The sequence below is a fragment of the Motacilla alba genome, chromosome 28 (genome assembly GCF_015832195.1).
Source record: "Motacilla alba alba isolate MOTALB_02 chromosome 28, Motacilla_alba_V1.0_pri, whole genome shotgun sequence".
Taxonomy (NCBI): Eukaryota; Metazoa; Chordata; class Aves; order Passeriformes; family Motacillidae; genus Motacilla; species Motacilla alba.
The window spans coordinates 1,533,766-1,671,949 of record NC_052043.1 but is presented as its reverse complement, the minus strand read 5'-3'; the positions used below and the strand labels follow the sequence as shown (position 1 = coordinate 1,671,949).

Genomic DNA, 138,184 nt, shown 5'->3' with positions numbered 1-138,184 from the left:
CCTTGGGGACATCCCAGTGCGGCAAGCATGGCCTGGGACGTGTCACCTGCTGGGGGCGGGGCGGGAATGTCACAGCGTTCCCACGGGAAGGGTTGGGACAGCAGCTTTGGGGACATTCCTGTCCCTGTCCCCTGTCCCTGTCCCCTGACCCCTGTCCCTGTCCCCTGTCCCCTGTGCCTGTCTCTGTCCTCTGTCCCCATACCCTGATCACCTGTCTCCGTCCTTATCCCCATCCCTGTCCCCTGTACCTTGTCCCTGTCCCCATTCCTCTCCCTGTCCCCATACCATGTCTCTGTCCCTATCCCCTGTGTCCCTGTCCCTTGTGTCCCCATTCCTGTCCCCTGTCCCTGTCCCCATCCATGTTCTCTGTCTCTGTCCCCTGTCCCCATCCCTGTCCCCTGTCCCTTGTCCCTGTCCCCGTTCCTCTCCCTGTCCCCATCCCGTGTCTCTGTCCCTATCCCCTGTGTCCCTGTCCCTTGTGTCCCTGTTCCTGTCCCCCTCCCTGTCCCCCATCCCTGTCCCCTGTCCCCATCCGTGTTCCCTGTCTCTGTCCCCTGTCCCCATCCCTGTCCCCTGTCCCCATCCCTGTCCCTGTCCCGTGTCCCCATCCCTGTCCCCTGTCCCTGTCCCCATCCATGTTCCCTGTGTCTGTCCCCTGTCCCCATCCCTGTCCCTGTCCCCAGTGTCCCCATCCCTGTCCCCATGCCACCACTCCCGTGTCCCCGGGCCGCGCTCCCTGGCTCTGGTTTTTATTTCATTCAATTTATTTTTATTTCATTTTATTTATTTTCGTTTCTTTTGATCCCTTTATTCGCTCAAAGCCCCTCCCTGGCCGAGCATTTCCTGTCCCTTTGGGGACACGGTGCCACCCCAGGTGCCACCCCAGGTGCCACCCCCCCCTCTCCCCGTGCCACCTCCCCCGCTTTCGGGGTGTCACCCCCTTTGGGGACATCACTGTCCCCAGATGTCGCCACAGCTTGGGGACACACCTGGTGGCCCCCGGGAGGGGACAGCGGCGGAAGTGGCGTGTCCGGCCGGATGTCCCCAAGGCCACCAAGGCGGCGGGGACCGGCGTCCGGCACAAACAAGCCACAAAGGGCCGGAAGGAAGGGGACAGGGGACAGCCGGATGTCCCTTGTCCCTCAGTGGGGCCACCCCAAACCCTTGGGGGCGTCACCCTGAGGGTGGCACCAACCCCGAGCTCTGTCCCTTTGTCGCTTTGTCACCGTCTCTCCACGGGCATTTGGGGGGTTTGGGGTTTTTTGGGGGGTTTGGGGGTTTTTTGGGGGGTTTTGGGGTTTTTGGGGGTTTGGGGGTTTTGGCTTTTTGGGGTTTCTGGGTTTGGGATTTTTGGGTTTGGGGTTTTTGGGATTTGGAGGTTTTGGGGGGTTTGGGTTTTTTTTGGGTTTTTTGGGGGTTTTGGTGGGGTTTTTTGGGGTTTCTGGGTTGGGATTTTTGGGTTTGGGGTTTTTGGGATTTGGAGTTTTTTTGAGGTTTTTTGGGGTTTCTGGGTTTGGGTGTTTTGGGGTTTTTTTGTTTGTTTTGTGGCTTTTTGGTTTTGAAGTTTTTGGGGTTTCTGGGTTTTGGGGATGTCCCTGGAGGATTTGGGGGATTCCAGGTGGGACAACAACCCCTGGTTTCCGTGGACTTTCTGCGGGATTCTCAGGAATTCTTGGGGATTTCTTGGTGAATCTTCCGGGAATTTTTAGGGATTTCTTGGTGGATCTTCAAGGAATTTTCTGGGATTTCTTGGACAATTTTCAGGGGTTTCTCGGTGAATTTTCAGGGAATTTTTGGGGATTTCTCAGTGAATTTTCAGGGAATTTTTAGGGATTTCTTAGTGAATTTTCAGGGAATTTTCAGGGGTTTTCTCAGCGATTTTTCAGGGATTTCTCCGGGAATTCCGCGGGCATTTTCCACGCAATTTTCTCGGGGCATTTCTCGCCGATTTCTCCTTTATCCCAGCTGAATTTTCCCCCCAAATCCCCTTTTTTTTCCCCAGGTGAAGAACGTGTCGGGCGGGACGAGCGTCCCGGACGAGGCCGCCACCGTCGCGTACTCGGAGAAGGGGGGGACCCCCGGGCCGGCGCCCCCCTACAGCCCCCCCTCGTACAGCGACCCCCCCCAGAAGGGCTGGAAAAGGTGGGGAGGGGGCGGCAGAGCCAGGGGGAGCGGTGGGGAATGGGGGGGATATGGGGAGGGGTCGGGAAAGGGGTGGGGAATATGGGGAAGGGGCGGAAGAGGGAGGGAAAGGTGAGGAGGGGTCGGGAAATGTGGGGAGAGGTCGGGAAAGGGGTGGGAAATATGGGGAGGCGTGGGAAATGTGGGGAGGGGTCGGGAAAGGGGTGGGAAAAATGGGGAAGGGGTGGAAGAGGGAGGGAACGGTGAGGAGGGGTCGGGAAATTTGGGGAGGGGTCGGGAAAGGGGTGGAGAATATGGGGAGGGGTGGGAAATGTGGGGAGGGGTGGGAAATGTGGGGAGGGGTCGGGGAAGGGGAGGGAAAAATGGGGAAGGGGCGGAAGAGGGAGGGAAAAGTGAGGAGGGGTCGGGAAATGTGGGGAGGGGTCGGGAGAGGGGTGGGAAAAATGGGGAAGGGGTGGAAGGGGGGGGAAATGTGGGGAGGGGTGGGAAATGTGGGGAGGGGTCGGGAAAGGGGTGGGAAAAATGGGGAAGGGGTGGAAGAGGGAGGGAAAGGTGAGGAGGGGTCGGGAAATGTGGGGAGGGGTCGGGAGAGGGGTGGGAAAAGTGGGAAGGGGAGGGAGAGGGGGCGGGGAATACGGGGAGGGGTCGGAAAAGGGCGGGAAAGTTTGGGAAATGTGGGATCGGGAAAGGATGGGAGGGGTCGGGAAATTTGGGGAGGGGTCGGGAGAGGGTGGGGAAGGGTTTGAGGAGTCGGGGAAGGATGGGGGAGTCCCCCTTTGCACCCCCAGGGCCGTGTGCCCGTGTCCCCGTGTCCCATGTCCCCGTGTCCCCCCAGTGACCCCCCCTCGGACCCCCCCTCGCCCTCGGAGGAGCCGGACGCCGCCCACCCCCCCCCGAAGCTCCCCGCCCGCCGCGGCCGCCGGGGCCGGCGCCAGCCCGAGCGGGGCTCGCAGGGCTCCCTGTGCGACACCGACCCCGCCACCGCCCCCGAGTCCGGCGAGGACAGCGACCGCGAGCACTGGCACAGGTGACACTGGGGACAGCGCGCCTCACGGGGCCCCTCTGGCCCCGTGTCTCATGTCCCCATGTCCCCATGTCCAGTGTCCCAATATCCCAGTGTTCCCAGTGTCCTTAGTGTCCCTGTATCCCAAATCCAAGGTCCCCAATGTTCCTGATGTCCCCAATGTCCCCATATCCCAAATCCAATGTCCCCAATGTCCCTGATGTCCCCAATGTTCCCTATATCCCATATCCAATGTCCCTAATGTCCCCAATGTCCCCATATCCCCAATATCTCCAATGTCCCCAATGTCCCCAATACCCGTAATGTCCCAATATCCCAAATGTCCCAATGTTCCAATATCCTAAATCCAATGTCCCAATGTCCCAGATGTCCCAGATGTCCCCGATGTCCCCATATCCCATTTCCCAATGTCCCCAGTGTCCCCATATCCCATTTCCCAATGTCCCCAGTGCCCCATGTCCCTGTGTCCCCAGTGTCCCCATATCCCATATCCAATGTCCACAGCATCCCCAATACCCCCAATGTCCCTGATGTCCCCAGTGTCCCCAATACCCCTGATATCCCTGACATCCCGATGTCCCCAGTTACGTCCCCAGTGTCCCCAATACCCCCAATATCCCAAATGTCCCCAATACCCCCGACATCCCGATGTCCCCAGTGACGTCCCCAGTGTCCCCAATACCCCCGATATCCCCATGTCCCCAGTGATGTCCCCAATGCCCCCAATACCCCCAACATCCAAATGTCCCCAGTGATGTCCCCACTGTCCCAAATACCCCTGACATCCCGATGTCCCCAGTGACGTCCCCAGTGTCCCCAATACCCCCGACATCCCGATGTCCCCAGTGACGTCCCCGCTGTCCCCGCTGTCCCCGGCAGGCTGTACCCCCCGATCAGCTCTCCGGGCACGCGCCAGCGCTACAAGGCGGATTTCGGGGCGGAGCTGCGGCGCTACAAGGAGCTCTGTGCCCACATGGACGGGCTCAACGAGCGCCTGGCACAGCTGGCAGCACAGCTGGACCAGGTGCCCGAGGACAGCGCCCAGTACCAGGTGTGCCCCCCTGCCCCCCGACTGCCCTCGGTGCCCCCTTCCACCCCTTTGTGCCCCTTCCACCCCTTTCCACCCCTTTGTGCCCCTTTGTCCCCTCTTTTCACCCCTTTGTGCCTGTTTTCCACCCCTTTCCACTCCTTTGTGCCCCTTTTTCACCCCTTTGTGCCCCTTTTCACTCCTTTGTGCCCCTTTGTGCCCCTTTTCCACCCCTTTTCACCCCTTTCCACCCCTTTGTGCCCCTTTGTCCCCTCTTTTCCACCCCTTTGTGCCCCTTTGTGCCCCATTTTCATCCCTTTTCACCCTTTTTTCACCCTGTTGTTGCCCCTTTATCACCCCCTTTTTCACCGCTTCCCCCCATTTCTCCCTTATTTCTCGCCCCATTCCCCCCCCCCCGTTTTCTCTCCCTGTCCCCTCCCTGTTCCTCCTGTCCCCTTCCTCTCCCCCCCATTTTCCCCCCATTGTCCCCTCCCTGTCCTCACCCTGTCCCCTTCCTCTCCCCCCACATTTTCCCCCATTCCCCCCCATTGTCCCCTCTCTGTCCCCCTGTCCCTTCCATGTCCCTGTCCCCCCATCCCATTCCTCTGTCCCCTCCTGTCCCCTGTCCCCTCTGTCCTTGACCCCACTGTCCCCTCTGTCCCTGACCCCTCTCTCCCCTCTGTCCCTGACCCCGCTGTCCCCTCTGTCCCCTCTGTCCCTGTCCCCTCTCTCCCCTCTGTCCCTGACCCCGCTGTCCCCTCTGTCCCCTCTGTCCCTGTCCCCTCTGTCCCCTCTGTCCCTGACCCCGCTGTCCCCTCTGTCCCTGTCCCCTCTGTCCCCTCTGTCCCTGACCCCGCTGTCCCCGCAGGCGCTGGCCGAGGAGTACAACCACCTCAAGGACGTGAAGCGGGTGAGTCCTCGGGGCTGATTTTTTGGGGTCTCCCCCTTCTTTGAGGACACCCCCAATGTCCCCAAAACGTCCCCGAACATCCCCTAAAGTCCCCAAATGCCTTCCCAGAGCCCGGAGTACCAGGACAAAAAGCGGGAATCCAAAACCCTCCGGAACAAGCTCTTCCACATCAAAAGGATGGTCAGCGACTACGACAAACTCCGGGGCTGACCCCAAAGCCACCACCCCGAAAAAAAAGGGACATTTTTGGGGGGGACACCCCAAAAAACCCCCCCCGACCCCCTCCAAAGACTTTTGTGCCTTTTTTTGCGTTAAAAAACCCCAAAATTCCTCAATTTGAGCCCTCCCCGGTGCCAAGGGTGCGGGGGGGGGATGGTGGCAGCTGTTGGTGTGACCCCCCCCCCACCCCAAAATGTCCCCAAATGTCCCCCACACCCTTTGGGACCCCCCCAGTGCCTTCCCCTGGTTGTAAATAGGGTTTTTTATGGGGTTTGCACTCCCCTGGTTGCCTTAAAGGGGTTTTGGGGGTCCCAAATTGGGGTTTGGGGGATAAAAAAAAACCCATTTTGGGGTTTTTTTTTCGGGGGGGACGACCCAAATCCCAAAATATTTCGTAGGGAATTGGTGGGAACTGTGGGAATCGCGTAATATTTTAATTGTTTTGTAATAAATGAAGTGTAATTGTTGATTTTCATTTGGGGTTGGGGTGAAATGAGAAGGCTGAAATTCCCCTAAATTTGGGAGGGGACCCCAAAAACCCTCCCAGTTTTGGAGGGGAAATCCCAAATCCCTTCGCTGTGGGAAGGAAATCCCAAATCTCTCTGTTTAGGAAGAGAAATCCCAAATCCCCCCCAAACCTTGGGAAGAGGAACCCAAACCCCCAAATCCCAAATCCCCCCATCCCCAAAAAAACCCCAAACTGAAGAAGAACCCCTGGAAACCCCAATTTCCCCCCAAAAAAAATCCCAATTTTAGGATTTTTATGGAATGTTCCCTATTTTTGGGATGGGTTTGATCTCCCCAGTTCCAATTTTTCTGCAGATCCCAAATCCAGACCCCGGGATTGTAGGAAATGTCTTTAATTGGCATTAATTAACGGGTTTATATGGCAGAGCGAAGATTCCGTCAGCAGGGAATGGTGCTGGAATCCCAAAATCCTGGAATCCCAAAATCCTGAAATCCCAAATCCTGAAATCCCAAAATCCTGAAATCCCAAATCCCGAAATCCTGAAATCCCAAATCCCAAAATCCTGAAATCCCAAAATCCTGAAATCCCAAATCCGGAATCCTGAAATCCCAAAAGCTTAAATCCCAAATCCTGAAATCCCAAATCTTGGCTCATTCCAGACCACTGGGGTTGTAGGAAACGTCTTTAATTGGCGTTAATTAATGAGTTTATATGGCGGAGCGAGGATTCCATCGGCCGGGAATGTTCCTGGAATCCCAAAATCCCAAATCCTGAAGTCCCAAATCCTGGCTCATCCTGGTGCCAGCCGGGGGGGACAGTCCCGGGGGGGGGTCTGTGTCCCTTGTGTGTCCCCTCCAACTCTGGGGATACCCTGGGGACAACGCCAGGACCCCAAAACCTTTGGGAACAACATTGGGAGCTCTTCTGGGGACAACACCGGGACCCCAAAACTTATGGGGACAACCTCAGGACCCCAAAACCTTTGGTGACAATGCCAGGACCCCAAAACTTTCGGGGACAATGCCGGGACCCCAAAACTTTTGGGGACAATTTGAGGAGAACATTGGGACCTCTTTTGGGGGACAACACCAGGACCCCAAAACTTCTGGGACAACGTCAGGACCCAAAATTTTTGGGGACAACATTGGGACCTCTTCTGGGGACAGCACAAGGACCCAAAACCTTTGGTGACAATGCCAGGACCCCAAAACTTTTTGGGACAACACTGGGACCTCTTCTGGGGACAATCTCAAGACCCCAAAACTTTTGGGGACAATGCCGGGACTCCACAAATTCCTGTGACAATGCCAGGACCCCAAAACATTTTGGGACAACACCAGGACTCTGAAACCTCTGGTGCCAACCCCGCAACTCTCCAGGCACAACCCGCGAGGGCGCGCCCCCATTCCGGTGGGACCGGGAGCCGCCGGCGTTGCGGAGAATCCCAATCCCCTTCCTGGGGAGCGTCTGTCCCGCTGTCCGGCCCATCCTGCTGTCCGTCCATCTCATTGTCCAGCCCATCCCACTGTCTGTCCATCCTGCTGTCCGGCTCATCCCACTGTCTGTCCGTCCCGCTGTCCGGCCTGTCCCATTGTCTGGCCCGTCCCATTTTCTGGCCCGTCCCGCTGTCCGTCCATCCTGCTGTCTGGCTCATGCCGCTGTCTGTCTGTCCCACTGTCCAGCCCATCCCATTGTCTGGCCTGTCCCATTGTCCGGCCTGTCCCATTGTCTGGCCCATCCTGCTGTCTGGCTCATCCCGCTGTCTGTCCGTCCCGCTGTCTGTCCGTCCCGCTGTCCAGCCCATCCCATTGTCCGGCCTGTCCCATTGTCCGTCCCGTCCCGTTCTCTGGCCCATTCCATTTTCGGGCCCATCCCACTGTCCGGCCCGGCTCGTTCTCTGGCCCATCCCACTGTCCATCTGTCCCGCCGTCCATCCGTCCCGCTGTTCGGCCCGTCCCGTTCTCCGGCCCATCCCGCTGTCCATCCATCCGTCCCGCTGCCCATCCATCCATCCGTCCATCCATCCCGCCGTCCGTCCGGCCGTCCGTCCGCGCGCCCGTCCCTACTGCCCGGCGCCGTAGGGCCAGTTGAAGGTGCTGCCGGACAGCAGCATGTCGCGGATCAGGGTCTCGATGGGCGTCTTGCCCACCAGGCGCATGAAGAAGAGCTGCGAGATGAGGGCGGCGGGCACGGCGCGCAGCGCGGGCAGCCGCAGCAGGAGCCGCCCGAAGCGCTGCGGCTGCGACGGGAACTGCGAGCGCTCGTACTCGGTCAGCGCCACCTGCGCCTTCTCCTGCAGCGTCTCCACGTGCGCCGGGTCCGACAGCCCGCAGGCGTCTGCAAGGCAACGGCGGCGTTTGGCACGCGGTCCCTTGGGAATGTCCCCAGGGGGATAGCCCCAATGTCCAGTATCCCAAAATCCACTGGGAACGTCCCCAGGGGAATCCCGAAGTGCAGTATCCCCAAATCCACTGGGAATGTCACCAAGGAGATATCCCCAAAATCCAGTATCCCCAAATCCATTGGGAATGTCCCCAGGGGAATATCCCAAAGTGCAGTATCCCCAAATCCACTGGGAATGTCCCCAGGGGAATATCCCGAAGTGCAGTATCCCCAAATCCACTAGGAATGTCCCCAGAGGAATATCCCGAAGTGCAGTATCCCCAAATCCACTGGGAATGTCCCCAGGGGGATATCCCCAATGTCCAGTATCCCCAAATCCACTGGGAATGTCCCCAGGGGAATATCCCGAAGTGCAGTATCCCCAAATCCACTGGGAACGTCCCCAGGGGAATATCCCAAAGTGTAGTATCCCCAAATCCACTGGGAACGTCCCCAGGGGAATATCCCGATGTGTAGTATCCCCGAATCCATTGGGAATGTCCCCAGGGGGATATCCCCTATGTCCAGTATCCCCAAATCCACTGGGAACGTCCCCAGGGGAATATCCCCAAAATCCAGTATCCTCAAATCCACTGGGAATGTCACCAAGGAGATATCCCCAAAATCCAGTATCCCCAAATCCATTGGGAATGTCCCCAGGGGAATATCCCAAAGTGCAGTATCCCCAAATCCACTGGGAATGTCCCCAGGGGAATATCCCAAAGTGCAGTATCCCCAAATCCACTGGGAATGTCCCCAGGGGGATATCCCCAAAGTCCAGTATCCCAAAATCCACTGGGAATGTCCCCAGAGGAATATCCCGAAGTGCAGTATCCCCAAATCCACTGGGGATATCCCCAAATCCATTGGGAACATCCCCAACCCCAAAAGCCCTCGGAATAACCTCTCCCTGCCCATCCCCAACCCTCCAAACCCTTAGAAAAACCCCAGAGAAACCTCTCCCTGCCCATCCCCAACCCCAAAACCCTCAAAAAACCCCATAAAAACCTCTCCCTGCTCATCCCCAACCCCAAAAAACCTCAAAAAACCCCATAAAAACCTCTCCCTGCCCATCCCCAACCCCAAAAAAACCTCAAAAAACCCCATAAAAACCTCTCCCTGCCCATCCCCAACCCCAAAACCCTCAGAAAAAAAACATAAAAACCTCTCCCTACCCATCCCCAACCCCAAAACCCTCAAACAACCCCATAAAAACCTCTCCCTGCCCATCCCCAACCCCAAAACCCTCAAAAAACCCCATAGAAACCTCTCCCTACCCATTTCCAACCCCAAAAAACCTCAAAAAAAACCCATAAAAACCTCTCCCTACCCATTTCCAACCCCAAAACTCTCAGAAAAAAAACATAAAAACCTCTCCCTACCCATCCCCAACCCCAAAACCCTCAGAAAAACCTCTCCCTGCCCATCCCCAACCCCAAAAAACCTCAAAAAACCCCATAAAAACCTCTCCCTGCCCATCCCCAACCCCAAAAAACCTCAAAAAACCCCATAGAAACCTCTCCCTGCCCCTCCCGCCCGCCCCCAGCCCCTCACCGGGCGTGAAGAGCGCGATGGCCTTGAGGCAGCTGTACTCGGCCGAGTCCACCTGCAGCCGGTTGAGCTTCTCCACCTGCTCCTGGAAGACTCGGATCTGATCCATGAAGGCCACCACCCTCTCGGCCGACATGGGCGAGGCGTGGAAGCCGGCGGCCGCCAGCAGCGGCGCCATGTGCAGCGGCAGCGCCGACTGCGCCGCGTTCAGCACGAAGAGCTCGCTCCAGCTGAGCCGCAGCAGGGCCACCTGGTCGGAGACGGGCAGCTCGGGGAAGAAGGGGATGTTGCGCGCCCACTCCACCGTGCTGAAGAGCAGGCGGGCGGCCAGCTCGCAGATGTTGTCGATGCCCATGACGCTGCCCGGCGGCTGCTGCTGCTGCGCGTACTGCGAGCCGTAGCGCGCCGCCGGGTAGGGCTCGGCGCGCAGCAGCTGCGAGATCAGCTCCGACACCGGCTGCCCGTTGAAGAAGTCGCCGGCCGGGAGGGGGTTGGGGCTGCTGCCGGAGTGGCTCGGGGGGATTCGGCCCCGCTGGACGGCTGGAAGAGGGGGAGGAGGGTCGGGGTTTTCATGGCGAGCACAAAAGAATCCCATCGGATTTGCGTGCCGATCCAAAAATATCCCACCGCATTTTTAGCCCAACCCCATATGGATCCTACTGGGTCTTCATCCTGGTTCTGCATGGATCCTACTGGGTTTGCATCCCGATCCCAAAAAATCCCACTGCATCTTCATCCTGGTCCTGCATGGATCCCACTGGATGTTCATCCCAATCCCAAAAAATCCCACTGGATCTTCATCCCAATCCCAAAAAATCCCACTGGATTGTCACCCTGGGTCTGCATGGATCCTATTGGGTTTTCATCCCGATCCCAAAAAATCCCACTGGGTCTTCATCCTGGTCCTGCATGGATCCTATTGGGTTTTCATCCCAATCCCAAAAATTCCCACTGGGTTTTCAGCCTGATCCCAAAAATTCCCACTGGATCTTCATCCCGATCCCAAAAAATCCCACTGGATGTTCATCCCAATCCCAAAAAATCCCACTGGATCGTCACCCTGGGTCTGCATGGATCCTATTGGGTTTTCATCCCGATCCCAAAAAATCCCACTGGATCTTCATCCTGGTCCTGTATGGATCCTACTGGGTTTTCATCCTGATCCCAAAAATTCCCACTGGATCATCATCCTGGGTCTGCATGGATCCTATTGGGTTTGCATCCCAATCCCAAAAAATCCCACCACATTTTTATCCCAACCCCATATGGATCCTACTGGGTCTTCATCCTGGTTCCGCATGGATACTACTGGGTTTTCATCCCAATCCCAAAAAATCCCACTGCATCTTCATCCCGATCCCAAAAAATCCCACTGGATCTTCATCCCCATCCCAAAAAATCCCACTGGATCTTCATCCCGATCCCAAAAAATCCCACTGGATCGTCACCCTGGGTCTGCATGGATCCTATTGGGTTTTCATCCCGATCCCAAAAAATCCCACTGGGTCTTCATCCTGGTTCTGCATGGATCCTATTGGGTTTTCATCCCGATCCCAAAAATTCCCACTGCATTTTAATCCTGATCCCACAGAATCCCACTGGATCTTCATCCTGATACCAAAGAATCCCCAAAAGTTCCATCCTGATCCCCAAAAGTTCCACTGGATTTTCATCCTGATCCCCAAAAGTTCCACTGGATTTTCATCCTGATCCCAAAAAATCCCAATGGATTTTCATCCTGGTCCCAAAAAATCCCAGTGGATTTTCATCCCGATCCCAAAAAATCCCAACAGATTTTCATCCTGATCCTACATGGATCCTACTGGATTTTCATCCTGATCCCAAAGAAGCCTTTTGGATTTTAGTCCTGATCCCAAAGAATCCCACTGGATCTTCACTCTGATCCTACACGGATCCTACTGGATTTTCATCCCCATCCCAAAAAATCCCACCGGATCTTCATCCTGACCCCACACAGATCCCCAAAAAATCCCCAAAAAATGGGGAAAAAATTATTTTTTCCCCCCAAAACCTGGGATTCCCGGGATTCCTTGGGAATTCTTCCCTACCTTCCTTCCTCATGCCCACGCGGAAGCACTTCTTGAGGCGGCAGTACTGGCACTGGTTCCGGTGGTGTTGGTCGATCTGGCAGTCCCGGTTGGATCTGGGGGAATCATCGGGATCAGCCGCAATTCCCGGGAATTTCAGCGCCCCCCAAATCCACCCCGAGCCCATTCCCCAGATTTTTATGGGATTTGCTGGGAATGGTCTTTGCTGATGGGGTTTTTTTCATGGTGATCCCAAAAAGTCCCAGTGGATTTTCATCCCGATCCCACATGAATCCTACTGGATCATCCTGATCCTACACGGATCCTACTGGAAAGAAACCTTTTGGATCTTTATCCCGATCCCAAAAAATCCCACCAGATTTTCATACCAATCCCAAAAAATCCCAACCGATTTTCATCCCGATCCCAAAAAAACCCCACTGGATTTTTATACTGATCTCAAAAAATCCCATCGGATTTGCATCCCGATCCCAAAAAAGCCCCACTGGATTTTTATCCTGATCCCACATGGATCCTATTGGATCTTCATCCTGATCCTACATGGATACTGCTGGGTTTTCATCCTGATCCCAAAGAATCCCACTGGATTTTTATCCTGATCCCAAAAAATCCCACCAGATTTTCATCCTGATCCCAAAAAATCCCATTGGATTTTTATCCCAATCCCAAAAAATCCCACCAGATTTTCATCCTGATCCCAAAAAATCCCACCGGATTTCCAGCCCGATCCCTTTCGCCTCTGGAAAAGCTTTTGGGATTTAATCATTGGTGGTCCCATGGAAGCGGCTCCAGGAATTCCAAGGAATTCCAGGAATTTCCTGCGGGGCTGGGCCTGAAATCCCTCAGGCAGAGCTGACCCCAAATCCCACGGGATTCTGGGATAAAGGGAGAGAATTCCCAAAATTCCTCAGAGCCTGAAAAAGGGTGCTGGCCCACGGATTCATCCCAAAATTCCCCAAAGGGGTCCTGGCTCATGGATTCATCCCAAAATCCCTGCAAAAGGGGACATGGCCCATGGATTCATCCCAAAATTCCCAAAATTTCGAAAAAGGGGTCCAAAATCTCTGGAAAAGGGGTCCTGGCCCACAGGTTCATCCCAAAAATTCCCAAAATTCCCAAAATCTCTGGAAAAAGGGCTCCTGGCCCACAGATACATCCCAAAATTCCTAAAATCCTTGTAAAAGGGGGCGTGGCTCATGGACTCATCCAAAAATTTCCAAAAGCCCCGGAAAAGGGGTCCTGGCCCACGGATTCATCCCAAAATCCCTGGAAATGGATCCTGGCCCGTGGATTCATCCCCAAAATTCCCAAATTCCCTGGAAAGGGGCTCCTGCCTCCCCTTCCCACACGGATTCTCCCATCCCACCCCCCCAGATCCCATTCCCAGGCTGATCCCAGAGCGGGGAATCCCTTCCCAGCCGGAATCGGGGCGGGAAAAGGGAATTTGGGATGAATTCCCGGCCCGGAGCCGCGGCAGCCGTGGGAATCCCGGCACGGAACTTTCCGGAATCCCAACACGGAATTAATTCATCCCCAACATCCCCGGCGCGGCCGGGAACGTGATCCCGATGAAAAGCAGGATCAGGAGCGGCCCTGACGTCTTCATCCAGGCCTGAATTCCCGCAAAACGGCCGGGAAAGGCTGGGAAAACCGGGAAAAAAACGGGAATTATCCCGGAGTTTTTGTTTTTCCCAGTGATGAAAACACCCAGGGGAGCCCCCAAGGTCTGGGAGCAGCGGGAAAAGATCCCAAAATTATCCCGGATTTTTTTGTCTCCGGTGGGTAAAACCACCTGGGGGTAATTCCTAAAATTTTGGGGAAAGATCCCCAGAATTCTCCCGGATTTTTTTCCCAGGGTAATTCCTTGGAATTTTGGGGAAAGTTCCCCAGAAATGATCCTGGATTTTTCCCAGTGGATAATTCCCACAATGCCTGTGGAATTTTGGGAAAAGCTCCCAGAAATATCCCAGATAATCACCGGGGTCATCCCCACCACAGCCTTGGAAGTTTGGGAGAAGATCCCCAGAATTATCCCGGATTTTTTTGGGTTTTTTTCCCCAGTGGATAAAACCACGTGGGAAATTCCTTGGAATTTTAGGAAAAGCTCCTCAAAATCACCTGGATGTTTCCCCCAGGATAATTCCTTGGAATTCTGGGAAAAGCTCCCCAAAATGATCCCGGATTTTTCCCAGTGGAAAGGGACAGGGAAGGGCTGACAACACCGGGATTTGGGAGACTCCTGAAGTTTTTTTCCCTTTTTTTTTTTTTAATTTCCAAAGCCTGGAAGTGATTTGGGAATCGATGGAATTTTGGGATATTCCCGACGTTTTTCTCCCTTTTTTTCTTTTTAAATTTCAAAAGCCAGGAAGTGACTTGGGAATTTTTGGCTTTTTCCAGAGGAACAAAGCTCCAGGATCCCGCTTTTGTTCCGGGAATCCAAAGCGGCCCCGGGCTCATTTGCATATTCAAAGTGCCTTTAATTATCGCTCCCGCTAATTACCCGCCCTAATTAAGTCATTAGCACAGCTCGGGCCTTTCGGAGCTTCCCAAATTTCCCAGCTCGCTGCCGCCTTTCCCATTGGAAAACTCCGGAGGGGATTTTTGGGAATTTTTTTCCCGATGCTGGGGGAGGGTTCGGCCCTTGGGGAAAAATCCGGGAGGAATTTTGGGAGCTTTTCCCGAAATTCCAAGGAATTATCCAGGGAAAAAATCCGGGATAATTCTGGGGAGCTTTTCCCGAAATTCCAAGGAATTATCCTGGGAAAAAAAATCCGGGATAATTCTGGGGAGCTTTTCCCGAAATTCCAAGGAATTATCCTGGGAAAGAATCCGGGATAATTCTGGGGAGCTTTTCCCAAAATTCCAAGGAATTATCCTGGGAAAGAATCCGGGATAATTCTGGGGAGCTTTTCCCAAAATTCCAAGGAATTATCCTGGGAAAGAATCCGGGATAATTCTGGGGAGCTTTTCCCAAAATTCCAAGGAATTATCCTGGGAAAGAATCCGGGATAATTCTGGGGATCTTCTCCCAAAATTCCAAGGAATTTCCCACGTGGTTTTATCCACTGGAAACAATCCAGGATAATTTTGGGGAGCTTCTCCCAAAATTCCAAGGCTCTGGTGGGATCATCCCGGTGATTTTGCCCGTTGGGAAAAATCTGGGATAATTCTGGGAGCTTTTCCCAAAATTCCAAGGAATTATCCTGGTGGTTTTATTCACTGGAAAAAAAAAATTTCCAGGATCATTTCTGGGGAACTTTTCCCAAAATTTTAGGATCAGGAGGCGATTCCAGCCAGGATTGGATCCAACGGCTCCTGGATGATTCCCGATCCTTCTCCCTTCTCCCAAAAATTCCAGAGCCCTCCCTGAGCCAGGATGAGGGAATGGAGATGCTCGGAGATTTGGGAATTCCGCTCTCTGGGAACTCCCTGGGATTGGGAATTCCCTCATTCCAAACTCTGGGAATTCCCGAGGTTCCGGCAGCTCCGAACTTCCCGGGGATCCCATCCCGGATTCCTCAGGGATCCCAAACCCCGGAATTCCAGGGGCTCCCTGCTCCCATTATCCCGGAATTCAGGGAGATCCCCACTCCCATTATCCTGGAATTCCAGAGGATCCCCGTTCCCGGTATCCCGGACTTCCAGGGGCTCCCTGCTCCCGGTATCCCGGACTTCCAGGGGATCCCCGTTCCCATTATCTCAGATCCCGGTATCCCGGTATTCCAGAGGATCCTGCTCCAGCTGGATCCGGGTGTTCCCGGTCCATCCCGTTGTTCCCGGTCCATTCCCGTTGCTCCCGGTCCATCCCGGTCCATTCCCGTTGTTCCCGATCCATCCCCGTCCATTCCCGGTCCATCGCGGTCCATCCCGGTGTTCCCGGCGCTCCCGGCATTCCCGCGGCTCCCGCTGGATCCCGGCCGTGCCCGGGGTGAGTCACGGGCACCGCGGGAATGCCGGGAGCGCCGGGAACACCGGGATGGACCGCGATGGACCAGGAATGGACGGGAACGGACCGGGATGGACCGGGAACACCGAGAACACCGGGAATGGACCGGGATGGACCGGGAACACCGGGAATGGACCAGGATGGACTGGGAATGAGGCCGGGGGATGGATCTGGAATACCGGGAATGGGGGTGGCCGGGGATGGGGGATACTGGGATGGACTGGGGGAAACTGGGATGGACTGGGGGGAAAACCTCAGCTGAACTGGGAGCCACTGGGCGGAACTGGGAGCGCTGTACCGAGCTGCACTGGGGACCCCCAGTTGCACTGGGAGCCACTGGTTTATACTGGGAGAGCCCTAATTTGCACTGGGGGGGCCTCGTGCTGTACTGGGAGCGCACTGGTTTGTACTGGGAGCCACTGGTTTGTACTGGGAGAGCCTCACGCTGCACTGGGAGCCACTGGTTTGTACTGGGAGAGCCTCGTGCTGTACTGGGAGCCACTGGTTTGTACTGGGAGAGCCTCGTGCTGTACTGGGAGCCACTGGTTTGTACTGGGAGAGCCTCGTGCTGTACTGGGAGCCACTGGTTTGTACTGGGAGAGCCTCGTGCTGTACTGGGAGCCACTGGTTTGTACTGGGAGAGCCTCACGCTGCACTGGGAGCCACTGGTTTGTACTGGGAGAGCCTCGTGCTGTACTGGGAGCCACTGGTTTGTACTGGGAGAGCCTCGTGCTGTACTGGGAGCACACTGGTTTGTACTGGGAGAGCCTCGTGCTGTACTGGGAGCCACTGGTTTGTACTGGGAGAGCCTCGTGCTGTACTGGGAGCCACTGGTTTGTACTGGGACACCCCCAGCACCACCACACCGAGACCCCAACTCACCCACAGACGGGATCCCCCCGGCTGTTCCCCCGCTCCCCTCCGGGTGTCCCCCCGGTGTCCCCGGTGTCCCCGGTGTCCCCCTGCTCCTCTGGCGGTGTCCCCCCGCTGTCCCCCCGCTGTCACCTGCAGGTGTAGCTGAGGTTCCTGCGGATGCTGCGCTTGAAGAAGCTCTTGCAGCCCTCGCAGGTGAACACCCCGTAGTGCTTCCCGCTGGATTTGTCCCCGCACACCACGCAGTCCGCGCCGGCCCCGGGCCGCTCCTCCTCGCCGTGCTCCGCGTCGCTGCCGCCGCCGCCGGGGGACGCCGCCTCCTCCGCTCCGCCGCCGCCGCCGCCGCCTCCGGTGCCACCGGCTCCGCCACCGTTCGGTTCGCCCCAAGCGCCGGCCACCATGGCCATGGCTCCGCGGGGCCGCGGGGGCTCAGCGCCGCATCGAGCGGAGCCGGCCGGTGCTGCTGCTCCTCCCGGTGCTCCTCCCGGTGCTTCTCTCGGTGCTTCTCCTCCTCCCGGTTCTTCTCACCCGGTGCGGCTTCTGCTCCCGGTTCTTCTCCTCCCGGTGCTGGTTCTGTTCCCGGTTCTTCTCCTGATTCTTCTCCCGGTTTTCCTCCCGGTTCTTCTCCCGGTTCTTTTCCTCCTGGTTCTGCTCCCGGTTCTTCCCCTCCCGGTGCTGGTTCTGCTCCCGGTTCTTCTCCTCCTCGTTCTGCTGCCGGTTCTTCCCTTCCCGGTGCTGGTTCTGCTCCCGGTTCTTCCCTTCCCGGTTCTGCTGCCGGTTCTTCCCCTCCCGGTGCTTCCCCGCTCCGAGTTCGGTAAGTTTTACCGAGGAACCGCCTGCTGGGAAAAGCGCCGCTTTTTGGGGTAGTTTTTCTTTTTTAGGTTTTTTTTTGGGGTCGCCCCCTCAGGGATTTGCCGCTCTCCTCCTCCTCCTCCTCCTCCTGCCGGTTCACGGCCCCGCGGAAACTTTGCGGCGGCGGCGGCGGCGGGGCCGGGGCGCGGCGCATCCCCCCGCGGGCACCGGCCGCATGCGGGGCCGCTCCCGCCCCCGGTGGCTCCTGCGCTCCGCGGCACCGGCTGGAAGGAGGAGGAGGAGAAGAGGAGGAGGAGGAGGAGGAGGAGGAAGGAGGCGGCGCTGCCCCGGTTCGCCCTCGCCGCTCTCCGGGCCCCGCCGCCGCTCGCAGCCCGGTGCCGGTGCGGCTGCGGGTGCGGCGGGACCGGCTCCGCCGAGCCCCGGGGCTCTCCCCGCCTCCCGTGAAAGAGCAAAGTTCAGCCGCTGCCGCGGTGGCCGCCCTGGATGCTCCTCCCCGGCCTCCTCCCCTTCCGCTCCCGGGTCCTGCCCCGGTCCCGGCCCCGCCGCCGCCGCTGCACCGGGGCCGCTCCCCGCCCCCCGCGCCCCGCGGGTCGGGAACGGCCACCGGGACCAGCGGGGCCACCGGGACCAGCGGGGCCGGGGGGAGCGGGGATGGAGAGCGCGGTTCGGGCACCGGAGGCGGCGGCCGGGGCCCCTCCCGGGCCCCCGCGGCGGTTCGGGAACCCCCGGGGCTCGGCGGGCACCGGGAGCGCCGGGAAACCGGGATGGGGCCGGGAAACCGGGATGGGATCGGGAAACCGGGATGGGACCGGGAAACCGGGATGGGGCCGGGAAACCGGGATGGGATGAGGAAACCGGGATGGGGCCGGGAAACCGGGATGGGATCAGGAAACCGGGATGGGATCGGGAAACCGGGATGGGGCTGGGAAACCGGGATGGGGCTGGGAGCCTGGCACTGAGATCCCAATATCAAACTGGGATCCCAAGATCAAATTGGGATCCCGGGATCCAAGTGGGGGCCTGGCACGGCTCGGGGATCCCGGGATCAAACTGGGAGCCTGGCACTGGGACAGGAGCCCCACACGGCACCGGGATCCCAGCACGGAACCGGGAATCTGGGATCAAACTGCGATCACTTGGGATCAAACTTGGATCGCCCCAGGATCACTGGGATTCCGGGGTCAAACTGGGATCACTGAGAATCCGGGATCAAACCGGGATCATTGGGATTCCAGCATCAAACTGGGAGCCTGGCGTTGTACTGGGAACCCCACATTGCACCAGGAAAACTCCTGGGGCCCCATAACGTTCCCCATAACGTTCCACGACCCCAAAAAGTCCTGCCCCAAAAATCCACGGCCCCATAAAGTTCTGAAACCCCATAAAGTCCTGAGACCCCAGAAAGTGCCATGGCCTCATAAAGTCCTAAGACCTCAAAAAGGCCCCAAAAATTTCTGCAGCCCCATAAAGTCCTGAGACCCCAGAAAGTGCCATGGCCTCATAAAGTCCTAAGACCTCAAAAAGGCCCCAAAAATTTCTGCAGCCCCATAAAGTCCTGAGACCCCAAAAAGTCCCATGTCCCCATAAAGTCCCCACGGCCCCAAAAGGTCCCCATGGCCCCAAAAGTTCCCTGTGGCCCCATGAAGTCCTGAGACCCCAAAAAGTGCCATGGCCCCATAAAGTCCCCGTGGCCCCAAAAGATCCCACAGCCCCAAAAGGTCCCTGCGGCCCCATAAAATCTCATGGCCCCATAAAGTCCTGAGACCCCATAAAATCCCCACAGCCCCATAAAGTCCTGAGAGCCCAGAAAGTCCTGTGACCCCATAAAGTCCCCGCGGCCCCATAAAGGCCCTGCGGCCCCATGAAGCCCTGAAACCCTCAAAAGTCCCACGACCCCATAAATTCCTGAGACCCCAAAAAGTTCTGAGACCCCACAAAGTCTTGAGACCTCAAAAATTGCCATGGCCCCATGAAGTCCTGAGACCCCATTGATTCCCCGTGGCCCCAAAAGGTCCCCACAGCCCCAAAGGTCCCCGTGGCCCCATGAAGTCCCGAGACCCTAAAAGGCCCCATAAAGGCCCCGCGGCCCCATAAACGCGGCCGCAATGCGGTCGATCCAGTCGGACCCGTCGGGGCTCCCGGTGGGTGCTGGGATTCCTGGGAATCATTAACCCGGGATAATCGGGATAATCCCAGCGGGAAAAGGTGCCTGACCCCGACACCCCGCCCTGCCCCGGGCACTTTGGGGGCAAAGTCCCCAAAGTGACCCCAAAAACCTCGCGGTGTCCCCGAGGTGCCAGGCTGGGATCGGCCTTGGAGTTCCTGATCCGGGTTCGGGGTCGGGATTAGGGGAAAAGGGAATCTGAGCCTGGAATTGGGGTGAGGCAGAGATGGCCATAAATGGAATGAAACCCCAAATTCCCTGGATTTAGGGGTTTGATCCTAAAGCCCTGCAAATTATGGGGGAAAACCAAGCTGGGAACAGGGTTTTGGGGTCAAGAGTTCCCCCTGTCCCCACAATGTCCCCAAGAGCAGTGTGCCCCAATTCCCTGGATTTAGGGGTTTGATCCTAAAGCCCCACAAATCAGGGGATAACCCCTGGAAAATCCAGCTGGGAACGGGGCTGGCTTTTGGGGGATCCCGATCCCCTCTCCCCACAATGTCCCCAAGAGCGGGGTGCCCCAATTCCCTGGATTTAGGGTGCCCTGAAAAGATCCCAATTCCCGAAATCATGGGATAACCCTTGGAAAACCCAGCTGGGAACGGGGCCGGGTTTTGGGGGATCCCAATCCGGGCCCAGCGGGGTCACCCCCATCCTCCCCACGTGCCAGGCTGGGATTTATGGCCTCGGATTCCCTGGAGAAAAAAAACAACCCAAACCCCAAGAAAACCCCAAAAGAACAATCCGGGAACAGAGGCGGAAATCGGATCCGGGTTTGTTTTGATCTCCAGAGGAATTCCAGTTCCCAAATTCCCGAATAATTCCTGAATAATTCCCGTTCCCACCCCTCAGGATGAATTCCAGTTCCCAAATTCCTGAATAATTCCCAAATCATTCCTGTTCCCACCCCTCAGGACAAATTCCAGTTCCCAAATTCCTGAATAATTCCCGAATAATTCCTATTCCCACCCCTCAGGATGAATTCCAGTCCCCAAATTCCCGAATTCCTGAATAATTCCCATTCCCACCCCTCAGGATGAATTCCAGTTCCCAAATAATTCCCATTCCCACCCCTGTGGAGGAATTCCAGTTCCCAAATTCCCGAATAATTCCCACTCCTCCTCCTCCTCCTCCTCCTCCTCCTCCTCCTCCTCGCTCTGCTCCACTGCTCCCGCCCCACAAAAGGGCCCCGGGGAGGCTCCGAGGTTTTTCCGGGCTCCTTTTTGGGGTCGGCGGCGGCTCCGGGGGCTTCGGGGTGGTTTGGGGTTCTGGTGGGGTGTGGGGGATGGGGTTGGGGATGGTGGAAAAGCGGGAAAAGATGCCAAAAATCATCCCGGATCATTGCTGAAGGACAAACCTGGCCTTGGGGGGGGGGGGGGGGTCAGGGAAAGATCCTAAAAATTATCCGGGATTTTTTTTTAGTGGGTGAAACAACCGGGGGATCCGCAGTGTGGATTTGGGATCGGATCGGGATCGGATCAGGATTGGAACAGGATTGGACTGGGATTGGATCAGGATTGGATCAGGATGGGAACGGGATTGGACTGGGATTGGAATAGGATTGGAATGGGATTGGATCACAATTGGACTGGGATGGGATTGGGATTGGATCACAATTGGAACAGGATTGGACTGGGATTGGGACTGGATCAGGATCAGATCGGTTTTGAATGGGATTGGGTTGGGATTGGGTTGGGATTGGGCTGGGGTTGGACTGGGATTGGACTGGGATTGGGCTGGGATCGGGCTGGGATTGGGCTGGGATTGGATCGGAACCACCCCATCCCTCTGTCCGTCCATGCCCCCGATACCCCATGGGTGAAATTGAGGATTTTGGGCTCAAATCCCTGATTTTCGGCCAATCTGGGCATTCAAGCCTTGCTGTCCCCACATTGCCACCCCCCGTGTCCCCAGTGTCACCCCAAGGAGCGGTGACAGTGACACCTCCGGACAATCCCCGGCGCTGACGCCACCCCTCCGCCTTTCCAGCGGGGAAACTGAGGCACGAACCGGCGACTCGCGGTGGCCGTGGGCTCAGCGGGATGTGGTGGGGGGAGGCGCCAGCGCCAAGTGCCACCTGCCATGTCCCGGTGCCACCTGCCGTGTCCCCTGCTGTCCCCAGGCCGAGGTGGCCCCGGCCTTTCACGGGGGCCTGACCCCGCACAAAGAGAATTTGAATCTCAAAAGGGGCCGAGCCCCGACCCCCGACCCCGGGGTCAGCCGGGCCCCGGACACCGACACGGACACCGGACACCGGACAGACACCGGACATGGACACTGGATATGGACACTGGACAGACACCAGACATGGACACGGACACTGGGCACTGGACAGACACCGGACATGGACACTGGACATGGACACTGGACACGGACACTGGACATGGACAGACACCGGACACGGACGTGGGCACCGGACAGACACTGGACATGGACACTGGGCACCGGACAGACACTGGACACGGACACTGGACACTGGACACGGACACTGGACACGGACACTGGACACGGACACTGGACAGACACCGGACACGGACACTGGACACGGACACTGGACAGACACTGGACACGGACATGGGCACCGGACAGACACTGGACATGGGACAGACACCGGACACGGACACCGGACAGACACCGGACACGGACACCAGGCAGACACCAGACAGATTTTCGGATTTCCCCGTGGATTTCCGGGGCTCCCCACAGATTTTCAGATTTCCCCACAGCTTTTCGCCTTTCCCCATAGATTTTTGGGTTTCCCCATAAATTTTTTTATTTCCTCACAGATTTTCAGACTTCCCTATGGATTTTCAGATTTCCCCACAGATTTCCGAGTTTCCCCAGGGAATTCCGAGTTTCCCCAGGAATTTCCGGGGCTCCCTAGATGCAGGTCTCTCCGCCGCGCCGCAGCTCCCGCAGTGTCCGGGCCAGGGCTCGCTCCCTGCGGCCGTGCTGGCCCCGCAGCGCCGCCGCCCGCGCCCGCAGCCGCCGCAGCTGCTCCGCCTGCTTGCGCCGCGCCCCCCGGTACGCCAGCGCCAGCGAGCTGCGGGCACCGGGCACCGGCATCAGGGGGATGCGGGAGCGGGGGGTTCGGGGGTTTGGGGGTTTGGGGAGTCGGGGGATTCGGGGGAGATGGGGGTTTGGGGATTTAGGGATTTAAGGAGTCAGGGGAGCCAGGGATTTTTGGAATTTAGGGATTTAGGGAGTCGGGGGTTTTGGGATTTAGGGAGTCAAGGAGGTGGGGGAGCTGTGGTTCTTGGGGTTTAGGGAGTCGGGGGAGCTGTGGGTTTTGGGATTTTGGGATTTAAGGAGTCAGGGGAGCCAAGGGGAGCCAGGGATTTTTGGAATTTAGGGATTTAGGGAGTCGGGGGTTTTGGGATTTAGGGAGTCAAGGAGGTGGGGGAGCTGTGGTTCTTGGGGTTTAGGGAGTCAGGGAGTCGGGGGAGCTGTGGGTTTTGGGATTTTGGGATTTAAGGAGTCAGGGGAGCCAAGGGGAGCCAGGGATTTTTGGAATTTAGGGATTTAGGGAGTCGGGGATTTTGGGATTTAGGGAGTTGGGGGAGCTGTGGTTCTTGGGATTTAGGGAGTCAGGGAGTTGGGGGAAGCTGTGGTTCTTGGGGTTTAGGGAGTCAGGGAATCGGGGGAGCTGTGGGTTTTGGGATTTTGGGATTTAAGGAGTCAGGGGAGCCAAGGGGATCCAGGGGAGCCAGGGATTTTTGGAATTTAGGGATTTAGGGAGTCGGGGATTTGGGGATTTAGGGAGTTGGGGGAGCTGTGGTTCTTGGGATTTAGGGAGTCAGGGAGTTGGGGGAGATGTGGTTCTTGGGATTTAGGGAGTCAGGGAATTGGGGGAGATGTGGTTCTTGGGATTTAGGGAGTCAGGGAGTTGGGGGGATCCTGGGGATTCAGACAAGACGGGCGTTTTGGGATTTAGGGAGTCAGGGAATCGGGGGAGATGGGGATTTTGGAGTTTAGGGAGTTAGGGAGTTGGGGGAGCCGGGATTTAGGGATTTGGGGAGCCAGGGGAATGAGGGGAGTCAGGGATCCAGGGAACCAAGGCGAGTCAGGGGGACTGAGGGAACCGAGGGGACCCAGGACTCCCAGGGCACCCAGGGACATGCAGGGGCACCCAGGGGACTCAGGACACCGAGGGACACCCAGGTCACCCAGGACATCCAGGGCACCCAGGGGACCCCGGCGCCGATGCCCAGCCCCACCTGTGCGCCTGGAGGAGCTCCAGGGTGACGGTGGCACTCTGTGCCTGCTGGGCACGGCTGGCAGCGCTGCCCTGCTCCAGGGCCAGCGCCAGCTCCCGGGCACGGCCCCGCAGCTGCTCCGTCCTGGGGACACGGGGCACTGTCACCAGGGCCACCCCGAGCCCGCCCGGCAACATTCCCGACCCCACAGAACTCCCTGTCCCACAGAATTCCAGCCCCACAGAATTCCCTGTCCCACAGAATTCCCAATCCCACACCATTCCCAACCCCCGCACCATTCCCCGCCCCACAGAATTCCCTGTCCCACACCATTCCAGCCCCACACAATTCCCAATCCCCTACAATTACCAATCCCACACCATTCCCAACCCCACACCATTCCCACACAATTCCCAATCCCACAGAATTCCCAACCCCACACCATTTCCACACAATTCCCAACCCCATACTATTCCCAATCCCACAGAATTCCCAGCCCCGCACCATTCCCAGCCCCACACAATTCCCGATCCCACACCATCCCAGCCCCCAGCAGCTCCCACCCCTCACCTGGCCCGGATCCGGAGCAGCTCCTCCCTCGTTCTCTCGGGGTCCGGGCGGTTCCCCGGCGCCATCGCCGCCCCCCGGCCCCTCCGCGCCTCCTGCGGAGATTTCCCGGTGTCTCCCATCCCTCGGCATCCCCCAAATCCCGGGAACCGCCCCGTGGCATCCATCCCTACCTCCTCGGAGCTGCTGCCGGAGCTGCTGCCGGAGCTGCTGCTGGAACTGCTGCCGGAGGCTCCGTCCCGCCCGTCCCGCTGTTCTCGCTCCCGGTGCCGCTCCCGGTGCCGCTCCCGGTGCCGTTCCCGCTCCCGCTCCCGCAGCAGCAGGCGCAGCGCGGCCTCGCGGGGCCCGTGCGCGGCCAGCAGCAGCTCCAGGGCTCGCTTCTCCTTCTGCGCCAGCTGCAGCCGCGTCCGCAGCTCCGCCAGCGCCTCCTGGCACCGCGGGGGAAACTGAGGCACGGCCGGGGAGACAGGCAGGGACCGGGGAGGGAGCCGGGAGGGAGCCGGGGACGGATCCATGAAGGGATCCAGGGAGGGTCCCAGAGAAGGATTCGGGGAAGGATCCATGAAGGGATCCATGAAGGGATCCAGGGAGGGATCCATGGAAGGACCCAGGGAAGGATTCAGGGAGGGATCCATGGCGGGATCCATGGAGGGATCCAGGGAACGATTCAGGGAGAGATCCATGGAGAAATCCATGAAGAAACCACGGGAGGGATCCATGAAGGGATACATGGAAGGACCCAGGGAAGGATCCACGGAGGGATCCATGAAAGGATCCATGGAAGGGATCCATGGAAGGATCCCAACCCCACCTTGAGCACCGCCAGCTCCTGCAGCAGCTCCTCTTTCTCCGGCCGCCTCCAGCCGGGCAGCAGCGCCCGCGCCTCCCGCAGCGCCCGCTCCGCCCGGGCCCGGGGGTCGCGCTCCCGGGGGGGCTCCGCGGGCTCGGGGGCGTCCAGCAGAGACCCCTCCACCGCCGCCTGCTCGGCGCGGAGCCGCCGGATGAGGTCCCGCAGCGCTCCCTCCTCCATCCCGCGGGGGCTGCGGGGCGGGCACGGCGCCGGTGGGCACGGGGCACCCGGGGGGGACTCAGCGCCGGGACCCCCGCGCCCCCCGGTACCTGTGAGCCCCGGGGCTGTCCGCGGGGTCCTCACGGCTGTCCGGCTCCGCTGGCCCCGGGGGCTCCGATGTGGCGGGGCCGGGTCCCGGTGTGACGGGGCTGGGTCCCCGTTCACGGCCCGGGCTCGGTTCCGGTGCGGCGGGGCCGGGTCCCGATGTGGCAGGGCCGGGTCCCGGTTCACGGCCCGGGCTCGGTTCTGCCACGGTTCCTGGGCACGGTGCGGGCGGTGCCGCTGCCCAGGGGTGCCCGCAAAGGGGTGTGGGTGGCATTGGAAAGCCCCACAAGCTCCCTGCATCCCCCCAGTATTCTTCCCGGCAATCCCAGTGTTCCCCCATTATTCCCCCAATATTCCCAGTATCCCCCTGGTATCCTCCCCAAACCCCCAGTATCCCCCAGTATCCTCCCCAGTATTCCCAGTGTCCTCTCCAGCAGTCCCAGTATCTGCCCAGTATTCCCAGTATCCCCCCAGTATCCTCCCCAGCAGTCCCAGTATCCCCCCAGATCACTCCCCAGTATCCCCCCAGTATCCCCCTCATAACCCCCAGTTCCCCCCAGTCACCCCCAGTATCCCCCCGGTGTCCCCTCACTGTCACTCACCCCCACGGGTGCCACCCTCCGGTGCCACCTTTGCCCGCACCAGGTCCAGCAGGGCGGCGTAGGCCCCCCCGCAGCGCTCACTGGGGGACGAGGGGCTCAGGGGGACTGTCCCCAGCCCTGTCCCCTGTCCCCAGCCCTGTCTCTGTCCCCAGCCCTGTCACCTGCAGCGCAGCGCCAGCCGCAGCCCGCTGCTGTGGGACAAGAGGCTCAGGGGGGCTGTTCCCATCCCTGCCCCTGTCCCCATCCCCTGTCCCCATCCGTGTCCCCCTGTCACCTGCAGCCACGTCCTGCTTCAGCTCAGTGGGGCTGTCCCCATCCCTGTCCCCTGTCCCTGTCCCCATCCCGCGTCCCCATCCCTGTCCCCGTCCCTGTCCCCCTGTCACCTGCAGCGCAGAGCCAGCCGCAGCCGGCTGCAGCTCAGTGGGGCTGTCCCCATCCCTGTCCCCTGTCCCCATCCCGTGTCCCCTGTCCCCATCCGTGTCCCCGTGTCACCTGCAGCGCAGCGCCAGCCGCAGCCCGCTGCTGCGGGCCTCTCTCCGGCCCAGCTCCATGCTCAGCCGCTCCGCCTCGCCCTTGCACTCGCCCAGCGCCGCCAGCAGCTCCCGGTTCGCCTCCTGCAGCCGCGCCAGCAGCCTGCGGGCCCGCGGGCACCGGAGCCGTGCCTCAGTGTCCCCGGGGGGGTTCGGGGGACCCGGGGCCCGGGGGGCACTCGGGGCTTGGGGGGGAATCACCCCTGCAGCTCCCGGGGGAACCGGGACTGAATGGGAACCTGGGGGCACCTGAGCCGTGCCTCAGTGTCCCCAGGGCAGTTTGGGGCACTCGGGGCTCGGGGGGCACTCGGGGCTCGGGGGGACTCACCCCTGCAGCTGCTGCAGCCGCTCCTCCTGCTCCCGGCCGGGGCCCGCCGAGGGCTGTGGGGACAGCGGGGACAGCGGGGACAGCGGGGACAGCGGCGCGGGGGGCTGCAGGGGAGGGGGCGACATGGAGGGGAGCGGTCCGGGGGGGTCACCCCGGGGGGCTGCACCCCGTGGGACCGAGCGCCGTCACCAGCCCGGGTGACTTCGTGAGAAGGGGACCCTGGGACCCCACGGGGGACCCCAGGGCAGGACCCACCCGTGCCCCAGCCCCGCACTCACCCGGTGCCCCGGAGGGCTGCTGGGCCCGGGGGTGTCATCGGCCCCGGGGGTGTCACTGCCAGATCCCCCCGGCTCCTCCAGCCTGGCCAGAGCCTCCCGCAGGTCCCGCACCTGAACCGGACACGGGGCTCAGCACCGGCACCGCTCTGGTGCCACCCCGACGGTGGCACCGGTGACACCCTCGGGTGGCACCCGCCGTCCCGCCCCGCACTCACCTTGCCCTGCAGGCGCTCCCGCTCGCCCCGCAGCCCCCGCAGCGCGGCCGTGGCCTGGCGCAGCTCCTCGTCCCGCCGGGCCAGGCTCGCCCGCAGGCTCGCGTTCCTCGCCGCCGCCGCCGCCACCTCCGCCGGTGGCCCCGGTCCCGCCGCCACCTCCGGGCAGCGGCGGAGCGCCCAGCCCGGGGTCCGGCTCAGCTCCTGCAGGCTCTGCCCGTGCCAGGCCGGTTAGTCGGTGCCCGCCGTGCCGCCGTGGGCACCGCGGCCGTGCCGTGGCTCACCTGCAGCGCTCGGTGCCAGCCCGGGGCGGGCGGCGGCCGCGCCGGGGGCTGCCGGTGGCGGGAGAAGGCGGCGCGCTCCAGGGAGCTCACGGCGTGCTGCAGGCGCTCGAAGAGGTCCGGGCTACGCGCTGGGGACAGCGACGGCGACACGGCCGCCGTCAGGGCAGGGACGGCGCGGTGGTGGCACTTGTAGTGGCACGGGGGACGGAGCTCACCGGTCGGGCTGGCAGCGGGGACGGTGGCGGTGGCCTCCCAGCCGTCCTCATCCTCCCTGCGGGGCGGGGAAGGGCACGGTGAGGTCCCGATGTCCCCGCGCTCCCGGTGTCCCCACTGTCCCCTCAGTCCCGGTGTCCCCGCTGTCCCGGTGTCCCCGCGGGTGGCGCGGGGGCGGTGCCGGTACCTGGCGGGGCTCTGCTGTCGCGGGGCCGCCCCTGCCAGCAGCGGGATGTCCTCGGTGTCACCGGCCACGTCCTCGTCACCCTCCTCTTCCTCCTCCTCCTCCTCCTCCTGGCGCGGGGCCCGGGCCGGGGTGCCCATGGGGGTGCCCGGGGGGGTGCCAGTGCCCCGTTCAGCACCGGGGGCACAGCGGGTGGCACCTGCCGGGCTCTCCTGGCACAGGGATGAGCTTTGGTCACCAGCCCGGCCCGCTGGGCCACCAGCCCGGCCCGGGGTCCGCAGCGGGAGTTCCACCCCGGAGCGCGGCACCGGGAGCCCCGGGAGCGGCTGGGGCCAGTCCCGTGTGGGGTCAGTCCCGGGTGGGGCCAGTTCCGGGTGGGCTCAGCCCCGTTTGGGGTCAGTCCCGGGGTGTAACTCTCGTTTGGCGTCAGCCCCGTTTGGGGTCAGTCCTGGGCTGTTTGGGGTCAGCCCCGTTTGGGGTCAGCCCTACGCTGTGCCCGGCACGGGCGGTGCCCGCTCACCTCCTCCATGCCTGGATCGTTCTGCCCGTGGCTCCCGGGGCTCCCAGCACGTCCCGGTTCCACTCTGAGGGTCCCAACACGTCCCGGTTCCACTCGGGGGCTCCAGGATGGCCTGGTTCCACACCCAGGCTCCCAGCAGGTCCCAGTTCCACCCCCGGGGTCCCAGTCCCACACCGAGGGTCCCAGCAGGTCCCGGTCTCACCCTCGGTTCCTGTTCTGTCCCTGCTCCACCCTGAGGTCCTGTTCAATCCCAGTCTCACACCCAGGCTCCCAGTAGGTCCCAGTTCCATCCCGGGGTTCCTGTTCTCTCCCGGTTCCCCCCGTTCTGTCCCGGTTCCCCCACGTTCCCATTCTCTCCCAGACCCCGCCGGTTCCTGTTCTGTCCCGGTTCATGTTCTGTCCCAGTTCCCGTTCTCTCCTGGTTCCCCCCCAGTTCCCGTTCTCTCCCGGTTCCCCCCACATTCCCGTTCTGTCCCTGTCCCCCCGTTCTCTCCCGGTTCCCCCACATTCCCGTTCTGTCCCTGTCCCCCCGTTCTCTCCCGGTTCCCCCCACATTCCCGTTCTGTCCCGGTTTCCCCACATTCCCGTTCTGTCCCTGTCCCCCTATTCTCTCCCGGTTCCCCCACATTCCCGTTCTGTCCCGGTCCCCCCGTTCTCTCCCGGTTCCCCCACATTCCCGTTCTGTCCCGGTCCCCCCTCCCGTCCCGCAGCACCTCCGGTAGCTCGGGCAGCGCCTCCGGCCCCGGCTCTGTTCCTGCCGGGATTTCCTCTTCCTTTATCCGAGCAGCTGCCCCGCCTGGGGGGGGCCAGGGCCCCTTTGGGGGTGCTCAGCCCCCCCAAAAAACCCCAACCCCCCCAAATCCCCCACCCCCCATGTGCCCGTGCCCTCCCCGGTGCCAGGGCGGTGCCACCCCCACCCCCACAACGGGACGGGGACCCCAAAACGCTTTTGGGGTGTGAGAATTTGGGGGGGGGGCTGTGAGAAGTGGGGAGTGCAGGTTTTGGGGTGCTGAGGGGGTATTTGGGGTGCGGGGGGAGGAGAGGGAGGTGGGGCAGGGGGATTTGGGGTGCGGGAGGCGGTTCTGTGGGGGTACACGGGGGTTTGGGGTGCAGGTGGGTATTTTGGGGGTTCACATGGATATTTGGGGTGCAGGTGGATGTTTTGGGGGTGCACACCGATATTTGCGGTGCAGGTGAATGTTTGGGGGGCGCACATCGACATCTGGGGTGCAGGTGGAAGTTTGGGGGGCGCACATGGATATTTGGGGTGCAGGTGGATGTTTTTGGGGGTGCACACCGATATTTGGGGTGCAGGTGGATATTTGGGGGTGCACATCGGTACTTGAGGTGCAGGTGGATGTTTTGGGGTGCGGGAGGCGGTTCTGGGGGGGTATAGGGGGATTTGGGGTGCAGGTGGAAGTTTGGGGGCGCACATCAACATTTGGGGTGCAAGTGGATGTTTTGGGGGGCGCACATCGAAATTTGGGGTGCAAGTGGATGTTTTGGGGGCGTACATCAACATTTGGGGTGCAGGTGGATGTTTTTAGGGTGTGGGAATCCATAAAATCAGAGGTTTTTGGGAAAGCTGCAAAAGGCAGGCCTCGGAGGCAGCAGAGCTGCGATTGGAGCTGAGCAGGAGCCATGAGACTGGTCAGCAGAAAAATTATGTAAGAATAGAAAAGTAAGGACATGAGAACAACGGTCTGTGTACCAATGCTTCTCTAGAATAACCCCTTCTCTAGAATAACCCCTTCTCTAGAATAACCCCGTCAGCTGCAGGAAAGTCTATCCAGAGAGATATCAGGAAGTTCTAAGCTTAAAAATGGAGCTCTGTGCATTGCACTTAAGGCTGACAAGCAGGTGTTGTAGTGGAAATAAGCAAGCCCCCCAAGCCCCCCAGTGCCACTCAGGCTCCGTGTGTCACCCTCAAGCCCACCTTTGCCCTCCAAGCCCCTCTCAGCTCCTGTGTGTCACCCTCAAGCCCCCCTGTGCCCCTCAAGCCCCCCTGTGCCACTCAAACCCCCTCTCAGCTCCTGTGTGTCACCCTCAAGCCCCCCAAGCCCCCCAGTGCCACTCAGGCTCTGTGTGTTACCCTCAAGCCCTCCTGTGCCTCTCAAGCCCCACTTTGTCCCCCAAGCCCCCCCTCAGCTCTGGTGTGTCACCCTCAAGCCCCCCTGTGCCCCTCAAGCCCTCCTGTGCCCCCCACAGCCCCCCCCTCAGCTCCTGTGTGTCACCCTCAAGCTCCCCAAGCCCCCCAGTGCCACTCAGGCTCTGTGTGTCACCCTCAAGCCCACTTTTGCCCCCCCCAAGCCCCCCCTCAGCTCCTGTGTGTCAGCCTCAAGCCCCCCTTTGTCCCCCAAGCCCCCCCTCAGCTCCGGTGTGTCACCCTCAAGCCCCCCTGTGCCCCTCAAGCCCTCCTGTGCCCCCCACAGCCCCCCCCCTCAGCTCCTGTGTGTCACCCTCAAGGCCCCCTGTGCCCCCCAAGCCCCCCCTCAGCTCCTGTGTGTCACCCTCAAGCCCACTTTTGTCCCCCAAGCCCCCCCTCAGCCCCTGTGTGTCAATGCCTACCCCGACAGAATAAAGAAAGGGCCAGAAGCCAGCATGCAGCGGTTTTCCCCGTTATTTAATTGCCGCCGCTCCCTCCCCTCACGCCGCTCCGAGCGCGCCGTGCGACCGCGCGTCACCGGCCGCCGCGCGCCGTCTCCACGGCGACGGGGCCGTAAAGCGCGGCGGCGCGGGTGTCGCGGCGGTCCGGCGGGCAGCGCGGCGCGGCCCAGCGGGCCCGGGAGCCGCGGCCATGGAGATGCCGCTGCCGCCCGACGGTGAGGGGCCATCGGGGGCTTCGGGGCAACGGGGGGGCGACCGCGGCCGTGGGGGGAGAGCGGGGGATGACGGCGCTGCTTCCCCCACAGACCAGGAGCTGCGGAATGTCATCGACAAGCTGGCGCAGTTCGTGGCGCGGAACGGGCCCGAGTTCGAGAAGATGACGATGGAGAAGCAGAAGGAGAACCCCAAATTCTCCTTCCTCTTCGGGGGCGACTTCTACGGCTACTACAAGTACAAGCTGGCCCTGGAGCAGCAGCAGCGTGAGTGGGGCCTGCGGCTCGGGCAGGGCCGGCTCGGGGCTCCCTCCCTGGCCGGCCGCGGGGTCTCGGGCTCGGCCGGCGGAGACACTTTTGTCTCTTCTGGTCTCGTCCTGCTCCGCCGGGACCGGTTCGCAGCCTCTTCCTGCGCTCGGGGTTCCCGGTAGTTGGCCCAGCGCTGCCCACGGCTCCCCAGGGGCCCGGTTGTGGGTGTGGAGGCGGGCAGGGGGAGCCGCAGCGTGGTGAGACGGGGCTCGGCTCGTCCTGGAGTTGTCCCTCTGGAAGTGCACAGGGAGTTGCTGACTCTCCTCTTTGGCACCGTCCAGCCGTGATTTTGCGTTAACCGTAGAATCGCAGGACATGCTGAGTTGGAAGGGACCCACCAGGATCATCGAGTCCAGCTCCTGGCAGGACACCCCAAGAATCCCACCGAGCGCCAGAGCATGGTCCAAGCAGCTCTGGAGACCCCTCTCACCCCCTCAGAGTGAGGGTCTGTTTGGAAGCGGTGCCATTTTCACCCGTGGGCTGGTGGTAGCAGGTTTCTCTGGGAGGTTTACTTTCAAAGTTTACTCTGTCTGATAGTGTTGTGCAAGCAAAGCCAAGATATCGAGGCTTCCGCACAGATCCAGCCCCTGCCGCAGCCATCGCTCCCGCCAGCTGCGCCCATCCCAGCCCCTCAGGGCACCCCGTCCGTGGAGGAGCTCATCCAGCAGAGTCAGTGGAACCTGCAGCAGCAGGAGCAGCATCTCCTCGCCATGAGACAGGTTGGTTTGGGATGAGCTCTCCCCTGGTGTATCCTGGCCTGTCGGTGGCTGTAGGAATTAGGAGTGAAGGGGGAAGGGATGGTTCGCTGCTGAGCAGAGCTGGAGGTGAGGAGAAGGGATGTTGCTTTCCTTGTTTTTGTTGTGTGGCAAATGCCGTCGTTCCCCTAGAACGGATGGATCTGATGTGTAGGTTGGGTTATGATTGTGTATGGGTTATGTTATTATGGGATGAGTGATCTGTGATGAAAACCTTCTATTTGCTCTTCGAAAAATCTTGTTAGAGTGGAATAAATTGTGACTGCTTTAACCTTGGTTTGATGCTGCAGATTGCTGGGAACTGCAAGATGTTCCAGTTTGTAGTATTCTGGCTTAGATTGGAGGGGAACTGTGTGCTATCAACGAGCTGATTTTTGCAGGAGACGTTCAACTGTTAAAGCTGCTGAAAACCAAACTGAAGAGTTCCTTGTGCCTTGGTTACGTTCCTTACATTTAAGAGCTTCTTGCGATTATTTTTTATTACACGATAGATTTTAGAAGTTGAAGTAAACTGGACTTCTCCAGAAAAATACGAAGAGTCTTTTCTTTTCGGAACCAAAGAATTGAAACATTTTCATGAGGTTGCAGTGCTTGTAAAAGATTTTGGTCCTTGAGATTGCCACTTAGGTCCAAGAGGATAAGGATACAGCAGCTTCATTCTTTAAAAGAATTTTGGCTATAATGTAATTCTTTCTCTTTTTTTTTTTCCTTCTCTTTTTTTTTGTTTGTTTTTTTGTTTTTAAATCAGGAACAAGTCACATCAGCAGTAGCCCTCGCAATCGAGCAACAAATGCAAAAGGTTTTGGAGGAAACCCAGTTAGATATGAACGAATTTGACAACTTGTTGCAGCCAATAATTGATACTTGCACAAAAGATGCCATCTCAGTAAGTGCTCTGAATCTGCACAGGGATTTGGTGGCGCTGTGGGTTTGAATTTTGAGGTTCTCTGTACATTAACGACAGCTTTGAGTCTGTGTTGTGCGTCAGGTGAGGTGAAAGCTGTTACCTGAAAACTCCTCTCCCTGCAGTTAATTCAGAACTATAGGAAGCCTGCATCATGGGAACTCATTGTACTGACTTAAAATATTTTCACATTTGCTTTCCTAAGGCTGGCAAGAACTGGATGTTTAGCAATGCCAAGTCTCCTGCACACTGTGAGCTGATGGCCGGGCACCTGCGGAACCGGATAACGGCGGAAGGAGCTCACTTCGAGCTGCGCCTGCACCTCATCTACCTAATCAATGATGTTCTGCATCACTGGTAAGAACTCAGCTCTGAGTTTCAGTTTGCTGCTTGGATTAATTTGATGAAGTTTCTGTGCTAGATACAGTGTTGGTTTGACTAGCCACTTCATATTTTTAACGTGGTAATTGTTTTCAGCAGCTGCCCTCAGATATCCACAGATTTGATCTAGTGCTTTAGTAATCAAATTTAGGTAAAACCATTTTACCTACTTTGTGTATTTTTCCTCCAGGCAAGATTTTACAGGAAAGTCGTTAGAGAGAGAACTCTCTATTTCATGATTCCACTACTTTTAGTCTAGCAGCAGTTGAGATGAATTGAATATTCCAATGCTTTTAGTGTTACAGTGAAAAAGATAACTCTTCCCATTCCTTTCTTGAAGCCAGAGGAAGCAAGCACGAGATCTGCTGGCTGCTTTACAGAAGGTGGTTGTGCCTATTTATTGCACCAGTTTTCTAGCAGTGGAGGAGGATAAGCAGCAGAAGATTGCCAGAGTGAGTATCTGGTTTTGGTTCAACTGTGACTTTTGCTTTGTTAGGCTGGTGCCATGTAAATTCACAAATAGGCAGGTGCAAGAAGGTGACTGAGATTTTTCTAGTCTGATTGTCTTCATAAAGTCTATTCTAGGAGGTGCTCTAGTACACATTTAAAATAGAATTTTGAAGACCTTAGGCTTTATTTAAGAGTTATCACAATGAATGCAAAAGAATCTTTAGTCATCCAAAAAGAAATAGAGAAATCCTAGGTCTTATGAAAAGCTGAAGACACAAAAATGCTGGGGCTCAGTTTTTCTTTGATTGTTCATGATTTCTAAAATCATTTCACTCTTATTCATGCAGCTTCTTCAGCTATGGGAGAAAAATGGGTACTTTGATGAGTCCATTATTCAGCAGTTACAAAGCCCAGCTCTTGGACTTGGCCAGTACCAGGTTAGCCACAAAAATATCAGTTTTCTTATTTATGCAAATATTTTGGAAATTATTTTCCTTTTCAAAGGATAATGTTCATTTTTTTGTCTCCCCTCCCTTGAAGTTGCTTACAAGGGATTACAAAAAAGAATGTAAAATATAACCTTGTTATTTCAAACATTCAACAATCCAGCTGCTGATATGGCCCTGGAGACAGGATACAGACTGATACAGTCCTGTGCATATTTGACAGTGTCTTGCATAGCAGGGAGTGCTTGGTTAAAAGGAAACGAGCAAACATGGCTTTAAATTGGATGCACTGAGTATAAAAATGGTAGTGGCAGCAGCAACTTTTCCTTTTTATTATTAATAACGAGTGCTGCTGATTCGAGCTGTATTGGAAAGACAGTGCTAAAGATGGTGGGTTTCAGGCTGCAGAGAATACTTTGGAAATCTCCACAAAGCTCTGTAATGAGGCTGGATGGTTCTGCCACCATTATCCTGCATCCTCAGGTGTTTTTTGGGAGAGAGGTTGAAGGGCAAGACAGGGAATTCGGAACAAGTGGGTAAGGTAGGTATTATAGGTTCAGTGTTCACTTGTTCTTCTTCGTTTCTTTTATCAGGCAAATTTGATCACTGAATATGCAACGGTTGTCCAACCTGTGCAAGTGGCTTTCCAACAGCAAATTCAGAACCTGAAAACTCAACACGAGGAGTTTGTGAACAGTTTAACGCAGCAGCAGCAGCAGCAGATCCAAATACCCCCACTGGAGAATGAGGTGAAATCAACACCCCCACCTCAAGCCCCCACAGCAGCCCCAGCCTCAGCTCCACCGTCTGTTCCAGTCACACAAGCAGGTACTGAGCGACCTGGGACCTGTGCAGAAAATCACTGGGTGACAATGTTAGGGCTTCTTTCTTTTCCCCCTCCTTTTTTAATAATGAAGCACAATGCTGGTTTGGTTCAGGCAAAAGCTTGAATCTGTTCAGAGCCTTGCAGCAGGTGCAGGCTGATGTTTGAGTATAAAAAGAACCAGAGAGATGAGTGTTAAATGGATCAGAAATCCTCTCTCCTAGTAATTAGATTGCTGCAGAAGGAATTAATCTGGAGCCCGGTGTGCTGATGTTTTATTAACTGCAGGTGACTTTGATGCTGACAATAGTCTCTAAATTGTTCCAGATGATGGTAAATCTCAGCTGCCTCTGGCTGGTTCTACAGAGTATGACACAACCGGGTCTGGGGTGCAGGATCCTGCCTCAGGTGGACCCCGTGGGCCTGGATCTCATGATCAGATTCCCCCAAATAAACCACCCTGGTTTGACCAACCTCACCCTGTTGCGCCGTGGGGTCAACAACAGGTAAGAAACAGTTCTAAAAACCGATGTGGAGGTGTAGAATGGCTGTCTTGGCTGTGGAGGTTGGGAATGACCACCTTGGCTGTGGAGGTGTAGAATGGCTGTCTGGGCTGTGGAGGTGTAGAATGGCTGTCTGAGTTGTGGAGGTGTAGAATGACTGTCTGGGCTGTGGAGGTGTAGAATGGCTGTCTGAGTTGTGGAGGTGTAGAATGACTGTCTGGGCTGTGGTGGTGTAGAATGGCTGTCTGGGTTGTGGAGGTGTAGAATGACTGTCTTGGATGTGAAGGTTGGGAATGACCACCTTGGCTGTGGAGGTGTAGAATGACTGTCTGGGTTGTGGAGGTGTAGAATGACTGTCTTGGATGTGAAGGTGTAGAATGGCTGTCTGGGTTGTGGAGGTGTAGAATGACTGTCTTGGATGTGAAGGTTGGGAATGACCACCTTGGCTGTGGAGGTGTAGAATGGCTGTCTGGGCTGTGGAGGTGTAGAATGGCTGTCTTGGCTGTGGAGGTGTAGAATGACCACCTTGGTTGTGGGAGTGCAATGAAAAGCTAGGAAGTTAGAAATCCAGGTCTCAGTGCCAAGCTTTGTCATTGTGAGTGCAGTTTAAGGCAAAATGCTAATCTTGTTTCAGTTTGTGAACCATCACGCTATTCCTATGAGCAAGAGCTGTTTGGTTCAGTAACAGTTTGGTCTTTTCCCATCTTTTTTCTGAAGTTGCAGTCGTTCAGACTCGTCTTTGAAATGTTCTTTCACCTGTGCCTGGGCTGTATTTCCTTAAGAAGGGATATTATTGTGTTCCTCATCCTTGTCACCTAATGACCAGGCTTCTGTACTTCACCTCCAGGGACCACCTCATTGTCCTCCCTGGAATAACAACCATGAAGGAATGTGGAACGAGCAGAGAGATCAAGGCTGGAACAACCAGCGAGAGACACCTTGGAACAACCAGCCTGATCCTTCATGGAACAACCAGTTTGAAGCACCGTGGAACAACCAGCATGAACAGCCTCCATGGGGTGGGGGTCAGAGGGAACCTCCATTTCGAATGCAGCGGCCACCTCACTTCAGAGGCCCATTTCCTCCACATCAGCAACATCCCCAATTCAACCAGCCCCCGCATCCGCATAATTTCAACCGCTTTCCACCTCGCTTCATGCAGGATGATTTTCCACCTCGCCATCCCTTTGAAAGGCCTCCTTATCCTCATCGTTTTGATTACCCCCAGGGGGATTTTCCTCAAGGTAAAGTGTGTACCAGGCCAGGTTTTCTTAACCTTGTAATGCTGATTGCCATTACAAAATTATTTAGGGATTTGGGATGACGGTTTATTCTTGGTGGACTGTTGTGATTTTCCTAAGAAATGCTTAGTTTGGGAGTTTGGGAAGCTACTGCTAAGCAGTCAGTAGGAAACACGTGCAGAGTTGGATGAATCCTTGCTTTTTGAGTCTTCCCTAACAAATAAGAAATTGCAGTCCAAATTCAAGTCAGCATCTCTACAGGTACCTCTTTTGCCACTACTTGGCTTTGAAAGTAGTAAGTTCAAAGGTGAGAAGCAGCATTTTCTGGTAAATTGAATCACCTGCACATCAGCCTGGAGGTGAGGGCTGCTGAGCGCTGTGACCTGTGTAGATGGAGGAAGTTAAAAGGAAGGCTGAAAGGATTTGTTCCTGTGCATACACTCATTTGCTCTTTCTTTTTATTTTGACTGCCAGGCTCTCTAGTTTTCTGCATTTAATGTTGTGTGGCTTGGTAGTGTGTGGTGAAACGATCCTTACCTCCAGCTCTTCCTCCTCGTTGGGTTTGTTCTCTTGGGGCAGCGTGGGAATGCGTGGCAGTGTAACCTGGCGCAGCTTGCCTGGCCAGAGGTAGTTTCCATTCCAGCTGCAGGAGTTACTGTTACTCTGGAATGATCCTTGTCAGTGTGAAGGCCAAAGACCACCCTGGTTCTGTGTGAAGCCATTTAGAAAATAAATTATGTTTCTGTGTAGGAGTTGCTACGTTAATCCTAAAAAATTCTCAATTTTCCAAGTCCAAAAATGGTTGAAAACCAATGGATTTGAGTTTATATATTAAGAATTGAGTTTAACTTCTGTAGTAGAGATTGTCCATTTTTTTCCCCTTAGGCTTTATTGTTTGGGTGGTTTTTTTTTAAGAAATATGGTAATGAGTAGGGAGAAAGGGAGAATTCCCTCTTGTCCAAGGGAGTTTGGGTTTGTGCTCGAAATGAGATGCTTGGTTTTGGACTCTAATGGTGATTTAAAATATCTGTTGTTTCATGCAAAGTTGTTGGAGGAAGGGATCTGCTAAAGCAGATGGTTAAAATCAGGAAAGCAGTGAATCAATGACAACACAGACTCTGCTCGAGTTCTGATGACAATGAGTCAAACAGTGCCAGCTCAAGACTGGGAAGTGGCTATAGAGGCTTTTTCTGGAAAAACTGTTAATCCTCTTGCAAATTGTGTTGATTTTCAGTCCTGCATTTTTCTCTGTAGAGTGCAGTGAGTTCAGCAGGGTCTCCTGGCATTCATGCTGTTTGTCCATCAGTGGTTGGATGAGTGTCACTCACTTCCCTGTTTGAACAGAATTATTATCTTATTCTCTTCTCCAAATTAACTTTTCTCCAAAAGTAATTTCTTGTCACTCACTAATTGCTGTCATATATATTTCTTCATATATGTTGATTTAGCAGAGACAAAGCCAATTACAGGTCCAAGCTGAGCCATGACTGTGTACTTAGCTTCAGAAATAAATCCCACCAGTAGCTGCCCTGCTGCATCTGAAACATTTTGTTCTTGCACGTGTCTTTGCTGTGGTCCTTTTGACCACAGTATGTCCCAAAGGAAGCAGTGGCTTGGGGCTGAACTGTCCTGTTGCCTAGAGAGTGGATGGCCAGCGAGGTAAATGCCCTGCAGGGTGTTCTTGAGTGGGGACCTGTAGCCAGCCTCTGGTCCTTCAGTTCTGGTGCTTTGCTGGATCTGCTGAGGTTGGGTTTTGGGATAAATGCAGTAATTGAAGTACATCTCTGATTGCCTGCTTTCTTTGATAGCTCAATAAAACATTTTAACCCTCCCACTCTGCAGAAATTGGACCTCCTCATCATCATCCTGGTCACAGATTGCCTCATCCTGGTATCAGCGAGCATCCTCCCTGGGGAGGGCCACAGCACCCTGATTTTGGGCCTCCCCCACATGGATTTAACGGGCAGCCCCCTCACATGCGGCGCCAGGGGCCCCCCCACATGAACCACGACGATCCCAGCCTGGTGCCAAACGTTCCCTACTTCGATCTTCCTGCTGGCCTGATGGCTCCACTTGTCAAAGTAAGTGCTTGCTGTGGGACTGATTCAAACCAAGACACTGGCGGGATGAAAAGATCCAAAACCTGTTGTTGTTATTAGGGACAGTTCAATGTCGATGTGTATGATTTCAAATCCATCCCACAACAGTTGTGTAGGGTACAAGAGCTTTGTTATTGTTATTAGGGACAGTTGTTATTGTTGTTATTAGGGACAGTTCAATGTTGATGTGTATGATTTCTAATCCTTCCATCCCACAAATAGTTGTGTAGGGTACAAGAGCTTTGTTATTGTTATTAGGGACAGTTGTTATTGTTGTTATTAGGGACAGTTCAACGTCAATGCATATGATTTCAAATCCATCCCACAAACAGTTGTGTAGGGTACAAGAGCTTTGTTATTGTTATTAGGGACAGTTCAACATCGATGCGTGTGATTTCAAATCCTTCCATCCCACGAGCAGTTGTGTAGGGTACAAGAGCTTTGTTATTGTTATTAGGGACAGTTGTTATTGTTGTTATTAGGGACAGTTCAACATCCATGCAGATGATTTCTAATCCTTCCATCCCACAAATAGTTGTGTAGGGTACAAGAGCTTTGTTATTGTTATTAGGGACAGTTATTGTTGTTATTAGGGACAGTTCAACGTCAATGCATATGATTTCAAATCCATCCCACAAACAGTTGTGTAGGGTACAAGAGCTTTGTTATTGTTATTAGGGACAGTTGTTATTGTTGTTATTAGGGACAGTTAACATCGACGCGTATGATTTCAAATCCTTCCATCCCACAACAGTTGTGTAGGGTACAAGAGCAGGAGTAGTTTGGGGGACTAGGCAGTGAAAATGGTGAGAATTTTCATGTGCTAGAGGAAGCTGGTTGGACTCACAGTGTGAAAGAGTAATCTATACTTGAAAGTCTGACCCCTCTTTGTAGGAAATGGAAATCCCCAGTGATTTCCAGATGGCCAGAGAGACCTCACAGGTCTGATGGGGCCACTGTACTAGTTCTTCATAATCAGAATTCTCTTGAAGATGTTTCACAATATCCATGTTATAGATACGAAGAAGGATAGAGAACAGCAAACACACCTGTATCAGCATCTTCAGGGATATTTACATTTATGCATTCTGTATTGAGATGAACAAATAAGCCTCTTCCATCTTTGGAAGTTTGGAGAGTAACATCTTTGTGTTACTCTCCTACACCAGTTTGTGCCAGGCTTCCATCCAGGCATTAGCACAAAGGTGGATGAGATCTGCATGTCCTCTACCTGGTGACCACTTAATACTTCAACCTGTGCAGTGCAGGCTTTTCTCAGAGAGCTCCCAATAGTGACAGCACAAGGAAGCATTGGTTCGTCTGCAGAATCCTTATTTCCAGCTCATTTCCTATCCAGTATTGAAATTTGAGACCTCTGCACAGCTAAATTTGTATTTAACTCTTCAGGTCGCCGCCCCATGACACGTATGTAATTTGTTTTGTTTCTGGCAGCTTGAAGATCATGAGTATAAACCTTTAGATCCTAAAGATATACGTCTTCCACCTCCAATGCCCCCCAGTGAGAGACTTCTGGCTGCAGTTGAGGCGTTTTATAGTCCACCATCTCATGACAGGCCTAGAAACAGGTAAGAGTAGGTGTAGCCAATAAAATGGTAAGGAAAGTGCTCTAAGAAGGTGCCTCAAATCACAAAGTGCCTCCCTCCCTTTTGCCTGTGCCTTGGTTCTCCTGATACTCTTGTTGTATTGCAGCTGCGCTTGCTGTTTGATCTTACACTGAGATTTGTGAGACAGTTTTTCCCAGACCCTTTGTTCTGTACAAAACCCTGTGAAAATCCTCGAGGTCGTAGCTGAAGTGGAATTCACAGTGTGGGTGCTGTGTGGTTGATTTGTTGCAGTGAAGGATGGGAGCAGAACGGACTGTACGAATTCTTCAGAGCTAAAATGAGAGCGAGGCGGAGGAAAGGTCAAGAGAAGAGAAATAGGTGAGAGTTCCTGTGCCACCTCCTGCTCTGTGCTGTTCATCTGGAAGATGCTTGGGCTAAATGCAGAGGGAAAGTGTTCAGCAACATGCTGATGGAATAATGAGTTTCAGTGGGCTGGAATTTCTGTCGAATCTGCAGCAAATGGACAGGGCACAGGTTGTCCAGAGCAGCTGTGGGTGCCCCATCCCTGGAAGTGTCCAAGGCCAGGTTAAACAGGGCTTGGACAACCTGGTCTTGAGGAGGGTGTCCCTGCCCAATGGCAGGGGCTGGAACTGGATGAGCTTTAAGGTCTCTTCCAACCCAAACCACTCTGTGATTCTGTGAAACAGTTTTTCACACTCAAGCTTTAGCTTTCACTGCAGAAGCAATGCTTGTGTGTAATTTGCATTTGATCAGGAGTAGGTTTGTGTTTCTGGTGCTTCTCCGTGGAATCTCACTGGAGTTTCTCTGCTGATTTGTGCAGTGGGCCCTCTCGGTCTCGCAGTCGATCTAAAAGCCGAGGTCGTTCATCTTCTCGGTCTCACTCACGATCTTCAAAATCATCTGGCTCCTACTCGAGATCACGCTCTCGCTCCTGCTCTCGATCGCGCTCCTACTCTCGCTCACAGTCCAGGTAGGGTACAGGGGGCTGGACCTTGGGAACTGGGGGAGTGGGAAAACCCCGACCCTGGAGGCTGATCCACGGGTCCACGGGGGTTGCTCTGGTGACCTCGTGTGCTCTGGTGACTCGTGTGCTCTGGTGACTCGTGTGCTGTCCCTTTCAGAAGCCGCAGCAGGTCCCGCTCCTCTCACAGCCGGTCGCGGTCCCGGTCCCGGTCCCGGTCCAAGTCGTACTCCCCAGGAAGGCGGCGCCGGTCGCGCTCTCGCAGCCCCACTCCTCCGTAAGCTCTGCTTTGCTCCTGCCTCCTTTCACCTGGGCGGTTTGAACAGAGCATCCGTGGGGGCACTGCCTCCTTACCCGGGGATAATTAGCATTTCATCCAAGAGCAGAAAAGATGACAGAGAGCAGATAGAAACAATTGATCTGCTATATGGGCCTGTAGAGAGAATATTACTCTATTGTGGTGGCTTTTTATCTTAACAAAACTGCATGCAGAAGTGAAAGCTGCAAACCTGTGCAGTCTGTGTAAGCCTGCCTTGGGAGCAGGAGTAATTCTCCGTGTGCTCCATTGGGAAGGGCGCAGTGTTTGAGTTCCCTTGTGCTGAGAAGCAGGTGCTGTGTTTCTGGCACCTCAGGAACTGCATAATCTGATGGCTGTAGTAAAGAATAGCTTAGTAGAGTGGATAGGATCGTGTTGGATGTTAATGCTTAACAGAATAGAACTGTGTTTTGTGTCAGAATAGTATCACTGGTTCTAAATTTGTTGTTCTTATTTTCTTAGTTCTTCTGCTGGTTTGGGCTCCAGTTCTGGGCCTTCTATACCAGAATCGAGACTTGGAGAAGAAAACAAAGGCCATCAAATGCTAGTGAAAATGGGTAAGATGCTGTTCTGGAATCTTAGACAAGCCAGGAAACAAAATTAGACACCGAAGTCTTAGATGTAATTAATGAATGCATGTTCATAAGGAATTATTCCTTGGCATTCCAAGGGCAGCATAAGAATATTCAGAGATGTAAGCATATGGAGCAACGATGGTTGCCTTTCTGAGAAAGACACAGAAGACAGGGATGTGAGTTTGGCATCAGATAGAGCTGACCCTACCCGAAGTGTTTCATCTCCCTACAGTGCAGGTCAGCAGCGTTGACTGGATAGATTGGACTTGCACTGCCTTTCTTCTTATCCTCCTAACAGTTTTTAGGGATACTGCTGCTGTCAGCTCCTAGAACCTCTGCCTGTTAATGCTTGTGAAATAAATGGGACAGTTCAGGTGTTGTTTCAGGTTGTCATTCCCATCCTGCTTTATCAAACTCATGCTGTCTTTGGTTGTTTCCACAACGTCTGTGTTTGTCTTCACAATTGTAGTCATAAAAAAAAACCAGTGAAAGGATTGCAGTGTTGTGTCCTTGCTGCAGGATGGAGCGGATCCGGTGGATTGGGAGCCAAGGAGCAAGGAATTCAAGATCCAATTAAAGGAGGTGATATCCGAGACAAATGGGATCAGTACAAAGGAGTGGGAGTTGCATTGGACGACCCTTACGAAAACTACAGAAGAAATAAAAGTTACTCATTTATCGCACGCATGAAGGCCAGGGATGAATGTAAGTGAATGTTTCTCAGCAATTTAGAAACCTCTGTAGGCTTGAAAGTGATTTTTGTAAACCCAAATCAAAATAGCAGTACCTCTTAATTTTTGCTAATGTAACTGATGCAGTAAAACAACAGGTAAGTGGATGTGTACTCTGATTAACCCAGCAGGTTTGCCTTTTCTTTAGGCATTGTGTTGTGTTTTAATTTCTGAAATGTTAATTAATAAGCGTGTTCTGTGTAAGTCCCTTCCTGGCTGCAATACTGAGCACCTGCATCTTGGAACGTTGCCCCACAAAAACGTGGAGCAGTCAGGAAGTTAGTGGAGGGAGAGCTGTGCCACACATGGGACAGCTGCCACGGCAGCCAGGTCCTTGTAGCTGGAACCAAGTTAAGCCACGCTTAGTGTTTACCCCTGCCCTATTCAGAGTTTCCTACCATCAGTACCACGTTCTGCCAAGGCCAGGATTGGTAATGTATCTCTTTCTCTGGGCAACAACACACAGAACAAGAGGACGCAGTCTCAGGCTGCGCCAAGGGAGATCCAGGCTGGGATTAAGGAAGTTTTTCACAGAAAGAGTGGGCAAACACTGGAATCATCTGCCCAGGGAGGCGGTGGAGTCACCATCCCTGGATGTGTTTAAAAACAGCCTGGATGTGGCACTGGGTGCCATGATCTCGTTGAGGTGTTAGAACATGGGTTGGGCTCGATGATCTTAAAGGTCTCTTCCAACCTAGAAATGCTGTGATTCTGTGATATATTCCCTGTAGTGCCGGAAGGATTCAGAAAAAGACAATGACCCAAATGATGGATTTTTGCAGAGTCTGTGATGCATTGAACACTGGCACTTGCCAAGAGCTAAAAGGAAAAAGCTGGCACGCTCAGTGAAATGTCACTTCTGCCTCTAGATCGGTGCAATCAAACAGCTTCAAATAAAGCCCATAAGGAAAAGCTCCTTATTAACAGAAGCCTCATTCCACCAAGCACTTCAGACAGCTTAGGTAACTGCAGGATGTGTAAGAACTCTTCTCCCTGTTGTTTCAGCGAAGCGTGAAACACAAGACCCTTCACCACCTGAGTAACACTCTCTGAAGAAAGATGTCTTGCATCTTCTGCAAAACATTAAACTTTTAGAAATCCTGATTAAAGTCTGGATGAAGTGACAAATGAATTACTTTTAAAACTATGGTGAAAAATTGACAGCTATGACATGTACTTCAATACTTGTCAATTAGTGCTTAAAAAAGGCCAGTTGTTACTACAACATGCCTAGCAAGTTTAAAAATTCCCATTTATCTTGCAGAACTTTCTAATTAGTTCCCCATTTTGTAGTAGAATGAAATCCCACTCAAGCTGCTCCTAGTGCAGGACTGTGCCTCATTCATTCCTGTGGAATACAGATGTTATGTGATGTGGTTGTGTGTTCTCCAGTTCCATAATGTATGTCTATTTCTCTCAAAAGGTTAATTCTGTTTCAAGTGGAGGGGTGCTGCCTTGGGATCAAGTCAGACTGATGCTGAGCAGTGTATCCTAATGTCTAAAAGGGGAATGAAGCATCTAGTTCCAGTGCAGGTGACCTCTGAGCACTGTGCAAGCCTTTAGAACCTTCCAGTCTCCTCCAGGCCCCGCCGAGCAGCTGCTGCAGCCGCCTCTGGGGCAGGACACAAGGGTCAGTTCTCTGGTAGCTTTCCCAGCACTCCGAGGGATGGGTGATGCTTTGTAATGGAACACAGTCTTTGAGCTTTTTATATTTTTGTATATATCCTTTAATAAAAGCGGATTAGTTCGATAGAAGAGAATCCATTTTCTCTACTCTGCACATTTCTATCAGCGAGATGTTCTTGGGAAACTTGCTGTAATCGAAATGAAAAAAAGAAACAAACCTTTTGTAACTGTTTCCAGAGACCACCAGCTGGAGCTGTTAGGCCCTTACACTGCACTTCCACTCCCCAGGTCTGCGTGGCGGTTCCCTTTTCCAGTTGTTTGTAGAGCAAAAACCCTCTTAAAACCATTCAGTTAATGTGGTGGAATATCAGTTTGTTCTAGATCTACTGTAGTTGTGGAACTGTACCTGTCTGTGAATCAGCATACAACACCTGTATGTTACCAACTTGTGAATGTTGTTGTTTTGCCTTCCAATAAACGATTTTTTTAAAATAAAAACATGCAGCTGAGATTTCCTGTACCTTGACTATAAGCCTTCCTTGTTTTGAATTTCTCTTAATGAACACACCCGAGCGTGTGTTTGGGTTTGTTGTGATCTGACAAGGCTGATTATCCAGAAATGCTGTTTGGATGATGGCACTGAAGTCAGGCTATGGTAATTTTCTGCTGTGGTTGTATTTCTCAGGGGCTGTAGGACAGACTTTCACTGCTACCAGCATCACAGATGAGCTCCCAGGTCTCACAATTCACTGGATAAATGGATGCCCTGTGATGACTTACCACAGTCCCATTAGTGTTACCTTGATGTCTCTTTTGCTGCCATAGTCTGCCTGAAGGTTCCTGTGTATCCCTGTGTTGTGTACACAAGTGAAACATTCAGGTATAGAAAAATAAATTATATATAATAATTAGCAACTTGTACTAACTAATTTATACTAACATAGCAGTTTGTATGAACTCTTCCAATACACTTTATAACCTTTTATCTTGTTTCAGCCTTAGAGCTGTGAATATGAATGTCACTTAAAGTTCAATAACTGTCCAAGTTATTTCTCCTGGGCTCTCTCCGAATTTCTTCCAGTGCCTGCTCAATTGTTAGAGGTGGGGATTTGTGATTCTTGATGTACTACAAAAAAAAGAAAAAAAAAAAAGCTAATAAGCTAATGTCATCTGTAGGAATGTGCCCCCCATGGACAGAGTGACAGAACCTTCCTCTGTCCCCCAAAAAGGAAAGAGCCCAGAACTTTCTCCCAGTGATCAGGTAGAAAATCACTGATAGGACCTTGGGGGCTTCACCTCAAGTTTGGGGACAGCTCATTGGCCATGAGCCAAAAGGTCCCGCCTGGGCCATTGAGTAGAAAAGGACAGAACAAAGAAGCCAAATGGCTTTTGTGAGGTGTCTTTACAGGAGCACAAGCCTGTGGCACCTGGATCGGTTTGAGTTTGTTATTTTGCCTTTGTTAAACCTTTTTTGTTCCTGCCGCTGTCACATCAGCCTCCTGCTCCTTTTATGCCTTCCAAGGAATGCTGAGCTATTCTGGGGTGTAACGTTGGGGTGTTGAGAGCTCATCAGATCAGCTCAAAACCCCCGGGCGGAAACATTACAGTCATCATGATGTAGATTATTATTTATTAAATGCCAGAAAGCAGCTGATCTTCATGCCAAGGTACCCGCATGTTTCTGTACGAGCACCAGAAAGTGACCCTTCTGTTGCAGCATCTGAATGGTCCCTGCTCATCTGAGGGCAGCTAAAAGCTGCAGCAGAAACCTTAATCTTTAAAAACCACGTCCTCCAGCAGCAGTCTTTTTTTTTTTTTCCCTTTTAAGCTTATTAATTATTCGTAAGCAGAGAAACTAGGTTTGCTGTGAACACCGCGAGCGTCTGGAAAGGAATGCACGCTCAGCCTGTGGTTCGTCATAAATACCTCTTTAGCCTCTTCCAGGGTATGGTAGTGGAACTCCTCGTGCTCTAACGACTCCACGAGGGCTGTGTGAAGGTGCTGAACGTTCTCCACAAACTGCTGGGTCAGCATCAGGTGCTGCTTGCACATGGCGTGGAGGACGAGAAGCGAGGGGCTGTACGCGGTCAGGGCTGCGGGAAGGGGACAGAGGCACGGCTGGCAGCAAGGGCTGAGCAAACCGAGCTGGGCTCGGGTGCAGAAAAGAGAGTGAAAGAGAAGAAGAAATGTGGTTTTGGTACCTTCTACTGCATCCATGCTGATCACGTGTCTGGCAATCGGCACCGGATCGATGGAGCCGGCTCCAGGCGGGGCGAGCACCGCAGCGGGGTCTGCTGTGCACAGGGCAGCATCTCTTTAGTAACACTACCAACACCAGGGCCAACAATGCTGTTATTTAAACAGCAAAGATACCAGAATATTGAATTCCTTTGGAGAGTACTCCTTGTGCTACTGGGAGCTCTGTCGCTAACACTTGCTCATCCAGCCTCAGGTCCTGTGGGGAGTATTTTTAGGCAAAAACCATTCCTTATGAAACTCAATCCCAGACTTTTCTGTGGACAGCAGATTAAAGCGTTGGGCTTTAGAAAATTTTTTGTTTAGCACTAGTGAGGGGAAGCTGCCACTGAGGTGAAGAAGTGTTACTGTTCAATATAAAGTCATCAGAAGGGTCAGTGGTATATAATGCTCATTTATTTCAGACTGCTCCTTTTTAGTCACTGTTCAGGTGGACTTGATTGGCCAATTCAGAAGATGCCCTTTCATAATCAATCCTTGAGAATAACAAGAAAACAGCAGGAAAAACAACACCTGTAGGTTATTTTTAATAGCTGGTTATCATTCTTTACCTCCAGCTCCCTAAAGGCTCCCAGGCCGATTCTGGGAAAGCTGATCCAGCTTCCTGGCTCTGGCCAGGCTCTCACATCCATAAAGACTCTCAAGGCCGACTGGGCTGGCAGGTGTGAAAGTGTAAAAGCTGCCTGAGTAGGGCAGTAGGTGCTGAACTCACCCTTCGGCCAGCAGGAGGTGCAGGGGGGCTCTGCTGTCTGCACTGCGCTTTCTGTGACTGTCACTCGGTGTCCCCGCCTGTGCTGCTCCGGGGATGACCCCGAGGGTGGGCGTGCTCCACAACACCTGCAGCTCTCACCATGTCCCTCTGCAGATTCCCCCTCCGTCGCAGACAGAGACTTTTCAAAGTCTTCAGAATATTCTGAGTTAAGAGTACTCTCATTCTGATTAAGGGAATCCTGTTTGCGTGGAGGGAAATCTGAGGAAACTCCACTTAAATGTTCAGAGATTTCAGCTTCAGAGACAGATTTTTCAACTTCCTCTTCAGAAGAATCACTCATGTCACTTATTGCACTGGTCATTTTCAGAGCAGCCTGGTCCTCTTCCACCAGCAATGTATCTTTTTTCACGTATTTGTTTGATTCTTGAGTAAACTGAATGTCTTTTCCCTGTAAAAGTATTTATTTTAGAACCTCCACACTCCACCAAAGGCAGACTGGGAATACGTGCTAGTGGGGAATTTCTACTTACTTTCTGCTTTAATTCTGCTGCCTTACTGGTAGAATCTGGTGCCAAATCATCAAGGCTCATGATATTCAGTCCAAAGTCTGCAAACAAATGACACCCATGCATGAGAATTGGCATGAAAATTACAGCACACTTTCCTGTAAGTGAGAAAAAGAAAATCAGTACTACCTTCCTAGTTCAGTACTAAAAAGTAATTGCAATCAGTCACTGATTCTTTAACTTCATAGAAACTCCTCAAATTTCCTTCTCTGATCAGCTGGCATTCCCCAAGTTCAAGGGATTTCTGCTGCCCCTCATTTGCAGCTGCTCTCACTCTGAGCCGTTGGTACATGGTGCCACTGGTACAGGAAACCCCTTGAAATGTTGTAATTGTTTTGACATCACAGTGTCACCCAGGGCAGCAGCATTAATATGAACCCATTAAGTCAAAAGCTAAGAAAAATACAAACCCATTACACTAGAAAAAATAACCAGATCAGGATAACTATTTTGATCAGGCCTTGGTTTGTGTAAAATCTCACCAGTGAATCCTTTCAAAGTGACTATTTGCCCATGTTTATCAAGAGAATTTATCAGGAGATTATCAGTACAATCGATACTGAGTCCACTGAGAAAATATTTTAGAAAACTTACATTTCAAACTGCTGCTAGATGGATCTTCTGCACCAGCTCCTTCAGAGAATAGTTCATCTAATGACTTTATTTCACTTCTGTCACTTTCAAGGGAGTCTTGCATTTGCTTAGTGTGGCCTGCTTTAGGCAGAGCACTCTTTACAGTGTTGTCTTTCATGGAAGATGACAGCAGTCGAGATCTCCTGGTATGTCCCGACAGGTTTCTGCTGGTGGGTGAAGGTGCTGGTGAATTGACTCTACCAAACACGCTTTTCTCTGAGTCTTTGCTGTGAGAAGAAGATGCTTTAGATAACTCTGCTGATGAAACTTCCTTACGAGGAGGAGGAGCCTTTCCTGATGGAACTGGAGTCTTACTCTTTTTGAAGAACACGAAAAAGAGATTTATGAGTTACTTCATTGCCATGTGTGGATTGCTAAAGGGAGAACAAATCGTTGTGGGTAAAGTAGAGTAATTTTAAGATGTTAAAATGGGAACCTGAATCCTGTCATGAGCAAGACACAAATGCAAATTTAAAATTTAGTTGCTAGTGTAATCGAAATAAAAAGCAATCAACCAATTAAAACAATTATATGAAAGCATTAATAAAAATACATAATTCAGCCAAGTTTGTATTTATCTTTCTACCCTGCTGAGCATCACTTACCAGAACCTTCTGATTCTCACTTCCACTGGAAAACCCCAAAGAGCTCTCCATCAGTTCTCTCATTTCCTCTTCATCACTGTCCAGATCAAGGTGTTGTTTAACCACAACGCTCCTTTTAGGGCTTTGCATGCTTTCCTCTGCCCCAGAAGAGGCATTCCTGCGGGTACCATCATTCTTCCAGTACCTCCTCCCCCTGGCACTGCCTTCATGCCCAGAGGCAGACGAGGTGCACTCCTCAGCCGCAGGCTTCAGGCCCGGGTCAGTGTTCTGCAGTTCCAGGTGCTTTTTTTGACCCATGATTTTGCTCTCTAGCTGTGCCACTTTCTCCAGGACCGATCTCAGCCGCGTGTGGGCGGCGCTGCCCGGAGCTGCCCGGCTGCTCCCTGCCCGCACGGAGCCTCCCGGCCCCTGGCACCGCTGCATGCCAGCAGCGTTTCCATCGCACACCTTCAGGAACCTGCCGTGCTGGGACAGAGTTCTTCCAGCGTTCTCCAGCTCTGTGTCCACCACCGCTAGGTCACCACGGCTGCCGGTCCTGCGGGGTACGTGGCTGCGGCCCTGCCAAGAATCACAGAGTTACTGACCTTAGGAAAGACTGGACACCATCGAGTCCAACTTGCGACTGATCCCGATCCCCTCGTCGTGAACCAGAGCAAAGCACCGAGTGCCACATCCCGACTTTCCTTAAACATCTCCAGGGATGGGGACCCCACAGCGATGGTGACCCCACAGCGATGGTGACTCACGGGCAGCCCCTTCCAATGTCCGACCGCCCTTTCTGGGAAGAAATCCTTGCTGATGTCCAACCTAAATCACCCCTGCCACAGCTTAAGACTGTCCCCTCGTCCTGTCGCTGCTTCCCTGGAGCAGAGCTGGCTGCACCCTTCTGCAGGGAGCCGGGGCTGCTGCAGATCCCTCCCCACACAGGACGCGAGCACCGGCCCGCGCCGAGGCTGCCCGGCTACAACTGAGACAGGGCGCCGGTGCCTCACCTGCCCTCGGCCCACGGGTGCCCGAGAGATCGCGGCCATCCGGCACGGCACGGCACGGCACGGCACGGGACAGGGCTGAACGGAGCGGAACAGGGCGGGAGAGAACGCCGTCGGGAGCCGAGGCGGCGGAGGCTTCTCTGGGCCGGGCCAGGTCCTGGAGTCCGCTACTCCCAAAAATCCCGCCCGCTCATTGGCTCCGAGCAGCGATCCGGCGCCGCCAGCCAATCACAAGCAGGTTTACCGCGGCCGGCAGCCGGTGCCGGACTGCAAGCCCCAGCATGCCTCGGGGCAGTACATGGGATTTTTACAAACCCGCCAGTTGCTAATTGTTGGAGCGAGTTGGGAATTAATCCGGTTGTTCCGCAGGATGTGCTTTAAGACCCCTCACTGGAACAACGTATTGTAGGTTATTACCTGCCCTTTGTACTTGTGTGTCATTTCCAGGGACTTGGTGAAACTTGTGCTTCGTGTGTCACGGTGAAATTTGGCATAAGGGATCTAACATCGTTATAGAGTTGTAATAAAATTATACTGCTATTGAGCTTATGCCATGGATCGTTTTTATTTTGCCTAGTGTTTTGTTTTTCTGGGTTAGTTTTCTAGTACTTTCTAGTGATATCATTCTGCTGTAAGCCAGTTCCTGAAAAGGAAATGAATGTAAAGTAGGTTGAGGAATAGCAGGAGAGAGAAAGGACTACGGAGGAAAAATACTTTGAGCAATAACTTAAGAAAAAAAAAGTTAGACAGCAAAGATGACTCAGGAAGGGACAGAGCAATGGGGAATGATAGCTATAATATATATTATAGAGAGGAACCCTCTCTGTCAGTGTCCATAGGGAAGGGTCAGAGCGTGGACCAGGGGCCCAGCAATGGCACAAGAAGCAGCAGGCAGAAACTGATGACAAGAAATTCCACCTGAATATGAGAAAAACTTCTTTACTGTGCAGTGACCGAGCACTGGAACAGACTGCAGTCCCTCACCGGAGATATTCCAGAACTGTGTGGACACAATCCCGTGCCATGCGCTCTGGGATGGCCCTGCTGGAGCAGGGACTCGGCGGCGCACTGTGCTCCATTCAAACCTGGCTCCTTTGGGATTGTGTGACTGCCCAGGGAGGTGCTGGTGAAGTCCCCGTCCCTGGAGGTGTTTCAGGAGCGACAGGACGCGCTCCGCTCAGCGTGACAAGGCGGTGACCTGTCAAAGGTTGGACTCACTGACCTAAGGAAGCCTCTTCCGCTCTAAACGATCGGGTGACTCCGCGGAGCGCTGCGGGCAGCGGCAACTGCCGCCCAGGAGCGCCCGCCGGGCCCCGGTAGAGCCGCGGCCGCTCTCGAGCACCTCCTCAGCCGCCGCCGCCTCCTCGGGCCCGCCCGGCCCGGCCCGGCCGCCGCCTCCCGCCCCTCGCTCCGCCCCGGCCGCGGCCCGACCCAGCGGGAGGAAGATGGCGGCGCTCATCCCCCTCAGCCAGCAGGTACCGGCGCCGCCGGGGACGCGCGGCCCTCCGCAGCGGCGGCCGGCCGGGCGGGCGCGGGGAGCGGCGGCGGGGCCGCATCGCGGCCGGCTGCAGCCGGGCTGGAATTGGCGCTGGCTCCAGGCCCTGTGCCGGGAGGGGCTCTCGGCCCGCGGGGAATAAGGGTCGGGGCGCGGCGGGGAGCGGGACCCGGGCGGGGCGAGGGCGGCGGGCGGCCCCCGCCGTGCCCCGGGAGCGGGGCGGGCGCTGCTGGGGGGCCACGGGCAGCGCCGGCGCCTTCCCCTCACGGAGGCCGCGACCCTGGGGAGGGGCTGAGGGTCTCCCGGCGGGATTACCGTGGGCCGGGGCTCGGGAGGCTCCGCTCGCCGCCCCGTTTTCCTGTCGGTGCCGGGGGGTTGATGCCGCCTGGAAGTGCTGAGCTGTCGTGCCGGGGTGCCCGTGACCGTGTGGGGTGTCCGGGAGGTGCGTGGGGAGCGGGGACAGCGGGAAGGGGCTGAGGGAGGAGAGGGAGGCGCTCGCCTGTCAGGAGGAGGAGAAGCTTCTGCAGGGCAGGGGACGGGGCGCCCATCCCTGACCCCTGGGAGAGAGAGGCCTTTTCCAGCTCTGGTTGAATGTTTGGGATCCCTGGGTTGATTTCTGTTGTTACAAGTTTTTGTTTTTTTTTTAAATTTGATTTCTCACCCAAATAATTCAAGCCTCAGCAGTGTGATCGCTGTTTATTATTTTCCATAGCGGTGTGAAGAGAGTCAGTTTACTTATTTGCTTTAAAGCAAAAGAAAAGCAGCATCACCCCACTACCTTCAATGTCTTAAAACCAAAACTATTTTCTATTCTGTGCCTAGGCCAGTCAGGCATTCTGAATGACTCCTATTAGTAGTTCAGATTATTTGAATATATCTATTTCCTTTTAATAACGATCTTTGAGTTGTGATGCTCTACAAATCTATCTCTCAGTGGAGTTATGTGGTGCTTGGATGACATAACTTGCTGTGTGTCTTACTAAGAACACGTGCTGCTGTTTAGCTTCTGTTTAGCAAGAGTCCTGATTAACACTGGTTTGATTAAGTGAACATATTCAGAAGCATCTGAAAACATCCATGCGCACACATGTCAAGTGATCAATGTGGTGCAAAATATGTAAGTCAGATAAGCTCTGGATGTGAAAGGGTTTGTAGTTGTGAAACTTCTGTAATACATTGGTAAAAATAAAACAATTATCAAATACTTACTCCAGAAATCCAGTTTCTCCATTGTTTAAATTCTCTTTCATCTTTGAGTCTGCCATCAATGGTATTCCTTTTGATAGAAAATGTTACGTTTCTGGGGCCTAAGACCACATTCTATAAACACATCAGTTATTTTTATCTAGTATTTTCCAGCTAATTCGGTGGAAGCGTTGTAGTTCTAAAATTTGGTTTTGTATATTGAACTGTCAAAGAGTAATCTGGCTGTAAACAGAATTTCTTTTAAAGTAATAAACTTCCTCTTCTAATAGCCTCAGCTTTGTGATTACTAAGGAGATGTGTGTTAATTAGAGTTAATGCCAGAAATGGAATTAGACAGAATAGGAGAGGGTATGTATGTTGTAGCATTGAGGCGTGTCCACTCAGAAAGCTATGAAATAAGACTATTGATACTATTGACTATTAATATCAAATATTAGACAATATTAGATATTGATACTATTGACTATTAATATCAAATATTAGACAATATTAGATATTGATACTATTGACTATTAATATCAAATATTAGACAATATTAGATATTGTCTAATAATTGACATATTAAGAGCTGCAAAGAGTATGGGTAATTCAAGCAGCTTCAAATATTTTATCATCAATCATTTTGTCATAATAATTTATTTCAGATAATTAATGTGATCCAGCGATCTTTGTGACCCTGAGATGACTTCAGGAAAGAGAATTGATTGTTCTGGTGGCAGGTGCTTACTCGTGCCTTTTTGCCAGACCTGCCCTGAGGGGCTTGGAGCAGAATCCATGCGCGTGCACCGCGTGCCACGAACACGGTGTGCAGGCTCAGGACTTCAGCTTCTGGACAGAAAGTCAACTTGGAGGTTGAGCAACAAGGCAGCAGGGCTCTGAAGGGTCTGTTGGGGAGATGATTGGCCAGAGGTGATGTTTTGGGGAGTACAGAGCAGGCCCAGGAGCCACAGGGTGGACAGACTAACAGGTTATGCTGTGACGTTGTCAACAGTGCACTCTTCAAAGTCTTTGTCTCTGCCGGTGTTGACAGTCTTGGGTTGGTCCTTCATGAGAAGATGTCACCAAACGACAGAGTCCTCCTGAATGACGGTGGTGTCATCACGTGTGGTGACGGCTGGATAGGGAGCTGTGCTATTCTTGTCGCTTGAACCCATTTTGTCTGGTCTGCTTCATCACAGAGACGCAGTCATTTTAGGGAAATCGGTCAGAAAGACTGAACCTTTGTAGAATTCTGCAAGTCAAGAGTTGATCTTGAGGTGCTTTCCAGCAGTGCTTGGGTGAGTGATTTGCTGTAGGAGAAATTTCACAGCATTGAAGCTCATCACCCTGGCTTCCTGCCACCTCTGCCAGGTAAGTCAGCTCCATGTCGTGGCTGACAATACCAAATGGGGGTGACAGGGTGGCAGGAATGTCTGGTGATGGGATGACATCATTCAGTCCTGCTGCTGGAGCAGTTTGCTCTGTGTCTTGGTACAAATCCAGTCTCTGCATGCTCTGGGTCACTCCCTGCATCAGTTAGAGGAGCTTGTAGTGGTTGACTCTCTTGTCTGAGCTTTCTGATAAACAAGAGCTGCATCGTTTGGTGGTAGTTGGCTGAAAACACGGTTTTATTCAGAGTGGAACAGGCAATTTCCTACTTCCACCTTTTCTCTGAATGATGTGTTTCCTGCTTGCAAGCACAATGCTTCTGTGTGCTGATGGTTTACATGCCAGCACAAAGAATAGTCAGATTTATGAGTTATGCTTGCAGCATCCTTCTGAAATCCTGTCTGCCATCAGGGAGAGCTTCCAGAGGGTGCTGCCGTTGGAAAATGCAGCAGCTTATTTTGTTGATGGATATAAGTGGAGTACATTTAAGTTGCTTAGGAAGCTGCTCTGAAAATGCAGGGTTTTTCTATTCAAATAGAGCTGTAATCTTCAGAGAGTCAGTGTTTGCTTGTGCTCGGTTCAGAGAAATTAGTTATGATGGATAGCTCCTTAAATGTGGATTTAGTATGTTTGTTGTAAACTCACAAGAAGGTTCTCTTGGTGTAAAATAAAATCTTCATGTTCTTGATTGGTCTTTTCTTTTATCGTGTTGCTGCCTTCCTTCCTCTCAGAGTAAGCAGAACATATGGAAATCCGTGAGGATAACAAGGAAGAAGGTGACATTTGGGAGGGGACAGGGTAGGGATGGGACTTAGTGTGAAATGCTGATGTGGTGGTCTTCAGGGCAGTCAGGACTTGGTGAAGGGAAGGAGAGATCTTGACTCCATTTCAGAAGGCTGGTTCATTATATTATTGTATATTTTACATTAAAAAAGACCACACTATAACTATACTACAAAGAAGAGAGAGAAAGATTCATCAGAAGGCGAGGCAGGAATAGAAAGGAATGAATAACAAAGTTCTGTGACTCCCAGAGAGTCCCAGAGCTGCTGCCTCCTGGATTGGCCACCAAGCAGAAACATCCCACACTGAGCAATGGAGGAAGCACCTGCTGCATCCCACAGCAGCAGATCACAAATTGGTTACACTTGAAGAAGCTGAGGCCCTTCAGCTTCTCAGGAGAAGAAAATCCTAGCAAAGGGATTTTCACAAAATATAACTACAAAAGGCTCCTTTTCAGGTGTCTGACTGCTGTCCTGGAGGTGGAGAGTGGTTATCCCAAGCAGGTTTTGTGACATCTCCGTGCTTTGCTCTTTGACATCTTTATTGGGTTCTTTTGTTGCTTTCTTTTTAAGGCCTCTGAGTGGTCTAAGGACTGACCTGTTCTTGACCAGATTGGTTTTGCTGTTGGCGTTGAGGCTGAGGAGAGCAGGGTGGAGGGACAACCTGCACAGGGTTAGAACTCTAGGAGGCGTGTGAGAAGATAGGTGTTGGGGCTTCTGCACCTTTTGGCATTCCAGCTGCCTTTTGCTTGGAATGTCAGCAAGAGGAGCTGGTATCTGCTTGTTTAGGACACTGAAAAGGCAGGGCTTTCCTTGGGTCTGCAGCTTTCGTGTAACGCAGTTGTTACACCAAGCTGAAATCCTCCAAAAGCTTTGTCATTTTATATATGGGTTGGGTTGGGGTTTTTTTTTGGTTGGTTGGTTGGGGTTTTTTGTTGTTGTTGTTGGGTTTTTTTTTGTTTGTTTGGTTGGGTTTTTGTTGTTGTTATTGTTGGTTTGTTTTGGTTTGGTTTGGTTTTTTGTTTACTCTGTTTCAGGTTAAGATCCTAGTCTTGAAAATGTGTTACTGTGTGTAATTATCTGCTGAAAATATTCTGTGAGGATGTATATGGTGCAGGAGGGAGTCAGGTCAGCATTGTGCTGAAAGCTGGGCCTTTGTTATCAGTCCTTCTCATACTGAGATCTGAAATGCTTCAGCAAATAATTCAAAGCTGTTCTTCCAAACCTCATCCCTGTGTAGCGTCACTGAGTGAAAGTGTGAGGAGAGGCAGGAATCCTGATGAATGATGAGTTCTAAGAGATGACAGTAGTCTGTGCTCTTGGTGGATCACTGTTATCCACACTGAAATTTCAAGTAGGAATCCTGATGAATGAGGAGTTCTAAGGGATGACAGTAGTCTGTGCTCTCGGTGGATCACTGTTATCCACACTTCAGTTTCAAGTAGGAATCCTGATGAATGAGGAGTTCTAAGAGATGACAGTAGTCTGTGCTCCTGGTGGATCACTGTTATCCACTCTTAAATTTCAAGTAGGAATCCTGATGAATGAGAAGTTCTAAGGGATGACAGTAGTCTGTGCTCTTGGTGGATCACTGTTATCCACACTTCAGTTTCAAGTAGGAATCCTGATGAATGAGAAGTTCTGAGAGATGACAGTAGCCTGTGCTCTTGGTGGATCACTGTTATACACACTTGAAATTTAACTGTCCAGTTTGTAACACAGCAAATAAACACACTATTTTAGGTTCTTGAGAGAAGTAATACACAAAGTGCTATACGTTTCTTTTCCTATCAGTTCTGATTGTTGTTTATTCTGTTTTCTTACTTGTGTTTCAGTTTTCTACTGGGAATCCAATATATGAAACCTATTACAAACAGGTATGTTCTTAAAAAGAAGTAAAAATGAAGTGCAGTTTTCTTCTTCCCCGAGATTTCCTTCTCTTTCTTTTCACCATTGCAGTGCTAAAGTTGTGTGAATTCTGAGTGGTGATGCAGTTTCTGTAACTCCTTTTGACCTAGAGGCGAGATTGCATTTCTTCAATCTGCTTTCACAGCAGCCACGTTTCAATTAAATATTAATTTTTCTCCTTCAGGTAGATCCAGCATACACAGGGAGAGTTGGGGCGAGTGAAGCCGCTCTGTTTCTTAAAAAATCTGGTCTCTCTGATATCATCCTTGGAAAAGTAAGTTGAAGGAACTGGATAATGCAGTACTTGTCTTTACACTTCTTTTAAGTGAAAGGAAAAATTTCAAAAGAAAATCTGTTTTTTTTGTGTAACAATTTTGTTGTTAACTCGACAACTCAGTAACATTGTTTGTCACGACTTGAAAGCTGAATGAACGCTTTAAGAAGACATACAGCAGGAGCTGTTGAGCTGGGTTTTCTTTGAAATTCACAGAAGCTTTTATTTTGTATCTCCGCAGATATGGGATTTGGCTGACCCAGAGGGTAAAGGATACTTAGATAAACAGGTAAAATAAATGTTCCTGTAGACTTCCTGTATTACCTTTCCCAGATTAATCAAGCCCTGGTAGCACTGGTAGTTATCTTTATCTTTTTCAGGGTTGTGGTTTTGTTTACAAGATGAGTTTTTTTTTTCCCCCAGCACTGCTCACATCCGAGTGTGTTACTCAGTGAGGCTGCGGGAGAAGTTTGGTTCTAATTTTCTGTACCTCTTTTGTTTTGTGAATAATTGGTGTGTGTACTGTGTAGGGACACAGTCGTTGAGTCACAAATGAAAACTGATTTGATTATTGAAGACTTTTGTGCGTGAAAAAATCTTAGCATTTTCACTAAAAATGGCTTGGAATACCAAACAGCAAGTTACTTGTCGATACAAATGAACTCTTTCAAAACATTACTAAATTTTTAAGAAAAAACTTTTGTATTTTAATTAGGAGAGAGTTCTTCCTAAACACTAACTTCCAGTTTTCTCCTTTTTGTTTCCCGTTGCTGTACAATTTTTCCGGACTCGCCCTTAAAAGCAAAGGGGTCGTTGCCATGATGGGGCTGTACACGTGGGGTTTTCTTTTCACTCAGTTGCACGTGTGCAGTAAAAATGCCACGTGGCTTGTTGTTTTTTTTGTGATTGGCACTGGTTTTTAACGGGCACCACAATTGTTTGTAGGGTTTCTACGTTGCGTTGCGCCTCGTAGCGTGTGCACAGAACGGCCACGACGTGAACCTGAGCAGCCTGAATTTGACTGTGCCACCTCCTAAATTTGTAAGTAGTGTCCACTTCAGTGCAGGTATGTGTTGTATGAGAGTTAAGGCTTCAGTTGGAACATTGGAATGATCTTGTGCTTCGTGACGTGGCTGTCAGAGTTCCTTAGGGCACAGCAGCCAGGCTGCCACAGCCTTGTCACGATGAGTGACAAGAAACTGGCCCCTTCCTGGACTGCAAAACCAGAGTGAGTTTAAGTCTGGTCGGCTCGGTCAGGAAGCTGATGTGGCTAAACTCTTAATTCGTGAAAAAAAAAAAGGAAACAAAAAAGGTTATTTTGGGGCTAGCTCAACAGGAATGAGTAGGAAAAGGCGTTGCTGCAGCTTTGCCCTGCCCTAGGTGCTGCAGAACCTCTTTGGCTTGTGTTGGTTCTGTGTTTGGACACTGAATGCATCTGCTGGATGTCCTTACTCGAGTGCTGGAATGCTAAAAAATGAGTGTGACTTCTGTTTAGCTACATGTGCAGCCTGTTTTCCTCAACGTAGTTAAGCTTCATGTCTATAACCATCTCAAACTCAGTGCAATTAATAAGTACCAGGGACAGAAATATGTATATTTATCTATTTTTATATATATAAATGTATATATCTAAAAATAAAAGAAATTTCTCATTTTTAGCATGACACTAGCAGTCCTTTGCTGATCACACCACCCTCAACAGAGACTCACTGGGCTGTTAGGGTAAGTGTCAAAGAGAACACATTCCATCCATTTTTTTTAGAAGTAAATATTTTCTCTCGTGGGTAATTTTCCCAGTGAGAGAATTTCGTATCAAAGGTATTTCCCATTGCAGGAGTCCTCCCTTTCTGTGCAAACCTGTGCACAGTAGAGAACACCAAGGTGTAGTTTTAGATATGCAATAAGTGTTAAACAATCTTTTGACAACCACTGGTGGGATGTTTTTAAGCAAATGAGTTTTAATCTTCTGCCTGGATTTCTTCCAGAATCCTACAATTAGGCACTTTGTTTGCATAAAGGAACCCCACTGGGAACAGCAAAGTGTTTCACCACATCCAGTCTGAACTGTTAATTTAAAGCTTGAGTTCCCAGTTTCTAATTACTATTCAATGATACAAGTAATAGATATCATTTGGAAAAAGTAACTTTTGATGCACATGTCAGGATATTCATACCTAGGTGATTTTCAACTCCAAACATTTCCAAAAGGTAAAAATTTAATAAAAAAAACTTTCAAGTGGGAGGAATAAGTTTTAGTTCTATAGAGTTTATCAAAGTTACTTTAAAACAGAAGCAGACCTTGTCTGCTGCATGGTAAAATCTTAGATTTAGGAGCCTAATTTCAAAGCTTTCTCTATGGGTTTACATTTAAATGCAGTACAGTGGCACTTGCAAGAAAGCTTGGAAATTTAAGATGAATACATTACTGACCCGTCTTAATTTCTTGCAAGATCTCATTTTAATTACTCACACAGACACACTTTTTTACTTATTCAGACTATTTCTTACCAACTAGGTGGAAGAAAAAGCAAAGTTTGATGGTATTTTTGAAAGCCTTTTGCCAGTAAATGGTTTACTTTCAGGAGACAAAGTAAAACCAGTACTGATGAATTCAAAGCTACCTCTTGATATCCTCGGAAGGGTAAGTAAGTTGTTTAGATTTAGCTGGTCTCTATGTAGCTTCTTGTAATTGCAATGTTGAAAATGTAATTTTTCAACAGAGACCAGGTTTTGGCTGAGATTTTGCATCATGTGCTATAAAGCAGGAACATTAAGATTCTGAAGTCTTCCACTTAGAAATAAGAGTAAGAGTAGTAATTTCAACCCTGGAGTAGATTGGTTTCATTGTCTCTCTGTTCATTTACAAGTGGGAGTTTGATTTTGGTTGTTTAAAAACAAGAAAAAGCTGTCCTGAATCATAATAGCTGTTAGGACTTCAGATTCTGCTGTTTCATCCTTTTTACAGATCTGTTATTAGATCTGTGCAGGAGGATTCCTTGAAACATCCTCCTTTATTCATAGTGCAAATTGTCAAGTTAGTTTTTCTTTCTTGTGTGTTTATAAATACTTCCAAGGTCTGAGTTTTGTCCATCCATTGTATATTTACAGGGGGAAGCAGACCTTAAAGTATTTTTCTGCCTCCATTAAAAACACGTTCTTTAATGCTTTGCATATTGATATTTTTGAGTGCATTCTGTGTCAGGGTTCTGTCTGCGTTTCATACTTTTATCTCTTCAGGAAGAAGTGCTTCTTGCTCTGTATTATCTGTAAAATCTGAGTATGATTTGTTTTAATTCTGTACTTGAGTACTGTGAAGTCTTGAAAAGCTTTGGATTTTATCTTGGTATTGTCGCAATAGAAATTCAGGAAGCTTTTTGCCTCTTCCAGAAAAATTTGTGGACAAGATAAGGCACTGAGGAAGTGGACGAAGGTCTAATCAAGGAGCTTAAATTTGTCAAGGGTCCAGTGATAAAGCAGAGTTCTCCCAATTGAGCCTCAAGTCTTGGCTTTTTGTGGACTCCACTGTCCCCAGGTCGTGTTGATGATTAAACAGTGCTGTGTTGGAGTTCACAAAGTTTTGTATCTCTCTAAATCTTCTGCAAGTTTCATTGACTGTGCCTCACCTAATAATGAGCTAAATTAAGCATTAATTCAATGCTTAATTAGTTAAATGCTTCAATTCTCTCCAACAGGAAATTCAGGGGGCCAGAGGGAGCTGCACATAGTTTTAGTTTTTAGTAGGAAACCCTAATCATGTAAGAATGGAATAGGAATTAGAGATGTATTGAATCTTCTTGGGAGGAATTTGAATGATCTGCTAGCCCACACCCTCTGGGCAGTTCTGAAAGCCACCTCTGAATGCTTTTACTCAGCTTGCTGACTCTGTAATTGATTCATAGAAAGATGAAAAACCTGCCTGAGTTGCAGCCAGAATTGTTAGAGCCAGTGTTGATTCATGTGGCCAGAAAGCTCTAATCCAGTCTGTTTCATCAGAGAATTTTTAGATAGGTAGGATAACTGATAAGATCTTCAGCAAAATCCATGAGGAGTCTCTAGAGGGCATGTTAATACAATGAATACACAAAGTGTAACTTGATCTGCAAATCATTTTTTAATCTTAATTGCTGTAGGTCTGGGATCTCAGTGATATTGATAAAGATGGTCACCTGGACAAGGATGAATTTGCTGTGGTAGGTAGCTTTAAATTCTCAGTTTGCTGTCTAGTCTGTCCAAGCAAACAGCTCATTTCTTTCTCACGAGCTTTGCAGCTTTTCTGTGCTACAGTCAGCTATTCTACTCTGAATTGTTCACGTGGAGCTATTTAATGACCTTCCTCAAGTCCATCTACTGACTCTTGCCTGTGCCAAGATTAAACTTGTTGGAATTACGTTCAGAATTAATTGCTCTGGTTTACATTTCTAGTCTTAAGGTCTTTGTTTTACTAATATGTAAATGACTGCCCCAGGAAGATCTTGTTGCTTTTTCTAATAATTGTGAATGTTATCTGACCTTTTTGCCTTTGCAGGCAATGCATTTGGTTTATAGAGCTCTTGAGAAAGAGTCAGTTCCTTCACAGTTGCCCCCTTCTCTCATACCACCTTCTAAAAGAAAGAAGACCTCGGTCTTTCCTGGTGCAGTTCCTGTTCTCCCTGCAAGCCCTCCCCCAAAAGACAGCCTCCGTTCCACCCCATCCCATGGCAGTGGCACCAGTCTGAACAGCATAGGGAGCTTGTCTCCCAAGCACAGCATCAAACCAGCCCAGGTACACGTCTCTTCTTTCTTATTTTTGGAGATTTGTGTATTTGTAAGGCGTAGGAAAAAATAAATACATTTTTTTGATTTCTGCCTCGTGCGTTTGGATGATTTGGGTGGAGAGGGTGGAATGAGAATGGTAGGACTTGAAAGAACATTGGGTGAATTTTTAATCGGTGACCACGAGGCAGCAAATCTTAGGAGGAATTTTCACTTTGTGTAGAAAGTGGAACCGTAGAAAGGTTTTGTTTGTGTGTCTGCTTTAATACCAAAGAAATCATTAATCTACTTCTAAATCTCCTGCTATTAGCGTGAGGGCTTTATATGCCTAATTGGGTCTGTATTTCCAAAGAATGAATGCTTTTCAACTGATGAATAGCTGTTTATCAGTGTTTTTATTCAGATAAAAAAAAGTGTGAAGTTCAAACATGCGGTGAAAATACTTATTTACCAATCAGACTGGAGCAGGCAAGATGTTCAGCACATCCAGCTCTGGATAATGTCACCTACACTTAATGTGTTCATAAAAACTATTTCTGTTCTGTTGAAATACCAACCTTTGTTTTGCAGCCAGCTGTTAATTGGGTGGTCCCAGTGTCTGAAAAAGTGCGATACGACGAAATTTTCTTAAAAACAGACACAGACATGGATGGGTTTGTGAGTGGCCAAGAAGTAAAGGACATTTTTATGCATTCGGGTCTATCTCAGAATCTCCTAGCACATATATGGTAAGAAATCCTTACTAGCTGTACTTTGGTAGCTTGCTGATTTGGGAACTCAGATTCAGAATGTGATCCTAACGTTAAAAAAACACCAGAAACAAACAAAAAACCCCAACTTCTTCTGCTTGTCCACATACTGCAATATGTGGACTATATGGAAAATTGAGGGAGAAATAAATACTCCCTTTGCTTTTCTGGGAGGGAGGGCAATAGGTCAGTCTGTGAATTGTGCTTGTGTTTTGAAGTTCCAGTGCTCTAAATATTTTCTCAGGCTAACACTACTCTGTTCAGTTAAATATGTGCAATAAAATACTGCACTGTTTATGGCAATCTGACTAGAATAATTAGCTATGATGAGGATTAACCAAAAAGAAATTATCTGTATATATGTATTTCAGGCTTTATAGTAGAGCAGAAGTAAGATTTTCTTGATCTGTTTTTTATCAGGTCTTTGGCAGACACGAGACAGATGGGAAAGCTCAGCAAAGACCAGTTTGCACTTGCCATGTATCTCATTCAGCAGAAGGTCAGCAAAGGGATTGATCCTCCCCAGGTGTTAACTCCAGATATGATCCCTCCCTCAGACAGAAACACACCCATCCAGGTAAGTCAGCACTTTGTTGTAGATAACACTGAACTCATATGCTTTAAAAATAATGGGCTTTGAGGATGAATTTTGTGTGGGGTTTTTTTTAGTATTATGATAAAGAATTGCCAATATTTTTTTCTTATCTCGTCTTAAAAAATTCTTTTAACATTTGAAAATATAGCTAATTTTTTAACAACCAAGACAGTAAGTAAAGAAAAATGCAGTAAAATATTCCATAAACCAAGGAGTAATAACGCTGGGGAAAGTCTAGCATAAAGAATAATGCTTTGTCAGCCAGAAGGTTGAGTAGGGAACTTGTGACAGCAAATATTAAGAGCTGGTTGAGCAGCGTGTCCCTGACTGTGACCAGCCCCATATTCCTCCTATGGACACATAACATTTTTTAATGGCTAAATGAGGAGTGATGACTTCCTAGGTTCTGGGGTTCATCCTTTGTAGCAGTCCAAGGTCCTGTGTCCATCACTGCTAATACCATTTTACTGGAACATCTGATGCTGTGCTGGCCCTGCTTTGTTCCTTTCCTCCACTCCTGAAACTGAATTGAAGCAATACTTCTGTCCTGTCACCACATTCACCTTTTCTATAAATTACTCCGTGTTCTTCTTTACTTTTATTTGCTTTCCCTAACCAGAAACCTTTGGAACTCTAAATATATGTGAATTATTGCTGTTGCTATGGTGCTTCTAAGGTTTTTCCTGTATCCTTTTCCTATAGACTCTGTCAGGTTACTTGACCCCTGTAGGAACTGAGATCTCAGCCCTAACAGAAATGCGGCGTGTGAGTAACTGCAGCGTCCAAAGGAATGCACGTTTCTGATGTGTGCTTTTTGTAACTTCAAAAAAACAAAGTTTTTATTTCTTTTATTTCCACACCTTTGCCTGCCTTTGCTCTTGAGTTGTGTGCCACTTGCTCTCGTTGTGGTGGTGATGTCCCAGCGATGTGAAGTGCCCAGCACTGGCTGCCAGCCTGGTGATGTTTTTCCTTCAGCAGCTGGAGATGTGTTGATCTGGCAGGAAGTTTCTGGGACAGGCAGCTCAGGGCTGTTGAAATTACTCCTGGACTAGTTCTCTGCAGCTGTGAGCAGTAAATACAGCTTGCTGTGAGAGCTTTAAGCTTCCTGCTATTTTCAGTGAATTGATATTTTTTTTCCATGTATTATGTGTTTAGCTGAGCATAAAATAAAACCAACTGTATGCTGCTGTGAGCTTAGTTAAGTGGCTCTTATCTTAACCAGTGCAGCAGCTCATTTTAATTTATTTCATTGTCATATTGGCTGACACCTGGCTGTGAACCTGCCCAGCATTCAGTACAGGTCTCCCAGCAAATCTGTACCTGGCCTGACAGTATAAAAGTGATTTTTGGTTTGCTACTTTGAAGAATTTGTTGTTGTTATTTGTGATTATTTAATGGCATATTACAAAAAAAAAAAGATCCCCCAAAAGTGAGGACTTAATTAAATTATTTCAACTGTATATTCACCTATTGCTTCAACAAAAATATCACATTTACTCTGCTGGTCTTGGCTTGTTGGTTGGGTTCTTGTTTGTTTTTTAATGTTTCACAAAGCCAGCCTTTCTGTGGTTATCACAGCAGTCTCAAAGTGAGTGAAGCAGGCAAACTCTGCGTTCTTCTTTTTGAAATGCTGTATAAAAGTTGTAGGTCTGCTGGTTTGCCATACTGGCAGTGAGTTCAGTGCTGCAGTTTCTGCTCAGGTGTGGTGAGCTTTTTCCCAAAGAGCAATCCTTTTTATAATAACAATAACAACCACTTTTGTACCTAATGCTGACATCCTTTCTTAACTTCTCTGGAAGGCAGGGGATGCCCTCTGCATCTTGCCTGATCTCTGCTTGAATGAATGTAGAAACAACCTACAAGAGATGGGGCATAATTGCAGAAATTGCCATTAATTTGTGACAGGGCTCTAAAGACTGGAATTACAGTGTGATTTCATCAAGTCCCCTGTAAACTTTACTATTCTAGCAGAACTAGAATAGTAGAATAGCAGAACTAGAATAAGTTTTAAGTTTTGAATTTTAATTCTACCAATTCTGCAATTTCCCTGTTGGCATTGTGCCTGTCCTTTCATTGCTGGGTGTTCAACTGTCCTGCCTGTTAAACAGGCAAGTTAAAAATTCTCCTGTCTCAGGGGTAGAATTGTGTGGCATGTTCCTTGCTCGTTACGGAATAATTTGATGTCTCTTATGGAATTTTGCAAATAATGAGGATTTTGTATCCCACCTCTGTCCTCAGCCTTTGTTGAAGGAAGAGCTTCTGTTACAACTTGACATTTTAACAGATTGTTTCATTCTTCACAGGATAGTGCAAGTTCTGTCGGATCAGGAGAATTTACAGGGGTGAAGGAGCTGGATGATATCAGTCAAGAAATTGCACAGCTGCAGAGGTAATACTTGTGGACTGTTAACAATGTCTTGGTGTAGAATAACTAAGTCTGTAGTACTGATGTGTCAGTTTATTTTCTCTTTATTTTTTGTTGCTGTAATTGGTGGTGAATTTCCTAGTGGTACCCTACAGGTCTGTCAGGTGATTTCAGAACATGGATGATGGGCAAAGATGGCATTTTTCAAAGAATTATTGATAGCTATGCACCTTTTCTCGTTTAAAGAATACATGTCAATACAGGCTGGCATTTTTCTCTGCAGGGTGTTTCTCCAGAATAATATTTAATTGATTTTTGCGTGTGTGTTGTGTTATTTAACTAATCACAAATACATGTTCTTGCCTATCTGACAGAGAAAAATATTCCCTGGAGCAGGACATTAGGGAAAAGGAAGAATCAATCAGACAGAAAACCAATGAAGTTCAGGTAAAAACTGTTTATTATCAGTAGTTTTCATGTTAATCTAAGTAATGTGTGGCAATTAAGCATTTTTCCTCTCGTTCCATCATTCTTTCTGTCATTCTTTCTTTCTTGGGGTTTTCCTCTAATTGGCAGAAAGAGATTTATTTTCCTGTTCTCCATCAGAAATGTTTTCATCTGGTGCTGGCTAATATAAGCACAGTGCATGTGAACAGTTTGAATGTCTTTTTTGTTAGTGTTTAACTACCATGTAATTTAGGAAATCAACGTTTGGAGAGATTGATTTTGATCATTAGGATAACTCAATGCAGTGTGCTGTGTGTCACAGTCCCTTTTCCTTCTTGTCAGCAGTGATTTATTTCCTGATGTCTTACACAAGTTCCTCCAGCAACAAAATAGGCCAATGTGGGGTGTAACCTATAAGACATAGAAAATATTCTGAATTTTGTTGAATTCTTTGTCTGTGGCTGATGCTTCCTTAAGACAGCAGCTAAATGTGAGTTACAAGTTGTGGAATTTTCTTCAGGAGCTGCAAAATGATTTAGATCGGGAAACAAGTAACTTGCAAGAGCTGGAGGCTCAAAAACAAGATGCCCAAGACCGCCTGGATGAGATGGACCAGCAGAAAGCCAAACTGAAAGATATGCTGAATGATGTAAGGCAGAAATGCCAGGAAGAAACACAGGTGGTAAGTGGATGTTAATTTTGGACCAGCTCAAGAGTAAAATGGCTTCTGTTGAGGGAAATTCTATTTATTTAATGAATAAACTTTCTTTTTACCATAAATAGCAGTTTTGACACAGAGGTCCAAGAAAGGATTTTGCCATCGTTAATACCTTCCATAAAGGTCATGAAAGAAAGGTTGAACTGGATGATCTCCAGGGCTCCCTTACTGCAGGAATTGTTGTTCTGAGAATGTATTAAACATTTATTCAGCCTAATAGGGCGCTTGAAAATCAGTAGTTTTAACCCACGAGGCAGTCCATGGCAGCGGGGCTGGTTTTGTTCACTCTGAATGTCGTCAGGATTGAGTTTTCAGCTGGATGCAATTGCCAGTGGAAATTGGATGTTACCTTAAGGTAGAAGCTTCCTGCGTAAGGAAGTCACCAAAAAAAAAGTGTACGAGGAAGGTTATGACCAACTCTGTAATTTTAACTCTTAAAATCAACATTAAACTGCTTGATAAGTGTTTGAATGGGACCAGGTTCTGAAGGTGAACATCTAGGAAACAGCTTTTGATTACCTTTATGAGTAGTGGGGTATTTCTCTGATTTAAAATAGTATTTTTAGGTTTTATTGAATGTGCTTTTATTGAGGATTTTGTCTTAACAGCAGAAGCAGCATGCATTTCTTCATATTGAGTTCTAAAGATTTTCCTTAGTAGTTGATAGGTTGCTGTACCCCTTTCTGTTATTGTAAATTCACCATTTAATCAGTCCCATTTATTCCAAATTTCACTCTGATTTTCCTACTGTGTCGTTTCAGATCTCGTCACTAAAAATGCAGATTCAGTCTCAGGAATCAGATTTAAAATTACAGGAAGATGACCTTAACAGAGCAAAAGCAGAGCTGAATCGCCTCCAGCAAGAAGAGACTCAGCTAGAGCAGAGTATCCAGGCTGGAAAAGTGCAGCTTGAAACAATAATCAAATCTTTAAAATCAACCCAGGAAGAAATAAACCAGGTATTCACTGTGCTTTATACCATTTTTTGCTTCTTGAAATGAGTTGAAAAAATTATTTTTCAGAGGAGGAAAACGTCCTGGTTCATGAAATAAGCCTTTTTGGCTGGTGTTTAGGAGGTAAATTGCTGGTTTGAGTCAGGAAGCATTCAGTTCTGTTGGGGATAAAATGCAACCAGTGTTTGAGGAGGCTGCAAGAATGACAGGGTGTGACATGCTGAAACATTTTTCCTTCTCAGGCAAGGAGTAAACTCTCTCAGCTGCAAGAGAGCCATCAGGAAATGAACAAGAGCATTGAAGAATACAACGAAGCTCTCAATGGGATTCATGGTGGGAGTCTGACAAATTTAGCAGACATGAGTGAAGGCCTTGGGCAGACAGAAAGAAGCAATTACGGAGCTGTGGTAAAAACCCCACTGTTATTTACTGTATTTTACACTGTTATTTACTGTATTTTACACTGTTATTTACTGTATTTTACACTGTTATTCACTGTATTTTACACTAATTAAGCTTCTGTCTTGCACCTTATCTGGAGTATTGTTTAGCTGGTATTTGGCACGTGGTCTTGTGGATTTGGAACCTGTCACACGTTCAGTCTCAGGACAGACGTGGGGCTTTATTTCCAGTTTAGTGTTTCATTTTTTCTTGCATTTTTTCTTCTCCAGTTTATCAAGGTGAAACCTTCTTTTGCTATAAATTTTCCTTCTTCATGTATTTCAGTCTTATTTCCGAAGGAAGCTTTACAAATTTCTGCTTTACATTGAGCTGTATTTATTACACCTCATACTCCCTTTCTGAAAGGATGGTTCTCTTTTGCTCAAATAATTTCAGCATCATCTTTCTCATTTATTACGTTTTTATTTAATCAGCATTTTTCCCCAAATCATAAAATCTTTCAAGTTCTTAAACATTTTTCCAGTCCATTTCTTTGGGGTATCTAATGTTGATTTGGGTATTAAATATTCCTCTAAAACACAAGAATTTTCTTTTGTTTTTAAGCCTATTTCTTGTCTTAAATGTGACAAGATAAAAGTTGCATACTTGCCTGATTCTGCTTGCCCATCTGTGTGACCCTTCCTCATCATGGAAACATGTTTTCTGTTGTAAGCACAGTATTTGCTATGGCTTTAGTATGAACTTGAATTTATAATGTGTTAGTAAATATTTACCAGGCATTGCTGCCTCTATGCAGTACTTCACACTTGCTCTGTAAAAACAAACTGCTTAAAAGAATCATGTACTAAAGGTATAAAATCATGTACTAAAGGTCTTAAAATACTTTAGGGCTTAATTCCTGTGCTTGCATAAATATATTTAATTTCCAGTGAAAACTTCCAGATGTTTTCTTGCAAAACCTAGGAGCCACTTACTGGCAGAAAACACCAGTCTATATTCATAGGAATTTTTTTAAACCATTGTGCCACTTTCCTGTTTCTCAATTCTTCCTTCCTCTTCCTTCTCTCCCCACCTCCCTCCTGCTGTTCTCAGAAGTGTTCATTAGGATGTTTTCATTTGCATCTTGTAAAGGGATGAAAGAAATCCCGTCTCTTTCTGGTGTTGGGGGCAGTGTAAGTGGGTAGCTGTTTCTGGATGTTCCTTGTGCTGGGATGGCTCCCATCATCCCTGGAATTGTGCTGTCTGCACTTGGGGTTTCCTCAGAGACCTCCAGACAAGACCCAAGCCAGGGGTATCATTCAGATGAATGCCACAAAGAGGTTTCATAACCTCAGTTTGCTGCTTGTTCATGCAGGGTGCTTTCTGCAACTTGACAAACGTAGATTTGGCCTCTGCTGAGAAAGCTTTTGTCATCAGAATGTTTCATGAAGTGCTTTTCAAGGGAAATCAGTTTTTGGAGCTTTAAGCTCCAAGATGAGTTAACAAGAAGCAATCCAGTATCTGTCTGCTCCCTAGTCACTTGTTGTATTTGCAGTCCACAGGTTATTTTTGTATCCTTTCTTTTTAAAGAAGTGTCTAACCTGATGGAGAAGAATTTTTTGATAGCGTGATGTTTGGGGTTGGTTTGCTTTTGTTATGAAAGTATTTGAGAGTTGAATATATTAATATGGACAGCAGTTTAACATTTAATTGCTCTTTGCATTGTTATCTCTTGGTGTTCTGTGTAGTCTTGGGGCACACATTTTCCTCTGCTGTGTAATTCTACTTAGAAATCCCATATTCAGAAAGTTCTTTAGGAAGTAATTTGAAGGACTGTTGAACAGGAACCAAGGCAGCATGCAATTTCTGCTTAATGGGTAACTGGGCATTTTTATTTTTATTTTTATCATGACAAGCTGTTGCGATGTTTCTCCTTTCAATTTTTAGGAGGATCCATTTAAGAATAAAGCCTTGATGTTTACCAATAATACACAAGAATTACATACAGACCCATTCCAGTCAGAGGATCCTTTCAAATCTGATCCATTTAAGGGAGCAGACCCCTTCAAAGGCAGTAAGTGACAAGTGCTTATCTAGGACCTTGAAGATCAATCGTTGAGTAAATTATATTTTCACAAACTTATCTTGCTAAATAGTAGATAAACCAATTTGTTTTTCTCTTCTGCGTAGGTGACCCATTCCAGCATGATCCTTTTGCAGAACAGCCACCTGCCCCAGCAGGTAATAGCCCTTTTTAATGACAGGACAGGTGTGGCATGAACAATTTGGAGCCAAACACCAAGATTTACAAACACAAAGGAAGCATAAAGGTTTCCCTGGCTTCAGCTTTTTGGTTTGCATGTGGGAGAATAGAAACCAAACAGGGTGTGCATTCAGAACAAGATGTTTAATGAGAAGTGTGTAACTCTTTATTAAGTCTGAACGCTTCATATGACATGTTCAAACTTAAGACTTCTCTACAGAGGTTATTTACTATCAGATTTATCAAAACATTGTGTTTGTGTGAGAAAAATTGTATCAGTGAGTGTGAGGTGGAATACAGAATGTTCTTTATGGACACACTAGTGCTACCTTGTGTTTACCTTTGTGTGCTCCCTCTAGATCCCTTTGGAGGAGATCCATTTAAGGAAAGTGACCCATTTCGTAGTTCTGCCCCTGAAGATTTCTTCAAGAAACAGGTGAAGAGTGACCCATTTACCTCAGATCCATTCACAAAAACCCCCACTTTACCCTCAAAGGTCAGTCATTTTTAAATCTACACTTAATAGATTGCTTTACTGTTGACAGGCTTGTCTGAAAGCTAAAGGGAGTGAAATAGCACAAAATGCTTAATCCTAACTGATGAAATATCATTAATTGTATTCTTAAAATGTGAGTATGGATTGTTTAGGCAGTCAGCAGTGTTCTCTCTGGTTCCATGATAACGAGGTACATTCACCATGAGCACGGATATTTTTCCTCTCTGTTGGAGTTTCAAAGCAGCAGCACCCACTCATTCCCACCATTCCCTCCATCCCGTGGATTTCTGCAGTCACACAGAGAATGAGATGCAGCAACTGCTCTGGCTGAAGGATTCCTGAGCCCTCAGCAGGCAGCACAGTGCAGGGACTGCACAGAACACCCTTGTTACAGCCACAGCTGCAGTTCTAAGCTGTCCTGATGAACATGTGTTTGGGGGGCAGTAGGAATATTTTGGGTTTGTTTTTTATTAGTATTTTCCTCATTCTTATGCAATTCATTGAGTGTTGCTACCCAAGCCCAGTTTCAGTCTGTGGGAAGTTCGTTTGTCTTGCAGTCTAGGATTGGACTTAAATAAAAGCTGATCTGTCAAACTGAAGAGCAGCTGTAAAAACCATCTGTTTAAAAAGAAGCAGTGTACAGACTCTCTGAATTATTAATAATATAAATGCATGACCAGAGTATTCTGTCTGTTGCTTAAAGACTAAACACTTCTGGGTGTATTTTCATATTTTGCCCTGGTAATTAATGTATATATTTCAGTGGAATGTGCTTCTCCCTTGTAGGTACCTGCTAGTGCATTTGGCTATCAATAGCCAAAAGTACTAATAATGTAAATTTCATTTAATGAGTTGATTTTATCCTACTGAATAGAGTGGTCTGAAACTGGAAACTATTTGTCTTAAAGCAAGAGATTTTGACAGGCATGAAATGGTAAGTGCACAGTCCAGCAGAAAAATAATTATGTATATCTGTTCTTATTTAGCCTGATCCTTTTGAAAGCACTGATCCTTTTACGTCTTCCAGTATCTCTTCAAAAGGTCCAGGTAAGAAACAAACATTTTATAATGAGGTATCTTTATATGAAAGAAGAATCAAATATAAAACTTGAGAATAAAAAGTCTTGTGAACCATTGGCAAAAAGCCTCACGGTCTTGTCACAGTTCACGAGGGCTGTCCTTGTGGCACTGGATTTGTCACTGTTTTCTTCTCACATCTTCCCTCCAAACAACTGCTAGCAAACCTATTGTTTTGTGGAATTCTCCTTGAACATCTCATGGCAGGTCAAAATGCAAGTGTGTTTTAATCACCTGCCTGGTTTTGTGCTTCATTGGCACCACCAAGCATTCCTTGTAATTCTTAAGCATTACTCAAAATATATTGCTCTGTTTGGGGTTATTATTTATTACCGTGGGGCTTCTGGGCAGTCAGGACTTGGTGAAGGGAAGGGGAGATCTTGACTCCATTTCAGAAGGCTGCTTTATTTTATTATGATATATAATATATTAAAAAAGACCACACTATAACTATACTACAAAGAACAGAGAGAAAGATTCATCAGAAGGCGAGGCAGGAATAGAAAGGAATGAATAACAAAGTTCTGTGACTCCAGAGAGTCCCAGAGCTGCTGCCTCCTGGATTGGCCACCAAGCAGAAACATCCCACACTGAGCAATGGAGGAAGCACCTGCTGCATCCCACAGCAGCAGATCACAAATTGGTTACCCTTGAAGCTGAGGCCCTTCAGCTTCTCAGGAGAAGAAAATCCTAGCAAAGGGATTTTCATAAAATATCACAACCACAAAAATAACTTTTTTTTTTTCTGCGTATCTGTTCCAGATCCATTTGGAACACTGGATCCATTTGGAAGTTCTGCTTTCAGTGGTGGTGAGGGATTTGCAGACTTCAGTCAGATGTCAAAGGTAAAGGTTAAAAGGAAAGCAACTGTCCTTTTAAAAATGTATGTACATATGCTTTCTAAAAGTGTGATATGATTGTAACTTCTTAGCTGGCAGTCTGGTTTTGTTCATTTTCTTCCAGTCAGCCTCACCAGCTATATAGCAAAGAATTTTCCAGCCATGTCAGATATGGCAAAGTCTTAGTAAGACTGGTAGATTCAGGAGGGATAAATAAATTTTTCACAAATATTTTCAATTACCAGATCAGGAAAATAAGTTAACTTCTAGTTCTAACTTGTAAGAAGAGGTAGTTGTTGCAGATATGAATATATTTCAGTGTCCAGCCTTCATCTAAGTCCTGCAATTGGCTTCTTGGTTACTTCATAGTAAGTGTCTTGATTTGTTTCTAAGCTTACCATAAAATCATTAAGGTTGGATAAGGCCTCTAAGATTGAGTTCAGCTTTTAACAAAATGCTTTGCTGCTAAATAAATGTAACCTAACCTTACTTCACTCTTAACAGTCAGTCAGTCTTTGCCATGTTTTAAGTCTGCAATTTCTGTTCATTTTAAATAGCAGATGAAGGAAAAGGTTCAGGGCACACAAGAAAAAATAAATGGATAATTGGAAAGGTCTTGGTCTGCTTTCCTGAGGTGGAGTTTGGAATTCAGTTAACTCAGTGCCCAACTCCTTACATTAGTTCTACACTGACACTTGAACACTGTGGAGTGAATGTTAAAAATAAAATAGGTTAGCATTTCACTTTCACTAATTCCATTTCTTGGTGGTTTTTTTCCTCCCCTAACTTTTACTCTTTTGAGGAGGGTTTTAGCTCTCCACTAGATGGCAACAGCCCTTAGCAGTAGACATGGCTGGCTTGAGGCAGAAATTTTAGCAAAGGTTTGACCTCAATTTTTACCTTTTTCACCAAACTCCTCTTTCTTCATTTCACAATGATAAATTTCCTTGCATGGCATAATACTTGTGTGCTCTTTAATCAGTGGGAGAGTCCTTTAGAAAAGCTGTCTGAATATAGGAAGATTTAAACACGTGCTTTTGGCTATTCCCTAAGGTTTTGACTAAAAAGTCAAATACCTGTGTGTAACTTCAGAAAAGTTTGGAATGAAGTTATCCTTTCTGCACTGTTTTTCCAGGTTCTGTCATGGTTCTGTTTGTTAGAGTGAAGGTCAGGCTGTGGTGTGACTGTTCATTGCCAAATAGTAAAAAGTAAAGTTTTACTTCCTTTTATTTCCTCATCAACTTTTTTTTTGCTAGCACTGAAAGTTCTAGAAGTGCTTCAGTGATTAGGAGCACAAGGTCTTTGATTGTTCATGGAATCTTAGCACCTCTGTCGTTGGGCATTAGCCTCCTACACCACTTAACAATTCTGTACATCTGCCCTCAGGTTTTGAAGTTAATGCTTTGACTTGACTTAACCTGCAGCTTCATGAAACCCCAGGTGTTCTCCAGTGTGCTTACACGCCTTTTCTTTTCTTTTTTTCTCATGCAGTCAGTAGCTTCAGACCCCTTTGCCTCCTCTTTTGGAGGGGCAGGATTCACAGATGACCCTTTCAAAAGCAAATCAGACACACCAGCATTACCACCCAAGAAAAATGTCCCTCCACGACCCAAGCCACCCAGTGGTAAGGAGGTTTTCTTCTTTTAAAAGCTGCTTCTTTCAATTTCACAGTGTATTGCTGCATAAAAGAGCAAGTTGACAGTCTGCTATCTGTCTCATATTTCAACCGTGGAGGAAGATGTGAAGTTATTGGTAAATTGACAAAATTATCAGTAAACCAGACTGAAACTCTTCAAACTGGAAAACAGATTATGAGAGTGTTATTGCAGATCTACAAAATCCTATGTGGCAGGAAAAAACAGGAGAAAAAAACCCTGTGTTTTCTAAGTAGGCAACATGTGAGATTAGTAAATAGCATCTTTAAAGAGGTTTGTTTTTATATGGTAATCTAAATTCATTTGCAGGAGAATACAGTGAATGCAAAAAAAAAAAGTTTAAATACTCTTTAAAAAACCTCTAGATAATTCCCAGAAGAAACAGAGACAACAGGGTGTCCCAAAAGCTAAAATACTGCTTATATACTGGATATAAATCCAGCTTATAAATCTGGATATAAATCCAGCTCCTTTGTAGCTGAGTAGCAAGGCAGAATGACTATGGCTGCATCTTTATCTTGTTTTGATGTTCTTCCTGAGGCATCTGCCACTGGGTACTAACAAGATCAGGGTGCACAGACCTGTCCTGATCTCTCTGCCCAGGTAGGATCATTCCTGCATTTGCACATTACTGTGTGAATTAAACAGAAAACATTTTCTGAGTATATATGGCTTTGCTCCTGCTTCAATTCCTCCGTTATTTATGGAAATCTGGGAGATTATATATAAATCTCATGAATTGAAAACAAGATCTCTCTTAGAGGAGCTTCAATTTCTGTTCTCCCTGTAGTTGTTTTCAAGATACTCAGCTACCAGTGAAACTGTTTAAAGAACTGAAGCCGTGTAGTTTCAAGTCTCCTTTTAACAACAATGGTAGAGTTCAGTTGATACCAAGAAGGAACTTTCAGTTGGCTCAAAAAAAAAAAAAAACAACAGAAGCTAGATGCTGCTTATGGGTAGGCACAGAACTTTGCACTAAACACGTTGATGATCATGTATTTATATATCCACAGACAGTGTTAGGAGGCACGGTACAAAAGGAGCAGATCCATCACTAATGTCTCCTGCAGTGGGTGGGTTCTCTGCCTTTCTGCTGGTGCATTTTGGGACAGAGCAGGCAGCCTGTTTGTGACAGGGATTGTTGATCTGGCTGGTTTTGCAAACCACTTATTCTGGAACAAACTCCTTGGATAATGTGAAAAGTGCTTGCTTACTACCAAGGCATCCTTAATGTCATTACCTATCCCACAAATTCATCCAAGACATGAAAGATACCATTTCACACAGCAGGCTTACAAGCAGACCATTGCAGCAGGATTAGTGTGTTGCTGTTGCTGTGATTTTATTGTGACAGGTATTGTTGATCTGGCTGGTTTTGCAAACCACTTATTCTAGAACAAACTCCTTGGATAATGTGAAAAGTGCTTGCTTATTATCAAGGCATCCTTAATGTCATTACCTATCCCTTAAATTGATCCAAGACATGAAAGATACCATTTCACACAGCAGGCTTACAAGCAGACCATTGCAGCAGTATTAGTTTGTTGCTGCTGCTGTGATTTTATTACTTAAGAGATCATGGTGCACCCTAAAACCCTGAAAGCAACAAATGAGAGGCTTTTTGTAGGTGAGTATGGGTGCAAAGTTGTCAGGAAATGCTCTAGGATTGTGTAAAAGCCTTTGAAGCAGTTTGTTCTATGCTTGCTTTGTGTGTTTTCTACTATTTTCTGCTACTCTACTAATGAGTTTTCAGTAATTAAAAAAAACCCCCACATAATATGTCACGTTGACAAATATCAATCTAGACAGACATGAATGAAAGGAGAAATAGAAAAGCTGAAGGGAATCTTATCTCACATTGTGAATGATGTTATTTTTCTTTATTTGGTTTTCAAGGAAAGAATGCAAACGGCCATCTTTCAAAAAAAAAATAATCTACATCAAATATTTTAGAGTTAACAGGGCCTATGTAAAGTTGGACAATTCCAAGAAATACTAGATATACCCAAGTAATCTCTTATATGTGGTTTCTTTCTATTTCTTGTTAGAAACATGATTACTCTTAGCAAATGCAGTGTAATAGTAGAAGGAAAGGTGAGTACTGACTCACCTACAGGAGAATTTTTGGGTTTCTGCATCCTCATTCCCTCTGTTGCACATATTGAGGAGTTTGGGGAATATTCAGCTGTATTAATATGTTTTTAATTTAGACATGTGCACTCAGCCTTTAATCAGCTGGTTAAAAATGGTTGAAGTGTGTCTCTTCCCCCCTTCTAGGGAGATAAAATATTTGTGAGGTTCTACGCTCTACCAAAAGCAAATGTTGTTATGATAAAATAGGCTAAGGAGGAAACAACAGGGTTTTTTTTTTTTAAAGCAAATGAGCCTCATGTGTTTATGCAGTTCTACTCCTCCCTTCCTTCCACAACTAAGACATCTTCAGTGGTTACTTAAAGCATGAGAAATTATATAGTAATGTAGTGTGATTGCAGCAAGAGATACAGGCATGAAACGCGTGTTAGAGTGGCCTCAGCAAACACACAACAGACAAGAAGCTTCCGTTGTTTCTTACCTTTCCTATTGGTCTCTTTAATTAAAAAACAAGTAAGTGATAAAGATCTTGCTGAAGGATGAATAAACGCTAATTATTACCAGACAAACCTGTAATTTGCCTTTCTGTTCCATGCTCGTACTCTTTTTAGTAAAACTGTTCTTTCTGTTGGGGGGGGTTAATATTGAAAAACACTTTTGTGGTTTTGTTGCATTTTTGTAGGCAGGTGCAAAAAGCTCTAAAAGGAAACTTTACTTCTCCTCAAACCTCTGCACTCAAGTAGAAAATACAAATACTTTTGCAGAGCATTGGAAGCTGTCTGATTTCCCAGGCTTTTGATAGTGGAAACTAAACGGGATCCCCCAGGGATTGTCCCTGATTTGGTGCTTTTCTTCATGTGAAGCTTTTGCAATGTGACATGCAAACATTGTCTGATGTCCCATTGAGGGATTGTCCTGGACCAGAGTGTGCCACAGTTCTCAGTTTGCCCACGGGTCTCTGCTTTGTCCAGGTGAATGAGGAGTTTGACATCAAGTCTCGTTCCTTCATGAAAGCAAAGAGCAAACAGAGCAAACCCTTGCAGCTGAGCACAGGATCAGGAAAACACTTAAACCATGGCATGTCCTGAGTTGGAAGGGACCCATGAGGATCATGGAGCCAAACTGCTGGCCCTGCACAGGATACCCCAACAATGTCACCCTCTGCAAGGCTGAAAGCATTGCCCAAGCACTTCTTGAGCTCTGACAGCCCTTAGGCTGTGACCCCTGCCCTGGGGAGCCTGGGCAGTGCCCAGCAGCCTCGAGGGGAAGAACCTTTCCCTGAGCTCCGTGCCAAGCCCTGGCACAGCCCCAGCCCTTGCTGGGCTCCTGTCCCTGTCCCAGAGCAGAGCTCAGCCCCTGGCCCTGTGCCTGCCCTGGGGAGGAGCTGCAGCCCCGAGGAGCCTCCCATCAGTCTCCTGTGCTCCAGCTGAACGAGTCGAGTGCCCTCAGCTGCTCCTCAGCCCCTTCCCCAGCTCCGTGTCCCTCCTTTGGGCACTCTCCAACAGCTTTGGGTCCTTCTGATGTCGTGGTGCCCAAAGTGCCCCCAGCACTGGAGATGAGGCCACCACAGTGGAGCAGGAGACTCCCACCCCTTGTTGGGCTGGTGCTGCCAGGCCTGGTGCCCTCCAGAACATGGTGACACTTTGGGCTGCTGGGACACACTGGTGACTCAGATCCAACTTGCCACCAACCAAAGACTCCCTGCTCCCTTTCCACATGGCAGGTCCACAGCCTCTCATTCCCCAGTCTGTCCCTGCATCCAGGGCTGCCCTGGCACCGGGGCAGGATCTGGCACTTGACATGTTAAGCTGGGGATTGCCCAGCCCTTTCCTTTGTCAAGACCTCTGTGTAGCACATCTCTGCCTTCAGGGGAGTCAAGAGCTCCTCCCAACTGCGTGTCATCACCAAACTTACTTCAGTCTGCCTTCCAATCCCACATCCAAGTCCTTCATGAGGAAGTTGTAGAGCACAGGTCCTCAAACGGAGCCTTTTGGACACAACCTGTGTTTGCCATATAGTGATAGTCAGAGCAAAGGGCCTTCAGATGTACCTGGAAAGACCTCTAAAAGGAGTTTGTGGTTCAGGGGAGCTGCTCTCATATCCAGGTTCTGGACACAGTCTCTGCACAGCGTGTAGAGAAGCCTCTCTGCTGCTGGGGTTGTCAGTAGCAGGATTGCAGTGGGTCATCAGGTCTGGTCCTACACATCCTGATCTGTTCTGCTTGTAAAGTGGAAATGGTTGGTTGTTTTGGTTGGTTTGTTTGGTTTTAGTTGACGTTTGGGTTTTTTCCACAGCTGGAACATTGAGGAGCAGTTGTGATCTGAGTGTATTAGCAGATAGTTCAGTTCACAGCTCTCTCTGTGAGATGGAAAACCCTTGTGTGGCGTGGATTAGGCACCCTTGAGATCTGTATCTTTCCCTTCTTGAATACTGAGATTAAGAGAGGGTATGACAATCACAAGATTATTTAATTAGATTTATATCTTGGGTAGAATCTCAGCTTTATGCTAGTTTTGTTCATCATAAATAAGTTTCTTTCTTACTTATTCTATTGTTGACCAGTCTGTCAAGATCTTTTCGATGTTTCAGAGTCCTAATCTGATCCTTGCTTGGTCCAAGAGAAATCTCATGTTTTTATGGTAAAATATTGAGTGTTTATTCAGTATTACTGTTTGGAGGTTAAGTGCAGAATCTTTAAAGAGAATTGGAGGAAGGTTAATAATTCAGTGAATCCCAGTAGAGAATAGCAAGGGGAAGGTGTTCCAGAAGGAGCAAACCTAGATACTAATGTACCTCAAAGCTCCAGCTTACTGCTTCATGAAAAGATTTGGAACATCCCTATCTCTGTCCCATACATGGTTTAAGATTCTCTTCAGGTTGAGGAAGATCAGCCAAGAAAAAGTTCTTTAGCTCTTCTGACAAGACTCTTGAGATGAAAATCCCCAGGGGAATGTGTGTTCGTCAGTGAGGTGTTAATGTCCGTGAAGGTCCTGATGGACAGTAGGTTTCATAGGGCTCCCCTAGGGCTTGGCTGGAGTAATTTGATGTTCACCACGTGCTGCTGGAGAGCTTGCAGCTTTCTTTGGAGAGGAGGCGGAACATTTTGTAAATTTATTGATGTTATATCTTGAGTAGTGCTCAGAAAGCACCAAAGAAATGCCAGTGCTTCGTGTAACCAGCTGTGATAAACAGAGAGCAAATAATTGTAAAGTATCTCAGCATTCTTAAACAAAGATGCCCTGTGACAAGGATCTAATTCCACTGCACATTATTTTCTCAAACTCCCCTAAAACATTGCTGAGTTTTGTAGATTTATAAGGACTTTTTATTTGCTGGCAGAGGACTGCCTGTGGTGTTCAGCACTACCAAACTTCTGGTTGCTTTATGTTTCTTATGCAGGTTCTCAAGCTTTTTGGGACTTTGGTGTAATTCAGGATAAAAAAAATATGAAAGAACTGGTAGACTGAAACCTGTCAGTTAAAATGGCTCTCATAGGTTCTCACAGATTAAAAATTATGTTTTCTGCTGTGAGCTGCAGATTGAAATCAGTCAGAGTTCGCCGCTAACTAGTTTCTAGGTAAAAGTTGTTGATTACAGAAAGAGAGAAACAGATTTTTTTTTTCTTTTTCTTTTTTTTTTTTTTTAAAGTACAGGAAGTTGCTGTGTGGGTGTCAGTGATTGGGTTGTAAGTAAATGCTCTAGTACTTTGATCGTGGGACCTAGTGCTTATGCCCCACCCTTACCACTTCCTGTCAGCGCAGCCCCATGCATTCCACATTGCGGTTATAGCAGCGCTGTTAACCAGTGAGATTAACCACTACTGACAAGCATCTGACACATTACTCTCTATGCTCTGGACTCCTTGGCAGGCCCTTGAGCTCCTGAAGGAAGCTGCTCTACCCGGGGAGGATGAGCAACGCTTGACCCCTCTTGTTTCAGCGGGTCGTGCCCTGCCTCGGTGGTGCTGTGCGTTAAGATGTGAGGACAGGACGCGGGCTCTGAACTCTGTGGGGCTGGATCTGCCTTTCGTGTGCCCTCGCAGACACCAGAGTTCCTTCCCCACCAAGTTAGCACCACCACGGGAGTCTGTGCGTGGCCTGGCTTCCAAACAAGGCACGCCAAGCTGTAGGAGACAATCACGTCCCAACGATGCCTTGGGTTTTAGCACTGAGTACTCCTGTAGGCCTCAGGGATGGGAGAGATTACACACACCCAAGTGTCAGAGGGATAATTCAGGGCCTTTAAGGCTGCTGGTGCTGACCCATGCTCCTTACCCACCACTCCGTATTCCTGCATGGTTCTGAAATGTCAGGGTATGGCTGGTGTCAGCAGCTGCTGGTTGGCATCCTCCAAACCTGTGTTAGTCTGCTCAGTTAGTGATGGTCCAGGTGCACGTGGTTGCTGGAGAAGCTCAGAGACTGCATTTTTTGCCATCAAGAAGTTGGGATGAATGTGATTCTGCCTTAATCCTGACTCCAGGAGTGATGGATGGAGTGCCCAAATTTCAGGATGCATGGAGAACCCTAGAACTGGCAGTAGGTTCAAAATGGCTTCTCATGCAGAAGTCACCCTGGAGCCTCCAAACTGGCACCCTCAGTGTTCCCAAGACTTGTGCTGGCAGCATTCTTACCTTTGAGATCCTTCCCATTCAAACCATTCTGGGGTCCTGTGATGTTAGTGGAAGAACCTTCACCCTAGAGCAGTGTGAAACCTTCAACCTTTCCTGAATTTTTTATTGCTTGCTTATAGTGGTTTTCACATTTTTAACTATGAAAGAATAAAAGTCCTAAAAACACAGGAAGCAAATACACTTTTCAGTTGCAGTGTGCTGCTTTCTCGCAATGATTATTTAATAAACACAATTATTTTAAGAATTTTTATCATTAAAAGAATTTTTTGCTTGTGTAAATGTTATAATTTATGTTATTGTATATTAGTGAATAGTAGAGGAAGTGAATATGATATTAATAGTGAACTTTTAAAATGCTAATGTGCTTCAAAAAAATGGAGTTTTTCTTTGAGTTACTTACCTGCTGTTTGAAATGCAGGTGTTAAAATAAATTCCATTGGTCAATTACTCTTCCACACTGCACATGGGGAGTTTGTCAAAAAACTTCAGCATTGTTTAGTGATCCATTTATTTTTTGTAGCTCTGGCCTATGATGGCAACTGAATATTGGCTTTTCAGAGGTCAGTGGTTAACACCTCTGCATTAACCTTTTTGAGTTAAGGGCTTCAGTTTTGTTCTCACAGCGTTTTTATTACTTGTTATGGTTTTGAAATGTTAAAATACACTGAAAAAATATAGGGGACAGTAGCCTGCCTTGGGTTAGGAAGCATGACTGATCCCTCAGAGAGGCCTGGCTCTGTGGAGCTCCAAACCTCAGTGCAAACACAAAGGTTTGCTGAGTGAGTGACTAGAAATCATTACAAAACAGTAGTAATGATGTTACTGGTCATAAATTTAATCAGTCAAGGTGTCAGGGTTCAGTATTTCACCAAATCACTAATTTCAAGACTGCTGGATGTATTTTGCTGTCCTACCAAGAAAGACAGAAAAGGCTGATTCAGGCAAAATCTGGCTGATAAACTCCTGCTTTTTCATCTTGCCAGTTGGCTGATAAATGATATCTGAACATGTTGGTAGCTTAGAAAAATGAAAAGGGGTCAGGAGGTTAAGGTCTGAACAGGATCTTAATATTGTCTTTATTGAACCAATCTGCAAACTTACAGCTGTGCTGGATGTTGTAATGCTACAGAAACGCTAATTCCCTAATTTGGGGTGGCCATCCCCTGCCTGTCCTTTGAAGTGTGGTTGCAGAAGGTTGTTGTCAGCCTCGGAGAAGCTGGAAATGCAAGAAAAATTACCAGCAGAACATCTTTTTGTTCTGTTCCTGTGGTGCAGGGAGCTTGCAAGGGAAATTGCAGCTGGATTTGCCCACTCAAGTGCACACGGTTATGGAGGGGTCTAAAAGAGCTGTTCTGATGGCACTCTGACCTCAAAGCTTTAGTGATCAGCTACCCAGATAATCACACGCATGCAGACGTGTTCCAGGTTTCCCTGGACCTGAATTGTCCAAGTGAAAGTTTTAGATTCACTCTTTGGGGGTGTCTTTTGTACCCCCTCTTGCTCCTCCTGTGTGTAAGCAGCTGCTGGCCCAGCTCAGGGCAGTGTTTGTGCAGCTTCTGCTGCTCCCTTCCTTTGTGTTTGATGCTTCCTCCTCCTTCATGCCAACGATAAATATAGTTCTTTTTTGTATGTGTCACTTCTCTAAATTTAAAGCATTTTATGGTTTGGCTGTTTTTGCAATTTTAGACTTCTTTCTCATCTTTAAGGCAGCCCAAGAGCACTGGCAGTGCACACTGACCTTGTGCTGACACTTTCAGTGAGGTAAAGAAGGTTTAGATCTTTGCTGCTTTTTGAGTTGGACATCCAGATGGTTTTTAGTCATTTGTTTGCCTAAGATGTGTCTTCATTGTCTCAACTAGATAAAAATTCAGACTTTACAATTTGTTCAGGATCTTCCTTATAAATGCAGGCCAAAGTCTGAATGCTTTGTCTTGTGCATTTACTGAGTTCAGTTCTTGAAAGAAAATGATGTCTTGATGTTGTGAGTACTTAGTGTTAAAACACATCATGTTTTTTGTGGACTTTTTTTTTGTTTTTAACTTGCACCATGTACGGTGTTCCCATGTAGAAATTTTCTCTGTGTATTTAGTCAGATAAATTTTAAAAGAAAGAAGCCATGTTAGGTATAATGGATGCAATTAGGAGTTAGGAACAAAAGAAAGGATTGTGTTAATCAGAAAAAAAATAATAGAATAGAATTCCCTTGATTTAATTTAGATTTAACTCTAAATTATTTGGATTTATTGAAGTTGTGGGTGTCAGTCATTTGATCTAGAGCAGGGTGTATAGAGTTCTGTTCTTCACTCGTTGTGAGGTGACAGGAGTGCTGGGGTGTTTATTTGTGCATGATGCCACACACCTGTTTCCTTAGAACTTTTTCAGCACCCAGAGTTATTCACAAGTACCCCGGTGCCTGTTTACCTTTATTTTTTCCCCTTATCTCTGGCCAAGAGTGAGAAAATGGGCCTCGAAGTTGTGACTGACAGGAAAAGCTTTTTTGTTTTTCATGCCTTGTAGAAGACCTGACAGTTGCATTAGAGAGCACAGGCATCCCTTGTTGTGTAGGATAAATGACTCATGGGTGGAGCACCTGCCTGGCCACAAGCTAAAAATTCCATTCACGCTTTGATTCTCTTGTTTGTGCTGCCCTCTCAGAGTCAAGCTATTTCAGTAGTGATGGTTCAAAGAGCTTGTCCAGAAGCTGTTTCAGAGCGGGTTGTTGGGCTGAGCATGTAACGATTTCTCACCTTGCAAGAAGTTTGGAGATTGTCAGAATGTTTCTCTTAAGCAGAAGCTTTCGGTGAACTCGAGGTGCAAACTTTGCAAATTTTAAGCCAAAACAGTTCTGAGGGGGTTTTGCGAGGGAAAACTTTTCCCTTCTGCTGCAGAAAACATGTTGTGATTTTTTTTTGCAAAGAACATTATCAAATAGTTGAGTTTGCAATACCTGTTAAGATAAAGGCCTCCAAGTATTCTGCAGAAAATTTGGTTTAATGTAACTAACCTTCGGGCAAAGTTTGAAATTAGCAATCATTTTTTCTGTGAGTTCAGTTCGTGAAGATTTTACTCTGCATCCCTGGAGGAGCTGGATAATCTTAACAGGATGGTGGAAAACATGCTGAGTTAGTTGGGAATGAGATGTAAATCTGGTGAACTCTCAAGAGAAAGATGTGCTGGGAGGCAGCTGGGGCTTCTTCTGCCATGTGAAAAAACAGGAGAGATGGAAGTCCTGGGATTATATGCTCAGGTATAATCCCAGGTGTGGACTTACCTTATCACTCCTTATCCTCTGCAACACAACTCTGACTTCTTAAAGGCTATTTTTCAGTTTAGAAAGTATCCTGGAAATGAGCCCTTGTTTAGTGAAAGTTTAAAGTCGTGTCATTTCCACTCTCTCCTGAGCATGAGCACGATCCATCTAGGCTTCAAAGCCAGGGAAAATGCTGCTTCTCATCATTTAGCAAGATCCTCTTCTAAGCAGGGAGTCAGGCCCAGCATTGAAACATAGAATATTGAGACAGTTCTAAGTATTTCACTTCATTGTCAATATCTTGTAATTCAATAAGACAAATTTTGTGTTTGCATCCTACCAGTGAGGTTATATTTGCTTTGAAATACAGATCTCAGCCCTCCAAAATCAAGTTTGCTGTGGGGTATGAAATTAGATAAGCCCTTTGTATGGGTGGAGTTCACTCTAAGTAACAGCACTTGCTGTGGTAAACCATTTTGTTCATCATCTCTTTTTGCTGAAGTGAGTCCTCGGTGTGGTTTGGGTGCACCACTTGGGTAACTGCTGAAACTGCTGTGGTTTCAGAATAGGGCCTGTTTTGCTTTTTTCTGAACTTTTTTCCCCTGAACCTATTAGCAGAAAAATCAAATAAGGGTTACAACTGTTTGCCTGCCATGCCTCAGAAGGATGAGCGGAGTCATGTAAAAATACAACATTTTCCAGCAGATGAAGATTCATGCCATCTCAGTAATGACTGTATTTCACAGTATTTATTGCATTTTTACCAGTGTCCATCAGTACAGCTGGTAACCTTTTACTGTGGTTTGGGTATTTTTGCTTTATGTTGTGGAAAGCCCATACCCACATTCTTGACACACTAAACAAAAATCTTTGTGGAGTTTTGATAGGAGACTTAACACTTGCTGTCAGTCAGCAAAAACATCAGAAAGATAATGCTGGTGTTGTTCTTACTAATTTGTGGCTAATAAATGGGTAAATTGGAACATCTAACCGAACCAAACAAACTTCTGCCAGGCTTCAAAACCACGTTTGCAGAGTGTGGCAGGGTAATGCAAACTGTGAACAGCGTAGAAAGGGCACTAAAAGAGAGATTTGGACTTGGAGTTGGACTTGATGGTCCTCGTGGATCATCAGCCTTGTGGTTGATGTGTTCAGAATAGCCTGCTGCCCTTAAAATTGCTCTGCAAAAATAAACCTGATTGCAGAAGGGTTTCCCTCTCACTAAAAATTACCACCCTATTCTATTCTTTAACAATTAAAATTCTGCAGAAAATGGCACTCGGTGGGTAAAATGAAAGCTTTCAATATCATTAGCAGTAACTCTCATTATATGGTGACATTTCCTCTAGAACAAAGTGATTCTTTGTGATCTTTTGTGAAGATGAAGCACGAGAAGCCCTGATGCTCTGTGCAGGTTCAAAACCACCCAGGGCTTTGTGCAAAAACCTTAAGCAGGCCACCCAGAAAAACCAGTCTTGCTGAACAAATACGTTGCCAACCCAGCGTTTGTGTTAACAGTCACCAATTCCACAAAGTGGTTTTGCTAGCAGAAGATTTAACCTAAGAAAAAAGCAGCTTAAAATGGGTCAGTTTTACCTCCATCAATCCAAATTGGTTTTGGGCAATACAGGGTGAGGTACGAGGGGGAATTTCCTTGCTGGTGACTGGCAGTAGAGAAGGGGGAAATAACCTAGAGGGCTCTTGTTTTGCCTTGACCAGAAGTTGGAAATGCAGATACTTTAATTCTCCTTGTAATTCTCCAAGGCCAGTTTGGAAGGAGCTTGGAGCAACCCAGTCTAGTAGAAGGTGTCCCTGCCATGTTAAAACTGGATGAGCTTTAAGGTACCTTCCAACCCAAGCCATTCTGGAATTCTGTGACTCTCATTTAAAACAAGCTACAATGAGTTGCTCTTTTCCTGTGGAGCATGACAAAAGGCTGAGTTGCTCATCCCTTGCCAGGCTTGCGTGTCCCCCTGGCGTGGGATGGCTGTGGCAGTGCTGAGATCTGGAGGCCACCAGGGTGGGCAGGATGGAAGTGCAACACTCCATTCCAGAGGTGCCCTGTGGAAGGGCAGGAGGGGTGAAGGAAGGTCTGTGCTTGTGAGGAGAAGAATTTCCTGTATGTCTGTCACTTCCTTCCATGAAGGACAAAGCACTGGCCTGATCTGCCTCTCTTTAGGAGTCACACGGGTCACTGCTGCTGTGGGGATCTGTATATCCATGTATATCCATGTATATCCATGTATATCCTGTATATCCATCTCACACGTTATCCATGTACTGAACCTTGGAAAATGGTGCTGGGGTGAGCTTTAAGAGATCTCCTTTATCTTCCAGCTGCAAGGCAGCCGAACCTGTGTTATTTCTAGAAACTTTCTCAAGCCTCGTGGATGTGTTGATAGAATGTTTCCCAGGGCAATGGTCACGGCCCCAAGGCTGCCAGGGCTCAAGGAGCATTTGGAGAACACTCTCAGGCACAGGGTGGGGTTGTTGTGGCTGTGCAGGGCCAGGGCTTGGACTGGATGATCCCTGAGGGTCTCTTCCAACTCAGGATGTTCTCTGATTCTATGAATGTTATAAGTTCCCTGGGCAGTTTAGAGTATCCTTAAGTTTTAAAAATGTTGTGGATTTTCTGATGTGAATCTCTTTTGGTCCAGTCTAAATCCATTCACCTTTTTCCTGATGGAAGACTTGCAGGACTATGATCAAGTTCCTCTCAAACATTGTCAGGACTGAAAAAATCAATTCTGTCTTCTACTGCACGTGCCTTGTGTTCCATGTCTCTGTCTGCTTGTTCAGCTGGGGCCTTGCTTGCTCCCCACTTTGTGTGCAGCTCAATGCCTGCCAGTGGTGCCAGTATTGCACCTGAGTCTGACGTTGGCACTGCACTAATGAGAGTCTGTGATTTCTCAGCTCCAAGTAAACCTGATTCCCTCAGCTCCAAGTAAACCTGATTCCTCAGCTCCATGTAAACCTGATTCCTCATTTCCCTGGATACCCAATTCCCTCAGCTCCATGTAAACCTGATTCCTCAGCTCCATGTAAACCTGATTCCTCATTTCCCTGGATACCCAATTCCCTCAGCTCCATGTAAACCTGATTCCTCAGCTCCATGCAAACCTGATTCCTCAGCTCCATGTAAACCTGATTCTCTTAGCTCCATGTAAACCTGATTCCTCATTTCCCTGGATACCCAATTCCCTCAGCTCCATGTAAACCTGATTCCTCAGCTCCATGTAAACCTGATTCCCTCAGCTCCATGTAAACCTGATTCCTCAGCTCCATGTAAACCTGATTCCCTTAGCTCCATGTAAACCTGATTCCTCAGCTCCATGCAAACCTGATTCCTCATTTCCCTGGATATCCAATTCCCTCAGTTCTATGTAAACCTGATTCCTCAGCTCCATGTAAACCTGACTCCCTCAGTTCCCTGGATATCCAATTCCCTCAGCTCCATGTAAACCTGATTTCCTCAGTTCCATGTAAACCTGATTCCTCAGCTCCATGTAAATCTGATTCCCTCAGCTCCCTGGATACCCAATTCCCTCAGCTCCATGCAAACCTGATTCCTCAGCTCCATGTAAGCCTGATTCCTCAGCTCCATGCAAACCTGATTCCCTTAGCTCCATGTAAGCCTGATTCCTTCAGTTCCATGTAAGCCTGATTCCTTCAGTTCCATGTAAGCCTGATTCCTCAGCTCCATGCAAACCTGATTCCTCATTTCCCTGGACACCCAATTCCTTCAGCTCCCTGTCCACACGTGCCTCTGACTTTGGGGGATCGAGGCCAGCTGAGTACAAGGGAGGATGGCTTCTGCTGGCCCTGGGGCAGGCGAGCCTGAGCTGGGATTCACTGGAAGCTGCTGGATAGGTCATTTGTTCAGTGCAAGTTTGTTGATCTTTATTTCCCTTTGATAAAAGTATTTCCACACACCTGGGCATATGCTCTGAAGTTCATGAGCACGTACCAAAGTACTTTCTGAAAAGCTCCCAGGCTATGACTTAGATGTGCCAAGAACACTCTGAAATTTGGGGTTTGATTCCATTTCTCTGTGCTTTCCTAGTGCCTATATCATAATGGGGATGAGCAATAAGATTCCTATTAAATTATAGTTCAAATAATTGGATATTTTAAAGCAGCTCTCTTGCCACAAATAATGTATGAAATTCAGTTCATTATGCAGAAAGTTGTAAGTATTGGTTTATTTCAAGAATGTTTCTAGATTTTCCTTTATCAAGTACATATTGCAATCAAGAATGTTCACCCAAGGAATATTTTCCCTGGAAGCTGGACAAATACTTCTCAGGAGCAATCTCTTTTTTTTGTTCAGGTGGGGCAGGGGGTGGCAGTAATATATTTGTCTGTTTAGTTACTTGACCTCACAAAATAGTCTTTGGGCAAGGGGAATTAAAAATCAACCCTTGATGCTTTAATGACAACAAATTAAGTATACACGTAATATTTATGAGCGTACACAATAATTCCTGTGGTGTCATTTGTGGTTGGGGTGGAATATAAGAACAGTCACCTACAAAAGGTGGGTTGTGGAGCAAACACCCCAGAGAGAGGTGATTTCTCAACGGGCCTCCTTTCCTTTGTGTCTGTGGTGGTAGAAGGATGAACCAGTGCCAGGAAAAAAGAGCAGAATGCAGGCGTTCTGTAAAGTGACAGCTAAGTTACTCTTTAATCCTATTTAATGTGACTTATCTTCAGTGATACATGGTTTTTTATTTCAACTTCTGTATCATATCAAGCTTAAACTCGAAATATCTCTAGTTGTGGAAAATCAAAGTCATGCTTGTCAATTTTTTTCCTGACCAAATGTCTTTGTAATGGGTTTCGTCATTTAAAATCTTGATGGTGTTAATATTTTGGTATGTATAAATAGATAAATCCACTTAAATAAAACAACAGTTTGAGATGATTGGCACTGAGAAATGAATACCATTATACTGGGTTAAATTTTCACCCAGCCCAGGAAGGATGGATCATGCTTAAGTGTATCAGTTCAGTTTCCTATTTCAGGGCTTTGCATTGTCCATGGTAAGTAACTTCTCTTTTTCTCCTTTTGTTTTTGTTTTCTTGTTTTTTTTTCCTAAACTTTCCAGGTAAAAGTACTCCTGTAAGCCACCTTGGGTCTGCAGATTTTCCCAAGCCCCATGATCCATTCCAGCCATTTGGGGCTGACAGCAGTGACCTGTTTCAAAGTAAAAAGGGGTTTGGGGACCCATTTAGTGGAAAAGATCCATTTGCTCCCTCCTCTTCAAGTAAAACTTCTAAAGACTCTTCCTTGGGGTTTGCAGACTTCAGCTCTGTAAGTTAAGTTCCTTGTCTCTGAGCAAACCACTTTCTGCTCTGCTTGCAGCAATCTCTGTTGGGTTTTTGTCTTACCTGCAAACCTACTGTTCCCTGGCTTCTGTCTCTCAGTACCTTCATGCTGTCCTCATTGTTTTTTTTTTGTATTAATATTTCTGTAATAAAAAGGCGTTATTTCAATAAAAAAACAACAACAAAAAAAAGAAGTTTTCCTACTAAATTTTCAAGGGTTTACTTGCATTTAAATTCTTTTAGTACAGTGTGCCTTTACTCTCAAATTCTTTGTAGCAGAATCTGTGTGTTGTTTTTGTTGCATGGAGGCTATTTTGTGAATGGATATTTGGGAGCCAACGATGTAAAGACTCAAAACCAATTGCTACTGAGCATTCCTCTTGCAATTTCACCATATCCTGAGAAGCAAATCCTTGAAGAGAAAGTTTCTAATAAGCACTTGTGACTGTTTGTGGAGAAAATTCTGACATTTGCTGTAAATGATGGAATGTGGTCACACAGAGACACAGAAATTGAGACAGAAATTGAGAATTTAGCTGTTGAATTCTGTTCCTGTTACTGATGTTGTAGAAAATACAGAGAAAACAAAGTGTTTTTGTAGAACTGAGATAGAAAGGTCCACGCTGCACTCCAGAAGACAGTGCCAGAAGGTTTGAAAACAAAGCCAGGTCCCCATCCAGTTAAAAACACCGGGGTTTCCAAAGCCTGGCTTTGGTTTTAGTGCTGGGATTGGGAACCTTTGTAGAGGCAATGGTGGTGTGGTTCTCACTGCTTCCATGAGTGGATAGAATCTGTTCCATCCACAGCCTCAGGCTTCTTCCTCCTTTCACATGTTTTTGTTTTCTCCTGTTGCCACGCAGTAAAACTGAACTTATTCTGTTCCTTAACTCTGCTGGACCCAGGTCGGTGTTCAGCAAGGGGAGATATTTAAGCTGAATCTTTCAGGTTGTTTCTTTTAAATTTTTTTTTTTCCTAGTTATTATTTAATATTAAATGTGTATCACTTTTCTATTTGGTATTGTTAGCTGAGGTCATCTGTGCAGGCTTTAGTTGGCCTCAGGGGCTTTAATTTATCACTTTTGAAACGTCCAAGTTCAAGGTTTGTTGTATGTTTGACCACAGCTAGTTGGATTTGCACAGTTCAATTCTGATTGTATACGAACTGGTGACATTCTTAATAAAAATAAGACACAAAACCTGCTTTATCTGAAGTTTCTTCAACACCATCTAATTTCTTCCTGCAGTCAAAGACAAAGGATGGAATGGAATGACTGTTACCCACTTGTCATCTTACCTTCCAGACTGTGTTTCTTAAGTTAAAACGTGGTTTACTCGGAGTGATTGTACCAAATGATTAACCAAAATCCCTGATCCCAATCCTAGTGGGTGCTCCAGGGTGGAATTTGCTGTGCCATCAGGTTCTCAGCTCAGGTTATCTTTAGAAGATAAGGCACGAGTAGGAAAAATGAGATAACGAGCAGTAGCCACGTAATAATTCCTGTCAGATGGCATTTCATCAAATGAAATAAATTTTTAAATCAGTTTTCTGAATTAATTTCATTGTGGAGTATTAAAAAATCAGTTAAATCAGTTAATCGGTTTTCTGAATTAAATCAGTTTTCTGAATTAAAATTAAATCAGTTTTCTGAATTAATTTCTCCTCCTGTAGGGGAAAAAAAAAAAAAAGTTGAGTGAATTTGGTGGAAAAGACAGATTTGATCCCTTTTCTCCTCAGATCATGGGGTTTTTTCCTTTTCTGTGCCACAATTATGCTGCTACACGTGGCCATTTCTAATCCTTCTGTACAATGCTTTAAATGTGCCAGTTACCTCAAAATGATTGAGAATATTTGTGCTTCTCTTTGCCTCAGGGATGGGAAACTTTTCCTCATAATGGAAATGAAAATCACTTTTTACTTACAGAAGGTTTTTGGCATCTGCTTTGAATCCATGGACTCTGAGAGCAGAATCATGTAGAGCTGAATAATCAAACAACCTGATTTTTAATTGAAATCCTTGACTGTTCCAAGACAGAACATGAGAAATTTCATTATATTTTAGTAGGAAAATATCTGTTTTTTTACTTCCAGAAGGTTTTTGGCATCTGCTTTGAATCCATGGACTCTGAGAACAGAATCATGTAGAGCTGAATAATCAAACAACCTGATTTTTAATTGAAATCCTTGACTGTTCCAAGACAGAACATGAGAAATTTCATTATATTTTAGTAGGAAAATATCTGGTTTTTACTTCCAGAAGGTTTTTGGCACCTGCTTTGAATCCATGGACTCTGAGAGCAGAATCATGTAGAGCTGAATAATCAAACAACCTGATTTTTAATTGAAATCCTTGACTGTTCCAAGACAGAACATGAGAACCTTCATTATATTTTAGTAGGAAAATGTCTGGTGCTTTTTGGACACGCTGGCAAATTCATGCACCCAGAGTTCATGTATGTTTTCATTGCATCCTTAACTTTGTTGCTGTCATTACATATGATTCATTGGAACAAAACAATCTTTTGGTAGCTCAGATTTCAGGTATTTCTGGGTTCCAGCTGCAGTTTACAGAACAACAAGAAAAGCTTTTTTTTTTTTTTGGCCAAGAAACAACACTTAGCACTAAGCTTTTTGTCTCAGTACAGGCTGGAAATTCAGTACACACAAATCACTGGAGCTTTTTGTGATTCCTTCAGTCCTGCTGCTTTCATCCATGCCTGGGCTCTGACTGTACTGCTGAAAAAGAAAAGAAAAGGAGAGGAGGCTTCAATGCAATGACATGTGACACACATTTATAGGCTTGATGAAACCTGGACACGTGCAAAAAACTGTTACTGCATTAAATGACCTGTAAATTACCTTTTTATAGACAATCTGTGGCATTAATGAGCTGTTCTGTATTTATTTCACTACTCAATGGGGAGAGTTATCTCCTGAAAATTGTACTTTGTGCCAGCCACTTGTAATGAGGCGCCTCCAGATTTGTTTCCAATGAATCACTTGCCTATTTTTCCTTTTTTTTTCCCCCACTTGGCACTTTTACCTGCAAAAATATAACTTGTGTCCCATAAACAAATTATAATTGGGACTCTCATAAAGTTTGGAAGCCATAGAAGTAAGCCTGGTTTCTCAGCATTAAAAAAATGTCCCAGATACTTTGACCAAAGTGTCTTACATTCCTGAAAATAGTAACCATTCCTTTTCTGCCTAAATTCCTGGACTAAAGCAGGGAATTCCTGCTTCCATTTGTATCTGTCTTTACCTTGAAAAAATAATGAATCTGTTTAAAATATGAATGAGCTTTTCAATCTCACTTATCAGCTGACGTTATTTAAATGGGGAGTGTAGTAGGATCTCTCCATTTTAAGATTAAAATCTCAAAAGGTGTGGCACTTCTGTTGTTTTTCAGTAACATCTAATGCAAAGATTCTCCCCTAAATTTTTTTTTTAGCAATGAAAGCAGAGATATTGCATGAAGAAAAGTGGGGTTTTTGCATCAAATCAACTCTAAAGTCATACTGGGAGGAAAAAAAAATAAAAGAGGAATGATGGGCATCCAGAGGCAGGATTAAATTATGATTAAATGGGAATTGGGCTTGGGTTAAAAGACATTCAAATAGGCGGATTTATTTCAAAATGCACTAAAAAAATAGAAATCACAGCTACACTGCAGAGTGGAGGAGGAGGCTGGGGTGGGACATCACGGTGTTTGTGCAGCTGGGCAGGGTTTAGCACTGCAGCTTGCATTTTAATTTCACTCAGTGCAATATTTCAGGTTGGTCTAGGCAGGTGTAGCTGCAGCAGGCTCTGCTCAGTGTCCCTGGGCCACAAGGAATTTTTGCAGCAGACATCCAGCTGAAATTTTTCTCCTCAAAAACCCCTCAAATGATATGTTTTCCTGCACACACACACAGAAAAAACAAAAACAAAAACAAACAAAAAAGCCAAAAAACCACAAAAAAACCTTCAAAACAAACCAAAAACAAACCAAAAAAAAGCAGATTTTAGAAGTGGGCTTTAATGCAAACATTTGCATGCAGCTGTTCCCATCCTCCTCCTCAGCAAACGCTAAAATTAGCTGGGAACAGATTAGATTTGAGTTTGAAATTGCTGTGATTTCAATCACAAAATGTCAGATTTTGTTCCAAAAGTTCAAACAAGCAGAGTTTTGCATCCTTCAGTGTAAATACTAGAAAATCATTTTGGACAAGTTTTGCTGCATTGTACTCGTGTTGAGGGGAGCCCAAACAGGTTTAGGAGCCGAATGTTTTAAAGTATTAAAATATAAAATATAAAGATATTTCCTTAGTGTTCTCTGCTGAAGTAAATTGGATTCTCTCACATTATTTCTTAGTGGTGAAACTCCGTGTATTTTATGAACAGCAACAGGAGCACTTGGGGTAACTTTTGATTTGGTGATGAAACTTCCCCCATGGCAGCAGTGTCCAAAATCACTTCTCCAACCGCTCCCCCTTGGCAGGAACTGCCACAATAAACCCCTCTGTTGTGCAGTTGCACAAGAATAAATAACCATTAGCTTTACCAGCTGTTTATTCCTTCAAATGGTTGTAGTTGCTGTGCTTCCAAACCGTGAACTTCCTTTTTTTTTTTGTTCACTTGGAGGGTTTTTTGGGGCAGTTTTCATACCCAGCTGAGCCACAGATGCAGGGACTTGCACCCCGTGTGTGGGTTAATTTCCAGGTGGGAGGTAACTAAAGAAATAAACTAAGGAAGGAAGTAAAGGAAGGAGGAATTAAGGAAATAAAGGAGGAAGAAAGTAAGGAAATAAAGGATGAAGTGAGGAAACCAGTGAGTGAATTTCCATGTCAATCTAGAACTGCCCTAAGCCTGGCGTACTTGAGCTGTATATTTAATAAGTCTGATTCTTTGTATTTTATTTTTTTTTTGCATAATTTCTTCGAGCTGGTGGGTGACTTCATTAATTGATTTTCCGTTTTCGTTCTTTTAGTTTGGAAATGAGGAGCAGCAGCTGGCCTGGGCGAAGAGAGAGAGTGAAAAAGCAGAGCAGGAAAGACTGGCTCGGTTGAGGAGACAAGAACAAGAAGACCTTGAGTTGGCCATTGCACTCAGTAAGGCTGACATGCCAAACTCTTAAAGAGGGTCTTGGCCTTCACCCTGTTCGAGAGAAACCTTGGAACAAAGCTTTTATAAAAATACTCAATCCTTGGTTTATATTTGTGAGAATAATTTGAGTCACCCTCAGAGCTAAACGGGACTGGCTGGTTGTGTCTGGCCAGGCTCTGTGTGGCTTCACAAGTGCATAACCTGCAGGAAACACTGTATAAGCTGTATTATATGTTCTAGATAAAATTTATTGCTTGTAAGAAATCTAATGTGTAATCCTAAGGTACTGAAAATTTCTTTATCTGAAACACAAATGTTGCATAGGGTGAACTGCAGCTTGTGAATCTGGTTTTTTTAGAACCTGGATTCTGCTGGGTCTTTGAGGCTGCAGTGTGGATTTAAAAGAAAATGTCATAAAAAGAGAATATTTCTAGAATTAGCTTTCACTTGTTACATTTATTTAATAATTCATGGTAGGCTAATCAGTACTTCTGCATCATCTATGTCAAAACATAAATTCCTTCGTATTTTTATCCAGAGGTTGTGGCTTTTACAAAAGAACCTGACAATTCATATATGATGGATACAGTGAACTCTATAAAACAGTACAAATTTGAAGACTCCAGAAATCAGTACTTCTTCTAATTTAAACTTCTGTTTGCATTGAGTTTTAATGACTGTGTACAACTAAAAGCGGGAATTAATTCAATAAATAGGAGAAATAATTTAGCAGTTAAGTTATGAAGTAAAAATTTGCTTTACTGTGAGCAAACGGGATCGCAAGGCGGTGATACACATTTGGGTGCTGCTTTAATGTGACATCAAGCAATGAAGTGGTGGAAATTTGCCATGTTTTGAGGAGTGCTCCCCCCTACCCTCGTTGTACCCTCATTCACTCCAGCTCCCAGCACACGGAATAGCTTGTGTCAGCCAGGTGACCCTTGGGGACAGTCTCTACCTCTGCTTCTTCAGTTCCACCCCTCTGGGGTTACAGATCAAGCAGCTTTAGCTGAAATGAAGCCAAGCTGAATCAGATTTTAGTTGCCAAATACACATTCACACGTCAGTTGTGGCAGCACTGCCTGGGTTGGCTCTCAAATCCAGTTTGCAGGGCTCAGACCAGGTAGGAACAGGTTTTATGTGCACTGAATGCTTCCACCTGGAGAACACAACACAATGTGTTTGACACGCCATAGAAAAAAAATATAAGTCTGTGAATTTCATTTGCTTGCTAGAAATGCCTTTTCTGATTACAGGAATTCTGAAACTTCAGTTGTGTTTGCCTTGGAATTTTCTGTCTCGTAGAGTAGGGATCTAGCACAGCATTTTAAACTGCCCTCAGTCTTCTTTCCTGCCCTTCCTTCTCTGGGAATACAAAAGCTTTACATTCTGTGTTCTTACTGATGTGGCCCTCGTCTTACAACATGTTCTCTTTTTTTAATGTGATATTTCCTTCATCATCTTCAATGCATTTCTATTTTTTATGTCCTTGCTTCCTTACTTTTCTTTTCGTACTACGACGATAGTGCCTGCTCAGTGAATGAAAACAATCCTTCCCTGCTCTGATGGGATTGCCTTACCCTGGATGCTTTCCTTACACGCAGGAGTCAGATTGGATCTTTTTTAGCATCTCGGTGGTTTCCAGCTCTGAAATGCAGCCAGGACGTGGCATTTGTAGTCTCAGGCTTTCGTGGATGGGTGGGTGTGCAGACACACACATCTGTTCATGTTTAGGGTGTTATTTTCAGGAGTCACAGCTCCCCTTTTGCTCTGTGTCTCCTGTGCTAATAGTACAACAAATAATGTAAACCTTTTATTCTCCTCAGAAGGAGAGAAGATTTATTTCTAACACCAAAACCAACCATCTAATGGGTCTTTAATACTGTCCTTTAATGAGCCCTTTGGCATGCCACAGAAGCTATTTCTAATTTTGAAGGACCTGATTTGAGATCCCTTCCCTTTGCAATAATTTTTCTCTAATAGATGTTGGGTTACGTGATCAAACACGCCAAAACACAAAAGAATTCTCTCTTCTGTTGGTGTATAGAACTTCAAATATCTGAGAGCTGACTTGTGTCCGGCTTGAGGTAGCACGAAGAAACTTTTGCTGTGTGAGAGCAATTTCCAAAAGCAAGTGGCTGCGTGGTTCTCAGTGCAGTCATACAGACTGCAGCCATGTGTAAGATCCTCCTGAGTCCTTGTGGTGTCTCTCCTGCTACAGTAAAACCCAGAAAGTCATGCCAGCTCTGGACGGGGTGATGTCACTCCAGTGGGACAGGTGGATCACTAAAGAGCTTGATGCATTTTTGAAGTTCTGTACCGTAACAAGACTTTCTGCTGCTTTGTCAGGGCCCCAAAACACTGACTTTACAATGCTTCTAGGCCAGTGAGGTGATGTTTTCAAGATGTCCAGCAGGGAGACAGAAATGTGAATTAATCCAGCATTCTGTGTAGTGTTAGGGCTCGTTTTTCTATTTCCTTATTGACTCTTGCTCATACTTGCTTGGACAGTAACTGCAGCCCACGAACAGGGACAGAACCCAGTATATTGGCTATACACAGTATTAGATTTAGGAACCTTAAATGTACTGAAACACCCTTGATTCAAAATGTTGTCACTGCAGTAGAAGAAAACCTAGCTGTGATTTCTCACGTTGAAAAAAAAAAAAAAAAAAAAAAAAGAAGATTCCCCACATTCTTTCCCCGTGCTGTAACTGAGTGTTTGTACAATACCTGCACTTGCTCTTTGAGGCAAAACTTTATTGCAAGACCTTGCTCTTCTTCCTCCAGACCAGGGACATTTAAAGCACAAACACGCCTGGTTTTGCTATTTGGGCAGATAAAAGACATACAGTGTAAGATATGGAAAATGTGAATACCCCCAGTGCATATAGAGTGTACAGCGAGACCCAGATTATTTGTGTCTATGTGTATATACATTTATATATATATATATATATATATAGAGTATTGTACAATGCAGTCATAGTGTGTGTATATACATGCCCACATGCTATGTCCAGTATATAGTTCCTTGTGCTGTACATAAAAGATGTATATACAGTGAATATGTAGAATATGCATATATATTCTATATATTAAAGCTTGTGTGTATGTGTGAATTCTGTGACCACAGATGGATGCAGAATTGGAATCGAATCTTTACAGAAATTCAGATTAGCTCATGGTTCTGAGAGTTTCAAAGTCCTGGTTAAAGAAAAGAGGAGAAATGATTTCTAATCCATTTGTATCCAGATTTCTTTAATTGACATGAAAAACTGTTCATTAGCTGTGCCAGGTGTAAGAGAACTCTGGCAGAAAGTCGTAGTGATCTGCACTGGATGTAATTTCACATTCTTTGTAGTTCCTAAAGCATCTGTTTGGAATGTAGGTTCAGCTGCTGATCTTGCATGTCGTCTTTCTTCTCTGGGCGGAGGCAGCGAGTTTTCTTCTATGCTTGCTCATAGTTTCCCTCTTCCCTCTTCCCTTTCTTTTCCTTTTTCAAGAAAATTATTTGTGGGGAGCTGTTTCCATACCCACACACACCCCAGACAGTCGCGGGCAAAGATGGGAAACATGTTTTTCTTGCTTCATTCCAGTTAGATTGGTTGCACATAATTGTCATCTGGATGCCAGTTCTGTGTTTCCTCCATTTCCACCTAAGCTTTGACTTCAGGAGGAACAAATATCCATTGCACATTTGGCTTAGAGGGAAGAGTGGGGGTGATTCTTCTTTCCTTAGATAAATTGTCAGCCTCGGCGGTACCTGGAGGGATCAGTCAGAGTTCAGCAGGGTTTTATGGTGGCACACACGTTTTATGTGGAACACATACTGCTGAATTGACTCGTGGAAAGGCCTGGATTGCACAGAGCCCTGAGGCACTGTCACAATATGACACGAAATGACCACACGGACACTGCTGCTCTCTAGGTGAATAAAAAAGAGGGACCTTTATTTTCTGACTCTAACATTTATAGTTTTCTAAAAGTGACCTGTCCAATGACACTGGACAAACCAAGAGTCCATCAATTCTCTCTTCCTCCATGAAAGAATATAAACCACCATAAACCTCCATGAAAGAATATAAAGTTATTTATAGAATTGTGTGCAAGAAAGTTTGTTACAAGAATACAAACATCAGAAAGCTTAGCAAAGTCTTAAAAAATCGAGGTGACAAGGCACAGCAGTTGAACAGGACAGACAGACAGTTACTCCCACTGAGCCTGCGTGTGCAGGCAGTGCACGTGGGGCACAGATTCTGAATTTCCCACTGCCCCTCACAGAACTGTGTGTTCACAGTTGCCTTCAGTGGTTTCCCTCAGTTACCTTCAAACCTCCCAGTCACCCTGCAATAAACACAGATGCTCATAAAGGTCATGCTTCCACCATCATGCTGTAAGAAATATTTTTATATAGGCGGCTTTTTCTTCATGGAACCTCTGCCCTGTGAGGGTCATCAGCCCCTCCTGTATCTTGTTCCTTGTACTGTGCTCTCAAAGTGTAGGAAGTTCCAAGCTGTGTCTACGTAAGCCTTTTTATTTTTAATTCCCATCCGTGAAATCTGTTGGCACTATTGTAGAAACCATTTTGTCATCTTAAGGATAACACACTTTTCTTGAAGTCTTCTTACCATCTTTTTGGGGGTTACTATTTCTTCTTTAGTGTTTCTTCATTAAGAATATTTGTTCTGTAGACCCGTGGCCCAAGGAGTTTTGGTCCAAGCAGAATTGTTGCTTTCCCTTGTGTAAGAGTTTGATTTCTCCTTTCTTCTATATTTTTTTTCCTCCCTCTCAGGAATTTCATTTCTGCTTAATCCTCATTTAGAGCTGGAACTCTGTTGATGTGAACTGATCTCTGCTGTTAAGGATCTAATTCAATTATCTTCCTGTACTAGTGGAACAGCCAAGTTTTTGGTTATATATTTGGTCATGTATTGCATCTATGTAGACTTCACAGCAACCATCTTTTCTTAGAAAGGAATTCTGCTTGGAGTATGATGGAATCATAGAAGATTTATTTTTAGAGTAAATATGTTAACTGTAATTCATTGACACACCTGTTTGATCAGTTGATATACTGCTCTTTTTACTTGAAAGTTTTATAAATAAAGGCTAATTTGTTATAAAATGGAATTTTCATTTTTCCAACTTCTGCCTCACCCTTTAAATTTCAAAGGAAAACTCCTAGTGACTGTGGTTCCTTCTGCTGTTGCAAGTACAGAGTGCTCTTCTGGTGTCCCTTTTATTATATCATTCTTCAGTTTGACCTGAAAAGGTGGAAACACAAAGTGGAAACTGCAGTGTTGACCTAAATCTGACTAATATCTCCAAATATGTACATTATTGTGGTTATATTTATCTTTCAAATGTTATAACAAATTGTAAGGTATTTTAATTTTAACCCATCTCATGTGTTATATTGTTTAATATAATAAGAGAAATGTTATTGTTTAATATAATAAATGAAAGTTACTTTTTGGAGCTCTGAGATTTCAGCACTCTTTTTTTTTTTGTCCACAGTTTCACAAGTTTTTCTGTTAAATCTGTGAATCTTGCTTTGAAGAACAGCTCTGTTCTCTGCACTGAAATATTTTTCCTGTCGGCAGGTGCCCTCTGCAGTGGTTTCCCTCCTGTCCTTCCCTTTCTTCCTTGTCCCAGCCAGGTTTGGGCTGAGCAGACCAGTCCCAAATCCAGCACCACGCCCTTCCCCAGCAGTGCAGTGCTGGATGTCCTGGCAGTTTACACTGGGAGTGGTGGCGAGATCACCAGAGACAACCTTTGGCTGGCTGGAAAAACACACCTGGCTCTTGGGCTGTTCCACTGACTCACCTTGACTCATTCTTCTCCCTGCCTGCTCCTGCTCACCTGCTTGAAGTCAGCAGCAGGTTGCCAAGGCAGGTTTCCCTCCGATATTTTCAGCACATTCCCATTTTGGAGGATTTGAACGCGGCGTGTCACGGGCGGGCACAATCCCTACCCAATCCTCATCGTGTCGTGCTTCTCGTCTCTCGTAAAACCATGGCCCAGCTGTCCACGTGTTGCTCCCACTCGGGTTTCTGGGGTCTGGCACTCGCAGCATTCTCATCCCTGCGTGGAGCAGCGCAGGCCCTGCAAACCTGCCTTGGTGTCCAGAGGCCTGAGACAGGCAAGATGATGACTGGACCATAGGAGCCCCTCTCCTGCTCTCGGACCCCTGTGTGGTTGTGATATTTTGTGAAAATCTCTTTGCTAGGATTTTCTTCTCCTGAGAAGCTGAAGGGCCTCAGCTTCAAGGGTAACCAATTTGTGATCTGCTGCTGTGGGATGCAGCAGGTGCTTCCTCCATTGCTCAGTGTGGGATGTTTCTGCTTGGTGGCCAATCCAGGGGGCAGCAGCTCTGGGACTCTCTGGGAGTCACAGAACTTTGTGATTCATTCCTTTCTATTCCTTCTGATGAATCTTTCTCTCTGTTCTTTGTAGTACAGTTATAGTGTGGTCTTTTTAATGTAATATATATCATAATATAATAAACCAGCCTTGTGAAATGGAGTCAAGATTTCTCCTTGCCTTCACCAAGTCCTGACTGCCCAGAAGCCCCACGGTAATACCCTTGCTCATCTCTCTGCAAGGCTGTAGGTCACTTTCCTTTACCCCTCACCACTGGACAATCCTCGCTCCCCTCTTGCCCTCTATAAACCCCTGCTTCTGCCCGGCTCAGCAGAGCCGCTGTCCCTGAGGCCTTCGAGACCTTCATGGAAGAGCTACAAAGACCAATAAAGACATCTTGGAACCTCACACAGCTCTCTCCTCTTTTCCTGTGTTAGCCAAATTCCTGCTGCGTGCCCCAGCCGAGCCCAGCGAGCCCAAGAGCTGGAATCCCTGATGAGCTGAGAATCACAAATATCACTGAAGGCTGGCTAAGGCATGGCTGGAGGCGCTGCTGGAGCTCAGCCAGGCTGCTCTTTTCAGGGCTGAGCCATCCGGCGTTGATGCAGCTCCTGGGTACACCCCCAGCCCAGCCAGCAGCATCACCTGTGCTTTGCCAAATTCTGTCCTGATCCACCTTGTCTGGGCTCAGTCTGAAAGGACGCCCCTGTACCCAGCGTGGCCTAAGAGCCCCTTCCCTGGGAAGGGAAGAAAAGCATCACCATTCCGTTCAGGATGTGGAGATTTCACCCTAAAGGCTGCCCAGGGTCTGAGCCCAGCTGTTAAACCTCAAACACGACTGTAGCATTTATTGACTGAACCCAAATATGTCCCAGGCCCAGCTCTCCTCCTGGAATCCTGAGCTCCCACGCTGGAAGTGCTGCCAGGTTTATCTCTGGAACTGCTGAATCTCCCGTCTGCTCTACGTGACTATCAGTGCAGTCACTCTGAATACCTTTTCCCTCCTGTCTGGTTGGTTTTTTTGGTTTTTTTTAATGTTATGACCACAATTAAAATTTTTATTGGTGCTGATGCAGCGTCTCGTAGAATTGCTGCAGCCTTCCTCATTGATGAAATCTCACAGGACTCTGCCAGCAGCACGCACAATCTATTCTGCTGTTTAACTTCCCATTAAGGTCCTTGATCACAATTTTCAGAATGACCAAGCCCTGTGCTCTCTGCCTATCCCTTGCTTCCACAGAAAGGACACCCAGGCATTATCTCTGATTTTGCAATATAATATAAAATAATTAAGATAACAAAACTCGTGCTGTCATTGCACACAGGCTGTAAATAGATGGTTGTTGGGATCTGAGGATATTTTTGGGTCTTTTGTGTCTTTTTATTTCTTTTGTGTTTAAGCCTCAGGCTCCGTAGTTGTTCACCTGATACATTAAATGTCACAGGAGATCGTCTCCAAAATGATATTCCAGATATTTCTTTGTGACATAATGAGTCAGAACTCCAGGTATGCTCTGAGCTGTTTGCAGAAACTAAAGTAAAAGTGATTTGAAGCAGGACTCCAATTACAAACCTGTACCAGGTAAGTTCACCCACAATTTCTGTGTTGCTGAATTTATGCTCACAAAACAGGCAGAAAACTTCTGATTTCCTAGAAGGACTTCCAGCAGGGAAATAAGGAGGTAACGAATGCTAACAGTGGTTACAGAGTAAATGGAAACTTGGTTGTTTCTGCTCTCCTTGTGCTTAGAAAGGAGGTTTTGGTAAAGTTAACCCCCTCTTCATTCTATAAAGCAGTCCTCAAGGTTCATCTTTAGTGTCTGCAGTAAATATTGTGAGATCAAATAATTGTGGCTGAAAAATCAGCCCTCAAAAGAGTAAATAGAATATATTTTCTACCTAACAAGTTCAGGATAAAGCCGTGCATCCTTTGTGGGAGGCAAGTGGAAGGCGCTGGTTTGTGGCAGGGGCCGCTCCCGATCTCAGCTGAAGTGGCAGGGAATGGATTGTTTGGGATCAAATGATGCAGAGCTTTGTGGAGCCGCTGGGAACCAAAACATGGAAGAAGTTGCTTCCAGGGCCTGTGAACTGAGCATGGCTGTGTGCTTTGGGTTACTGGAGTTTGGCTGGTAAACCAATTACTCCTCCAGATCAGTGGGAAGCGCTGCCATGGGCAGAGGAGCTGCTGCAGTGCTGGAGCTCGGAGCTCTGACTGCTTCCCTCACAGCATTTAGGACATGTCTTGCACAGGCAGGACCTGGGGCAGACCCAGCTGAGAGCAGCTGCTTCGAGGACACCCAGGAATTTTAGAGTTTGAAGATGCCACCAAGTAGGTTTTGGATGCTAGCAAGAGGAGTGGCTTTCCCCCTGCTAAATTACATGGGGTTTGGGATGAATTCTTTGCTAGTTACCATAGCGATGGCTACATGACTTTGTTGTAGTTGTTTTTTTCTAAATATAGCAAAAGAAATTGCTAGAGCTTGGGGTTCTGGCTTCAAAAATTCAATTTAAGCAAAGCCTAACAGCTACTCTGTGTTAGAGGTGCACAAAATAGCTTAAGAAACCACAGAGCTTCTACCACAGAAAACCACAGAACCACACAATCCTATAATTTCAAGAGTGGACAAACTTATTTTGGCATTCTTGTGGATGGAAGACCAAAGTTTAGAGCCAGTCAATGTTTTCAGGCCGTTTGTAAATGGCTGTGAGTAACCAAGGGCTCGCACAGGTTGAAATGCCCCATTCTGCACGAGGTGAGCCATGGCCAGCACTGAAGCTTCAGCTCTTCCGGATGCGATCAGCTACAACACCGAATCTAAAATACCCTTCCAGAAAAGCCAGGGGGGTTTTCTAGTCCGGCCTTCTACTTTAGGCTTAAAAAAAACCAGATTTGAAGGTGTCCTGCCTGCTGGCTTGCTGGGTGCTGGCTGTGCACAGGGTGCTGGGCTGGCACTGCTGGGCTGTTCCTCAGGGTGCTGGGGTGGTGCTGGCTGTGCACAGCCTGATGCTGGGCTGTTCCTCAGGGTGCTGGGGTGGTGCTGGGCTGTTCCTCAGGGTGCTGGGGTGGTGCTGGCTGTGCACAGCCTGATGCTGGGCTGTTCCTCAGGGTGCTGGGGTGGTGCTGGGCTGTTCCTCAGGGTGCTGGGGTGCTGCTGGGTGTGCACAGCCTGATGCTGGGCTGTTCACAGGGTGCTGGGGTGCTGCTGGGTGTGCACAGCCTGCCAGGCTGGTGCTGCTGGCAATGCACAATCTGCTGGGCTGCTGCTGGGTGTGCACAGGGTGCTGGGGTGCTGCTGGTGTGGTGCTGGGCTCTTTCTCCAGTGCTGGATTGGTTCTGGGTTTGTGCTGGGTGAGCACAGGGAGCTGTGTCACCTTGGAGACCCCAAAGGGGACCGAGCCACACGGCCCTGCAGCGGCTGGACCTGGTCTGGGCTGGGCTGTTTCAGAATTACAGTGTGTTCTGACAGCGAGGTCCCATCTCAGAGGAGTTTAACTGACTCTTCTCAAGTCAGTGGGTGAGGAAAAACCATTTTAGCAGAGTGAAACAATATTCTGAAACTCCCCATGGAATGATCCAACTTTGAGCAGCGACTGCTCTGGATGGTGCCTGAGTTTAGCAATATTTACCTCTGTTTTCACCAGGACCATGGTGCAAGATTTTCTTGTTTCTGCACTTAACCTGCTCTAACTCACTTCACAATCTATCTTACAGCTATAGGGAGCCCATGGCTGTGGTGTCTTATATTAATATGAGTGAAAATCTTGTTCTCAATGGACTCTGCATTTCCTCCCATTGGGTTTAACTACAACTTCTGTAGCTTGTTTCCTTTCCCTGGTATGTTAAAATCAAATCCAGGATAGCTGCAGGCTGTGGTCACTGGATGCTCCCTGAGAGGCAGATGGTTAATTAGAACAAAATTGCTTAAGAGATGACAACCTGATGGTCAGTTATTAGAAGATGTGGAACATTAGTGGCTTCCTGCTGCTAGGGGGGGCTGGGCAGATCACTGGGATTACAGCGTATCTTTGGATGTACTCATTTAAAACAATTAAAGAAAGGGGAGGAAAAAAAAAAAGAGTTGACAATTACTCATAATAGAATGTGAGAAGAATGAGATCAGCATCTCTTTTTTTTTTTTTTCTTTTTTCTGCTACAAGATGATCTCAAGATTCAAGAACTTGCAGTTTCCTGTAAAGACCACACAGCCATTATCACAGATGCCCTCCCTAGAACAATGACAAGAAAGTTTCTTGTGAACTTTTATTAGTGCTTCGTCCCCCCCATCCCTTCCCACATTCAGAGGACTGACTTTATAGATTTTTACATGAGGTCTTTTACGTTTCTGGGTGAGGATTCCTCTGCTCTATTTTCAGTTGAGTCACTAATCTGAGGACTCAGAGAGCACCACCTGCTCCTCCTTCCACACCTCCACTGCTCGTCGGGATCTGAGCACTATTTGGTAACACAAATATCTGCCTGATAGCAGACATCAACTCTTATCTGAAGACTTTTTAGTGAGCAGGAGCAGAGGTGAGAACCCTCGCAGCCAGACTCACCTGGAGCAAAGGCAGATTGGGATGCTCCCATGCTGAGCACGGAGGAGGAGAAGCACCCAGTGTGGTGGTGGCTGCTGCAGAGTAGCCACGGGAGGGTTTTTTGAGGGTTTTTTAAGGGTTGGTGGCTGTGGTGACATTTATTTCTGCACAAAGGCCCTGAGCAGCACACCATGCTTCACAGGCTGCAGCTCTTCTGCAACCACAGAATCCCAGAGTGGCTGGGGCTGGAAGGGAGCTCAAAGTCCCTCCTGTCCCACCCCTGCCATGGCAGGGACACCTTCCACTAGATCAGGCTGCTCCAAGCCCCGTCCAAGCTGGCTTTGAACATTTCCAGGGATGAAGCAGTGGCAGTTTCTCTGGGAATTCCATTCCAGTCCCTCGCCAGCGTCACAGGGAAGAATTTTTTCCCAGTGTCCCATCTCTGGCCGTGTGAAGACATTCCCTGTGTCCTGTCACTTGAGCCCTTGTCTGAAGCCCCTCTCCAGCTCCCTTGGAGCCCCTTTAGGCACTGGAAGGGGCTCTGAGCTCTCCTTGGAGCCTTCTCCTCTCCAGACTGAGGATTTGGAAGGGAAGAAAACTGGTCAGACCAGGCAGAGGTCAGGAGAGGGCTGGGGACAAGCAGAGCCAGATAAGTGTGCTGTGATGTTGTGATGCTTCCAAGCTCTCCTCCATCCCTGAAAAGCTCTGCCTTTTCCCCAGGCAGGCACGGGGCTCTTTGTCTTTTAGATTGCATCACAAAAAAGGGAATTCTCTAAGCTTGCACTGTGTTACTGGAACCTGGGTTATAACAAAAACTGGGAATGCTGAAAACTGGGAATGACCATAACCATTTCCAGTTCCTCAGAAAGAGCAAGGGAAAGCCAGGTGAGTATGAAGAGATGAGGGTAAGAAGTTTAAAATTGTCTTCCTAAAGTTATAAACACCAAAGGACTTGCTGAAATATGAAAATATTCAGCTATGGGGAAAGAGAAGGAAATACCTAGAACTGTTGCAACAATGAATGTGCCAAGTTTAGAACATCTTTAAGCCATCCTCACTTTCTGGAATTAGATTGTGCAATTTTTATTTTTTTTTTTTCTAGCAAATAAATGAGTTTTGTTTTTGATGATGAAACGCTAAAGCTCCCTTGTATTTCACTTCGAAAGAACTACAAAAGTGAAATGTGGAACTCGTTCTTCCATGCCAATGATTAGAAGCCCAAAATACATCTGTTCCACATGATCAGCTTCAGCCTTTGCTTTCACAGAAGAGCAGCTATATTTGTAGCTACTCTAAATGCATTCCTGTTGATTTCTTTCTTGTGCATTCTAACACGTTAAGTCAGAAAAAAAAAAAGGCACAATCTTGATTCAAACCAAGTTGCAGGTTAAGGGAAAAATGCAGCAGTATTAAGCTGAATCTGCATATTTGATTAGCAGTGACACACAGGTATCCAAGCTCACCCCGAAGACAGAGGATGCCCATCAGACTGTCAGAGCGACTGCTGGGATTTACTGCCTGGCCTTCTGAGCTCATTTACAGCTGTGAAGAATTTTTTAGGGGCCCAATTTGACTTTTGTAGCAGTCTTTAGCTGTTGCAGCACCCAGTTTGCTTGCAATTAGTTTTCAGAATCTCAAATCCCGGCTGATTTTCCCCCCAAATAGTTAATAACTGTCTTAACTCCTGAAATCTAGGTGGCACTACAGGTTATTAAGTGAATTTAAGTTTTGGGGAAGGAGTTATGAAGGTATTTTAACCTGTGTTGTGGATTCATCTTGAATTCCACTACTGTTCTATTGGAATTCTGCACCGAGTTCTTGAGAACAAGGATAATTTATGTACAAGAATGCCTTAAAATAAGCCCCCATAATTACAAAAATGCAGTGTTTAAATTTATAGTGAAAACCCACACACTGCTGGCAAAACTATAACTGCATCTGGAAAACATTAAGAATGCTATTAAAATAGTCTAGCATAAACTAGAAATGAGACTGAAATTACAGCGTTGCTTAACTTAACCATTTTTAGGAAGTATATTTTGAATATGATCTACTTTCCTGTTTGATTTTTTGATAAAGCACTGTACTATGTCCTATTTACCAGTGAGAATACCTTGCTTACTCCCTTATCTATTTCAGAGAAATCCACGGCTCAGATTTTTTTTTTTTTTTAAGTGTCTTGTTGCAGCTGTCGATGATTTGAAACACAATCAGGTGGTTGCTGGTCCAGCCATCAGGAAAAAAAAGTAACAGGGAAACCTCAAAGGAGAATAAAAATCACAGCAATTTAAAACTTGTTTTATTAAAAAGATGAAATGTTTTCAAACATTGAAAAATTACGTTTTTATAAAAACAGAAATAGGCAAAATACCCATTTGTCTTCTATTTACATATACAATATTTCTCATTGTATAAAATTATTTACAATATATAAAAAAAAACAAATTACAGTAAATAGGTTATTTTCTTACAAGACATCAAGCCCTGTACTTCTAGTGTAGATCATGGCAAACAAGAATACTATTGCACCTGTGAACCAAAGAGTCTAACAAGAGGAGTGTTCTCTTAGCCATGCCTTCGACAGATCTAGACTAACATCGTCAGCTACAGTAACATTCATTTTCTCTCTTCTAGGGTCAACTTCAGGCAGTTTCCATACAAACATTGTCTTGTAAAGCTTAGGAACGGGCAGTTAGAATTGGGGTGGGGGGAAAAAAAAAACATATTTACAGCTTCTTCTATACAATCTGTATGGAGTCTTACGGAGTTTACCCTTCACAGAAGCTGCATAAATTAACCCCTCGTTCTCCTGACCGGGACGGGCAGGTCACTGAGCCAGGCACGGCAGATTCCCTGCGGGAGATGCCGGGCTGAGCCTCCCCTCGCGGCAGATCCTCCGCGTCCGTCCTGGAGCGTCGGGTCGGTGCCTCCCTGTGTAGTACCAGCTACAGAATTCTTCACCCTTCTGCACCTGAGCAGTTAAATAAGGTCCAGCGGCGGCAGGGCAGGCTCGCTGGGGCTACATGTGCCGCTTCATGTGCAGCGCCAGGTGGTCTGACCTGGAGAACGCCCTGTCGCAGAGGTGGCACTGGAAGGGCCGGTGCCCCGTGTGCTTGCGGTAGTGCCGGGTGAGCTCGTCGGAGCGGGCGAACTTCCAGCCGCAGCCTTCCCAGTTGCAGTGGTAGGGCTTTTCACCTGTTTGGGGGAAAGCGGACAGCGTGACTCAGCGTGGCATCGTGCACCGGGCAGCCTGCCGAGGTTTACTGCAGCCTATCCCTTTATTCGCTACCGAGCCCTTCCACGGCAAGATCCAAGCGCTTTTAAGCTGAATTACTAGAAATTCCTTGACCATAAAGCCCTTCCTCCAAAGCCCTTTCTACAGCTCTTTCTCCAAGGACTTTCACCTATACCTGCGGTGCAAACCTTTGAAGAAAGGGCTTTAGAAGCCCTTAGAAAAGCTTTGACTACACAGGTGAACACCTAGGCGTTACAGACCCGAGCACCAGGCGTGAATGGAACAGGCTACAGGGTAAAAGCCAGGCTGCCAACTGTTCTACCCGGGGCTGTCCCAGCCGGCACGCAGCGCATCCCGCATGGAGCCATCAGCAGTGATTACAGTCATTAATTACCTGTGTGCGTCCTGAGGTGAGCCTTCAGGTGCGAGCTCTTGGTGTAGGTCTTCCCACAGCCGGCGTAGCTGCACGTGTGAGTGGCCGTCCTCTTCCTCGGCCACGACCGGCGCCCTCGCTTGGGTTTGGAGTCCAGCAGCTCCAGAGGGGAGGAAGGAGGGGTGAGCATGCCCCGAGGAGCTGAGGGCTGTAAGGGCAGGCTGTCCTCGAAAAGGCCGAACTGGGAGGTGTTCTGGTACTGGAGGTGGGTCTGCGGGTGGTGGAAGCCGGAGGCCGGGTGGAAACTCTGCTGGTAGGACACGGACGAGGGGCACATCATCTGCGAGTGGCAGTCATTCACCATGAGATCGTCGGGGCTCAGCGGGGGCGTCTCTGCCCCAGGGATCTGCGGGGAGCTGGCCACCCGGGGCTGCTCGTAGGCCATCATGCAGGTCGCGTTCCCCTCCTGCTTGATCTTTGGGCAAGCCTGGGGCACCAGACCCAGGACCGGTCCATAATTGTCCATGTCGGGCTCGGGCTTAATGCTGTCGACGAACTGCGGGCCCCCGAAGGTCGGTGTCACGAAGAAGCGGCCGTGGACGCTGCCGGAGGGGCAGTAGTTGGAGTCCATCTCGGAACGCATCATCTCCGGCACGATGCCGGCGTTGTAGGGCGGGGGGCTGCCCTGCTCCAGGGCGTTGTAGCATCCCGGGGACGGGTTTGTCTGGTAAAAGCCACCGTTTTCGCCTTGGGCGGGGGGATAGTCCCCGCCGGCAGCGCCCTGGCCGTAGCCATCGCTGCCCATGGAAAGGATAAAATCCAGCACGTTGTTGAGATCCTCATCCTCTTTGCGCGGGGAGAGGCCGCCCCAGGTGCCGGCGGGGGTCTTGGCCTCCTGCTCGCACTTCCACCTCTGGGGAGAGAGAAGAGGGACAGGGTTAGAGGCGCCGCTCGCCTGGGGGGGCGCGGGGGGCGCGGGGCGCCGGCCGCGGGGGACACTCACTTCGTGCAGCGCTTTCTCGCGGCAGGGGCTGGCGAAGGTGGCGAAGGAGGGCAGGGCGGTGTCGCTCAGCGCCATGGTGCGGGACGAGCGCGGCCGGCCGCCCCGCGCACCTTATAACGCGGGCGCGGGCGGCCCCAGGCCAATTGCAGGAGCGGAGGAAACGCGTCCCGGACGGGGCGGGCGGGAGGCAGCGGCTCGGGCGCAGCCTAAATTTAGCCCCGGTATAAAAGGACGAGGCGGCAGCGGCGGTCCCAGCCCGAGCGGGGCGGAGCGGGGACGGGGACGGGCCCCCTCGGCCGCCCTCCCCTCGGCGCGGGGCGAGCGGGCGGCCCGGAGCCGCGACCCCCGGCTGGGGCTGGGGCTGGGGCAGGGGCAGCCGCGACCCTCGGCTGGGGCAGGGGCCGGAGAGCCGCGACCCCCGGCTGGGGCTGGGGAAGGGGAGCCGCGACCCCCGGCTGGGGCAGGGGACAGTGCCGGGACACTGAGGGGTCTCTGCCACAAGTGAACCCGGGGAACGCCAAGGCCAAGGGATCTCCAGGTCCCTGCTGCAGGGACCCTGTGCTGTGCTAAGAGACACCGTGAGGGGCTTGGGTGGGATGAGGGGCCACAGGGGGACCCTCCCCTGGGAACACCTAAGCGATCCTTCCTGACACGAGGGGACCCTGTGCTGTGGGGTGGAGGGCAGCAGGGGCCCCCTGACCTGGAAACACCGACCTGGAACACTTCTGTGACATGAGAGGACACCGATGGCTACAAGCTTTGAACAGAGACTGGGCTGTGGGAAGGGGAGCACTGAGGGGAACCTTGCCCTGGGGCCACTAAGAAAGACACCGTGAATTAGGGGTTTGACCCCCCCACACCTCAGAGCAGCTGCCCCACAACCCAGCCTCATCCCTGGGGCAAAGAAAAAGAAGGTGGAAGAAGAGTGGAAGGTGTCAGGAGCACAGTGGGGGAGAGTTTACCCGGCTCCCATGGGTAAACTGCTGGGCTGGTGATGGGGTCTCTTGGCACTGGTCACCCTAAAGGCCCCAGGTTCATCTTGGTGCTGACAGAAAGGTGTTTGATGCCACTCTTGTACGGCCTTTGCTGGAGTTTTACATTTAATGGAAGTCCAGATCTGTAGCAGAATTTCCATTTGCTGCACAAGGATTGCCAAAATCAATGTTGCAATGTGACATTATGAGAGAAAAAATGCACGTAGCTTCTGTGATCTCCGCTGGTTGTAAGCAATTTATGGTCTTGGGCTTGATTGTTCAGGAGGGAAGATTCTTCTTCTCCCTTACCTTGGCCTCTTGCTCAGATGCTGACTCTGAAGGAGCAATTCTGCAATAACTTCTGATAACACGCTCCAGACTCCTGTTCCTGAAGATCATGGCTGCTTGGCCATCATCCAGGAGCAAAAGTGACAGATCTGAAGGGGGGAAAAACGATGATCTGTCAAGGGACAGGCTGATTCTTTGAGAGCCTGTTCAAAGGAAGCTATGCTTTCTCCTTTCCTCCTCCATATTTCCTTTTGCAATCACTTTTAGAGGGGTTTCCAAGCGAGCTGGAAATCAGGAGGGTGCAGGAGAACAGCTCTCACTTTTAGGGGAAGGAGCAATGCCCTTGATGGGCTTTAGGGGAAGGAGCAATGCCCTTGATGGGCTCTGGCTCTCCCAAGCACTTCCAGCCTGTTCACCAGAGCCCATCCCAGGCTTGTGGCTGTGTTTAACCACCTCGGGAAAACTCAGTTGCTAGGGTGAGTAAATGATCGTCTCAATAGCTACACGTGTTTTAAAATCAGGAATACCTCTTGTTTAACTTTCTATAGCTTTCATTCTAAAAGTTCACCGGTTGGCCAGAAGGAGCAGCCAAACTTCTGTGACTGGAGCAGAATCAATACACTGAATGCATGGTAACGCTGTACACAAAGATGTGTGACTCATGGCTCTGTAATGTCACACTTGTGTAATCTTTCAATGTAAACTCTTTTCCTCTAATAAAACGGGCCGTAAGTGAATGATACGTATATATGGGGCTGTGAGTCAGCCAAGAAAATACACTCTGATGAATTCAGAATGAATGTGAATACTCCCCTGATAACACACCCTGCATGTCTGTGTCAGTTTATGTGCTTGTGATTTCAGCAACAGCTATAACAAAATATTTTGTTTCTAGGATATACAACTGGACGTGTAGGTTTCACCGAGGAGCTCCAATCGGATGCTGCCTTCCAGCCGACACTGGAAGGGCTTTGTTTGTGGCTCCATCTCCAAACTCTGCATTTTCTTTGTGTAAGGGAAAAGTTGAGTGGGCAGAGAGGATGAAAGCCAAGCGCTCAAAATAATAAATTCACTGCCTTTAGTTTCTTTTTGTTTTCAAGAAAAGCAGTTAGGCTAAAAATTGAGAGCCGCGCTGAACCTGGGGAGACAAATGTGAGAATTTATTTACCTTGTGAGTCACTGGTTCTGCGCAAATTGAGAACAACTTTGCCATGACCTTCCACTCGCTCTGTGACAGTCGTGCTGACATTTTCTGGCTTTTTGCTGCTCACAACTCTCATTTTAAATACCTAAACGCAAGATTCTGGCAGTGATCTCACTTAGCATAGATCAGGAGTGATGCCACTGGTGTATAAATGTGAAGAATGCGAGATTAGAAAGTATTTGTTAATCTTCTGTGGGTAGAGGAGAGCTAAATGATGTGTGATTTGTCTTCCAGCCAAAGTAAACACGGACTCAGCCATTTTTTAATATGGCAAAGTTCATTTTCCTAGGTGTTGCTGCTGCTGTCTCTTGTTGCTTTCAGATCAAGGAGAATCTTTTTAAGGAACTGCAATCGAGATTTGCACGTTAACAGAAGAAGCCAAGCCGGGGCTGGATGGGTCGGTGCGATACCCACGTCACCTGGCTGCCCCAGCTCTGAGTCATTCCAGAACTCAAACAAACAAAAAGCTCCTTTCTCAGGGATTGTTCTCAGAAAGTCCTGATTGCACCTAGAGCAAACTAGTAAAAATAGTAATACCAGGGTAAACGACCTGAAAATGACACCTCTTAGCACCTAGAGTACGCAGCACAGGTAACACCGTGACCAAGCCCTTCATATTGTAATGAGACAGAGGATTTCCTTGCCTGCCTCTCCAATTGTCACAGTTCTGTCGGCTATACCTTTTTTTTTTTCTATTTTAAACTGCAGATTCTGAGTAGGCACATTTCAGACTCTTCTGTCAAGGAAGTTGATAAAATGATGTAAACAACCACATAAAATGAAATATACAGGTGTGTGTGTCAGAGACACGCATCTTAATTTGGGGAGAGTGATTTAATCCTGTGGGTCTTTTGTCTGAATAAAGCAACATCATGAATTAATCGGAGAGAGGAGCCTTTTTGAGCAGACCTTTCGTGGCTGGAGCCGATTCCCAAGCAGGGCCTGACAGATGAAGGTGAGCCATCTCTTTGATGAGCTGAAGTGGCTCATTAAGTTTTTAGGAAAACACATTTTCCTTTAATAGTTTTTTTTCTTAGTGATTCTCCTCTGAGCTGTTTCCATAGTCTTTCTTGAGGTTTGAGCACTGGAAAAGTGGAGTAGCAGACAAACATGAGTCACTCCTCTTTCAGGGCTTGACTCGTGCCCTTTGTCATGGTCTTCTGCTGAGTAGCTGCTTGGCAAAGGCCTCCTCACCCCCAGCTCCATGCCATGGACACAGGGATTGGCTTCCCACTGCCAGGGGGCAGGGATGGATGGGATTTGGGCAGGAATTGTTCCCTGGGAGGGTGGGCACAGGGTGGATTGTTCCCTGGCAGTGCCCAAGGCCAGGCTGGCCAGGGCTGGGAGCACCTGGGACAGAGGGAGGTGTCCCTGCCATGGCAGGGGTGGAATAAGATGAGCTTTAATGCCCCTTCAAACCCAAACCATCCTGGGGTTCCATGGTGCTCTCTGAGCTCCCCAGTCCTGGCCAGCAGCACCCTCTGCACTCCCTGCTGGCTCCCAGGCTCTTGGGAAGGTTGAATTCATGACAATGTGGAGCAAAGCCCTGGGAGACCTGATGGGAATGCTGGTGGCAGGGCTGGGAAGCATCAGGAGAGAATTGGAACCACTGGGAGAAACCCAGCTGGTTTGGGTTGCACGGGAAGGTAGAGGATGTGAAAGATACCATCAAAGAAGATGTCTGAGAGCAGAGCAGCTTTGGTGTCCCAGTTTTTCTGAATAATTCCCTGTTGGCCAATGTAGGAACCGATTTCTGTCCATGCCAAAAAGCAGTTCCATTCCTGGAACTGTTGCCTTCAGCTTCTCTGTATTGCCATGAGTGGGGCTTGTGTCTGCCTGGATAGTTAAAATAATCCTTTAACAACGACACGCTCTTCAAATTATGCTGCCCTTCTGTGATCCTTGTCATCTAGGGCTTTACCAGGAACCATTTCTGCTTTCTTCCAGGTTATTGTGAACAACATTGAATGGTAAGGAATGATTAAAAAAAAATAAAAAAAATCAAGAACCAATAAACCTGCTTGATTAAAATCTAAATTCCGTTTCCAGATGTACTGGCCCGTGGTTGGGCCAGTTTGCACGTGCACACCACGTTCATTTGTCCTGTGCCTCTTTGTTACTGTGAAAATCACACTGCACGAGGCACGCCGTCACAAATGTCATTGACCAAACCCTCTCTATTTAGAATCCTTGCTGTGTCTCAAGTCCTCCCTGTCTCTGCCCAGGTTTATGTAACACTGACAGGCAGATCTAGGTCACTCTGTTTACCCCGTTGCAATATTGACATAATATTAACATTCTCCAAGTCACCTGGGGCTTCCCCACCGCTCCGAAATGAATTGATAATAAACATTAACCATCTGGATATGTCCTTAGTTGGTTCTTTGGAAACACTCACTTCTAAATTACCCAGACCTGGCAACTTAATACTGTTTGAGATGAGTAGCAGTTGTTTTAACATCCTCCTTAGTTACTGTAATGGAAAGTATTTCAACATCATTATTGTCTGATCTCGATACAGCATCTGGCTTTTTCCCAAAGAGAGAACAGAAATATTTTTTAGCACTTCTGCTTTCTCAACGTGATTATTGGCAGTTCTATCCCTTCCATTCCTTGTGATGGCAATCTTAGTGAAAGCCTTATTAACTTAGCTCCCAAGAGATTAGCAAAAGTCAAGCTCTGATGCTTCCACCCTGCTTTAGCAAGGCAGACTCCCATCAATGCAGAGGGAAACCAGCTTAAATTCCATTTCAGGATGTAAGCAAAACTACATAAATTAAACTTTTCTCAGAAATATGCAAGAAAATATGTTCATGGTTGAATAAATCATGCAAAAATGCAGCTATTTAGTGGATATAATTGAGGTAATTATGTATTGCTACGTGAATTTGCTGTGTGAGGAATGACAGCGCTCAGCTGTAAATGATTTTTTTTGTAATTTTTGATCTGGGGACTCTTCAAACCTAAACAACATATGCCACTTTTTCAATGATCAGCTTTGATTAGGTATGTAGCTGTGCCTCTGCCAGCTTTTACTGACGTGTGCTGAATGCCCATATGTTGTGCTGCAGATGTCCCTTTCAGCTGTCGATTAGAACATGTTTGAAAAATCTTTCTTTTTTTTTTTTTTTTTCTTTGCAGAACTGTGAACTGATACCAGAGTTTCCAAAACTTGGCAAGCATGTTGAATCGTATTAGCAAAACTGCTTGAAATGTCAGTCACTGATCATGACAAGTCGTTTTCGGTTGCTGCCAAATACTTCAGATTCCAGGAGCAAATATTTAGTGAAGAAATGGGCAATGGGGGCGTGGAATAACAGAAGCATAGGGCAGAAGTACCTATGTGATTTCATTCAGAAAAATGACTCTGATGGTTAACAAACCATCAGAGTTTAAAAAAAATTAATGGGCTCTACAGAAACCCAAGAGGATGAAACTCGTTAAATTCTGGGATACGGGAGTGTTCATACTGGTTGTGTTGTTCCTGGACTCCATTTTTAATAGAAAATTTGTATAACTGGTTAGAGATGACAGGAGGAGAAGGGAAATGGTGTCCTATCTGTCCCGTGCACTTAGGACAGCAAGTGTTGTCAGATGAGCCAAGCTGGCTGGGTTTAGAAGTGAGAACTGTGTTTGGGGTTTAATAGATGCAGGCGGGGGGGAAATCTGTTTGAGAGGACATCAAAGCCCTGATCAGCTGCTTTTTTTCCTCTTTTCAGTTTGTGAGATCTGTTGCAGTCTGAGTCAGCACAGATGCAGGTGCCCTTCTCAGCAGAGTTTTTTGCCACTTTGAAGCTTACGTGTTTTAACTGGGGGAGTGGGAGAGAAGACTGGACAAAGCTTGGAAAGAAGAGAATTACTGAGGGGTGAGGGAGGCTCTGGGGTTGTTTCCCTTGCTGGCGTGTTAAACATGGTTATAGGTTATGGTTGGATCTGCTAAGTGGAGCTTTACTCACCAAATACACAAAGGAGGAGTTCATGTGGGGCTGAGGTTGCGAAGCCTTGTTCAACGTGATGAACGCGTGGGGTTTAGTTCTCCTTCACAAACCACCCCTCTGCACTGCACCTGTGTGATTTATTAGTCATACGTCCCAGAGTAAAGTAATGGGAAATATTGGAGCGAGCCTTTCGTTAACCATGACGCTGTTAATTGGTATTGCTGGCTGCCTGGAATTACTTTCCCTGTTTGAATACATGGAAGTGTGAATCAGAGGCATGAACTGGCCAGCGAGAGGAAGACAGGCACCTCTGCAGGACAGGCTGCTCTTACAGAGCAGCTGATTTCATTTGTCTTCCTGGCCTCTCAAGTCCTTGCAGACTTACATCACTGAAACATTCAATATGGTATATAATTTTTTTTCCATTATCACAATTATTTATATAATTATGGCTAAGCTTTGAAGCTTCAGTGGGATATTTTGGGATAGACTTTTTTTTCCAGATGCCCGTGTCCTTTGTTGTGATAATTTTTTTTTTTTGTTCTTGAGCTATTAATGCCTACACTTTAGGATATTTATATATTTAAATTCCTGGCTGTGTCTGAGCTTAGGAACAGAGCTTTGTGTTTCATAGAAAATGAATTTTGAATAGAAATGTTTCATAGAAAATGAAGTTTGTTTCAGAAACACAACTTCAGCTTATTTTGTTCCACACACCTGAACTTTGACTCCAAATTGTTCAGCTGATGCCTGTGAGGAATGCCACACGTAGTGCTGAGTTGTCAGGGTTAATGCTGATCAAAATTATTAATATTTGCTGCTGTAGTGTATAAAGCAATTGTAGCAGAAGAGAGCAACGCTGTTGAAACCCCTTGAACGGTTACAGCGACTCTTGAGCAATAAAATGCTTTTTCAAGGGACAGCCTGATACAATGCAACTTTGTAGAATGAGTTGTGAAATTCTCCTTTCATTTGCCACATAAAGCGCCAAATAAATGTTTGTAATAAAAACACCAGCCTGGGAAGAATGTGTTTTGCCAATTACAGCATAATGTGAGCTACAAAGAAGTGTTCAGCATGGGCTGCATGGGGCTGTTAGTGTCAGGTTACAGCAGGGAAAAAGGTGCCTTAATTTACCAAATAACCAGCGTGGGTTTTATCCCACATTTGCAAGGAAAATCACTTCTTTGAGGGAAAAGATGGGCCTGATCCCGTGCAAAATGAATCTGGTGAGGGCAGAGAATGGAGGCAGGGGGACTGCAGAGCTCTGATTGCTGGTGGGTGGCCAACCCTGCAGCTGTGGTTGCCACATGCATCCCCTGCAGCTGGGCCAGGGGGCACAGGGTGGCACTGAGCCTTCTCCAGCAGAAGTGGTCCAAGCCACGCTGGGCACGATGGTGGCAATAATTCGGGGGGGCCCTTTCACCTATTGCTCAAGAGCCTTCCACGATTCGCCTTGTTCCCCTTTTCAGGTTTCGTATCGCAGAAAAAAAAAAAAGAAAAAGAAAAAGAAAAAAAAAAAAGAAAAAGAAAAAAAAAGAAAAAGAAAAAGAAAAAAAAAAAGAAAGAAAAAGAAAAAGAAAAAGAAAAAAAAAGAGCTTTTTTTTTTCAGCATAACTTTTACTTCGGCCTAAAGTTAGACACCGAAACACTCCGCGCCCGTGGCTCAACTCAGCCTCGAAATAAAGCCTGGACCCCGCTTGCTGGAAGCTCAATAAGAGCTGCCTTGTGCTCAGCTTCTCCGTGGGCTGTTTTCTGTCTTTTTCTGCCTAAAAGCCACCTGCTCCGAGGGGATGGCAAAGCATCTCATTCACATGGAGTCAGCGGGAAGCAGCAGCCAAGAGGCAGCGGCGAGTGTGAGCGAGAGGGGATCCTTGCAGCCTTTATATACCAGAGTTATTTTTAACCACAGCCTCCATGCTTATTACAGTGTTTCCTCTCTCAGACGCTCAGGAAGCCCACTTGGCTCTGTTTCCTGCTAACATTCAGCCCTGGCTCACAAAATCTTTGAGAACAACAGGCCTGAGACTGCTCGGCTCCATTAAAAAAACTGGCAGCTTTTCAAGCCCTGACAGAAAACCTTTGAAAACTCTGGATTTCCTCCAGCTAACGTATGAGGCTCCTACATCAGTGACAAATTAGACTGAAACAGCACAAAACACTCCTATGTAAATAGCCTTTTTCTGCGTTCACTCTTTTAATAGTTCAAACATTATTTATAGTTATTTCTCTGGGTGGAAAAATATTTTTATATTTTTCCAAAGATGGGTTGTAGTGAAATGTTTTCTTTGTTTGTTTGGATTTTTATGTTTTCTTTTTTCCTTCGAGAATTTCGTGACAGTTTTCTTAGGCTCCAGGAGTAACCTTTTCTTCCTGGAAACCAGGACAAAATGGCTGTTGTGAGTTCTTCACTGAAAGACCTCTGTCCACGAGTCTCTAAATGCTGCCATTCCCCAACTATTAAATAATAGTTGTAACAGGCACGACTGAGTTCTGATTTCCTGAGAGACAACAGGAGAGGTCAGCTGCACTTCATCGCTGACTTCCCCAAAGCCTTTTACCCCTAACGTAAATTGTATTGGATTTTTTCTTGCAGGGTTTTCACTTCAATTCCGAAGGGACTCCTACTTCCAAAATTGCTTTCAAGTATCAAAATAGATGTGGTTTCATGGCTGAGAATGCTATTTTATTCCTGCATTCCTATTGTACAGCGTCCTAAGAGTTAAGAAGGAAGTTTTTTCACAGAAAGAGTGGGCAAACACTGGAATCATCTGCCCAGGGAGGTGGTGGAGTCACCATCCCTGGATGTGTTTAAAAACAGCCTGGATGTGGCACTGGGTGCCATGATCTCGTTGAGGTGTTAGAACATGGGTTGGACTCGATGATCTTAAAGGTCTCTTCCAACCTGGAAATTCTGTGATTCTAAGAAATCTTAAGTGACTTCTTGTATCTGTGAGTAAAAATGACCTGGAATCATCCATGATAAATCCAGATCATTAGACTGGTGGGATTTACTGATTTTCTCGGAGTACTTCCAGTATTTCCCATCCTTTTTCTGCATCAGCATCACCTTTAAGGTTATTTGTTGCCCTGGGCACGAACAGGAGCCATCAGTAACTTCTCCATGTCCTTTGTGGTCCCAGTGTTTGTCTCGCAGTGGTTGGTGGGAGCAAGTTCACTGGAGCAGGAGGATTTCCCCAACTTGCCCATTTTCTGGGCAGGCAAAAACACCTCAGTGACGTGGTTTTGTTCTCTCCTCCCAATTTTAATCACCCCCAGCTCGAGTGTATAGGCTCAGAAATGGCAAGGCTCTGTACCTGAAGGAGCAAGTGATGGAGAATTCATCCCTCCCTGGGATGACGAGGCCAGTTCTCACCCAGCTAGGGGCAACTGCAGCTAATTCTATGGCAGCTCTACAAATCCAAGGAATTCTCTCCTATTTTCTCCTTAAAGGATTGCCTTTACTCCCTCAGTTGTGCCCTGAACCCCTAGATTGTACCTATTACTGTGTTTTTGAGGCTGGCCACCTCTGTGGGGTTTGTATGACAGCAGCATTCTTGCCCTCTGCCTTTCCTTTGGGGCTCGGCTGCTGTGTGGGAGCATCTCCAGGGGGAAAGCTCACCTGTACCAGGAGTATCTCAGTCACACTGCTCCAACAGCTGTGCTGTGCCCTACCAGACACAAGGAACTACTCAACAGGGAGCTGAGCGTATCAAGCATGATCTTGAGCAAGCAGCTCCCACCATCTCTCAGCCACCATCTCTGCGATGACCCCTGTTCTGATTGAAATCACTCTGCTGCCTGATTTATCATTTATTTATCATTATCATTTCACCCAGACGTGGCTAACTTGTGCTGCAGTTGAAAATTACTCTTATGAGAACAGAAAAGTGTCAACAGCTCCTACACGTGAAAGAATTGATGCCCACATTATTTTTTTTAGCTTTTAGCAACTCCTTGTGCAGTTCAGTTGTCGCTTTTTGGGGCTTTTATCTCGCGTCATACCCGACAATGAGGTTTTGGCTGTGCCAAGGCTGCTCTTTTGAGTGGATCTTGGCAAGCGGGGCTTTTAAATCCCCCATATCATTTTGGCAAAGCCATCCTCATTTTGCAGATGTGAAGTGGTTCCAGTCACAGCTCCCAGCGTTTGCCCCTGTCGTTTATGGAACAAGTGGTGTGGAATAGCAGATTCACGTTTGTTTTCAGGCAGGAAGCCAGTAGTGCAAAAACGCCTCGTGAGCTGAAGGGTCAGGGTGAAGCCTTTTTAAAAAAGAATCAAGGTGGTTGGGCCGGGTTTATCATGCACAGCCCAGAGGTCTAAAAACGACTTGTTTTGATGCTATTTGGAGCTCACTATAATGAAAAAGCGACTTTGTGCAGATTGACTTTCTGCGTCACAGCCCATCTTGGGACAGTAATACCAACAAGGACAATTAGTTTAACTGTCGTTCACAATTGCTGTTTGTTTGTACTCAGTGGTTTCTGGTAGAAGCTGCAGGATGACCCTTCCATTCCCCCTCTTGCCAGCAGCCTCAGTAATTGCCTGCTAGTCGCTGAAGGACAGACCCACCAAGGATTTTCAAAGCTCACTTAGCCTCCTTCAAATATAACTGAAATTTATAGCTAGCAGCTTCTAAAATAACTCGCATCACCACCACCTCCAAAAACAGCTCTGCAACCATGTGGCCTTGTGGTTATGGCTCTGGGGTTGTGGTGGTGAAGTCAGAGATTCAAATCCAGTTGTAGGGAGATAAAAAAGCTTCAAAGAAAGTGAAACTGGTTTTGCCTTGATTAGGTGGAAATAATAACACCTCGTTTTGCTTACACCTGAAAGCCTAAGCTCACGGCCAAAAAATCAGGTGCAATGCAGAATTCCGTGTCACGGCAAGACGTGCACTGGGTGCCAAAGTGTGGTTGCCATGAAGACAGCTCATGCCAGTTGTCATGTCAGAGGGGTTTGCTGCTCTTGGTGCATAATATTGAGGTGTGGGGTGACAAAAGTCAAAGTCTGAAGCCTTCACAGCCAGCCCAGACAGAGACTGGTGAGGTCCCCTCTGTTTTTCAGTGCACCTTTTGGCTGGGTGGCTGTTTCAGATAGGAAAGGATTTTGTTTCCTTGCTGCCTTAGAGCTGCCCAGAGCTCTCTGTCTCTCTAAGCATTTAGGCAACATTTGCAGTCCTGCAAGAATCCCATGGATGCTGCACTGGAAATGGTTATTATTCTGCAATGATTAGTGAATGCAAATACAATCACAGCTTTTGATTTTACATTGTACAGGAATTACAATTAGAGGGAGCCAAATAAAAACCAGACAGCTTTATAAGCAGATGGCCTTAGCCCTCAATACCAAAATCAGCTAAACCTGAACTAAATGTAAATAGATTTCTGAGTTATTTGGCACAAGAAACCTCTGGAAAGCTCTGACTTCCCCCTCAATGTGCAGAATTTTCACAAAGCCTGTGGAGTTATTCCTGTCGCCAGTCAATATGTTTCAAAAACTGGGCCAGTTGTGGCTTTAGGAGGGACCTCCCTACCTGCCCCCCAAAAAAACCCCACCCCAAGCCCCACTGAAACTCCAGCCTTGTGGTGTTCATTTCCAGTTTTGTATCTCTCACTGACACTGGAATTAATTCCCACTCTTTACACAGGCTATGGGAGGAATTTTAACTTGAGAGTGAAGGTCGGGTTTAAGTCTCACTTCGTTGTACACAGGATATAAATGTGAAGGCATATTTCAGGCAGAAATGAGAGTCTACAAACTCTCTGCTACGGATGATAACGAGAGGAGTCACGGAGCTATTATTCCTAAGAATAGCTGGTACTGGGCTACGAGGCCATCTAGGAGTGAGCACGTCACGTTTTCTGATTTATTTAGCAGCGTCCCAAAGGGAAAGCACGGAGATGATAATGTGCATCAATGGTACACGTTGGTTCTGCAGGGAAAACCAGCCCCGATTCCTCGGTGACAAGCTCGGCAGATTGGCTCTTGAACTGCATCAAGTCTGCAGCAGAGACAGATCTGAAGCATTCGCAGAAAGAGAGCTGATGTTTCCATTGTTGGAATCCAGTGGATATCAAAGATGTCTTTGAATTTCTACAATTAGAAGGAGCCAAATAAAAACCAAATAATTTTCCAAGCAGATGGCCTTAGCCCTCGATACCAAAATTATCGAGTTCCCTGCGCAGTGGTTTTGAGATAGATGTTAATGGATCTTTGAGCAAGAAGCATTAGTGATCTGGACTACAGCAACATTTTAATTAAGAAGTTGTACAATAACAGACTCAAAATGTAAACTTCAAAACATTTAAAGCCTAAATTACCGTGGCTTCAGAACTGGCATGGAGTGTGCAATTTTTAACATTCCAGACTGCCTTCATTATAGTTCAAGAAGCCACAGAAATACACCGTTACGAGCCAGGAATAGTTCGTCCTTTTATTTGGAAAGAGAATTACAGAGGGAGCTATTGGGAAGAGAAGTTTAGCTCCTAAAGCAGGAGCAGGCTGCAGTATTTTTATACACAACTGCAACCACAGGCTCGCACTCGCTCAAACACGCCGGACTAAACGGTGCCGGCTGTATAAATACTCAGCACTAAGTTAAAACACAGGTTCTTTTTTATTTCAGCTTTGAAGGTTTATCATGCTAGTTCTACTTTTTCAATACCATTTCAAATCTAGATGGCATAGATTAAAAATATGTATGCATAGGTTTATCACGCTATTTCTACTTTTTCAATATAATTTAAAGTCTAGATGACATATGTTAAAAATATATTTATATATAGGTTTATCACGCTATTTCTACTTTTTCAATACCATTTAAAATCTAGATGGCATACGTTAAATATATATTTATATATAAATATATAAATATATAAATATATATTAATAAATTTATATATTTATATAAACCTATATATAGGTTTATCATGCTATTTCTACTTTTTCAATAGATGACATATATTAAAATATATATGTATAGGTTTATCATGCTATTTTTACTTTTTCAATATAATTTAAAGTCTAGATGACATATGTTAAATATATATATATAGGTTTGTCATGCTATTTCTACTTTTTCAATATCATTTAAAATCTAGATGACATATATTAAAAATATATATGTATAGGTTTATCATGCTATTTCTACTTTTTCAATAGCATTTAAAGTCTAGATGACATGTTAAATATATATTTATATATAGGTTTATCATGCTATTTCTGCTTTTTCAATATCATTTAAAATCTAGATGACATATATTAAAAATATATATGTATAGGTTTATCACACTATTTCTACTTTTTCAATACCATTTAAAATCTAGATGACATATGTTAAAAATATATTTATATATAGGTTTATCACGCTATTTCTACTTTTTCAATATAATTTAAAGTCTAGATGACATATATATCTATACACACACACACACACACACATATAAATATACATGGGTGCCGGTAACTTAAACCTACACATTAAGACCACGGTTCTTCAGTAGGTTTGGAGAAAGGCTGACTCCTTTCTGGACATTGTTGATGGACACAAAGCTTTCTTTCATTTGTGAACATCCACTTAAACTTGCAAAGTGAACACTTCAGGATTTGTTGTGCTGTTATTTTTTTTTTTCCCAGTGAGTTACCCCACAACTGCATCATAATGCTCGTACCATCTTTTTTTTTTTTTTTCCCAGAAATTGGACTCGCATAACTTGTTGGTATGCAAAATATGCAAGGCCCCAGTCTGTTCTGAATTACACCCATGCAAACCGTTGAAACTTAAAAGGGAGTTTAAAATATGCATGAGTAAGGAAAACAAATGGAGCCTCACTTTGCAGAGTGCCTTGAGACCTTTGGAAGATTTTCTGGAGAGCTTTACGAGAGCACTGCTCACTTTGTTACCTGTACCTTCAAGACAGAGGAGGGCTCTGATTCTCAAACTGCTGTAGCCCAAAACAGGTTTTATCAAAGCTTTTGAGAAATGAAAATGGTAGGAGCAGCAGATGCCCCCCACACTTAATGCTCTAAACCCACCATAATCAATTAAAAATCTCTAATGGAAAAACATCCTAAATCTCATGGCTGGTCAGAAACCAACTCTGGTTTTGTTTTACCAAGAGCAGTAAATAAACCCGACATGAATAGACATGAAAGGACATTCTGGAAGTGGCTGGTTGTGATAATTCTGCCCAGGAAGCTGCTGAAGAGCACCACAGACTGGCTGCCCTCTCCTTTGCTGCCTCTTTCTCCCCTGTGTTGTTACAAAATCGGGGGAAATTGATTTTGCTTCGTGACGTTGGTTGACTTGGACCACAGAGCTGCACTTCTGAAGTCTGGGTTCTGGGAGAGAACACTTTTAACATGCTCTACAAACTGTTTTGGCTATTTTCAGATTGACTATTGAACCACAGTGGAAGTCTATGTATTCAAGATATTTCGGGTGATTGTGTAACTGGAAAAAACTGTCCTGATTTTAAAATATTTTTGGCCTACAAGTGGAAGTAAATAAGCAATTTTAGAGACTCACTGGAAAGTAATTGCTCCTGCAGGATGCAGGCTGTGCCAGGAACTCTGGCAGATGCACTGAACCCTCACTATTAAGCTTCAAAAAACCCTATTTTCTGATGCAAAGGATCAAAACTAAGGATATATCATCTAAAATGTAAGGAGCTTGGAGAGAATGGATGTCTGTGAAGGGTAATGTCTAAACACAGGAACTGCATTAGGAGGCAACACGAGGGGAAAGTGCCCGGTGGAGCCTGGAGACTCCTTGGCTTCTCGTGGGGGGAAGCAGGAGCTGTGGTGGCACTCGTGGTGTGGGGATGGAGCTGCCGGTGACACACAGACCCCCAGGGTCACCAGATGTGAGCCCGGGCTGACCGAGGACTCGGGCAGAACGAGCTGCTGATGACAATGACACAAGGGAGAGCAGGAGCAGAAGCACCGTGTTTTGGGTGACGCTGAACCGCTGGATCGCAATCTTGGATTTAGAACAGCGCGTCCCTGCACTTCCAGTGACTCATCAGCGACTGGGAAAGAGTCATCAAAGCACCACTGTCAGCTCGTGTGTCACTAAAGGAAGTGTTCTGCTGCTTTGTTTCCTAAACAAGAAGCTAACAAAGTGCTATTTCTCCCTGCTCATGCTGTAAGCTGGCATCGCAAAGGCTGGGCTGACTTGCCTTTGCTGTTGCTTTGCTTGCATCTCAAGGCTGTGGTTGAATTCACCCGGGCTGCTTTGCGGGTCTGTTCTGTCAGTTCTCTGCATGGCTCCTCCATGGAAATCCCTGCTCTTACCTGCAGCAGCCCAAGAGGTGATCTGAAAACCTCAAGGGGCTGTGGATGGACAGCCAGATGCTCTGTAGTGAGGGACACGAGTAGCTTGGAAACCAAAAGAAAAGTCTTTCACCTGCAGAAAAAACTCAAGATGTGTGTATGAGCAAATCCCTCCCCCTGAGTTTACTCTTTTTCTTTTTCTTTTTCTTTTTCTTTTTCTTTTTCTTTTTCTTTTTCTTTTTCTTTTTCTTTTTCTTTTTCTTTTTCCTTTTAATTTTTCTTTTCCCTTTTCTTTTTCCTTTTAATTTTTCTTTTCCCTTTTTTTCTCTTTCTTTTTTTCTTTTTTTTAACCAATATTTGCTTGAGCTGCCCTTTCCCTGTATTCCCACACTGGGGGCTATAGCACAGCAATAGGTTTTTTTTTTTTTTTTTTTTTTGTTGGTGTAGATTTATCTTTGCAGGTGCTTCTTTCCCAATCCAGCCCAAATGTGCACGTCCAAGGAACTTTAGCCTTCCTGAGGCACCCAGAATAGTTCAATGCAGGATGAAAAAAGGTGGAAGAGAAAAGTGCAAGGTTCATGTGGCTACGCCATGGCCATAAATCTCATCAAGCTCATCGGGGTGGGTGCTTTGCTGGGGTTTTTGCCTGCAAGCATCACCCCCCAGTGGTGCCCGGCTCAGCTGTGCTGTGGGAAGGGTTGTTCTGATGGGATGTGATGCCAATACCGTGCTTTTTCCATCTTGTCACTGCCTCTGGCTGGGTGGCAGCACTTCCCGAGTAAATGGGCTTGTGGCAGCAGAGGAGCAGCTTCATTTTCCATCCCAGAAGCTTCTGCAGATGGGTGACCCTGCAGAGCACGAGCGCACACCTTCCAGGAGTCACTGGCGCTGGGGTTTCGGTGGCAGGAGGGAAACTGGCAGCTTTGGGCGTGTAACAACCTGTCCAGGGACAAGGCGCAGGCCTCGTATGGCTTTTCATTTGTCTGTTTGGCCTAGAGCACAGCTGAGTTTTCAACTCCTCCACAATTTCATATCAACCGAACAAGTCGTTGGAAACCACCGAAACTCAGCGCTCTACGAAAGCCATGGTGCCACAGCCCTGAGCTGCTGAGCAGCGCCCGAGCTGGGCTGAGCTGGCATGTATTAATCACACTGACTATCAGCAATGCTCCTGTTTTCCTTTGGAGGGTGCTGCTCTGGCCAGGGAAGATGCTCCTGGAGAAGGACAGGACAGCTCTGCGTGCCAGGCAGTGAGACTCGGAGCTGCCTCCTCCTCCTGTTGGTTCTCTGAGAGCTCAAACAGCCTTTTTGACAGAAAAGCAACGTTTCAAACTTACTGTCGTCTTTGAAACTGCAGCCTGAGCACAAACAAAACTCATTGCCTGTCTCCCTGAGCTCTCAGCCTGTGCTGTCCCTGACAGTGGTGTGCAGGGTGGGGAGAGGACCCCTGGCCCTCCAGGAGAGACACAAACCCACCTGGATGCAAACCTGAATGACAAGCGAGCTCTTTGGGCAGGGACTGATCTTCTTGCTCGCTCTGTGGCTCAGGGGAGGTTTTTGTGTGCTTGGGACTTCTCGGTGCCACGGCAGGAGCTGGTGCCAAGGAAAGGACACGAGTTGGGGCAGGCCAGGAGGAGCAGCGGGTGGTGTAGCAGCACCCAGAGCAGCCCGGCGTCACCGAGAGCTGCAGCACTCCCAGCAGAAGTGATGGATTCACTGCAGGAAACGCTCTGGCCCCTCTGATGGGGAATCACAGTCTTCTTCCAACCCTCTCTCCCCCTCCAAATGACTTTTGGCTCCTGCAGCAGTGCAGCTGGTAAGGACGTGCTGTGAGGCAACCCCTACAGGCTGATTCTGAAATGTGGATTCTGCAACGCGCTGCTCAGTGAAGCAAGTTAGTAGTTGTCATTCCCTCAAAGAAGTCCAGAAATAATATCTCAGAGCCAAAGTGAAGCCTGCCAAGGAATGAATGCCCTTGGGTGGAGATTACTGATGCTGTATTTGTTATATTAGGCAGGAGAGATCAGACCATTCTTTAAAATAAGCTACAGTAAACAAGCTGGGTAGCTGAGCCCTTCAAACATTTCATTACTGATGAGTTTAAACGTTAAGAGCTTCTATCGTACGAATCTTGATCGAGGGGAAGATAAACGTGCTGTTTTTTAGCGTTTCACTACAAACACGGTGTTTGTGCCAACTGACACAATGATTAAATATGATCATCTCTTCTGAGAAATGAGGAGAACTGTAACCGCACCGAGCTCTCCGCCGCCGATTTAAGATAAAAAGAGTCAAATCATGTGTGGTTTCCTTCAGACCAAACTTGTGGCGTAGCATTTCGTGAATGATGTTGTCCAAAGTCAAAATAATCTGTTTTGCCCGAAGGTATTTTTACAGAGGGCTGCAAGAGTGTATTTTTTCAACGGAATAACAGAAGAAGTTAATTTATCCTTTGCACCATGCTCAGTGATGGCTCTTTGTTAGGGCAGAGGTTCAGTGCTACAGTGTGGGAATTATTATGTGCCCAACTGCTTTCATTCTAACAATGGCTAAAAAGGCAATAGCCTCCAAACAAACTGAATATATGGTGAGGTTTTTTAAATAAAATCTAAAATTCAGGCCATTTTCCCACCACCGTGCCTGCTCTTGCTGAGTGGTGCCCCCAATACCCCTGAGACAGGGGCTCAGCCCAGCTCCATGCAGCATGGTGGGGCTGTGACAGCAGCCCTGGCACTGGCGGGTGCTGTTTTACACAGAAAATGAAAAGCAGCTGTTTCTCTCTTTTCAAGAGTATCAGAAAAACAAGAAGATGGTTCCCTCTCTATGTGGGCCAAAGGCTCCTTCAGCCCTTTCACTTTCAGCCACGCCGGTAGCACTAGTTCTCTGCCTTTCTCTGAGGAGGCTTTCCAATTTATTTCACTGTTGCCCTCTCAGGCCCGTGGGAATTAGCTACAACTGTCCTTCCCCTGTGGCAGACCAAGATAAAAGCGGTGGCGGAGCCACCCAAAAACCCAGAGAAGCAAAGAGTCACAGCCCCAGGCACCTCAGCGCCCTGAGGGTGCTGCCCACACGCTTTGCAGCCTCTCCAAGCCCTGCAGAGGCTTGGTTTGCTCACTCTGGGGAGGATGCCTCACCCTCCTCACAGCCAAGGGCAGCTGTGCTCACGCTTCCTTCACCGCCGGCTCTGAACTTCTGCCTTGTGAAGGCTGAGCTAGAGCAGAGCCTCGACAGAGTTATAAAGTAGGGATTCATTAAAAGGCCTCAATGGACCCACCTTGGGCAGCACAAGAGCCCAGCCAGGGCTGCACCCAAGATGAACCCAAATGGTCCCAAAATGCACGAGCACTCCCGGGGTCTCTGCCTTGGCTCAGTTCTGCTCCATTTGCACCTTGCAGTTCATTGTCCAGTTCCAGCTTTAGCCCAGGCACTCCCACCCTGCTTGTTTTTCTCTCCTCAGCCCACGCTGTTGGTGCTCCTGGGCTGAGCTTTGGATCATTTGTCCTTGGTACCCAGCTGGAGCAGGAATTGTTTTGTCTCCCTGCTCTGTGCAGAGAGCTCAGCATCCCCTGATGTGAACCCAGCCCCACACACTAAAGCAGCACAGAATGTGAAAAATAGAAAAGCCAAACCTGAGGCATCAGATACCTCACTGGTACCTCCAGGAACCAGCAGCCCCTTTTGCCTGGCTCCACCAAGGCACGAATCCTTGCTTGGCACAGCTCAGTCGTGGCCCACTCCCCAGGCTCCAGCAGGTGCACCCCAAGTCCTTTAAGCTCTGCTTTTTGGGCTTCACAGGACACGGGCTCAGGGCAGTGCCCTGCTGGCCAAATAACCTTCTGGAATATCTGGACACGACCAGGAATAGGATCTTAGAGGAAATTCATTGTGGGTGACAGTTGTGATTGATCATGACTGATCTGTTCATTCCTCCTGTGCCCCGACATGGTCCTGAACCCACAATGTGGTATTTAAACCTCTCCTGTGTTGATGGAGCTGTCTAATGGCTCTGAACCATGTGGGGCACCATTAAATGCTGGGCCACAAACAGCTGAGAGCCTCCCTTCAGAACTGCTCGATGGATGCAGGGAAAAGCAGCTGTAACATTTATTTTCTCTCTCCCTCTGTGGCCACGGGGAGGGGAGATGGTCAGGAGCCAGGAGACGTGAGGCCAGCATCCCCCACACAAGCACCAAGCCAGCAGCTTCTGACCCATATGGCAAAGGACAGGGGGAGCAATGGCCTGGAGGGGAAAGGGAAAAATACCTGGAGCTCAAAATGAGGCAGCATTCAGAGCTGCGGGTGGGGATGGAGGGCAGGGAGCAGAGCATTTCTGGTGCCATGTGCCACCGTACTTTCCCACACACCGGCTTTCCCCTGCCCTCGCAGAGACAGCACTCTCACCCAGGATTCATGCAGGAAACGTGGGTGAGAGGTTCCCCGAGAGCAGAAATGATCCTGCAGCAGCCCAGCCTCCCTCCGCACCGCGCTGTGCCTTGACTCAGCGTGTGGGGAGTCACGGCTGGGGATGTCCCACGGCACCTGCAGGAAACTTGAACTGACTGTGGAGGTGGTGGTGTTGTGAGGGCAAGAGCTTTGATGAGCTCAGCAGGGGGAGAAGCCTCTAGGAAGGGTTACGCTGATGTTCTGGAGGTGAGGAGCTCCCGCAGTCCTTGAGAGCATCACCTGCAGAGCCCACGCCCAAGGGCAGGACCCGTGGCAGCAGCTCTGGGGCTGCAATTTTTGGAAGACGTGTGCTTTTTGGTGGAGGTTCCTTCCCATCTTCACACAGGACTCCGAGCTCTCCCCTGCATCAATTCTATCAGCAAATGCTTGCACACAGACAAATGCTCTCCTGGAAACAAACTCCTCTAGCTGGACTTTGCTTTGACTTCCAGGCATTGCAGCTGCTGTTTCTTTTCTCTGCTGAATTCACGTTCTCACCCCAATAAAAAAAAAATCTTGTATTTGCTACAAAAAAAGTCACTTCATTAATCTGAACCCCTCTGGCTTTGCTGTCACAAAATCCTGCTTGGAAAAGAGAAAGCTGCTCCAGTGCTGCTGCCTCAGAGGGTTTGGGCACTCCAACACCTCAGTCAGGAAAACCAAAACGTTCCCTCCTTCCCACCACCTCCACCAGCATGTTTCAGGAGTGAGCAAGAGGGAGGAAAAAAGCTCTTAGTTCCCCATCTCTGGCTGTGTCACCCCCCCAGAATAACGCCTGTCATCATCCACCCCTGGTATTTTGGGGATTTGACTCAAGACGTGGGAGATAAGTTTGGGACATAATTTTGCATTGCCATCGTGAGCCTCCGAGTGCTGCAGCTCCTGGCTCTGGCTCTGCTGGGAGATGCCAGGGTGTTCTGAGACAGGCTGGGCCAAATGAAGCCTCTGCAGCCAGTGAAGTGCTCAAATCAGCCTGCAAACTTCCAGTTTGGGTTGGCTTTCTTCAGTGTGTACTCTATGGAATAAAATGGAAAGAAAATCCTGACTTTCATCATTGCAGAAGCCGGTTTTATTGGTAACAAAATGATCCTTTTGCCCACATTTACCAAAAAAATTTTCTATATAAAAGATACCTTTGATTTCTGATGTCAAGAGACATTTAAGAAGGATTGTAATAAGAGTGGAAGTTAGAAAATCTGGCTGTGTGAGCTCTCAAAGGGCAGCATGCAATAGTGCATTAAAGGTTGTGTAGCCCTGATTATTCTGAAGGATCAAAATGGCCCTCAAGTTATTAGAATTTCTCATTATGCACTTTTTAGGAAAAGTGTGGGCAATCCTCAGGCTGTGTGTTTGGGGCTGCAGTTTTTCCTTCTTGGTAGTTACAGTTACTTTGGATGAAAACACTGACAACAGCTGTGGAAAAACCCACTCCAGCTTTATCAAATGGGCCAAGCGAGGCTTGCTATAATCAACAAGTGGTGTAATTCCATACAGAATATTAATTGCAAGATTGGCCCCCTTCCAGAAGGGCTCTTTACAGCTCCATTGAAGCACCATTTGCTCTGATCTAACACTAGTTACAGACGTTACTGCACTTTTTTTGCCATTAACTGTGTGAGGCAGAAGGGCTGTTCTGTTCAACACATGGATCATGCAGAACGCTGCTCATTTCAGAGCCCAAATACAACATTTTATCATCCAGTGAGTCTGAAATTTGCTTGGATAGAGCTCAATCTTGCACCATAGAAGTCTATGAGTATTTAATGAAAGCTAAACATGGCCTGCATTGATATGATTTATGGATTTGTTGTTTATGTGCTAAAGGCTTCTTTACAAGGCTTATATCACCATATTAATTCCTTTAAACATGTCCATCTGCACTCAAATAATAAAAATACACATATGGACTGTAATGAAATACCATCCTGAGCCACGCAGGGCAAGAAAATTCATGCTGCAACTATAGCAACTACTAAAATAGCAAAGCACACTGATTTCTGACATGAACCTGTTCCCAATGTCCGAGAGACACTGTGTGCTGCAAGCTTTATATACCAGTTCCCAAAATATCCGAGCCCTGATAGGATGAGAAAATACTGTCATGTTCTTGCACCAGGCCAATTACAAAGCTGTAGTTCCTGTGCTGGTAAAGATGTTTCCTGTTGATAACACAACAGGACAACACAGCACTTAGCTGCTAATGTTATCTGGCACCCTTGTGACCTCTTGGAAACTTGAACAATTGCAGAGTCCACCACACGCAGAAGCCTCTCTTCTTGTGCTTTTGTTTGAATAAATAAGCAAGCAAGAAAATAAACACTTGTTCTGCAGCCATGCGCTCCTTATTGGTCAGGGAGTAATTAGAGGTGGCTGAAACATGGAGGGGAGCTCAGCTCAAGGAGCAACAGGTTCCTACCTCTGATGCAGGGCAGCGCTTGACTGATAAGTCCTTTTCTAAACAAATACTGTGCAAAGGTGGAATTCTACACTAACAGTAATTTTTGTCCATTTAAAACATGCTCCTTTTCAACTTTATAGACTGTTTTTTTGTGTTTGAAGATGAAAAAGCAGATTTCATTTGTTTACAATGTCAGCGTTTCTGAACAATCCTCCTTCATTATCCTTTCCCTCAAGCTTTCCCCCTCAACTTTTACACTGATATTTCTTCAAACCCTTCCTGTCCGTGCAGTTTTGTCCCATTTCCTTGGCCGGGCAGCAGCAGTGACAGGTACAGCTTGGAGCACCATTCCAGGAGTGAAAACACAGAACTGCACCTGAATTTGGGTGTTGTGTTGCCTCTCAATAACCAGCTGATTCCTACACACATTTGAGATCTCCTACACCCACCATCCAATAGATCTTTGCCACAGTTTATAGAAACCCCCCTAAATCTTGATACTGCAGGAAACCCAGGGCCCCTGCTTGCTTCTGAACTTGGTGGGAGAGCTGAATTCTTCATTCTCTGCTGGGGAGGAGCAGCAGCTTCTGTGACCTCTTTAACTGCTTGAAGTGGGAAAATGCAGATCAAGATTTGCCCTCTTTCTGATTTGGAGCAACACCCAGTTCTCACCAGTGCAATCCAGTCTGCCCATGAAGAATTACTCTGCAAAGCTGTCCCTGAAATCCAACGAGTACAGAAGTGGCCTGTAACCCAGTGGCTTGAAGATCCACAAATAACAAATGCATGGGTTTATCCTGTGTGCCTGATTTCCCCAGATTTTCTTCTATCCCTCAAAATCCGGGGTGCAACCACCATGCTGCCTCAGATGGTCTAAGAAATTCTCAGATGAGGTATAGGACATTCCTTGAAAAGGATGGAGAAGGGCTTTTCCTAGTTTAGTAGGAGAAAAAAACCAATCATTTTTAAAGCCTTATAATTGCATATAAAGCCTATAGATTGAATATTTGGGCTTCAGTTCAGTGCAAAGAGTGAGTGTGGTCTTTTAAACACCCCATTGCTCTTCACCTACACCTGCCCAACTGGAACAGCAGAGCTAAAGCTAGTCAGCATTCTTCCTTGCTCCATTGTTATTCCTGCTGGAAAGAGGCAGAACTTCTTGCAGTGGTTTCCTTTGAGTGGTGCTTATTCACAGCAAGTCACAGTGGGAGTGGGTGGGAGGCAGAGTTCATTCATTTTTGTAGCATAACATAGAGCAGATTGTGTTTGGATTTCGCTAGATATTTGTTGTTTTATGTTTCTTTGCTTTATATTGGAGAAGGGCCTGCAACAAAACTTTGATCCAAGGTACAAATCCACAGCCAAGATTTGAACTAAGCCTACAAAACTTTCTCCAGAACGGGCAGTAGCCCAGCACGCTGACTCTAGGAGCGTCTTGTTCTTCACGTTGCTGGTCATTTGATTCAGGCCTGTTTCTGTTTATTTGTTTGACCATCAGCCCACAAACAAACTTGGAGGCTCCGTGATCCAGTCCACGATTTGTTGGGAGTAACTCAGAGTAATTCCACCGACAGCAAAATGAAGTTTCCCTGATGCAGTGCTGCGGGGCAGGACTTGAGAGCAGATGGACATAAAGAGGTGCAGTGTGGAGGAGGAACGGGATGAGAAGAGGTTATAAGCTGGGCATAATTTCTGATGTTAAACTCAGAATTATCTAAATCCTCTGGTTTGATGAGTTTGTCAACAATCGCAGAGCAGGAGAACAGCTGGAGTGGGAAAAGTGGCTTTAATCTTCTGTGGATGTTGCAGGGCTGTGGAAGGTCTCAGTTTCAGATGGCTGTTCGCACCAATTGTTGGGAACTTAGTCCAGAACACGTCCTGATAAAACAGCACTCCTTCATTTTCAGGAGAACAAATACAGACCCGAGTTTAGCTGCAACTCCTATCTCCAAAAAAATCCCTACATCTTTCTCTTTGGGAGCTGGTGTGAAGGAACGGAGCCGGATGTGCTGCTGCCCAGAGCAGGGATGACACTCGATCCACACCTTGATCCCCACACAGCCAAAGCCTGGGAGGTCACAGTCACAACGCAGGAAACGTACAAGGACCTCAAAACCCATCTTGTTCTATCCCCTGCCACGGGCAGGGACATCTTCCACTAGACCAAGTTGCTCCAAGCCCCATCAAACCTGGTCTTGAATATCCCAGGGATGGGCCAGCCACAGATTCTCTGGGCAATCTGTGCCAGGGCCTCACCACCCTCAAAACCAATTTTTTTTTCCTAATATCCAATCGAAACCCTCTCTCTGTCAGGGTGATGCCGTTGCCCCTTCTCCTGTCACTCCAGGCTCTTAGGAACAGTCTCTTTCCATCTTTTTTGGGGGCTCCTGTCAGATGCTGGGAGGTCACAGTGAGGTCACTCCAAAAATTTGGAATTGGGATTCTCCCAGCCTTTCCTCACAGCAGAGCTGCTTCATCCCTCTCATCACCTTGGTGGCCTCCTCTGGACTTGCTCCAACAGGTCTGTGTCCTTCCTGGGCTGGAGCTCCCAAAAACCCAAAGTTGTCACTAATTCCAGTAGCTACACAAGGGAATCTCCTGCATCTGCCTGCAGTGAGCTGTAACTGTGCTTTAACAAGTGCTGAGTCAAGACAACGTGCAGGAACTGCAGGAGAAACAAGTTTTATCCGTGTCTAGGGAAGGCACGACTTGGAGAACACATTGAACTGCACAAAAGTCCGCGGAAACAAAACTTTTACAATTGTTTGTTTACATCTTGACTTCTCCTGTAGCGTAAATAACATAGTTGTATAGTTAATTACCGTGGCAATTAAGATTATTCATCTTGTCCCTTAACTTTGCTCTCTCACGCTGTTTTCTGCAAGGCCATCAACCCTCGCCATGCCAGGGCTGCTGAAATTACAAACAGCAGTGGGTGTCGACCACAGAGGGGAAAAAAAAGCACTGAACATATTGCAACACTGCCTTTGGCACTAGATAAAGACAGAGGTGCCAAGGTTTAGCCTTTTTGTTTTCACAGAATAAAGTCAGAAATAAACAGGTGCAATCTCCTAACCAGAGGCAAATCTACTCCAGATAAAGTCTCACGACCCCTCTTTATGTGTGAGGATGGTTTATAAACAAAACCAGCACAGACTAGAATTGGGAAGCAAATATAAGCAGTCCAAAGAGAATTCCAGCAGAAAAAAACTGTTGAGAGAGAAGGAAGAGCAGGAAAACCTTAAAAACATGTAACAAAAGACTCTTCAGCTGAAGACCAAGGTGGAATGAAGCTTTTCTGAGGCGCTCATTTTACTTGATTGGGAACTAGGTTCTGGCTTAATTTATTGAGACAAAACTGTTTTCCCTAGAGCTTATCACGTGTGTGGGGGTGAAAAGGTCCTCTTTTTTTTTTTCTTTACTATTGTATCACATGGGAGCTTTCAGACCACCGGCTGAGGTTTAATTTGTGCCCTGGCAATGTCCAGCAGCAGTGTACAAGCCCGAGTAGCTGCTCCTGGGGTGCTGCACCGGCTCCTCCCTTCCCTTGGCACCTGCACTTCGCAGGAGCACCAGTATCGGCCACACGAGAGGAAAAGCAAGAAATAAGAATGTTATAATAAAAATAATAAAAAGTATCCAGGTAAATTGCGAAGTTGCTCAGCTCAAAAAAAAAAAAAAAAACCAAAAAAAAACCCAAAAAACAAAACCCAAAAAAATCACACTGCATAAGGCTAAAAAAAATAATTTAATGACATGTTTTGGGTGGTTGTAAATGCACTCGGAGTCACTAAAATAGCCAATCGAGGCACGCTGGGCACACGGCGCTCGCAGGGCTCGCACGGGTCCGCCCCGGGAGCGGCGTGCCCGGGATGCCACCTGCCGGCACCGGCCCCGCCGCTGCACACCCGCACCGGCAGCGACTCCAACTGCCCGATGGACAACGAGCTGATCGTGAGCAATTAACGGAGAGGAACGAACGATCTGATCGTGAGCAATTAACGGAGAGGAACAAAGGGACCGGGAATGCTCCTGAGGCGAGCATCTCCAGCCAGCTGCCAACACAGCTACGAAACCAGAGCGAGCTGGAGTTGTGATATTTTGTGAAAATCCCTTTGCTAGGATTTTCTTCTCCTGAGAAGCTGAAGGGCCTCAGCTTCGAGTGTAACCAATTTGTGATCTGCTGCTGTGGGATGCAGCAGGTGCTTCCTCCATTGCTCAGTGTGGGATGTTTCTGCTTGGTGGCCAATCCAGGAGGCAGCAGCTCTGGGACTCTCTGGGAGTCACAGAACTTTGTTATTCATTCCTTTCTATTCCTGTCTCACCTTCTGATGAATCTTTCTCTCTGTTCTTTGTAGTACAGTTATAGTGTGGTCTTTTTTAATGTAATATATATCATAATATAATAAACCAGCCTTCTGAAATGGAGTCAAGATCTCTCCTTGCCTTCACCAAGTCCTGCCTGCCCTGCAGACCGCCGCAATAGTGAGCTAAAACACAGATGAGACACTTCAAACACGCAAATTGTCCTTTAAAAGTCTTTTGTG

At 47.7% G+C, this 138,184-nt stretch overlaps 7 protein-coding genes across 17 annotated transcripts in view; 3 read left to right on the top strand and 4 right to left on the bottom strand.

Moving 5' to 3' along the window:
* OCLN (occludin) overlaps nucleotides 1-5,797 on the top strand; it is a 14,497-nt gene extending 8,700 nt beyond the window's left edge. For both annotated transcript variants that reach the window (XM_038163616.1, XM_038163617.1), the window contains exons 4-8: nucleotides 2,003-2,142; nucleotides 2,978-3,169; nucleotides 4,046-4,217; nucleotides 5,062-5,103; nucleotides 5,212-5,797. In XM_038163616.1, coding sequence (XP_038019544.1) covers nucleotides 2,003-2,142; nucleotides 2,978-3,169; nucleotides 4,046-4,217; nucleotides 5,062-5,103; nucleotides 5,212-5,313 — 648 coding nt within the window. In that variant the 3' untranslated portion in view covers nucleotides 5,314-5,797. The remainder of the gene's footprint in view (nucleotides 1-2,002; nucleotides 2,143-2,977; nucleotides 3,170-4,045; nucleotides 4,218-5,061; nucleotides 5,104-5,211) is intronic.
* A 639-nt stretch (nucleotides 5,798-6,436) lies between these two features.
* Nucleotides 6,437-17,499, bottom strand: NR2F6 (nuclear receptor subfamily 2 group F member 6). The gene is made up of 4 exons (XM_038163627.1): nucleotides 16,745-17,499; nucleotides 11,794-11,888; nucleotides 9,728-10,264; nucleotides 6,437-8,128 (listed from the first exon to the last, which is right to left on the bottom strand). The coding sequence occupies exons 1-4, from the start codon at nucleotides 17,017-17,019 to the stop codon at nucleotides 7,854-7,856; spliced, it is 1,182 nt and encodes a 393-aa protein (XP_038019555.1). The 5' UTR covers nucleotides 17,020-17,499; the 3' UTR covers nucleotides 6,437-7,853.
* A 4,854-nt stretch (nucleotides 17,500-22,353) lies between these two features.
* On the bottom strand, nucleotides 22,354-29,055 carry LOC119712412 (Usher syndrome type-1C protein-binding protein 1-like). 4 transcript variants are annotated; one of them, XM_038163598.1, is made up of 15 exons: nucleotides 28,615-29,055; nucleotides 28,098-28,306; nucleotides 27,913-27,968; nucleotides 27,698-27,825; nucleotides 27,417-27,626; nucleotides 27,202-27,312; nucleotides 26,924-27,027; nucleotides 26,558-26,698; nucleotides 26,066-26,145; nucleotides 25,469-25,700; nucleotides 25,161-25,389; nucleotides 24,523-24,795; nucleotides 24,353-24,444; nucleotides 23,804-23,926; nucleotides 22,354-22,629 (listed from the first exon to the last, which is right to left on the bottom strand). In XM_038163598.1, the coding sequence occupies exons 1-15, from the start codon at nucleotides 28,621-28,623 to the stop codon at nucleotides 22,467-22,469; spliced, it is 2,160 nt and encodes a 719-aa protein (XP_038019526.1). In that variant the 5' UTR covers nucleotides 28,624-29,055; the 3' UTR covers nucleotides 22,354-22,466. The 4 variants fall into 4 exon arrangements, with proteins under 4 accessions (XP_038019526.1, XP_038019523.1, XP_038019524.1 ...); XM_038163595.1 differs by having other exon boundaries at nucleotides 27,698-27,968; XM_038163596.1 differs by having other exon boundaries at nucleotides 24,523-24,777; nucleotides 27,698-27,968.
* A 2,249-nt stretch (nucleotides 29,056-31,304) lies between these two features.
* LOC119712409 (calcium homeostasis endoplasmic reticulum protein) lies at nucleotides 31,305-45,637 on the top strand. Of its 2 annotated transcripts, none has more exons than XM_038163590.1 (18): nucleotides 31,305-31,436; nucleotides 31,527-31,700; nucleotides 32,280-32,461; nucleotides 33,246-33,383; nucleotides 33,607-33,758; nucleotides 34,123-34,234; nucleotides 34,580-34,669; nucleotides 35,272-35,506; nucleotides 35,829-36,007; nucleotides 36,852-37,248; nucleotides 39,088-39,326; nucleotides 40,797-40,930; nucleotides 41,201-41,287; nucleotides 41,751-41,900; nucleotides 42,052-42,168; nucleotides 42,670-42,764; nucleotides 43,302-43,487; nucleotides 44,519-45,637. In XM_038163590.1, the coding sequence occupies exons 1-18, from the start codon at nucleotides 31,412-31,414 to the stop codon at nucleotides 44,554-44,556; spliced, it is 2,730 nt and encodes a 909-aa protein (XP_038019518.1). In that variant the 5' UTR covers nucleotides 31,305-31,411; the 3' UTR covers nucleotides 44,557-45,637. The 2 variants fall into 2 exon arrangements, with proteins under 2 accessions (XP_038019518.1, XP_038019517.1); XM_038163589.1 differs by having other exon boundaries at nucleotides 31,330-31,436; nucleotides 44,937-45,637.
* A 493-nt stretch (nucleotides 45,638-46,130) lies between these two features.
* Nucleotides 46,131-51,021, bottom strand: C28H19orf44 (chromosome 28 C19orf44 homolog). 2 transcript variants are annotated; one of them, XM_038163613.1, is made up of 8 exons: nucleotides 50,904-51,021; nucleotides 49,912-50,469; nucleotides 49,268-49,622; nucleotides 48,638-48,714; nucleotides 48,108-48,555; nucleotides 47,341-47,433; nucleotides 47,066-47,232; nucleotides 46,131-46,265 (listed from the first exon to the last, which is right to left on the bottom strand). In XM_038163613.1, exons 1-8 carry the CDS (start codon nucleotides 50,940-50,942, stop codon nucleotides 46,170-46,172), a joined length of 1,833 nt encoding a protein of 610 aa, XP_038019541.1. In that variant the 5' UTR covers nucleotides 50,943-51,021; the 3' UTR covers nucleotides 46,131-46,169. The 2 variants fall into 2 exon arrangements, with proteins under 2 accessions (XP_038019541.1, XP_038019540.1); XM_038163612.1 differs by having other exon boundaries at nucleotides 47,341-47,430; nucleotides 50,904-50,996.
* Nucleotides 51,022-52,092: 1,071 nt separating this feature from the next.
* On the top strand, nucleotides 52,093-96,809 carry EPS15L1 (epidermal growth factor receptor pathway substrate 15 like 1). 5 transcript variants are annotated; one of them, XM_038163582.1, is made up of 25 exons: nucleotides 52,093-52,375; nucleotides 57,587-57,628; nucleotides 57,844-57,933; nucleotides 58,175-58,222; nucleotides 58,879-58,974; nucleotides 59,593-59,655; nucleotides 60,449-60,574; nucleotides 62,064-62,123; nucleotides 62,459-62,695; nucleotides 63,256-63,413; nucleotides 63,855-64,011; nucleotides 64,732-64,794; nucleotides 66,333-66,418; nucleotides 66,769-66,841; nucleotides 67,362-67,523; nucleotides 68,321-68,518; nucleotides 68,755-68,919; nucleotides 70,841-70,967; nucleotides 71,084-71,134; nucleotides 71,516-71,592; nucleotides 72,639-72,699; nucleotides 73,492-73,574; nucleotides 75,060-75,192; nucleotides 90,303-90,508; nucleotides 95,490-96,809. In XM_038163582.1, exons 1-25 carry the CDS (start codon nucleotides 52,346-52,348, stop codon nucleotides 95,634-95,636), a joined length of 2,739 nt encoding a protein of 912 aa, XP_038019510.1. In that variant the 5' UTR covers nucleotides 52,093-52,345; the 3' UTR covers nucleotides 95,637-96,809. The 5 variants fall into 5 exon arrangements, with proteins under 5 accessions (XP_038019510.1, XP_038019509.1, XP_038019511.1 ...); XM_038163581.1 differs by having other exon boundaries at nucleotides 71,516-71,652; XM_038163583.1 differs by lacking the exon at nucleotides 64,732-64,794 and having other exon boundaries at nucleotides 71,516-71,652.
* Nucleotides 96,810-107,593: 10,784 nt separating this feature from the next.
* KLF2 (Kruppel like factor 2) lies at nucleotides 107,594-111,276 on the bottom strand. Its single transcript, XM_038163628.1, has 3 exons — nucleotides 111,119-111,276; nucleotides 110,137-111,028; nucleotides 107,594-109,702 (listed from the first exon to the last, which is right to left on the bottom strand). The coding sequence occupies exons 1-3, from the start codon at nucleotides 111,191-111,193 to the stop codon at nucleotides 109,527-109,529; spliced, it is 1,143 nt and encodes a 380-aa protein (XP_038019556.1). The 5' UTR covers nucleotides 111,194-111,276; the 3' UTR covers nucleotides 107,594-109,526.
* Nucleotides 111,277-138,184: the final 26,908 nt, after the last annotated feature.

Coding starts and splice junctions, on each gene's coding strand:
- NR2F6 (XM_038163627.1), bottom strand. CDS start 17,019: ATGGCCATGGTGGCCGGCGCTTGGGGCGAACCGAACGGTGGCGGAGCC. Junction 11,889..16,744: donor AACCTCAGCTACACCTGCAG/GTGACAGCGGGG, acceptor TGATTCCCCCAG/ATCCAACCGGGACTGCCAGA. Junction 8,129..9,727: donor CATCGCGCTCTTCACGCCCG/GTGAGGGGCTGG, acceptor GTTGCCTTGCAG/ACGCCTGCGGGCTGTCGGAC.
- LOC119712412 (XM_038163595.1), bottom strand. Junction 26,146..26,557: donor CGGCTGGCGCTGCGCTGCAG/GTGACACGGGGA, acceptor CTCGTCCCCCAG/TGAGCGCTGCGGGGGGGCCT. Junction 24,445..24,522: donor CCGGCAGCAGCTCCGAGGAG/GTAGGGATGGAT, acceptor AAATCTCCGCAG/GAGGCGCGGAGGGGCCGGGG.
- LOC119712409 (XM_038163590.1), top strand. CDS start 31,412: ATGGAGATGCCGCTGCCGCCCGACG. Junction 34,235..34,579: donor AGCAGCAGAAGATTGCCAGA/GTGAGTATCTGG, acceptor TTATTCATGCAG/CTTCTTCAGCTATGGGAGAA. Junction 40,931..41,200: donor CATGACAGGCCTAGAAACAG/GTAAGAGTAGGT, acceptor GATTTGTTGCAG/TGAAGGATGGGAGCAGAACG.
- C28H19orf44 (XM_038163613.1), bottom strand. CDS start 50,942: ATGGCCGCGATCTCTCGGGCACCCGTGGGCCGAGGGCAG. Junction 49,623..49,911: donor GTGAGAATCAGAAGGTTCTG/GTAAGTGATGCT, acceptor TTCTTCAAAAAG/AGTAAGACTCCAGTTCCATC. Junction 47,233..47,340: donor CAGCATGGATGCAGTAGAAG/GTACCAAAACCA, acceptor CCCTTCCCGCAG/CCCTGACCGCGTACAGCCCC.
- EPS15L1 (XM_038163581.1), top strand. CDS start 52,346: ATGGCGGCGCTCATCCCCCTCAGCCAGCAG. Junction 59,656..60,448: donor AGACTCACTGGGCTGTTAGG/GTAAGTGTCAAA, acceptor CTTACCAACTAG/GTGGAAGAAAAAGCAAAGTT. Junction 67,524..68,320: donor GCCAGGAAGAAACACAGGTG/GTAAGTGGATGT, acceptor GTGTCGTTTCAG/ATCTCGTCACTAAAAATGCA.
- KLF2 (XM_038163628.1), bottom strand. CDS start 111,193: ATGGCGCTGAGCGACACCGCCCTGCCCTCCTTCGCCACCTTCGCCAGC. Junction 111,029..111,118: donor GCGAGAAAGCGCTGCACGAA/GTGAGTGTCCCC, acceptor CTCTCTCCCCAG/AGGTGGAAGTGCGAGCAGGA. Junction 109,703..110,136: donor TCACCTCAGGACGCACACAG/GTAATTAATGAC, acceptor TCCCCCAAACAG/GTGAAAAGCCCTACCACTGC.